At 40.1% G+C, this 144,179-nt stretch overlaps 1 protein-coding gene across 1 annotated transcript; it reads left to right on the top strand.

Moving 5' to 3' along the window:
* The first annotated feature begins 63,432 nt into the window (after nucleotides 1–63,432).
* LOC126100154 (ubiquitin-conjugating enzyme E2 G1-like) lies at nucleotides 63,433–118,265 on the top strand. The gene is made up of 6 exons (XM_049910696.1): nucleotides 63,433–63,603; nucleotides 64,215–64,317; nucleotides 87,031–87,128; nucleotides 97,935–98,113; nucleotides 116,445–116,562; nucleotides 116,716–118,265. The coding sequence occupies exons 1-5, from the start codon at nucleotides 63,558–63,560 to the stop codon at nucleotides 116,523–116,525; spliced, it is 507 nt and encodes a 168-aa protein (XP_049766653.1). The 5' UTR covers nucleotides 63,433–63,557; the 3' UTR covers nucleotides 116,526–116,562; nucleotides 116,716–118,265.
* The last annotated feature ends 25,914 nt before the right edge of the window (nucleotides 118,266–144,179 follow it).

Below are 144,179 nucleotides of genomic sequence, written 5' to 3'. Positions count from 1 at the left end.
ACCTCTTTGAGGAAAGAGATCACAGTTAGGGCTTTTTGCATTTGATACGAACGTAGCATTTATGTACTGGGCGCTAAATTCAGCCCTTTACCGAGATTCTTCGCAGTATCCTCATCCAGAAGTTTGTCAGTGAGATTAATTACTGCACTGCTCCTTGCTTTTTGTCCCGGCTTTTTGCGGAAGTGATCTAAATTTGTTTTCTGACTCGCACACATTTTCAGCTGCATTCATTTTTCATGTGAGCACATTGTATTGTCATCTCATTCCAAAAAAATGTGCAGAGAGTGTAGCCGACATGTACAGATGGAGCTGGCATGGCGTTTTGGCCACTGGTGTGCTAATAGACTCTAAGACCAAAGAAAAAGGACACACCACGAAAGCAGTATTCGAATTTGACAGTTATTGGTATATGTAATGTATGTGTACAAACAAACTAATGAATACGATTTCAGAAAAATCGGTTGACTTATTCAAAAGAAAGAGCTTCACAAATTGAGCATGTTAATAATCTTTGCCCCACCTCAAGTCCGTGTGCAAGAAGTTATTCGGCTAGCCATTGATTGATAAGATTATTGGATGTGCTCCTGACGTATAGTGTGCCAAATTCTGTCCAGTTGGCGCATTACATCGTCAAAATTCCGTGCTGGTGGAAGTGGCGACCTTTCTGGCAAAGTAGGGTTTGGCAAGCACGAAGACAAGCAGAAGAAACTCTCACCAAATGCGGTCAGACATTATCTTGTTGAAACACAAGCCCAGGGTGGTTTGCCATGATGGGTAACAGAACAGGACATAATGTCGTCGACATACCGCTGTACTATAAGGATGCCGCTTATGACAACCAAACAGGTCCTGCTTTGAAATGAAATGGCACTGTAGACCATCACACCTGCTTGTTTGGCCCTATGGCGGTTGACAGCCAGGTTAGTATCCCATCGCTGTTTAGGTTGCCTCCAGACACGTCTTCGCTAACCATCGGGGCTCAGTTCGAAGTGGGACTCACCACTAAACACAGTTCCGCTGCAGTCAATGAGATTCCAGGCCAAAGCTGTGTCTGGAGATGCCCCAGATAGCGGTGGGATACCAACCTGACTGTCGTTCACCATATAGCCCGTATGCTATAATGAATCTTCAAGAGGAGATTGACATCCAGATACATAAGAATACCTTCCCTTACCTAATTCTTAATGCCCAAGCAGAGTTATCCAGTACCAAATTTCTAAATAACAACTCCGAGGTCTTCTCATCTTTTAAACCAACATAACACATTGATCACAGTATAAACTATCTTAATACTAAACACAAGAAAACACCACAACAGGAAGAAAAGATATGTTTAAGGGGTATCTGAAGATGGCTTTTACTGCATACAAAACCGGTAACTGTAAGGGGTCTTCGACCTCTTACTCAGAGATAAACACTTTTGCTTAACATAGGTTGATGGTAAGCAGAATCGACTGTCAAGTGCTACAAGCACTCAGCGAGTTAATGTGATAATAGACTGGATCCATGAACAATGTTTAGTGTCATATCCCCACTGACACGGGATGGCCCTCAGTAAAACACTGTACCAAAGTGTGACAAATGGCATTACAAACAAATGTTCCAAAAGTTCATGGAGTACCGGAAATCTATGTTCGCATCAACCATGCTGGCCACACACTGGATTGCAGTGAGTACTGTGTATGCTAATTATTGTTACAGTGTGATATAAATAACCAAAGTACTGATCTGTGTTGAGATTAACCATATATGACGGAAGTAGTGTCTTGTGTATAGCGAAGTATCCAAATAAAAAAAGAGCTTTTCTTTGGATGGGATCAAATAATTAACTTATGCTGTCAGCTTCAAAGAGTTGATCTTGCTGCATTTGCTATAGAAAACAAGAATAAATCGACGTCCTAGAGGTACAAATGGGTGGCAATGCCCATATTAATTCGTGCCACAATTTCTTTTGAGCTTCAATTATGTTTGTTTCAGAGTACAACTGTTCAAAGTTGGCAGACTGTGTGCTATTTAGAATCGACTACATGTTAACTGATCAGAACAGGTGCTGTGTTGAAACTTCAACCAAAATTGGGCATATAACAGTGACTCCACATGAGCCTTATACAGGTTTAGTTACGCTGATGAAATTGTTAAAAGCAGAACTTTGACACATAACAGTTCATTATGTTATATTGAATAAATCATAACATAAAATTATATTACATAACATATGAAATTCATTGTACGGCAGTCTCACTAAGAATGCAAATAGTCAAATGCATAATTATGACAATACATATCATATTTTAGTGGATTACTCGTAAAATACAGAATATAAATTATTCCTAGCATGTTTCCTGGCTTTAATAAAAATGTACCTCTTTTTAGTAAAACAATATTTTCAAAATTGTGTCTGGCAGACATGAAATGTTTTGTAATTTCATAGATACACTTGTATTTTAATTGGATACTGTTCTTTGTTTTTAATTAGATTGGTTTTAAACATTATATCATCAATACTAATTATGGTTGATTTTTCTGCTTTTAATTACTTTGAAACTACTTCTGTTTTAAATATGTTATCAACAGTGATGGTAGCAGAAAGACATAAATGTTAAGGGAGTAGAATGGCTATAAACATTCATACCACTTACATTGTCTACTTGAGGCATAAGAAAAACAATGAGCACGTTTATTTTGTGATAACAGCTCCCAAAGTATAGTATTACTAATATTGCTCATGTATGACTTTGCTTAGGATTACTATTGACACGTTATTAACTTTTCAGTTAATTAATTTGAATGTGACATTGCTGGAAACAAACCTTAAAAGAAGGGGAAGGCCTTAGCTGCTACATTTCACGTCCCCTTCCCCTCCCCATACCATCTGCAGCAGTTAGGTATAGTTTTACATTTTTGTACGTTACAAGTGAAAACGATAATATGAATTTACATAATGAGAATACCACTGGCATAAACATTTCTTTGAAAGTTTGCTGTTTTAGCAAAACATGGAGTGTATCCTTCTAACTTGGCACAAAATTGTAAAATACATAAGTAGGCAAAACATCAAATGTTTCATCATTTGTACTATTCTCTACGAATTTTGGTGATCAGGAACAAATCTCAATGTTTGAAGGCAAAATGAAACCAACTTTTACATTTGCGGTAGACCAATATTACACAAAATTCAAAGAAGTAATGATAACATTTAAACCAAATTAAATACTAAGTATGATTAGTGATACTGTTTTATAAGTTAATGTTTGCATGTAATAATGCATTACAGTTATAAGAAAGAAGTAATAAGTTTTATAAAACGAATATTACAATATGCAGTTCTAAACACATGCCACTGTAGTTAAGGTCAAGACATGTCAATGTGCTAATAAGTGCAAAGAGATTATTCATAGTAATGAATATTATAACACAAATATTTATTATCTACATACTGGTGTCAGAGGCAGTTTAGTTTCTACAACTAGATAGTGTTTTATTGTTTTCTTTTAATCTTTACAGTCTGAGGAAGTAGGTGACAAAAATTCCAAGTTTGACTTTAGTCATTGATCATTTGTAACATATTCAAGAGTTTAACTCATAGTTTTTTATTATTTCATCTTTTCATTTCATAATTTTTATTTGCTCTAGAAGTACAGTAATGCTACTTGCTAGTGTTTAACACTCAGTCTGTATTTTGGCAAGAATCATAGCATACCGCATGGTAATAGTAATTTTCCGTTTGTCCCAAGTAAAACTCCACAAACAGACATTACTAGACTGACAAAGCTGTATACTGTATCACTGGTGTCACTGAAGCCAGCACTTTAGAATAGAAACATGGTGATGAGGGTAAAGGACATGTAAGCAGCTGATTATTTACTGATAAACAGTCACAAGAACTGGGAATAAACTGATACAATTACGTTATCTTTAGAGTTTGGACACAATGGGCAATACATTCATCGTATTTGGCTGTAACGTTTCGTACAGAAACTGAAAATACAAGCAAAGGAACATGTCTCAAAGCAAGCATGACCAGAAACATCTTACGTATTTTTCCTTTTGTTCATTGTGTAAGCCTAGATGATTGCATTATAGTTTTCTTATCTGAAATACTGGCAGTGTTGTAATAGTTATGTATATTTGAAAGATTTAATAAACTAATATTAACAGACATAACTTAATTACGTGTTTTTAACTAGTTCTGATCACTTTGGCTGTTTCTCTAATAGTATGCTCGTTATAAAAGTGCTCCTACAAGAAGAATATGCTATTTGTCATTGATACCAAGTATCTTTATTCATTTGAGTGTTCTTATGGAAACTACAGTCGCTTTTAAATGTATATATGTGTAATTTAATGTTGTTCTCACAACACAATTCTACATTGGATATGTTAAATTGAAACAGTATGCAAATATCTGCTCAACTGCAGATCTTCTGTGGACCACCTCATAAAGCTTATAACGTAATTTCATTTCAGAAACTGGCATTAGTACTTTATAGAAACTTCCTGACACCACTGTCTTACCTCACCAAACGTCAGGCGTCAGTAAAGGCTACATCTTTGCCAATCTAGTATTATAAATCTGTGTAAAACTTAACTTCAAAAATCATTTATCTTTTTATATTACTATAATCGATTCTCTTGCTAATGAAATGTCTGAATGTTAGCTTATACATTTATGAAGTATATTTGTCACTCAAAAAATATGGCCTATAAACAAATGAAAGAACATATATATTTATATATCTTCGTACAATGACAAATGTCGAAGTGCAATGACATTTTTAGTCAAATTTGCATTATGCAAGAAAATATCATCAAAATAAGACTTCCACAAGTAAATATAAAGTTTCTAAGGGCATGTGTGCAAATTATGTTGCAATTCCTCTAATATCTTCATTCTTCACTCACAGTTGTGTAAAGTCACTAAATACGAATCTCTTCCCAGGTATCATAACAAATTTTTCGTTGCAGCATAGCAGGTCATTTCTTATCAAATTCTATATGTCTGTATAGCAAATCATGAATGTATTTGTTTACATGTGTAGTAATTCTTCAGTCTCTCATAACAGTGCAAATATTTCAAGTTATCATAATAATAACCATTATGTTAACAAATATACAGGGTGTGATTCAGAAGTTTTAAGACTTAACTCAGAACTTGAAATTTATTGGAGATTTAAGTACAGCGGACTAAAATTCTTCAAAATATGATCCTTCAGCACCAACACAGCGCTGCCAACGCGTCTTCTACGGTTTGTAGCCCTTCTAGAAGGCCTTGGGCGTCATTCTGTCAAGGGCTCTCGTTGAAGCCTGCTGGATGGCGTCGATGGAGTCGAATTGCTTCCTTTTTAGGCCTGTTTTGAGTCAGGGGAAGAGGAAAAAATCAATTGGAGCCAAGTCGGAGCTGTAGGGTGGCTGCAGCAGTGTTGTCACGATGAACTTGACCAAAACTTCGGCGGCTGCGCTCGACGTGTGAGCGGGCGCGTTGTCATGGTGGAGAATCCAATCACCCTTGATGGCCGGGCGGACACGGCGAACTCGATCCCTCAAGCAGTGGAGCATTCCAGCATATAAATCACCTGTGACAGTCTGTCCACGAGCAACGAACTCCTTGTGAATCACTCCTTTACTATAAAAATACACAGTCATCATGCACTTCACACACGACTTGCTCATGCGAGCTTTCTTGGGCTTCGGCGAGGAAGTAGTGTACCATTCTGAGCTTTGACACTTCGACTCAGGATCGTACTTGTAGATCCATGTCTCATCACCAGTAACCACTTTCTCCAGAAGATTCAGATCCATATTCAACCATTGGAGCATTTCCTGGCAAACAGTCAGGTGCCGTTTCTTCTGATCCACCGACAAAACTTTTGGCATCAGTTTGGCACACAGTTTTTGCATCATCAAATTCTCCATCACAATCCTCCACACCATACTCTGACTCAGTCACAGTTCATCAACAATTAATCTAGCACTAAGATGACAGTCATTGTTTAAAAGTTCCAGCACCCTCTCCACAGTTTGATCCGTTCGGCTTCATGATGGCCTCCCAGAGCGGTCGTCGTCTTCAACATTCCCACATCCATCTTTGAAACGTTTGTGCCTCATGAAAACCATTGCACGGGACATGACTTCTTCCTTTAAGGTTTCTTGAATCATACTGAGAGTCTCCTTGGCGGTTTTGTTCAGTCGTATGCAAAACGTAATCGCATAATGCTGCTCCAAGTGCTGCTCCATTTTCGCCTCTCCCACTTTCCGAACGATGTCAATGACATGCACTCACGCTCCAAGTGATGCGCACTCTCCAGGGTTCCGGAGGCAACTGCTGCACCGTCAGTTCATTCCCTGAGACTCCCCACTTCTTCCTCCACCCAGTGGTACAAGTCCGAGTGCGTTCCCTACTCAGAAATGGATCAGTCTTGAAGCTTCTGAATCATGCCTTGTGTGTCTGCATGGTACCACCTACCATATCACATAATTATTAGTAAAAATTTCTTCTTTTTGTCAAGCAGTTGTGTCTACAGAGTTACAAAGCAAATAGAATTGTGCAAATAAAATCTCATCACTTGAGAATGTCGTTGCTCTTAACTTCAGTCTTTGTAGTTGATCATAGTAAGAAAATAAGTACATCATCACAGTTTATATTTCATCCATTGCCCAATGTTTAGACATTAGGTACGCACAATGTGTAAGGCATTATACTGTGCATTCGATGAGAAAGCAATAATATATTTAAATCTCACACAATTGCAATCATGTATGTATGGCAATCATATATATATATATATATATATATATATATATATATATATATATATTTACCTATATGGAATACCCATATATATATATATATATATATATATATATATATATATATATATATATGGGTATTCCATATAGGTAAAAATGTATGTAAGTAAAATGAATATCTAAGCATATTGACAAGTGCAGGTGTTGTGCACCTAAGTGTGTAATTAACAGAGTGATGTTACAAAGAGACACAAGAACAGGTCAATATAGATAGTTCCTAGTGACAAATGTAGATCTAACCAGCCTAGTATGTTTACTTGGGTAAGTTCTCGTAACAATGTGGGTAATAAGAAAATAATATAATGACATGTACAATTAATTGAGAGACTGAACAACATAACTACAAATGTTATTTTATAAAGGCAAGTGAGCAATAAGCAATGTTGTAAAGAATTCATGCACTCATATGTGTAATATGTTGATAAGCAAGGCGACAAACGTTAGTTTATAGATGCAAGCACGCAGTCAGAATTGTAGTAAAGAACCCACTCAGTAATGTGTCTAATATATTGATAGACAAGGCATAAGTGTTGGTTTATAAAGGCAAATGTAAGCATGTAGACAATAGACATTGCAAATAGACGTTCATATACTTGGGTAGAGATGATTTTATTTTTTTTATTTATACGGTCAAGTTCACTAGGACCAAATTGAGGAGCAAATCTCCAAAGTCATGGAACATGTCAGTACATGAAATTACAACATAAAAGTAATAACACATAAAAATAAATGTTTATGAACCCAAAAAAGTCAGTCCATAAGTATAAGTAAATGCAATCAACAATAGAATAAGATTCAGCTTAATTTTTCAAGGAACTCCTCGACAGAATAGGAGGAGTAACCCATTAGAAAACTCTTCAGTTTCGAGTTGAAAGCGCATGGATTACTGCTAAGATTTTTGAGTTCGAGTGGTAGCTTATTGAAAATGGATGCAGCAGTATACTGCACACCTTTCTGCACAAGAGTTAAAGAAGTCCAATCCAAATGCAGGTTTGATTTCTGCTGAGTATTAACCGAGTGAAAGCTGCTTATTCTTGGGAATAAGCTAATATTGTTAACAAGAAATGTCAGTAAGGAATATATATATATATATATATATATATATATATATATATATATATATATATAGTTATAATAGAAGGAAACATTCCACGAAGGAAAAATATATTTAAAAACAAAGATGATGTGACTTACCAAATGAAAGTGCTGGCAGGTCGACAGACACACAAAAAAACACAAACATACACACAAAATCCAAGCTTTCGCAACCAACGGTTGCCTCGTCAGGAAAGAGGGAAGGAGAAGGAAAGACAAAAGGATATGGGTTTTAAGGGAGAGGGTAAGGAGTCATTCCAATCCCGGGAGCGGAAAGACTTACCTTAGGGGGAAAAAAGGACAGGTATACACTCGCACACGCACACATATCCATCCACACATACACAGACACAAGCAGACATATATATATATATATATTGAGAGGCCAGTGTCAAAATACCCAGACTCGTGAGCAAGGGTCGAGCAGAGGTTCATGAACTTACACAACTTATTGCCCCAGCCGCCCGTTTCTGAGCCAAAAATATCCTTTTAGAATGGGAAGAGTTACCCCAGGATATAATATCATACAACATAAGCGAATGAAATTAAGCAAAGTAGACGCATTTTCGTGTCGAACGATCACTTACTACTGATACCGTACGAATAGTAAAAATGGCAGTATTAAGTCTTTGAACAAGATCCTGAATGTGGGCTTTCCATGACAGCTTACTATCTATCTGAACACCTAGAAATTTGAACTGTTCCGTTTCACTAATCATATGCCCATTGTGTGAAATTAAAAAATTTGGTTCTGTTGAATTGTGTGTTAGAAACTCTAAAACTGAGCCTTACTGTGATTTAGAGTTAGCTTATTATGTCATGTACTGCACTGGTTGAAACTGAGCGAATGTTGCACACAACATCCTTTACTACCAAGCTAGTGTCATGGGCAAACATAAATATTTTAGAGTTACCCATAATACTAGAGGGCATATCATTTATATAAATAAGAAACAGGAGTAGCGCCAACAATAGACCGTGGGGCATGCCCCACTTGACAGTACCCCACTCAGATCCCACATCACAGCAGTTATCAACATTGTGAATAATGACCTAATGCTACCTGTTGCTAATGTAAGGAGTGAAACAATTATGAGCTACTCCCCTTATTCCGTAATGGTCCAACTTCTGCAGCAATATTGTGAGATCAACACAGTCAAATACCTTTGTTAAATCAAAGAATACGCCAAGCGTTCGAAACTTTTTGTTTACACCATCCAGTACCTCACAGAGGAAAGAGGATATAGCACTTTCAGTTGTTACACGACTTCTAAAGCCGAACTGTACATTTGATAGCAAATTGTGTGATATAAAATGATCAGTATCCTTACATCACAGCCTTTTCAATAAGTATAGCATAGAAATAGGTCTAAAATTATCTGCATTATCCCTTTCTCCCTTTTTATAAAGTAGCTTTAATACCGAGTATTTTAATCGCTCAGGAAACTGACCATTCCTAAAGGAAAAATTACAAATATGGCAAAATACAGGGTTAACATGTGCAGCACAGCACTTTAATATTGTACTAGACACTCTATCATAACCATGAGTGTCCTTAGTCTTCAGTGAGTTAATTATTGACTCAATCTCCCTCTTGTCTGTATCACAGAGGAGTATTTCAGACATCAATCTTGGAAAGGCATTTGCCAAGAAAGTTATGTGATTTCCTATAGAAACTAGATTTTTACTTACTTCACCAGCAATGCTCAGAAAATGACTGTTAAATACCATACACACGTCTGATTTTTCAGTAACAGAAATATTTTTACTGTGAACTGACTTTATATCGTAGATCTTGTGCTGCTGACCAGACACTTCCTTCACAACTGACCATATGGTTTTAATTTTATCCTGTGAATTAGCTATTCTATTTGTATATCACATACTCTTTGCCTTCCTAATAACATTTTAGCACCTTACAACAGTGTTAGTAATGGGCTACTGTAGCTTGATTGTGACTACTTCTAACATTTTGATATAATTCCATATTGTTCTACAAGATATCCTTCTTCCACTACTCAGCCACCCAGGCTGTCTATTACTGCTAATACCCTGTTTAGAATGTTTCTAATCGAAAGAAACTCTCAAAGGGTATGAGAAACGTGTTAAGTAGAGCATTGTATTTATCACCTATGTTGTCGGCACCAAAAATTTCCTGCCATTCTTGTTCGTTGACAAGGTTTAAAACACTCTCTATTGCTGTTGGATTAACTTTCTTACATAGTTTGTAATTACATATGACATTTGTTTGAGTACAAAAGCCTTTTACTGTTAAAAATTGTGCATCAGAGTCTGAAAGGCCATTCACACCTTTACTAAGAGAATGCCCATCTAGTAATGAAGAATGAATAAAAATATTTTCTATGGCTGTGCTACTGTTCCCCTGCAGCCTAGTTGGAAAAAAACATAGTCTGCATCAGATCGCATGAACTTAGGAGATCTGCCATCCTTTTTCTTGCCCCATCATATACAGTATTGATATTGAAGTCAACACATATAATTAATTTCTGGTACTTCCTACAAAGTGAATCAAGAACCCTCTCTAGCTTCGTCAAAAATGCTCTGAAGTCAGAGTTAGGGGAACTATAAACAACAACAATTAGAAGTTTAGTTTTACTAAATTCATCTTCACCTGCACAACATTCAAATATCTGTTCAGTGCAGTGCTGTGATACATCTATGGACTCAAATGGAAAACTGTTTTTTACGTACATAGCCACTCCCCCACCCCACAAGGAACTTCTTGAGAAACAGCCAGCTAATCTGTATCCTGGTAAAGGAAGCCCCTGTATTGCCAAATTATTTAAGCGGTGCTCTGATATACCAATAATTTCAGAGTCAACATCTATAAGCAGTTCACTAACTTTATCTCTAATACCTCTTATATTTTGATGAAATATGCTAATTCCCTCTCTACTTCGAAACATTACATTCTCAGAAGGTGAGCCCTTAGTTACACGGACTTCCTTTAAGCAGGTATACCTATCAGCTGACTTCAATCTAAAAAAGGTGCAGCACTAATACAAACTGCCGGCCGCGGTGGTCTAGCGGTTCTGGCGCTGCAGTCCGGAACCGCGGGACTGCTACGGTCGCAGGTTCGAATCCTGCCCCGGGCATGGGTGTGTGTGATGTCCTTAGGTTAGTTAGGTTTAAGTAGTTCTAAGTTCCAGGGGACTGATGACCACAGATGTTAAGTCCCATAGTGCTCTCCACTCAAATCTGACAGTTGGTCAAATCTATTGCATATACACAAAGTAAAACTGTCTGAGTACCTTCTCTTTCTAGCTGCTTTCTTGCCAACTCCAAGTTCCCATTCCCCACCAACCTTCACCCACCTCAACCTCTCTAGTTCCTCCTTTGCATGTTGATCTATGATCAGTTTAAAGGAAAGGACATAGGTATAGTTTTCATTCATGTCACAAGCAGTATGCAGGCAGATCGTATCCAATACTAATATAAATTTTGGTATAATAAGCTGGTTGATAGCATATGGCAAAAATAAATGTTAGTAGTTCTGTATAGGTATGTGAATGATGAAATAGTACACATATCCTGACTATATACTGAAATTTATACATGAGTATATGTTTTGTTGTGTATCTATAGATAGAGTATAAAGAATAGGAAAAGATAGGAATGTGACATCAGAGACTGTTCATTTTCAAGAAAATGTCAACAGCTATGGACCAGCATTTGCCACATGCATAATGCATAAACAGCTTGCATCCCCCTGAGGGTAGTAATGATGAGACATGACAATAGAAAATTCCAAATTGGAATAAAATAAAAATTTCAAAAGAAAAACAAGGAACAGATTGATGTGTAAAATGTATCAACTCAGTCAGCATGCCTGTATGGTTTCAATTGTGTAACATTTCTAAGTCCATATAGCTTTAGGATTTTGGGCAGATGAGTGTGTAAGCTTTAAGGTGTAGATTTTCATAAATTTCAAGAGATTCTACGTAAATATCAAAAATTTCTTAATTTCACTATTTACTGCTTTGGATTTAGTATGACTTTTCAGACGAACGAAATCTACAAATTTTAAACTGTGTTGGTTTTATTTTCCTATCATGTCTCTGCTATCTCTTGTTGTATTCCTGTTTCATGGTTTCTCTTACAATATCCTCTCTCTCAGTGACAAATACACTTTTGCATAACGTAAATGCAGTTGGTTCACTAATCAGATAAGTGGGTCTCTTGTTAAATAAAATTTCGCGTGGTGAGGATCCCATTGTATTATATTGTAATCTAGTCAATACGCTTTCAAAACTACTGATATACTCTAACACATTTGAATGATACTCAGTGCAATAGGTCTCCATAAACGTTTTATTTATCTCATGTAATGGCTCTGAGCACTATGGGACTGAACATCTGAGGTCATCAGTCCCCTAGAACTTAGAACTACTTAAACCTAATTAACCTAAGGACATCACACACGTCCATGCCCGAGGCAGGATTCGAACCTGCGACTGTAGCAGTCGCGTAGTTCTGGACTAAAGTGCCTAGAACCACTCAGTCACTGCGGCTGGCTTATCTCATGTATCGTTCAGTCACGTTACAAATGGCGAGTAAGAGAAAATAAGTATATGTTTTATGTTTTAGTCTTCGATTAACTGTTTCTATACTTTTGATGGAAACTGATTTCCATTGTCAGATAAAATTGCTTTAGGTACGCCTACTGTGTGAGAATAGTCCTTTCTGATTTTAGGAATGATTTTCTTGCTTGTTGGTTTCTTCAAAGGGTAAGATTTTGTATTAAGAGAACAAATCAATCATGACAAAAATATACTTTTAAAACTGCATTTAGCTCTTAGCAGTTTGCCAGCAAGTCAGTGCCTACTAAATCCATTTGTTTATTTGGTATAACACTTTGCAAGAAGCCTCTACTCATTTTGTTGTTAACCTTTACGCTTTGACACCTACCAAATTAGCAAGAAACTTTTTGACTCTTCTGGCAGTGTTGTGAAAACATGTTTTCCTGATTTTTTTAATACTTTTCGATGGACCACAACGTCCAAAACTTTCATGAGTATGTATTATAAGTAGGTCAATATATCGGTCTGGCCAACAAACTGGCCCTCCTATTACTGTCAGGACTGTGTCTCAAAAACAAAATACCTTTCTAGATTCGATAGTGAAGTTGTACTTTTTCATATACCTTCTTTCCCAAACACATTTTTACAAGTTTCCAATTATCATCGTGGTTTTTGTTCCTTCTGAACTAATTACAAATTCACCTAATTTCTTTTTGATCCCTTGCTCCTTTCAGGTGCATAATTTTGAATTTTTTCCCAGACTTTCATTCTTATCTCCAACTTCGCCCCTCCCCACACTGGTAACCTAATAAAGCATCTCTAATTATATTTTCCATTCCTTTAATAAACTGAACTGTATATTCAAACTGTTGTATGTAAACTGCCACCCTAGCAATTGTTCCATGGTGCAGTATACACTCTTGAATGTATGCTAGTACTTCATGATCTGTGTAAACTGTAATTTTGTGACCAAGCAAATAATTCCTAATTTTCTTAGATACCTTAACTATTGCTAAAAGCTTGTTTTCAGTGATTACATCATTGTTTTCATGCTTTTTCAATGTTCTGCTAGAGAATGCAACGTCTATTACACCATTACCCTCTTTTTCTTGAAACAGATGAACATCTAATTCTGTATCACTACTGTCCATCATTAAAGAAAAAGGTAAAGATAAATCTGGTCTGTAAAGGAACTTGCCGTCACACAACTGTTTCTCAGTTCCATCAACAGTTAGTTGTCATTCTTTGTTCCACTCCCAGACAGTACTTTTCTTTAAGAGGAATTCAGACAGAGTACACTTAATGCTTAGGTTCTAATCTATTTTCTATGGAATCATACTAATCCATAAAATGACTTGAATTTTGTTTTATTCTTAGGTTTTGGAAATTTTGCAGTAGCTTCAATTTTTTCTGTACAGGCAAACCTCCCCTTTCAGTAAAGCTGTGGCCCAGAAATTTTAATTGTTTCACATCAAATCCATATATTTTCAAGTTTTAATGTCATTCCCCCTAATGTCATATTTTTCTCGGTTTCCTTCAAGGTGTCCATATGCTCTTAGTGGGTTCTACTTGACAATAAAATATCTTCTACATATATAGGCAATTTTTCCAATAGTTGCCTTCCCATAACAAAATCTAATCCCCTGACAAATTTTGCTACAGAAACATTTAAACCAAATGGTACAACGCAATACTGGAAGCTTTTCCCATTATACAAAAATGCTGTATATTTTATGGAGTCTTATTTTAGTTCCGCTTGGTGGAAACTGGATGTTAAGTGAAGACTAGTCATAAAATTTACAATTTCAAGCTTATTTAGCAACTCATCTACATCACATTTAGATAGCACTTTTAAAGGGTTTCTATGCTGACTTCTATGTGTCCCTATTATTTTCCACTTCTGCATTTTTTGCAACTCCTTTTCTACTTACTTTCTTTTACATATTGGTATGGCACAGGGCTTAATAAGAAACGGAACATGAGCTTTTAATTTAAGTCTACACTAATATCCTATTACTCTACATCACAAATATCAGTCTACTCCATTAGAAAATTTTCTAGTTCCTCTGTTTTGTGTACTTAAAGTCTCTACTTCAGATAATTTTTTAGCTACTAATTTGCTATACGAATTAATATTTATTTTATCGTCACAAAGTTCACCAACTTCCTCTGTCTTCAAATTATTATTTGGTTCAGTGAAAGTTATTGTCATATTTCTCCAATTAAAATTTATCTTTGCTTTAAAGTAAGGTACATTTAAAATCTCTGATTTTATTGTAGATTGCTTAATTTCTGACCCAAATGTGTTCATGAAACGTCTTTCAAAGTCTAAAGAACTAAAATCTGGATTAATAATTCGATTTGCCCATTGTACTGCATCTCCATCTAAATTTTTTTCTTACAAATTTGATTTTCAAGTTGTCTGACATGTTGGTGGAAAAATTATCTTTGCACTGACAAATGAAATCTACAGGATGGATTCTCTTAACAACTGGAAAATTTTTGAAATTGATCTACTCCAAATATTATTTTTATTACTGCAAAAAAACTTACTGCAAAAAAACTTACTTTTTAAAGTTCATTTCTAAGAACTTTTAAACTAACTATATTATTTTCAAGTTTTTTTGTTTTTTTCTAGTTTCATCTTACTTTGATTTTAGTTTTAGTGGGGGTAAATGTAGCAAAGAAATATGTTGTAGAAGTTTGCCTACAGTACTCTCTTGAGGCTCATCTGCTGTTGACTTTACATTTGAAATATTCGTAACACATGCTTCAATATCTCTTTTACTTCCAGAAAGGATGGCATTAAAATTTTTACTAATTTCATCTCCTTTCAAAATAATAATATGTGTTTCTTTTTGACTATTGAACGTAGCATCTTGAAATTTTTGTCATTACTTTTAGTTTCATAAACTAGGTTTGTTTCTGACATTTGTGTCTTCCCCTCCTATCCCTCAGTCCCATTACTTACTTTTTAAAGTTCATTTCTAAGAACTTTTAAACTAACTATATTATTTTCAAGTTTTTTTTTGTTTTTTTCTAGTTTCATCTTACTTTGATTTTAGTTTTAGCGGGGGTAAATGTAGCAAATAAATATGTTATAGAAGTTTTGTGAAGAAATACTGTATTTCAAGAGCGACACAGATAAGAATCACATTTCAACCCTCTTGATGTAATTCTGGTACTCTGTTGAAGAAGCTATTCACAGTATACGTGATCAATAGCCTTTAATTCTATACTGTATTTTGAAAGGTCAGTTTTCAGTCTACCATACTTCATTGACATGTTTTCAAATGTGACTTGAGCTGCCATCTGTTGACTTTGCTCAGACTCAATGCTACTGTACTAAAAAGATTGCATACAACGCCCTCAAAGAGTGCATGCACACTATTCTGTGTACAAGTGCAAATTTGTACTGTCATGTGTGTTGTGGAGCCTGAAGCTTAGGTTTTATTTCAGAAGGATTTCAAATTATGTACGAAAATCGGACTGAAGAGGTTCTCGGTGAGGCCAGACAATGAGACGAAAATTGAGAAAGCAAACAGAAGGTTGCTGTGGAAGAGAACATAGCTTTTGGAGTTTCCTTGTTAAATGTCCAATATACAGATATACAGGCTATGTTCAAAAAATTCCAATTGTAGCTTGCGTTTCATTTTAGGGCACTGTACCAGTCTCACTAGGATGTTTAAAAATGATTTCCTTAGATGAACTGGAAGAAGAATTAACACGCTATGTCTGGGATTTTGATGTTAGAGTCTACAGGATCAGCAGGAAGCAGCTCATGCACTTGGCATGTGAGTATGCAGAGGCTGACAAGTTGGATCACCATTTCATTAAAGACACAAAGACAGTTGGACAGCACTGCATTCATGATTTCTGCAAAAGACGCCATCTTACTCTTCTGACTCCAGAGAAATGCAGTGTAAGCAGTAGTCTTGGTTTGAATAAATTCCAAACAGAGTGATTTTTTTAAAAAAAATTTGAAGCATGTAGTAAGAGAGATAAAGTTTCTTGCTCATCATATCTATATCATAGATGTGAGAGTAATATTTTCTGTTCCTAACAAGATCCCAAAGGTCCATAAATCCAAAATGTAAACATTTGGTTGAGAAGGTTGTGTCAGCAGAAAGAGGCCAGACTGTAACAGTTGTCTGTGCAATGAATTCCATTGGTTTCTTCACACCACCAGCCACGATCTTTCCACAAAAAAGGATGAATCCTGAGGTCTTCTAAGATGCACCACAGGAACTCTGCCCATGGTCTCAGGCAGTGGTTTTGTAAACATTGATCTCTTTGTTGACTGAATAAAGCATTTCTGTGACAATGCCAGACTAAATAAAGATGACCCAGTCCTTTTGATACTTGACACTCATATGTCTTCTCTGTTGTTAAAATGATTACATAACTTTGTTACCCTAACAACAAATGCCAGTCATAAACTCCAGCCCCTGGGCGGTGTATTCTTTAGACCACTGAAAACTGTTTACACTGCTGAAGCGGACAAAGGAAGATGCATAACCACTCAGGCACTGTAATTACACTGAGTGACACCTGGCTGGTATTTATTTGTGACATTTGCTAATTGCATACTCTTTGCGTATGTTTTGTGTAGTCTTAAGTGCAGGTGAACAAAAGAGTACACATTTCCCATTTTTTACATTTTTGAAAATTTCAGTAAAAATATTACCTCCTGCTGTTGTTGTTTAGTGAACCTGTAGATATTGAGTTAATAAATATAAACCTAAAACGATTTCCTTTTGGCATTAATAATAATCCAGATACTTAAAGTTATTCCCCAACTGTGCTCTCTTAGGTATGTCTTTCTTCAATGTGTTCAATGCTTCTCCTTTCCTCTTAACATAAATTTATAGCTTATTTAAACTGTTATTGAACTGTTTACGCTGTTTTTCTGAGGTTTCTTTTATTAAACTAACTAATCTGACAAAACAAACTATTGTTACTACTACTGTTCATGCCCTCTCTCTCCTCAAACCTCAATGTCGACAGGATGTTAAAGTGAATCTTCCTTCCTTCCTTTTTACTCTCCTCAGAGCCAAGTAAAGATGTACAGAATTACTCACTCCATGATCTGTCACTCCATCCTCAAACTCTACACTAATGTGACTCTCATCAATATTCTGTGCTACACCCACCTCCCTTCTCTCATTAACGTTTTCTACCTTTACATCATTCATGTTTCCCAAGACATTTGACCTATCAGAAATATCACTTAAAATAAAATAAAAAAGTTTTTCACAAGACCTGCACTCACTATCACTTTGAAGAAAAGAAGAAACAACTGACATAACCCGTTGAAGGTGATGTTGCTGCTGGCTCAATTGTAGGATGTTGTAGTTAGTTATACTTGTGGCTGAATTTTGTGTTGTATTTTTGTCCAAACAGTTGTTTGTCTTTTTTATTCTTCCTTTGTTCAAATTTTATTTCAGATCTTGATTCTCCAAAATATGTCGTCGAAATATACCTCTAACTTCAAAACTGTGGAAGCACTCTGGTCAAAATTTTACACTGCACCAAGCTCTACTACCAGATCAGAAGTTTCTAAATAAAAAGTGGACTGTTTTTTAGGTGGGCTCAAATAGTTAACATATTCTGTCAGCTTTGAAGAATTGAGCTTGCTGCACTTGCTATGGAAAACAAGAATAAGTCGACATCCTAGAGGTATAAATGGGTTGCAATACCCACATTAATTCGAGCCACCCTTCTTTTGAGCTTCAATTTTGTTTATTTCACAGAACAACTCTACAAAGTTGGTAGATGGTGTGTCACTTAGAATCGATTACATGTTAACTGATCAGCATAGGTGTCATGTCGATACTTCAACGAAAACTGGGGATGCAACAGTGACTCCACATGAGTCTTATATAGGTTTTGCTACAATGATGTAATTGTTAAAAACAGAAATTTAAAGAATTATAATGGATGTTGACAGACAACAGTACATTAAATAAATTATAAAACAAAATTATATTATACAACATACGAAATTCATTATAAAGCAGCCTCATTCAGAATGAAAATAGCCAGATATGTAATAGTAAAAATACACATTACATTTTAGTGGATTATTCATAAAACACAGAATATAAATTCTTTGCAGTATGTTTCCAGCTTCAATAAAAATGCGCTTCATTTGAGTAAAACACTCTTTTCAAAATTGAGTCTGGCAGACATGAAATGATTTGTAATTCATAGTTACAATCATATTTTAGTTGGACTCTTTTCTTTGATTTTTAATTACATTAGTTATAAACTATATATCATCAGTTCTCATTATGACTGATTTTTCTGATTTTAATTACTTCCAAATTATTCCTGTTTTAAATCTGTTATTGAGAATGATGGTAGCAGAAATATATTAATGTTAAAGGCATACAATGGTTTCAAACATTCCTACCAGTTGTGGTGTCTACTGGCGGCCTAAGGAAAACATGGTGCAGGTATGATAACAGTTTCCAAAGTATTGTCCATATTTGGCTATGCTTAGGACTGTGTGTTGACTTGTTATTAGCTTTTCAGTTAATTAATGTGAATACGAAATTGCTAGTTACAAAATTTAAAAGAAGGAGAATGGTTCTAGCTGTTATGCTTCATTAAGCAGAATATTTTGCTGAAATAGTATAAAATATCTTGACATTGATTATTGCAAAAACCCCTTTTCATTCTGATTAACATTGCTGAGCAACCATATTCTGATTAGAAACGATTCCTGAAGCGATTAAACCTAATTAACACTTATCTCTTAGCTCACATCATTTCAGAATTTAATTTAGGCTGCTATTCTGTTATTAAACATGGAGAGAACTTAATCGAAAGTGTCTCGTAATGATTTGAGTTAAACAATTTTTTTGAAATCATAAAGTTTAAAACTGTACTACATTTCTACAGCCATTTGCATCTACATCTATGTGGATACTCTGCAAATCACACTTAGCACTAGAACTGTGGCTGGGTCACTTGTGACCTGCTTCTTAATTCTTTCATTTGTCACACTTTTGCATTTTTGCCTAGAGTGCTGAATTTCTGTGGCTTCCTTTGAAATAGGTAGTTAGTGATTATACTTAATTTTACATTTTATCAGCACCTTAAGAGATAAATATGAAGATTCACCTAGAACTATGGATGGGTCAGTTCTGACACCTCTGATGCAGCTGCTAAACCAATCGTTATTTTTCGTGTAGCTTCATACTTATTGTTAGATTGGAGTTGGACAAAAATCGGAAAACTCCCTTTTATCTCACTGCCAGATGACGTTGCAGTTTTCCAGCAGGGGAGAAGAAGGAGAGCAGGTTGAAACATGTCTGACTGTGTATGCAAGTATAGCACAGGCCATGCTTTGTTTAATGAAGTATGGTTTTAGTAGTGCACTATACTGTGCGGCTGGTCCCGGCGGAGGTTCAAGTCCTCCCTCGGCATGGATGTGTGTGTTTGTCCTTAGGATAATTTAGGTTAAGTAGTGTGTAAGCATAGGGACTGATGATCTTTGCAGTTAAGTCCCATAAGATTTCACACTCGTTTGAACATTTGAGTGCACTATAACTGTGTAAATAGTGTTTGCGACACATAAATTTTTTATGACCAAACGACTACGAACAGAAGAGGATGAGCTAAAGTATATTTTGGATCACGAATCTGTGGACGAGCTGCTGGAGACTTCATCTATGAAAGAATTATCACCATCTGTAGTTTCAGATTCTTCATCAGAAGATGATGTTACGTCTCAGGATGTTCTACTGAATATTGATGAGTATGCTATTCATGTTTATACGTTTGTTTTCATATCAATTATTGTTTATGAATCCGCTCCACAGACACAGATTTCAGTTACAACACTTACGTTTACATGTTGTTGCTTTCTTGAATTTTTACAGATCTTATATTATGCTTATGAATATGAGTTTTATGTTCTAATATTCCAAAATATATTGAATACCAATTAACGTCGTAATACTAATTACTACCATTACAGGAACAGCTGCCAACAAGGCTAGATCAACTCATGGCAGTGGGCATCACAGACAACAAAATTACCAAGATTGTGGACTATTTCAGTTTCCTTCAGTCACAGATGGAATGGCTTGGCAAGCGGAAGTTGTAGGTGACAGTTCAGCAGGCATCTATGGACAACAGAATGTTTTCAAAAACCATGCAGGACCATCTCCACATGCAAAATGAAACGTCAGTGAGACCTGCTACAGTGCTTGGCATCTTTTGATAATGGACAAAATTTTGAAACAAATTGCAAAATGCACTAAGACCGAAGCATGTCGAGTATTGGGCTCAGATGATTGGACTATAAATGGAGAAGAACTGGAAGCTTTTATAGCTGTGTTGTACATCCATGGTGCTATAGTTGCAAACAGCTTAGGACCAGATACATTTTGGTCAATGGAGTGGGGAAATAATTTTGTGAAGTCAACAATGGCTTGTGATAGATTCATAGAGATAATGCATTACCTCAGATTTGACATTAGATTCACAATATCAAAACAACTGATAGAGCACAAGTTTGCTTTGGTATCAGAAATCTGTATAAGTTCACTGCGAATGCACAGTTTAGCTACATACCAGGTCCATATGTAACAATCGATGAGCAGCTTTTCCCTTCAACATGCTGTTGCAGATTCACACAGTTCATGGCATCAAAACTAGGGTACACGGAAGAAGCCTCTTCAAAGATCATGACAGCAATTTGGTATACCCTGGGCAACGTTAGATTTTTTTCTTAACAGCCAATACTTTCAACATCAAGATACCACCAAACGGTTTTTCTTAAAGCCAACTTTGACGATAATGTCCATAAATACTGAAGGGCTCTCACATGAGAAAGAGGTATTACTCGCTGAAGCATCTAAAAGACACAACTGTGATCTCCTGCTTATTTAAGAGACCCATAGTGGCCCCAACAATAGAAGACCTAAGGTCAACGGAATGAAATTAGTAATCGAAAGACCACACGGACAATATGGCAGCGCAGTCTTCGCCAAAATCGACTTATACATCATATCTGTAGAACTGACATCTCAAGAAGAAATCGAAATCTTGACTATACAGATTCAATCCTGTACAGTGACACCTATCTATAAGCCACCGAACAGTGAGTTCACATTCAATGAACCATCCAACTTCGGGTTACAACTGACGAAACTAGTAATGGGCGATTTCAACTGTCATAGCTCAGCCTGGGGGTACAGGCACACAGACAAAAGTGGGGAGGACCTCAAAACCTGGGCAGACTCAACTGGACTGAAATACACGATCCTAAACATCCATCCTCCCTTAACAGCAGCAGGTGCTACCACCGACACAATCCTGATAACGTCTTTGTCAGCAAACACATTGCTCATCAAACCAGGAAGGTTGTGGGAGAACCCCTCCCACATGCACAACATCGAGACATAATATATCTCGTAGAAGCAGTTGTAAAACCAGCAACCACCCAATTCAAAAGACACTTTAATTGTAAGTGTGCTCTGTGGGATAAACTCACCAAAGGACTTGACAAAGAGGTGCACAGCCTAGATGCGAGCCCCGAAAATGCGACGCATTTATTGAATCAGTTAAAACAGCTTCATGCAAAAAAATCCCTCGAGGTTGTAGAACAACGTATATACCTGGTCTTGATAGAAACTCAAAGGTTCTCCTGGAACATTATGAACAGCTCTTTGAGGGAAACTCGTTTTCAGAAGAAACAGGTGCAATGGGAAAAGAACTCCTCCAGATCATATTAGACTCAAGGAGAGTGAAATGGTGTAACTTAATCACAAGCTTAGACATGAAACAGAATAGCTTAAAGCACTGGCAATTTATTAAAGACATCAATAATGACCCACCAACTAACGCTCAAAGTTTATATAAGGTCACACCAAATCAAATAGAAAATAAGCTCCTACTCAATAGAAAACCAACAGCAAACATGCAAGAAAGACACTTCAGAGATTCACCCAAGAAGACCATCTAGGCACTCCCTTTACCCTGGAGGAATTGGAAGACTCCATTTCCGTAATGAAGAATAGTGAAGCTGCTTGACTAGATGATCTATGCACAGAGCAAATAAAATGTTCGGACCCACGCCCAGATGATGGTTACTGGTTACAATGAACAACTGTGTCCTTGACATGAAGATCCCCAAGATCTGGCAAAAGGCTAAGATAGTAGCTATACCAAAACGTGCAAAAAGTCCAACAGATCTCAAAAACTTTTAGCCCATCTCCCTCCTCTGTCAGCACTATTAAGTCCTAGAAAGAATTATCCTCATCCGCATCTCCACACTTGTAGACCAGAATATTATTGAAGAGCAAGCAGGGTTCTGCCATGGGAGGTCATGCTGTGGACAAATTTTGTACCTCACACAGCACATAGAGGATGGCTATGAATGGAGACAAATCACAATTTCTGATTTTATCGATTTTACAGCCATGTATGACACCATTAACCATAATAAGTTAATATCACAAATACATAACACCATGAAGGATTACTAACTGGCGCAGTTCATCCAGTGCCTGCTGCAGAATAGACGCTACTCTGTTACACTGAAGACAAAGAGGAGCCAATGGCGTACCCAGAAAAATGGACTACCCCAAGGCAGCGTCCTTGCCCTACTGATGTACAACATCCACACCAATGACCAGCCGATTAGTAAAGATGCTCACTCCTTCATCTACGCATATAACACAGTCATTGCTGCTAAGGGCAAAACATTTGAAAAAGTGAGAATAAAACTGACAAGAGTGCTTGAGAATCTAGCTGATTACTGTGATGGTAACCATGTCAAACCGAAACCAACAAAAACCCAGGTCTGCGCTTTTCACCTGCACAGTACAGAGGCCAGGAGAAAACTTAACATAACCTGGAGTGGACAGCACCTCTCTCATTGCGACAGGCCAAAATATCTTGGAGTCAAACTCGACCACGCTCACACCTTCAAGGGACCCTGTCTGGATACAAAGATGACATTATCATCCTCAAGATTTCAAGTTGTAGATGGGGAGCACAACCCACAGTTCTCCGTACATCAGCTCTAGCGTTATGTTTCTCCGCTGTGGAGTACCTGGTACCTGTATGGCAAAAATCCACCCATGCAAAACAAGTAAATATAGCTCTTAATGAGACAGGATGCATCATAACAGGATGCTTCCGCCCAACTCCCACAAACCATCTGTACCAACTTATGAGCATACCTCCTCCAGACATCAGAAGGATAACAGCTGCAGAAATCGAGAAAAAAAAATAAATAAAAACAAGCAACAGATCCCAGGCATCCAATGTTTGGTCACTACCCCGAACCTAAAAGACTTAAATCAAGGAATACTTTTCTACAAACAAGTGATCTATCATCTTTACTGCCTCAAGCATAACGAGAAGAACTGTGGCGAAACTCGGAACCAGGAAGAACCTACAGCTGGCTTCGAACTTCCATAACCATGTGGAAAGCGTTGAATAGATTAAGAATGGTGTATCACGATGCAAAGTAAACGTGGAGGAATGAGGCTATAACAGTATGGAGGAACTCTGCGAATGTGGAGAACTGCAAGACCCACAACATCTACTAGTCTGCAGGAAATTGGGCTGTACAACTGCAATGTACTGAGCTTGGCGTGCTATATAAGGATTGTAATCCCAGACGGAACCGTACCAGCTCTTTTAAATGAATGGTGTTTTGTGTGTTTTGTGTTTTACTGTATTTAATCTTCACTTCTCTCACTACCATGTATAATATTGCTTTATGTTTTATCTTTATTGTTATTTATTTATTTATTTATTTATTTATTTATTTATTTATTTATGCATTTATTTTACCTGGCAAGATTAGGGCCTTCAGGCCCTCTCTTACACCTAACCAGGCATACTCAGATTCAACAAATTTCAGTTTCTACAGAACATTAAGGACATATAACATGTTATACAGTATTAATGTTACAGAAAAAATTAGAGATTATAAAAGTACTACAATGATAATTATAACAATCAAAAAATAATTATAATAATCAAGAATAATAATAATAGTAATGACTATGTATAGGAAAGTGAACATATTTTTTCTTTTATGAATGTCAGTCCTATTTCTAGTTGGGAATTTTCTCGTTATATTCTTGCAGCTTGTGAGTTATTCTCATCAAGCAGAGACATAAGACGATAGAATGGGGTGAAAGAGATATAGAAAAGGTAGATAAGTTAGAGGAGGAGAAATAGAATGGTAAAATTCGAAGCTATGATGGAGAGGAGAAAGAAAAAGATGAGAGGGGCACGACAAGGGTGGCTATACCGTCCCTAATATGTAAGTCTTGAGTTCCCTCTTGAATGTTAAGTGGTTCTGGATAAGACGCAGATCACAGGGGAGCGCGTTCCATAGTCGTATGGCTGAGATGGAGAATGACACAGAGAAAGATTTTGTGTTATGTAAAGGTACAGCCAAGATGCTAGATGTATCCGATCTGGTATTGCGGTTGTGGAATGATGATAGGTGTTTAATGTGAGAAGATAAGTATTGGGGGCACCAGTGGCTAAGAAATCGTTGAAGTAAGCACATCGTGTGGAGATCGCGTGCCTTATGTGGGCGTATCCAACCTAGCTGAGAGTATGGAGGACTGATATGATCATACAACCGTATATTGCATACGTATCTAACGCAAGCATTCATCACTAGCTCGAGGCATCTCGAATTTTCACTATTTGTGCCGTGTTGAACTACATCACAGTAGTAAAGATTAGGCAAGACTAGTGTTTGGACTAATTTTTGTTTAACTTGGGTTGGAAATATAGTTCTAAATTTTTGAATTGCATGTAGGGAGGAGAGCGATTTCCGGCAAGCTGTGACTGTTTGTTATCTTAAATATTTTGTAAAAATGATGTCTTGGATACGATAAATAACTAAATAAAATCAAAACCGGACAAATACCGGCAAAGGTATTGGATGACAGTAGATAAAGACTCTAAATATATTGTGAATACCTTCCCTTATCTAGGAAAGAACGACACTAGGCCGAGTGATGAACGTTTTGGCGATATTATTGTGAATAAAATTGATGCAACCTTACCTCAATAAAGGAATAAATCTCACATGTGATAATTTTTTCACCTGCTTGGCTCTCTCTGAAACTATGAAAGCATATGCTACAAGTCTAATTAGCACCATAAATCTTTCACGGAAATTCCGGTCTGTATCAAGAAGGCAAAAGAAGTGCTACGCAGCACGCAAATGCTGAAGAAGAATGATACTGCACAGACAGTTTACTAGGGAAAAATCAACAAGAATGTTCTGATTCTCAGCACTATGAATCCTTATGTTAAAATTGAAGATGGTTTGCAAAAGAGGCCAAATAGAGTTACATTTTATAAAGGCTCTAACTATGGAGCGGACATGGTTGATTAAATGGCTCACAAATACTCTGTCAAAGCACCATCGAGATGTTGACCTGTTCTCACATTTTGCAACTTACTGGGTTCGGCTGGGCTAAATGCCTGGGTACTGTACAATGTTCTAAACGAGAAAAAGTTGGAAAGCAGAGACTTCATTCTGCAGCTGAGGTAAGAGCTTACTGAGAAGTACACAGCAACTGGGAAGACTGGTACCTCCATCACACCTTATGACGAAGCAAGCTGGGATCTTTTTACTTCCTATCTTGTTTTGCCATCTACCTCCTTAAATCATTCTTTAATTTTTGACTAATTGCCACTAACATACATGAGTATAATCTGCATTTCCATAAAACGAAAAGGTTGGTCCTCAGTCTTGAAGAATATAGCACCGGGTCTAATTTTGTGCTTAGTTTTGTGTAGGTGATTAATTTACTAATTTATTTTGACTGTTCCTGGTTAATATCTTTTGTTATAGGGTGAAATCAGTGATTGTTTCATGACATTTATTCTATTGTTGACTTACAAACAAATATAAATTTTGTACTAATTATAAATATTTGGAAGAAGAACTACAAGGATTCTTAAACTATGTATTTGGCTCTATCCAAAAACATGTTACAAAAGCCAGCCCTTAATTCCAAAGTAATTACCAGGTTTGTCAAAAGTATTGTTTGAGTAGCTATATCTGTTAATTTCATCATTTAAACAAATAATTTGTGATAGAAGAAAATGTTCAAAAGGAGGTATTTTTCTTTATATTCAGTTAATTGAATGAGTAATGTTTTAATTGTAATTTCTGTAACTTAAACATCGAACAGTGTATAATTTCAGTGCCTATTATTGTGAGGATATACAAAGGCCCGATTTTTCGTCCCAAGACAGTCAGTCCATGGCCGATTTTCAGACGAGAAACCGGTATTGTTTAGGTCAACAACAATGCATCAACTTAACCGTGAAATAAGTGTAACACAAATAGGCCGTATTTTAAAATAATGACAGTGCCTGTTCAATAGTGCCACACATACCGTACTATTCTACATCTACATCTACGTGGATACTCTGCAAATCACATTTAAGTGCATGGCAGAGGGTTCATCGAACCACCTTCACAATTCTCTATTATTCCAATCTCGTATAGCGCGCGGGAAGAATGAACACCTATATCTTTCCGTACGAGCTCTGATTTTCCTTATTTTATCTTTGTGATCGTTCCTCCCTATGTAAGTCGGTGTCAACAAAATATTTTCGCATTCGGAGGACAAAGTCGGTGATTGGAATTTCGTGAGAAGATTCTGTCGCAACGAAAAACGCCTTTCTTTTAATGATGTCCATCCCAAATCCTGTATCATTTTTGTGACACTCTCTTCCATATTTCGCGATAATACAAAACGTGCTGCCTTTCTTTGAACTTTTTCGATGTACTCAGTCAGTCCTATCTGGTAAGGATCCGACACCACGCAACACTATTCTGAAAGAGGACGGACAAGTGTCATGTAGGCAGCCTCCTTAGTAGGTCTGTTACATTTTCTAAGTGTCCTGCCAATGAAAGGCAGTCTTTGGTTAGCATTCCCCACAACATTTTCTATGTGTTCCTTCCAATTTAAATTTAAATTCAGCAAGAACTGTGTGGTTAGGTTTTCATTGCTCATAGACGTTCAACAGTAAACTGTTCTAGCAGTATTTTGACATTTGCCTGCAAACTACTAATGAGGCTTATGAAAAGTTAGCCAATAGTGAACTGGTCATATTAACTGTGTAATATTGGGGGTTGTGAAATGGTTCAAATGGCTCTGAGCACTATGGGACTTAACTGTTGAGGTCATCAGTCCCCCTAGAACTTAGAACTTCTTAAACCTAACTAACCTAAGGACATCACACACATCTATGCCCGAGGCAGGATTCGAACCTGCGACCGTAGCGGTCGCGCGGTACCAGACTGTAGCGCCTAGAACCGCTCGGCCACTCTGACCGGCGGGGGTTGTGAACATTGAAAGTAAAGAACTGTGAAGTGTAACTGTTGGCTACATCATTTACAGTAATCAGTGTAGGACTTCCACCCTCCCTTTTTCATCCAGTATAACAACGCAGTACGTCTACACCAAGGACTATCAACGAAGAAATAAAGCAGGCAAACGTCACAACCTGAAGACATTCCCAAGGGACAAGAAAAGCGAACACGTTGCCCTGTAAAGTCTAAGTGTGAAGGAAAAAAATCATTTGACAAATGTCATATGTGCAAGGAAACTGTTGGCAATAAATGTCATCAAAATACTATTATTTGTGCTCATTATGTGATGGTATCCAGTAAAGGCATCCATCAAATGTGTGTAAGTTTTGCAAAATAATAAATGATAATTTGTGTAATCTACTTTATTTTAGTTGATTTAATAATAAATATTCCGGCACTTCAGATTCATTAGAGGCAACAAAATAACCCACTGACACGGGATAATAGGAGTGGAGAGATATGTAGGTCATTTGTGACTCATCCCTGGTTCTTGGTATATCTAAATATCGGCAGTTCCGGTGTTAAGTTCCTGGCAGAAGGTTCATCGAACCATCTTCACAATGATTCTCTATTATTCCACTCTCGAACAGCGCGCGAAAAAACGAACACCTATATCTTTCCCTGTAAGCTCTCTTTCCCCTTCTTTTGTTCTGATGATGCTTTCCTTCTATGCAGGTCAGCGTAAAAAAAAACTATTTTCGCGTTGGTGACTGGAATTTCGTGACAAAGTTCCGGCGCAGCGAAAAACGCCTTTGTTTTAATGGTGTCCATCTCAAATCCTGTATCATGTCCGCGACACTCTGTCCCCTATTTCGCGGTAATACAAAAGGTGCTGCTTTCCCTTGAACCTTGTCGATGTACTCGATTAATCCTGTTTGATAAGGACCCCAGACGGCGTAGCAGTATACCAAAAGTGTACAGACAAGGGTAGTGTAGGCAGTCTGATTAGTAGATCGGTTACATTTTCTATGTATTCTGCCAATAAAATGCAATCTTTGCCTTGCCTTCCCCACAACATTTTCTATGTGTTCTTTCCAATTTAAATTTTTCGTGATTATAATTCCTAAGCATTTAGTTGGATTTATGGCGTTTAGATAAATCTGATTTATTGTGAAACCGAAGTTTAATGGATTCCTTTTAGCACTCATATGGATGACCTCACACTCTTTATTATTCAGGGTCAATTGCCAATTTTGGCAACATTCAGTTATATTTTCTACATCGTTTTCCAATTTGTTTTGATCTTCTGATGAGCTTACTAGACGATAAACGACAGCCCCTTCTGTAAACTACCTACAACGACTGCTCAAATTGTCTCCTAAATCTTTTATATACACAAGGAACAGCAGAGCGCCTACAGCACTATCATTGGGAATGAAGAAATCACTTCTGTTTTACTTGATTACTTTCCGTCAATTGCCGGCCGATGTGGACGAGCGGTTCTAGACGCTTCAGTGTGGACCACGCGACCGCTACAGTCGCAAGTTCGAATCCTGCCTAGGGCATGGATGTGTGTGATGTCCTTAGGTTAGTTAGGTTTAAGTAGTTCTAAGTTCTAGGGGACTGATGACCTCAGATGTTACGTCCTATAGTGCTCAGAGTCATTTGAACCATTTTTTCCGTCAATTACTACCAACTGTGACGCCCCTGAGAGAAAATCACGAATTCAGTCACATGACTCAGATGATACTCCATCATGCAATTTCACATTAAACCACTTGTATGGTACAGTGTCAAAATCCTTTTGGAATTTTAGAAATACGGAATCAATTGAAATCCATCGTCAATAGCACCGAGTGTGTAAAGAGCTAGTTGTGTTTCACAAGAAAGATGTTTTCTAAATCCGTGTTGACTGTCAATAGACCATTCTCTTCGAGGTAATTCATAATGTTCGAACTCAGTATAAGTTCCAATATCCTGCTGCATATCGACATTAACGATACGGGCCTGTAATTCAGTGGATCACTCCTATTGCCTTTCTTGAATATTGGCATGACCTAAGCAACTTTGCAGTCTTTGGATACAGATCTGTCGTCGAGCGAGAGGTTATATATGACTTAAGTATGGAGCTATTGTATCAGCATACTCTGAAACGAACCTAATTGGTATACAATCGTGACCAGAAGGCATGGTTTTGTTAAGTGATTAATTTGCTTCACTGCTCCAAGGATATCTACTTCTAAGTTAACTCATGTTGGCAGCTGTTCTTGATTCGAATCCATGAATATTTATTTTGTCTCCTTTGGTGAAGGAATTTCAGAAGGCTGTGCTTCGTAACGCTACTTTAACAGCGCTGACGTCGATAGTATTTTTATTGCTAGCGTGCAGAGAAGGCATTGATTGTGGTTTGCCACTAGCATGCTTTAGTTACGACCAGAATCCTTTGGCTTTCCTGCCAGGTGTCGACAAAAAAATTTGTTGTAGAAGGTGATCAATCTTGGAGATTTTGTGTTCATTTAAATTTGGCAACCTCTTTTTCATTGTTTCTGCAACCGAGTTCTGACCTGTTTTGTGTACTGTCAGGAATCCACTCAGTAGTTTGTTAATTTATTTGGTACAAATCTCTCAATTGCTTTCGATACTATTTCTCTGAATTCATGCCACACCAGGTCTACACGAGCATTGTTAATTTGGAAGGAGAGGAGATTGTCTCTCAGGAAGGCATCAGGTGAATTTTTATCTGCTTTTTTGAAAAGATACATTGTTTGCTTATTTTTGGAGGGTTTGGGGGTTACAATATTCAGTCTCACTACGAGAACCCTGTATTCACTAATCCCTTGTGTCTGTTTTGATGCTCGTTATTAGCTCAGGATTATTTGCCGCAAAGAGGTCAAGTGTGTTTTCACAAGCGTTTACTATTTGCATGGGGTCAACTGCATGGAACAATTTTCAGCGAATGCGTTTAGCACAATTTTGTATGATATTTTATGCATGCCTCTGGGATTAAACATGTATTTTCGCCAACATATCGAGGGTAAATTAAAGTCACCATCAACAATAATTGTATGAGTCACATACATGTTTGACATTAAACTCAAGTTTTCTTTTAACCTTTCAGAGATTTTACCATCTGAGTTTGGAGGTCGTAAAAAGGATTCAGTTATTATTTTATTCCGGTTGCGAAGGATGAACTTTGTCCATATTAACTCACAGGAACTAACTGCTACAACATCGCTACCAGATAAACTACTTCTAATAGCAACAAACACTCCACCGCCAACTGTGTTTAATTTATACTTTCGGAACTCCGTTAGGTTCTTCGCAAAAATGTCAGCTGATCTTTTTTCCTCCTTTAGCCTGCTTTCAGTGTCTATGACGATATGAGCTTGAGTGCTTTCTATTAGCGCTTGGAGCTCTGGTACTTCCCCAACACAGCTGCGACAATTTGCAACTGTTATACTGAGGGTTCCTGTGTCTGCGTTCTTCCTATGTTCGACCTGCGCCCTTTGAGACTGAAGCCATGTCGGTCAACATGACAGTTTCAGAAAAGATAGCGAACCTGTGACTATCTGTGTCGCTATTCTTTTTATACACATATTCAATATCCCCTGTTAGTCCTATCAGCATGAGCAGTGTTCTTGGCTAGGTCATAAAGTATTTTCTAAGCAATCTCCTTCTTAGAGTGTATTTCATTAGTATTCCACTAATGAGCTGAAGTCTGCCACCTGCTTCACCTTTGACTGTGTCGATGTGATTGGAACTTTTGTATCTGTACTGGTTGCTATATCCAAATATTTGTAGAAGTTGACTATTTCCAACTGTGACTCGTTGAGACTAAAGTCAATTTCATTTTGTGAAGTGCTAAATTTTATATTTCTTAACATTTAATTTGATACCAGCTTAACTGCTTTTCAGATCTCAAGAAATACTACATCTACCTGGCACTCTTGTTCAAAGCTAACAGGGTGTCATGAATAATTTCAAATGATTGATGTTTTCGACATCCATGCTGGTTGACAAAGAGGAGGTCATTTTGTTCGAGATACCTCGTTACTTCTAACGTTTTACCATAAACATATATCAAGGATACTGGACATTAGTTTTGTGGATTGTTTCTGCTGGAATTCTTTTAAACTGGTGGTACATGTGCTTTCTTCCCGACACTTTTTTGTTCGAGAGATATACATTATATTGTGACTGAAAGAAGGACTATTTCAGCTGCTAATTTTATGTAAAATTTAATCCCATCAAACTCTGGTGCTTTGTTCAGTTTTAACGATTTTCTGTTGGTTTTCAAAGCCACTGACTCTAATATGTAGCCATGTGGGGTAGCCGTGCGGTCTGAGGTGCCTCACCACAGTTCATGTGGCTTTCCCCCATTGGAGGATCGAGTCCTCCCTCGGGCATGGGTGTGTGTGTTGTCGTTAGCATCAGTTAGTTTAAGTTAGATTAAGTAGTGTGTAAGCCTAGGTACCAATGACCTCAGCAGTTCGATCCCATAGGAGCTTGCCAAAAATTTCCAAATTTTACTAATATCTATTTCACCTACCTTTTCAGTGGCGCCGGCCGCGGTGGTCTAGCGGTTCTAGGCGCGCAGTCCGGAACCGCGCGACTGCTACGGTCGCAGGTTCGAATCCTGCCTCGGGCATGGATGTGTGTGATGTCCTTAGGTTAGTTAGGTTTAAGTAGTTCTAAGTTCTAGGGGACTGATGACCACAGATGTTAAGTCCCATAGTGCTCAGAGCCATTTTTCAGTGGCACAAGAATTAAATTCGATCTATAATACTAGATTTCTTTTTCAAAGGAACTGTTGCAATAAAAACACTAGCAATTCAATAATTACCATGTAAAATAACAATAATAATATTCAGTTAGACAGTGGAGTATATCAAACCAACAGCGTCCATGACTATTGGTAGTCACAAGCTGCTCATGCACCGCTACATTCACTTGTTGATGTTTTCACAGTGATGCCAAACAGGTGGGAGCACTTGTGCATGATGTAAATACTGAACATTCACAGATGTGTACACAAGGTTTCCATTTAGAAAAACATTTCTATTGCAGCTAATACACTCTAAAAGTTAATGTACACAATTGTAGCCAGATGGTCACAAAGATATACACTATTTAATTTTTTTTAAAGAAAATGTTATGCATAAATTGCTTAGCACCCAATGATGCAGACTAGAAAAAAGCGAGAGGCTACAAGAAAAATACGATTAATAACAATAATAACTTTTGCAAGATAGGAAAAGAAAGAACATCTATAAATTCTAAATACTGTGCTGTTTTGGGAGACTTGTAAAGTACTGGCCACATTAGAGTTTTTTCAAAAACGTTTTTAAATATTCATGGGAAATGGAAGTAAAACAACTGTAACGTTCGAATATTTATTATAGCAAAAAAGTAGTAATTTGCAGAATACAATACTTTAGTGCTTCAAATAAATAAATAAAAAAATTATCAAAAATGACTATGGTGAAAAACCATCACCTAGTATTCGACACTTTACAGACTCATTAATTACACCTGTAATTACAAATTTTTTGGCTAACAAATTATACTTTTTTATTTATTTATGTGTCATTCTAAATAAACGGAATGTGAAATAGATAAATGGGTAATGTTTATGCATGATAGTTGTCACACTTATAGTAAAGGAGATTTTCTTGGTCCATGCAAGTCATGTGTTCCCACCCCTTGCATGATGTGCACTGAACCCAATTTTTAATTGTTGATTCGCAGAAAATAATACACTCTGCAGTGCTATCTTCTTCATTAGTGTCAATTTTAGAACTTCTGTTCTGTGGAATATTTGACTATAAATGCGTTTTCGATTTATTTTCACTTTTTTCTTTCTTTTCCTGATCACTCTTCTTCTCATTTCTTAGGGCTACATATACAAGCTTCTCTTTGCATTCTTCTAATTTCTTCTCCAGCAAATCTTCACAGGGGCTGTCACTAAATATTTCACTTTTTTCACTACTTTCTTCCTACTGACAGTTTTCATTCTCGCTTTCTCTGACACTGGAGAAATTTTGTCTGTGACTGTTTGAAATAAGGACAATACGTAGCTTACATGTCCACTGAAGCATCCAGACGTGCTTGTAGGAGAAGCGGGAGCAGAATCTACTGTGGAAAGACTTGCTGTGCAACGAAGGGCAATGGAGAGTATGATGGCATAGCTTCAATCACTGACACAGAAGAAGTTCCAGTTACAGCGCATGGTGCTTCTCAAGAAGTTCTAGGACTACAGCACTAAAAACCATGGGTCTTGAAAGAGCTGTCAGACCTTCCTCAGATAAGTGAATTACACTAGGAATTCTAAATTAGTAAAGATGTCTTTCTTCAATGAGTGAAGCCCAGTGCAGGAAAACTCATAAGTTGCGAAGTCCATCCTGGAAATAGCCTTGAATGCAGCCCCAACGAAATCAACAATGTCGCTTTGAGCTATTGCAAGAGAGCGATATTGGTTCTTCCATCCAGCACAGACTTCATTGTAAGCCACTTTGAAGGGTCTCATTACTGCCCAGCCTAACAGAAGTATGTGTGTAGTATGAGGAGGAATGTGTATCATATGCACACTGTTATTTCTGGTACACAAAATCACTTGAATTTCCATGTGTGAGGTGTGAAAATTATAAGAGCAGGGCTTTCCTTTGTTGGGTTTATATGAGCAACACATATCTTTAGCCACAGCAAAAATTAATTTCCTGTGATCCACCTACTTTGTTCACAACCAAAGATACTCCCCTCTGGTGCATCCTTTTTTAGATCATCAAACATTTTTGTTTCTACAAATACAAATAAAAGTGGTAGGAATACATCACCTGTAGCGTTGGGCAGTCATATTGCTTCCTCTTTCTCCTGACATAATTTTATTAACTTGTTTTTCGCCTTTTTGGGACAGAACTATTGGGGACTTTTCATGAACGCTGACACACCAGTTTTGTTGCAGTTGAAAATTTTTGAGGGATCAGACTTGCATTTTGGTAACATTGCCTCATACTTCTTATAAAACAAGTCAACTTGTTCTTTGTTGGAACTGGCCCTTTGAAGAGAGTTCAATATGGCAGTCTACAACTTCATAGTAAAATTTATCACGTGCTCTTTTTCTCCTTTACTGGATTGGTACAGGATTTTAAATTCCCCAGCCATTTCAAATACAAATTTTAAAAATTCTTTTTTATTCATTGGCATCATTCTATTATCTAGATCTACCAAATCCTCAACTAAGCTTGATTCTAATTCTTCTGAAATGATCTGCTTGAAACAACTAAGCAGGGACTTCATTTAAGCATCCCTGTCATGTTTTAAATGCTCTACTGTATCTACCAAAGTGCTTTTTGGGACAGAAAATGAATCGAAGCCTGTCTTATTCTCATGTTGTTGAATAGGACTTGCTCAATAGCAATCTTCATGTCATCGTCGGACTAAAGTCCCCTTTTTTCTCTTTATCCACAGTGTGAAACGTGTGTTGAAAGGGAAAAATGATATTAGCACAGTTTACATTTTACTAACACTTTAGTTTAGATGCCTGGTACTGAGAAAGTAACAGGCAAATGAAGCACAGGAAGAATATAAATTTATCATCATAAACTAACTTTTAAAACTGAAATTCAGTTACCTCTATCTATTCACAATGAAAGGCATGTTATCACAAAAAATAATTACCTAGTATGCTGAAACGGGAAGCTGCTCCTTGCACACAAACACATCTCCCACTCACTGCTCAGACAACAGTGGCACGAAACTGAAGAGAACAGTATTGAGACCTTCAGTGACAAAGAGTTCATCTGCCTGCCATTTATTAGAGTTTTTGAGAAAAACGCTCTGTCCAATACTGAGCAGTGGCTATTTACAGGCAGTGATGCAACTTCCTAATGGGTATGTGTCAATATTTCATAATAAATTGAAATTACACACTTTTAGTTTAGGAATATATTACTTAAAATAATAATTCTTATTATCATTTTGTATGAAAGTAAGGAAACAGTCGCCATGGGTGAACGTTTTAGGTATATCTATCTTAAATATCTGTAAGAGACAATGAAGATGAAAAAGTTTGTTTACCCAGACAATTGTGTGCTGGGGAAGCAATTGTAATTGCATGCCACCAGCTTTTTAGGATGGACTCAGTTAGGCTTAAGATGCTAATTGAAGACCATGTGCATAATGTGGATGATCCTGCCTGTTCTTTAATAGAGAAGAAGATAAATTCTATCCTACAAAGTGGATGTATCTGCTAGACTTCTTCCACTCTACATTTCAGTCTGCAAGAAAACTTGAGAACACTTCCGTGTCAGTAAATTGAGCCATGAGGACTTTTGTAACTTGAAAGCACTACCTTGAGACCTCAATCTGATATAATTTGAATCATAACCAACTAAAAACTTCTAGTGTTAAGAGATCTGTCTTTTGTTTTCTATAAATAACCATATCAAAATAGTTTTAAAGAAGCTGTAGTAATAAAAGGGGAGACGAAAATTCTGAGTAATAAAATCACCAACTTGTCCTCAGCTTTTGATTCAAAATTAGCAATCTTAAAAGCCAATGTAGAAAACTCTCATTGGTGAGTAAGCATTCACTTACAAGGTATTCCATTACAAATAATCTCTTAAAACTCATGAAGTTTGAGACCTTAGAGAGATAAAACTTAGATGACAGTTATAAACAAGTTGTCTTTTTTGTTTTTAGTAATAAAAGTAATATGGGTTGTACACTGTCTCTTGCAACTGTACTTAAGCGTTATTAAATAAGATTTTTATTATAGTTGCAAATACAGGATGTGGCCCATATTACTATATAATTATAAACTTTTGTGATGTGATAAAATTTATCTGAATCTGAAAAAATTATTAAGTTTTATAAAATTAGTTGATGTTGTGGGGTGGCGAGTGAGTTGTAAAAAAAAAAAAATTTGCTGCTGTATAAATGCTTGCAATTCATAATGTTTGAATGTTGAATCAGGCTTTTAGAATGTTGTTAATGCTGTCTTTCGCCGTTCTCAACACTGGCTCTCTATTTACTTTTTAGCACCCAGAAAGTGATTTAACAAAACGTGGAGCCTGAAATGAGAGTTCCTAGTGCCCACTTCATCTGAGAATACCATTATAGCTGCAGCTTATAGCTCTGAGGAAGTAGGAGATTGTTCGGGATTTCTATCAAAAACGATTTTCCAAAATAGTTGAGTATATTCTGAAATTCACTGATAACAACACAAGTATCCCAACAACCTAACTAACAGAGCAGTTCAGAGTCTAATGCGCTGATGCAACTATAAATGTCCGAAATAAATGTCAAAAAGAATGCTCGCCAAAATTTGATGAGAATATTTCATCAAACGCCACGCTAAATAATTGGTAGAATGTCTGTCCCGCGACGGCACGTGAAAATACGACAATACGCAAACTGAAGCTAGATAATGCAAATCATCTCAGAATTAATCCTTTACTTGAAATGCTTTCACGGTTCCGCGTATCTCTAGTAACTTAATACGGCACCCGAGGCTGTTTGTAGCAGTGCTTCCGAGCGAAGCGACTCCCGACACAGCTGATGTGCTATTCAGCGTCTGGAGAGAACTGGGGCCTTGCCTTCCTCGCGCAGCGCTCTTATATATATAGCCGCGGTGCGGACGGCTAAGAGAACGCCTGTTCAAATCGGCTCTCCCGACTAGCCGCTGGGCTAGTAACGCACCACTTCAAGTTACATAATAATTTATAGCTTCTTTTGCTGATGGCCGATGAAGCTCTTAATTTAAACGTGCATTCAGCACGCAGGTAAGTATTGATAATAAAATTTTGACGTGGCTAAGTTAAATATTTTGGGCGAGAGAATTAATTAAATTACACTGCACGCAGCAGATGAGCTCTGAACTGGCCCTCTTGAGATCCGCTATCGCTATAATTTTATAGGTATTCAAAAGAAACTTTTCACATCTTCATAGTCATAGCGGACCTCCATCCTATTTAAATCTAAACATCCTAACCTTATTTATTAGCCTACTTAATCTATCTTGCTTCCTTCAGTTTTGAGACGAAAACCAGAAAATCATGAATTTCCACTAAAGTCTCAATTTGTGAAATCCAAAGTACTGTTTTTATTAAATCATTATGAAAGATGAATCTAAATATAAATTTTGAAGTCTCTAGCTCTTTTCTGTTGCGCCAATGATTTTTTCAGAAAAACGTCCAAATTTCAAAAATGGCTGAAGTTATCGAACTGATATTTAACACACATTAATTTAGTATTATTCCTCACATGCTAGAAAAGTTTTAAGTCATTTGCTTGATTTTTAAGGTATTGCGCAACATTTATGACGTCAGAGCTAGTTACAGCAGACTAGCTGGCACACAATGGAAACTGATGTGAATTTATTACAGCGTGAGTAGGCTGCTTCCCTACAATGTGGTGGAACTTAGTTGATTGTGATGAAACTACAACATTCTGTTCCTGAATGTGAATGCCAATTCATAATTTTTGTTTTGCTTCTAAATAAAGTTTGTATAAAGATATTTTCTCTGAACTACTTCATATTATGAAGTTCATTTTCAGCCCATCTGATAATTTATTATTTTTCTATACATGTATTTGATGTTTGTTTCAACATTTCATTTTCCTCATTGCTAATTTTTACGAAGTTCTGTCTTTTCCCCACATTCTGAAGCAAATTTTGATAAACTGAAATAAATAAATAAATAAATTGTCACCCAATACACAAAATACCAGTAGGGTGCAGCAGACCTCTAGCAAAGAAACTCACTGTAGGTCAGTACCAGAAGAGAGTAGAAAGAAAAGAGTCTTGTTGTTAGGTAGTAGTCATGGCAGTGGTGTAGGCCAGTAGTACAGTACAAATTAGGGACTGGGTACCAGGTCACAAGTATAGTGAAGCCAAGTGCTATTCTTATCCAGGTGACAGAGGACATAGGAAATTGTGCAAGGCTTTTGGAAAAGAGCATCGGGTTATTGTACTTGAAGAGGACTACACAGCCTGACTAAGAACAGTAATTACAGCATTAGGCGTCACATGGATGGAACAGGGATAGCAACCATACAGATGAATATAAGTTTTGTGGAGATTCTGCAGCATCATGACCAGCCATATGAACACTGAGATGAGCAGGTGATGATCGAAGCATCCAGATGCAAGCCATCCCCTTTCACTCTGTCATCGTTAATCAAAAAATGGTCAAAACAGGGGAAGGAATTCAGTGATCAGTCACAGGTCGAATGTGTATTTTATTTCAGATCTGCATTTCAGGTTAGCGAACAGCTACCCTCAGTTTGTTTAAACTGAGTCATATAGATTTGTCAAGCTAGTGACAATACATGTTACTGAATGAGTTTAACACATACATAGCCAGATTCTAGCTAAATCTGGCTATCTATGTGTTAAAGTTGTATAGTAACATCAGTTGGCATAAGCTTGACGAGTCTTTATGACTCAGTTTAAACACACTTTGTACAGCTTTCAACAGCTGAAATCTATATCTGCAGTAAAATAAAGATTGGATTTGTAACTGATCTGACTGATTATCAGTAATCCTTCCCATTTTTTTAAATATACCACAGTCGCAAAATTCATGTGCAGACTGTGTAGGGCGTAGCCTACAGACCCATGCCACAAAGGGACCAACACTACAAATATTTCAAAAAATAGTGTTCTTTTCAATATGGTGGTGTGACTACTCTTAAAACTGTAAAAAGACAGAAACATTTTGTATGTGCTTACTTGGCTGAAATTGTGAGTGGGCACCTGATATGAATTCCCAGCGGCCCTCAGTCGGAAATGAGGCATTCCAGTTGGCAAAATCGCTAAGATTTATAAAGGAATCGTTAACGTAATTTTGAGCTTTATTAGTGCGTTCAGATTTGCAGAAAGCCAATGTCTCACACACCTTATCTCATCCAAACCAGAAGTCATAAAACTCTTTTAATTCTCGCCAGTGGATGTAGATTTTTAAGTCTTTGAAGCTGGGGGGCAATCATTTAAAGATAACTATCTTCACTAGCAAATACATTGAGAAACATAAAAGATCGATAGTGTCTGACAGATAACTTCCTAACTCATGATGTCACAGCAAACTCATGTGGCCACGATGAGCCTTTTAACGAGATATACAAAAATATATTTAACAAGTTTGTTTTATTAAAAAATACTAACATTTTTATTAAAAAAGCATACTTTACTCATAGTAGTTATATTACTACAAATTACTTATGATTCAAATATGTTCTTTTGAAAACTGAAATACCGACTTCTTAAAAAATTTAGCAATGTTTATATATCATGTTGAACACCTTACTGATTCCGAATCTTCTCATTTTTGAATCTGATCGACTCATTAGGTCACACAATAGCATAGAAAATTTTAATACAATGAAATAATAAACTTTAAATTCTGCTTTAAGGACTTTTTGTTCGAATATTGCTCTGAAATAGTATTTTTGGTTGTTAGTTTTCATAACATTTCCCGTGCTAGTTCTCATACCACAAGTTCGGCCTACTGATGTGTAAAACCAGTATTGGTACTGTGTGTATCTCCTTTCATTCCCATAAAAGAAGCGATTTTCTCCCGAATTTAGAATAATATGTCAAGAATTGTAACTCTACTAAGCCACTTAAGTGCACAGTAATAAGTAATATCACTATTTCCCCTTACAGTTTTGCAAAAAGCCTCTGAACTAGTAGTAATTGACACTGTGGTGTGTCATAAAATCGTTTTCTCTACCATGAGCTTCTTAATGTTGCCATATTGCTTACTTTTTGCGCACACAGACTCCTCATGGAGCGTACTTCAGTAGGGAGGCTGTGGGTGTCCACAGTTTTTAAAGACATTATGTCGGCATCATGAGAGTCCAGCATATTATGGCCCCCTTCCCTCCCCTTACTCTCCCTTGATTTATGACCCCTCCTGAACCCTCTCTCCCCCTCTTGCAAGGCCAATTGCTTTATCTGTAAATGGTGGTTTTGCTATCCTATTGGTTGGGTTGCCAGCCTTGAATTTCTTGACACTATGAAATCCAAACATCCCTCATTCTCCCTCCCCCTCTCCCTCTCATTCTAGGCCACTTGGTTGTTATCTGCGATTTATTTAGAATGAAATTTATTACCCATTTAGGACAGGCTGTTATCCTATTCGTTGGAGAGTAAGGGAGGGTGCTTATTTATGATACAAATTATTACTCAGTTAAGGCAGGCTGTGGGTGGTTATTTATTTTCCTTATCACCATAATTTATTACCCTGTACATCATCCAAAATGGCTTCCCAAGGATTCCCCCCCCCCTCCCCAATTAGTGACAGTGGACATAATCTAGAGTAAAACGACAGAAAAACAAAAAAATCCAAGTTAGACAGCTTGTCTGACAGTTGCACATTGCATGCTCTATTTATTTAAACATTTAGGAATGTTTTCATGTAATTTAACATATCACTCCCCTTAAGGACATTTTTTCAAAAAAAGTTTACTCTTGCTGTGAAACAGCCAGATTGTGTAGGTGTTGGGTTTCATCTTTTTAAACAGAGTACACTTCTGTTATGTATCAAGTACACTGTGGTGGTGTTGGGATTCATTTCTTAACTGAAATACAACCTTCCTACGTGACAACTACACTGTGAAGTTGCAAGCTTCATTCTTTAAAACAAACTGCACTGATAGCCTCTGGTTCCATGTATAATAATTACCACAGGCATTTTTACGCAGTTGTCTTGTACCATACAGTGTAGTAGAAAGGAAGGGAACAATTACAACGTTTCTACTATGTAAACATCCTTGCAGCACGCCTGCCACTAGCACTCAGCAAGCCCAAACACCAGCCATGCTGTCCTCTGTCGTCTTTGCCATACCCTTCTCAGCCGTACTCTGTTCCATATGAGTGATGCTACAGGTCTGCAGTGTGAGAGAAGTAATCCAGACAGTACCAGCACCAGGACCTGTCTCAGTTAGCGCCCAGCACCCCACACAATGGACGCCTTTTGTCGCCCCTGTCATCTGGCAGGCCATGGACTGGCAATCATTCTACATGTTGGCAACACAATGCACAGCTAGTTTAAAGGTATGAAAAGTTTTAGTGTTGTCTGTACGAAGACTGCACTGAATATCAGATAACATCCACATGCCACCTTATGCTGTATGGTGGAGAGTACTTCTGATATCTCTGCTATTTAACCCTTTCGTGAGATGGATGTAAGAGAAACCATTATGCTGACCAACTGTTCACAGAATATAGTCTCTTCGATTTTCAACAACCTGTCCATGATACACAGAGGAAGACTGCACTGTAGTTCCTTATCTAGATTGTCGCAAGGATGACAAAATGGTAGATATCGAAATAGACGACAGAGGGATAGAGAAACAATTAAAATCGCTCAAAAAGGAAAGGCCGCTGGACCTGATGGGATACCAGTTCGATTTTACACAGAGTACGCGAAGAAACTTGCCCCCCTTCTTGCAGCGGTGTACCGTAGGTCTCTAGAAGAGTGTAGCGTTCCAAAGGATTGGAAAAGGGCACAGGTCATCCCCGTTTTCAAGAAGGGACGTCGAACAGATGTGCAGAACTATAGACCTACATCTCTAACGTCTATCAGTTGTAGAATTTTGGAACACGTATTATGTTCGATTATAATGACTTTTCTGGAGACTAGAAATCTACTCTGTAGGAATAAGCATGGGTTTCGGAAACGACGATCGTGTGAAACCCACCTCGCGCTATTCGTCCACAAGACTCAGAGGGCCATAGACACGGGTTCACAGGTAGATGCCGTATTTCTTGACTTCTGCAAGGCGTTCGATACAGTTCCCCACAGTCGTTTAATGATCAGAGTAAGAGCATATGGACTATCAGACCAATTGTATGATTGGATTGAAGAGTTCCTAGATAACAGACCGCAGCATGTCATTCTCAATGGAGAGAAGTCTTCCGAAGTAAGAGTGATTTCAGGTGTGCTGCAGGGGAGTGTCGTAGGACCGTTGCTATTCACAATATACATAAATGACCTTGTGGATGACATCGGAAGTTCGCTGAGGCTTTTTGCGGATGATGCTGTGGTATATCGAGAGGTTGTAACACTGGAAAATTGTACTGAAATGCAGGAGGATCTGCAGCGAATTGACGCATGGTGCAGGGAATGGCAATTGAATCTCAATGTAGACAAGTGTAATGTGCTGTGAATACATAGAAAGAAAAATCCTTAACATTTAGCTACAATGTAGCTGGTCAGCAACTAGCAGCATTTAATTCCATAAATTATCTGGGAGTATGCATTAGGAGAGATTTAAAATGGAATGATCATATAAAATTAATCATCGATAAAACAGAAGCCACACTGAGATTCATTGGAAGAATCCTAAGGAAATGCAGTCTCAAAACAAAGGAAGTAGGTTACAGTACACTTGTTCGCCCATTGCTTGAATACTGCTCACCAGTGTGGGATCTGTACCAGATACGGTTGATAGAAGAGTTAGAGAAGATCCAACGGAGAGCAGCGCGCTTCTTTACAGGATCGTTTAGTAATCGCGAAAGCGTTACGGAGATGGTAGATAAACTCCTGTGGAAGACTCTGCAGGAGAGACGCTCAGTAGCTCAGTACGGGCTTTCGTTGAAGTTTCGAGAACATACCTTCACCGAGGAGTCAAGCAGTGTATTGCTCCCTCCTACGTATATCTCGCGAAGAGACCATGAGGATAAAATCAGAGAGATTAGAGCCCACACAGAGGCATACCGACAATCATTCTTTCCACGAACAATACGAGACTGGAATAGAAGGGATAACCGATAGCGGTACTGAAGGTACCATCTGGCAAACACCGTCAGGTGGCTTGCGGCGTATAGATGTAGATGTAGATGTAGATGCCTCTCTCATACCATCCGCCATCTCGGTAACACTCTGATACATACTAAATGATTGCATACGTGCTGTCTGTGTCGGATCTTGTCTACCTCTTTTGCTCTTTTGTTGATGTGACCTGGTAACAGTGCGATACTGGTGAGCAATACTCAAAAATCAGTCGAACAAGTGCTTTGTCAGCCACTTCTGTCATTGATGAATAACATTTTCCTAAGATTCCTCCAATGAATCCGAGCCTGTCAATTACTTTTCCTATATTTTGTTTCATGTATTCGTTCCACTTGAAGTCCCTCTGTGTGGCTACCCTCACATGCTTTACGTTATTACTGCTTCTAGCAATTTGTTGTCAATAGTGTAATTGCACAGCACTAGAGTTCTAGGCCATATTCAGTGTCAACTCTCAGTGCCTGCACCAGTTATCGATTCTCTGCAGGTCTTCCTACTATTAGCTACAGTCTTCTGGCATTGATATCTCCTTATAGACAACTACATCATAGATGACCAGCCTCATAGAGCTTCTGATGTTATCCACTGGAACATTTATTTTCGTGTGGAATCTTCACAGGCATGCCACAACCAGTCACACAACAAGATTTTATCAGTAGTGCCAGTATATTATCCATCTGTATTTTTTACTGCGATAAAACAAATAAGTTATGTCAGCAGTAGCAGTAGGGAGATGGGGATCCTGGTGCAATTTTGATATCGAATTGTTATGCAACTTAATTAAATTTAACAAATAATTAACCCGACCCTCCCCCCGCTTCCACTCCCACCTCCAACCTACACCCAGATGATGTCATGTGATTTCCTAAGCTTGCACATGGGTCCCTGCTTCCTCCCCCTCATCCACCTATTCTATTGGCGGGAATCTCGAATTTTGGCGGGGATTTCTACACCAAGGGCTGTGACGACATCCCACCAGGGCATTGGCGCTACATTAAATGAGAGGAAGGTTAGGTTAGTGTACTTTATTTATTTTGATTGGGAAACTGAAGTAAAGATCGCTCCTAACTGTGTAATTAATGATAAAGATCGGTCCTAATTACACAGTTACATGCACTGTACTACACAAGGGGTGCCTAAAATCACAATACAGCTAAAAAATTAACGATGTCATACAGTGTTATCCCACTGGGAGAAAAAATCACAGTACCGTTCGAAACTAGTGGCAGACATACTCAAACTCTGCCCTTCACCTACAACCTGGCTGGAAAGGGCTGATGGTACTATTTTTGCTGTTTTGTGGGAAATATATTCAACTGAGAAGATGCTGGACAGAGGGCAGTTTAATAACTAATTACACACAGAAATTGTCCTTAAAAGAAAAACAGCACTCTTAATCAACAGGTCATATGTACTGGGGATTGGGAAAAAATCATCATAATAACACAACTACCGCAGAAATCGGCCCCAGAAGAATGCAGAGGTGCGACAGTTGCAGCTATGTCCTCCTCGATGGATGGTCACAAACTAACCATCTTAGAGGCAATCTTACCTTCCCAGCCCCCACCACCCATCATCCCTCTCTCTCCACACCAAAGGCTGAGATAGAGGGCTGTTCTACCTTGCCACTGATTGTCCACAAACAGATCATTCTGGTGGCATTCATATACTGTCTCCAGTCTGTAGAAATCAGTCATACATAGACGAAACACAACAACACAAAGCTTCATGCAATCTGTTGAATGTGTTTCTCAGAAAGACTGGGCCACCCTGAAACAACAACGAAATTCCAGAGAACTCTCCAGATCGCTTTTTCAAACAGCCAACTCCTACTGCTACCGACATCTGCCGGTGGACGGATTCGCTGTCTCTGGCCACCTCCAGGCATCGGCTCTTCGCCAGCACAAAACGATGTAAAGTCAACTAAACAGTATGAGATAAATAGGGCCTCCACAAGCACAACTTATTTGTTTGTCTGAAATGTAGCGACCAGGCACGGCCTACATCTCAACAGGAAAGGGAAGGGGAAACTGGCTGGAGTAATAGCAGGAAATTTAAGGGGGGGAGGCACTGCCATGAATGGTAAAATACCAGTGGTTACAGGTGTTGGAGCAGCACCTTTTTTTAGGATAGGTAAGACAGAAAGATGTCAAGTTCTACGAGAGGTCAGGATTGAAACAAATCTTCAGTTTAGGAAAGAAATTAAACAGCACAATTCTAGCACATTGGATCACCAATCACAGCTGTCAATTATAAATTTTCACCAATCACCAGAAATTTTATCTCCAAGTTGTATCTCAGTCCTAGGTAATTGCATTGATGAATTAAAGTCACCCAACCCAGTTGACATAATCTGCCTCTCTGAACACCATGTGACCACTGGTATAGCAACTAGGCCTAAGCACAATGAGAAACTCAGACAGGAGAGTACTGCAAATGTTAGAATTAGGAAAGGTTCTCATAAAAGTACAATTAAAAATAATGTAAGTATATTTCATCAAAATATTGGGAGTTTAAAGAATAAAATAGATGAGCTTCTGGTTTGTTTAGAAGATTTAGAAGCTGAGGATGAAATAGATATACTATGCCTGTCTGAGCATCACATTGTTACTGATATGGATAAGGTAAATGTAAGTGGATATAAGCTCTCTGCACATGTAATGAGAGAAAATATGGAGAAAGGAGGAGTTGCCATATATGTCAAAAGTCATCATTGTGCAAAAAGTATAGAAACAAAAAAGTTTTGTGTAGAGAAACATATAGAAGCATGTGCCTGTGAGCTTAAATTAAATAAAGGCACATTTATAATTGTAACTGTATATAGGTCCCCATCAGGAAATTTTCATCTATTTCTGAAAAATTTGGACTCCTTGTTGTGCTATCTGTCAGACAGGGGGAAGCAAATTATTATTTGTGGGGACTTCAATGTAGATTCTCTGAAAGAGGGTAATAGAAAAAATGACCTTGAAGTATTACTCGGTTCTTTCAATTTGACACCCGTTATTGATTTTCCTACTCGGGTGGTAAAGGATAGCAGCTCACTGATAGATAACTTCTTTATAGACCAAGATAAGTTTAACCAGATAAATGCTCAGCCTGTTGAGAATGGTCTTTCTGATCATGGTGCACAGCTAGTTACAATATATGACATTGCTCCATTCAGCAATACTAAACAGTCCTCCAAAGTAGTACGTTCAGTCAACAATTTAACAATTGCAAATTTCAGGGAAAGCCTACAGCAGTTAGACTGGGATGAGGTGTACCGTGAACCTGATGCCAATTTAAAATATAATATATTTCATGACATTTTTGTAAATGCATTTGAAAACTGCTTCCCCAAGAAAATAGTTAAATATACTCGTAAGAAACCTTGTAACAAACCATGGCTTACTAAGGGTATAAAAATATCTTGTAACCGGAAAAGAGAAATGTATTTGACAGCAAGAAAGAGTAGTGACCCAGAAACTATCAAACATTATAAAAACTACTGTGTTATATTAAGAAAAGTTATTAAAAAATCCAGAATTATGTGTATCATGTCTGAAATCAGCAACTCTGATAATAAAATTAAAACAATTTGGAATATTATTAAAAGAGAAACAGGTCAACCAAGAGCACAGGAAGACAGTATTACCATCAAATTGAATGAAAACTTTACGAACAAAAAGTCAGAAGTTGAAAATATTTTTAATAATCATTTTCTAAATGTTGTGGATATAATAGGATCCAGGTGTTCATTAGAAGATGCTAGGCTGTTAATGGAAGAGGCCATACCTATGCAATTTGATACAATTGAAATCTCACCCACTTCTCCCTCTGAAATTAGGAAAATAATAAACTTGCTTAAAAGCAAAAACTCACATGGAATTGACGGCATTTCCAGCAAAATACTAAAAGCTTGTTCTCAACAGATAAGTAAGATTCTCAGCCACCTGTGTAATAGCTCTCTGGAACAGGGCATTTTCCCTGATAGACTGAATTATGCTATTGTTATACCTTTGCATAAAAAGGGGGATAGATCTGATGTCAACAATTACCGTCCAATCTCCCTTCTAACAGCTTTATCCAAAATTTTTGAGAAAGTAATGTATTCAAGAGTAGCTTCACATATCTGTAACAAACAAGTACTAACAAAATGTCAGTTTGGTTTCCAGAAAGGTTTTTCAACAGAAAATGCCATATATGCTTTCACCAATCAAATTTTGAATGATCTGAATAACCGAACACTACCCATTGGGATTTTTTGTGATCTCTCAAAGGCTTTTGATTGTCTAAATCATGAAATTCTGCTAGACAAGCTCAAGTACTGTGGCATGAGTGGGACAGTGCACAAATGGTTTAATTCGTACCTAACTGGAAGAGTGCAGAAAGTTGAAATAAGTCGTTCTCATAATATGCAAAGATCAGCACATTCCTGAAACTAGGGAACTATCAAGAATGGGGTTCCACAAGGGTCAGTCTTGGGTCCTTTGCTGTTCTTAATATATATTAATGACTTGCCATTCTATATTCATGAAAGGCAAAGTTAGTTCTCTTTGCTGATGATACAAGTATAGTAATCACACCTGACAAACAAGACTTAACTGATGAAATTGTCAATACTGTCTTTCAGAAAATTACTAAGTGGTTCCTTGTAAACGGACTCTCACTGAATTTTGATAAGGCACAGTACATACAGTTCCGTACAGTGAATGGTATGATGCCATTAATAAATATAGACCTTAATCAGAAGCATATAGGTAAAGTAGAATATTCCAAATTTTTAGGTGTGTCCATTGATGAGAGATTAAATTGGAAGAAACACATTGATGATCTGCTGAAACGTTTGAGTTCAGCTACTTATGCAATAAGGGTCATTGCAAATTTTGGTGATAAACATCTTAGTAAATTAGCTTACTACGCCTATTTTCACTCGTTGCTTTCATATGGCATCACATTTTGGGGTAATTCATCACTCAGGAATAAAGTATTTATTGCACAAAAGTGTGTAATCAGAATAATAGCTGGAGTCCACCCAAGATCATCCTGCAGACATTTATTTAAGGATCTAGGGATATTCACAGTAGCTTCTCAGTATATATACTCTCTTATGAAATTTGTTATTAACAACCAATTCAAAAGTAATAGCAGTGTGCATAACTACAATACTAGGAGAAAGGATGATCTTCACTATTCAAGATTAAATCTAACTTTGGCACAGAAAGGGGTGAATTATACTGGCACAAAAGTCTTTGGTCAGTTTCCAAATAGTATCAAAAGTCTGACAGATAACCAACAAGTATTTAAGAAGAAATTAAAAGAATTTCTGAATGACAACTCCTTCTACTCCATAGAGAAATTTTTAAATATAAATTTTAAAAGAAAACAAAAAATATTAATAAAAAAATAAAAAATAAAAAAATAAAAATAAAAAAAACAAAAATGAAAAAGTTGTTATATTAACTTAAGTATGTTGTTAAATTAACTTAATTATGTCTTGTATTGGAAAATTTGACTCGTTCCACATCATTACGAAATATCGTATTCATGATCCATGGAACTGGTATTAATCTAATCTAATCTAATCTAACCATACCGCCCCACACGCCGCTCCCTCACCTACGCACAGCGCCTCCAGGGACCACCCACCCACCCACACACACACACACACACACACACACACACACACACACACACACACACACACACACACACTGGAGCGTCCCCCACACCGCCCCTGCAAGAGCAAGCCGTTCTGAATGTGAAAACACTTCACTGTAACAACTGTATTTAACATCAACGCGAGTACTATAAGCGAGCATTTATTAAAAATGAAAACACAATTGCGACGATAATAAATGTCCTCTTTCTATGAAAATAGGCGCATTCCATTTTCTTTTACTTTTATGAGCAAAGTCGGTATAGTTTTTACGTTAAACTGAAGGATACAATGCACGTATCATTATCTGCGACATCTAACAGAGTGTAAAAAAACTACAGCACCACCATTGATTATAGATGATCAAATTGCAAAGGCCTATACATGTCCACCCTACATCAAACTGGGAAAAAAAACTTCCACTATTTTGCTGCGAAAGCTACTGATCATCGCAGAATGTCCTCGTTATTTTCGAAACCGTCATCAGAGTAAAGAAAAACGAGAATTTAAACTCTATGTTAAGCAATTTATTTCAGCTTGACGGGCAAATTACACGACCTGAGAGCGTCTCTCGCATTCAAATCAGTGTCTTTAAATTAACTGTTATGCACTTGTTTATTACAAACATTTCAGACACGTGAAATAACATTTAAAAAACAGCTTTTCACGCCATTTGCTCACATGTTGGAAAAAACACAAGCATTTTACATTCCATAACAACAAGCTATAATTTCAAAGGGCGTTGCTGTTTTGTACACTATGTCAGCTCCCATTTTACCAGTGCCATCTTATATCACACTGGCGTTTGCGAAACAAATCGGAGAGCCTGTCTTGTAGAACTTCCTATAAGAAATTACCGCGTCGCTCTCTCCCTATCGATACATCAAGAACAAATACCATATGTGTGCTTACATTTGACATTTTTTATCCATAACTCCCCTCTGCAGACATGCGTGTAATATTTCTTTCATACACCAGACGAACATTCGCAATAACAGCAGATTCTTGCGTTCTAGTTTTGTAAGCAGTTTGATCCCCACAGCCTGTTTCACGCATTCTTCTCATAAGTTTGGAAAAATACGATCAAAATGGCCCTGAGCACTATGGGACTTAACTTCTGAGGTCATCAGTCTCCTAGAACATTGAATTACTTAAACCTAACTAACCTAAGGGCATCACACACATCCACGCCCGAGGCAGTATTCGAACCTGCGACCGTAGCGGTCGTGCGGTTCTAGACGTAGCGCCTAGAACCGCTCGGCCACCCCGGTCGGCAAGGCAAAAATACGATCATTTCTAGGTTCCACAATGAGCTATAATTCAAGTGGTGTCTACTTTATAAATAGCTGTTATGAAATAGGAAATAACGCAGGACGTGCGGTAACATCTATTTTTAAATATGCAATCTTGACGATAACAATAAAAAGTCATGATTTCACGAGAATAGATACAACCGATTTCTGTTAATTTTATGAACAAAATCGGTAAAATGTAAATGCCATGTGGCTAGGGCCTCCTGTCGGGTAGACCGTTCGCCTGGTGCAAGTCTTTCGAGTTGACCCCACTTCGGCGACTTGAGTGTCGATGGGGATGAAAGAAACACAACACTCAGTCCCCACGCGGAGAAAATCTCCGACCCAGCCGGGAATCGAACCCAGACCGTTAGGTATGACTGTCCATCGCGCTGACCACTAAGCTACCAAACAAAATCGGTGTAGTTTTGAGATGTCTATATGCATCCAAACTTTAACCAATTATACCACTCCTTGTAATAGACCCACCTACAAGACTATACCGTGTCTCTCTCTCTTCTGATAAATCGAAAAACAAATATCATCTGCATGCTGACATCGAGCATGTTATGGATACAATTACCGCTCCATTGGAGCCAGTGCCCAATGGTCGAAGTTGCTTGCACAGACCAGCATAAAGGCGGCCGGAGTGGCCGAGCGGTTCTAGGCACTACAGGTTCGAATCCTGCCTTGGGCATGGATGTGTATGATGTCCTTAGGTTAGTTAGGTTCAAGTAGTTCTAAGTTCTAGGGGACTGATGACCTCAGCAGTTAAGTCCCATAGTGCTCAGAGCCATTTTTTATTTTTATTTTTATTTAATAAAATTGCAGCCAAATAGCCATATACAGTTACTTTGCTTAACATTTTACATTTACATTTTACATTTTTGCATATTCATTTATCGATTTCACTCTTTTACTGCACAGTTCTATGTGATATCATTCACAGGCTTCGTTACACAGTTCACATACACATGTTGCGGTTGGGTCGTGATAAGTTTTGTTTTTGCAGATTAGATGGTGAAAGCCGTGAATAGAAAGTCTAGTTACGACATATCGCTGTTCGAAGTTTGGTGCTGTCCATGAGCGGTTCGTCATTGCTTCGGTGCCATAAAACTCCGGCCATATTTTTTCTCGTTTGTCCTCCATGATCTTCAGTTGCTTTCTGGAAGCCCTGGTGTGTGGCATCATATATCGAAGTCTGATGTCTTCAATTAGGAATGTCTCTCTCGCTAGCAGGTACACTAGTCTAGATCTTGTTGTCTTTGAGAGACCTAGTGCTCTTTTTAGATAGGTCGATTTTACCTTTTCTGGTGTTTCTAGATTTTTTTCTGTCAGATGGTCCCATATAACCTCCATCCCATAGGCCAGGATTGGCAAGATTTTTGTGTTGAATAATTTCATGGCTGTTTCTAGACTGAGTAGGCGGATGTTTTTGATGTCCTGTATTGCTATTATTGCTTGGGCTGCACGTTCTGTTGTATGTTTTGTGAAGCATTTGGCTGTTGGTTGCAATGTCACTCCTAGGTATTTAAAGTCTGATGAGATTTTTATTTTTTGTCCTCTGATACTGATTTCCGCATTCTTGGGTGTTTTGCCTCCTTTTCTGAAAATTACCATTTCCGTCTTTGTTATGTTTATGTGTAGTTTGTGTTCACTGCACCCCTGTCTATTTTCTCAATAATTCTCTGCAGCTTCTGTATATCTGTTGAACCTACGGCTATGTCGTCAGCGTATGCATATACATACACATCTTCTTCATTTTCTCCAATTCGGAGTACTTCTTCAGTGGCAAGAATGTACAGCAAAGGGCTCATTGGGTCACCCTGTAAGACTCCGTTCGATTGCAGAATGGGGTTCGAAAAAGAGAGGTTGTCTGATATTGTAATTAAGTTGTATTCGAGGATTGATTTGATTATTCTTGCCCATACGCTATCTTCTCCCATTGTGTTTTCCAGTTTTCGGACTATGAGCTCTCTTTCCAATAGGTCAAAGGCGTTGGTAAAGTCTATGAACACTGTGTAGAACATTTGTTTCTTTTGTAGCGCATCATCGATGTTGTTTAGAAGAAGCCTGACTGCCGTAAGTGTTGATCTTCCAGATATAAAACCCATTTGTCGTTCTGGTAGATGACTGTCCACAGAGGCTTGGATTTTTTGAGTTATTATCTTTGAAAACATCTTGATTTGAGTATTTTCCAGGGCTATGACTCTGTACTTGTTTGGGTCCATTGGGTCTCCTCTACCTTTGTAGAGAACTTTTATTGTCGAGTGTCTCCATTCTGTCGGAATTCTTCCAAGTTCCAGGCATTTGTTAAACAGTTTGGTCCATATGTGTTGGAGGGCCTCTTTTGCATCTTTTATATGTTCATTATATATATTATCAGGTCCTGCTGCTTTCTTGTTCTTCAGTGCTTTTATTACTTCTTTCACATCTTCTTCATTTAGGGGTTCCCATGTATTGTCTTTTTCCTGAGTTTGATGTTGTTTCTCTTTCTTTGGGGGTGTTTTGAGTCCTCGTTTGTTCAGTATCTTACTGAAGTGGTCTTCCCATTCCTTCAGGTCTATATTTGGTGTATGAGCCATTATTCTTGGTCTTGCCGCTATGTATGGGACGTTCTCTGCTTCATCCACTTCTCTTTTTGCCTTACTTTCTATGTATTCTTTTTTCTTCTCTTCTATTAGTTTTTTGTAGATTCTCCTCTCTTCTGCGTACAGTTTGTATGTTTCCTCGTCATGCTGGTTTCTTAGTCTGTGGAGGATTCTTAGAACAGTGTTCCTTTTGCTGTAGCATTCAGCATCGAACCATCTTTTGGCCATCCTTGTTTTGGGGATTGTTTGTATCACTGAATTTTTTAGGATGTCTTCTATTTGGTCTGTTGCTTTTTCAAGATCCCCTTCCTCTATGAAAGTTTCTATTTCTGTTAATTGCTCTTGCTCGTTTGTTAATTTTTCTATATCAATTTTTCTTTGTGTGATTTGGTGGGTCTTTCTTGCTGGCGGTGACGTGACGATATTTATTTTTATCTTCATTGGAATGTGCTTTCGTATAGGATAAATGGAGTCATGCCATATTGGTTGAATACTTCCTTCTATGTCTCCTCTTGTTAATGCGATATCAATGGTGCTCTTCCCATTGTGGCATATGTATGTAGGTATCTGTCTATCATTAAGTAGGGTGAAACCATCTTCTTCTCGGGTTTCAACGACTAGTTTTGTTTTATAGTTTTCTGTGTCTATTCTGCAGTTGAGATCGCCTGCAATAATGGTGGGTTTGCTGTCGCATTGTTTGATGAGTGTGACTACTTTGTCAATTATTTCTACAGCATTTGTGTGCGGTTTAAAATAGACTTCAATTGTATTTATGTTTGCCGCTTCTATTAGCATACTATTTTCTTGTTTTATGATTTTTTTGGTGGGCGTCATCCAGGGTTTCAGTAGGATAGATATTCCTCCCATGGGTCGTCCTCTTTCTCCCTTCTTTGCCATTAGGTGATAATTATAGAAATCTTTATGTTGCCAGCTGTCTATCAGGAAGGTTTCTGTTAGAATTGCAAGATCCGAGTTTTGCAGAATGTCTGTTGGTGTTAGGTTAAGAGCACTTTTTACTCCCTCTGTATTCCACAAGACTGCTTTTATTTCTTGCTCTTCTGGTTTTCTTCTTAGTTTAGTTGAGCTCTGCTCCCTCTTCCATTGATCGTCTTGGGAAACGAAATCGACGTACTTTTATGTTTTCTGGCCAGAATTCTGGTTCTTGTGTGATTTGTAGCTTTCCAAACGGAATGCCTACTTTGAAAGCTTTTTTGTCGCCCAGTGTGCGCAGTTCTTCACATTCTAGATGTCCCAATATTCCGTTCTCGTTAAGGTATTTCACTACTGTAGCAGTTGTGGTGGTTCTCTTTAAGTTACCGATGTATAGCCATGCTGTTGTTTCTGCTGCTTGCTTTTCTTCGTCTTTTATGATACCCGTAATGGTTTTTGAACCAGCATAAAGCGTTGTAAACTGTACTGGAGGAAGACCATATCTAACAGACTATCAATCGCATGAGTGGTTCCCTGTTTTGTTTGTTCATAATCAGTTACGTACATTATTTTTCAGCTGTAATACATCTAAATAGTGTATGACTACTGCTTTTTACACTGTCATACACTTTGTTTTTCTACCACAATTTCAAGGTCTGTGTCACTCCAGATCTCTCCTGCTTCCTGATCTGACTTCCAAAGGACACAAATAATTTATAACTTTCACTAATCAAGAGTGCAATCCTTCCATAAAATTCTGTATCCATGTTCTGTGACATTCAAAATATATGGTCTTAAGAGAATAAAGATATTGTGTAACTGTTTTTATTCTTTTATTGATCTTAGATTTTCTACTTTTTAATTCCTCACTAGCTTTCCCCATTTTACAATTTAATTGTGCTATAAATTTTAACTGTTCTGCTCTATAGCTTTCAATATCAACAACTTTCCGGCCTGATGCTTCCATTTCCAACAGAAAACCTACAAACTGACACATATCTACACTTTCAACACCAGTACTTAAATTGTTTATCTGTTTGGCTGCCTCTGCTCTGATGCTGTTCCTGAAAGTAAAATCACTGACACTGTCGAAGCCACTGCGGATGCCAACTTTGAAGACCTTGGAGTCGCTGCCATAGCCTCTCCATGTTCCAGCAGCTGCCATATAGGTCTCTGCTGCTGGCTGCTGAAATCTCATACTCATAAAACCATTGTGTTGCCATCTTATTTCTTGCAATTCCGCTCCACAGGTAATTCCCCATGCCTGATTTCTTCAACACATTTTTATCCATGCATTCTTTAGCTCCGAGTTCCTATACAAAACTGCATATTGTATTTCAGATTCAGTAAGTGGATCACGAAATATTAGTAATCCATTAGAATCACACTTGCAATTCTAAAGGATAGAATTTACATCCTGGATGAGAAAAAGCCCAACTGAGACTTACACCAGTACTACTGCTTTTTACTAAATACAGTTCCTGAGACAAGATTAAACATTAAAGGCATTTGGGTGATGCATGACTTCATTTAGCATTTTGGCTTGATGCAGTCAAAGGGTCAAGCCTTTCATGTCTGTTTTCATGCCCAACAGCTAAATGTGCTGCAAAAATGTGATCTTTCAGCCTAATTGTCCAAGTGTATGCATGTAAAGTGGATTTTTAAGTAAAAATATATTTCAATAAAAATAGAATGATAATAACAATGAATGATAATAATAGTGAAAAAACCGTTACATTCTACTACATAAATTATGTAAACAACACCAAAAGATTTGGTTGAATGAACTGGTTTATTAAGTCACTCAAACAAAGAAATTGTTTATGATGGTGCTCCTACAGTAGCTCTTTTACACATAAAGTAAAATAATAATAATTTTCAAATGCAGTAAAGCTTGTGTATTTGCACAATTGGAATGGTAAAAGATCCCCAAATACCAGTTAAACGCTACTTGTATCCAAAAAAACACAAAATATTTGCCTGTTCTCAAATACATAAAGTCCACTGTGTTGCTCATCATATTACAACTCATGAAATCATTAGCAGATCCCTGCTCAATATCCAGTATTAATTCCCAAATGCAACCGAAATAAGTTAAAGTTCAAAGTTGCACATCACCCAGCGAAATGTTAAAAATGCCAGCCAACACTCAGATGCTTAATCCCACTTGGTTCAGAAATTTTTTCAGTATAAATGAATGTTTACCTTTTCGTATGGCGACTTGCCGCCCAAATTCTATTTCTTTTAGACCACCAGTCAAAATATACAAAAGTTACACGTTTGTATATACAGGGTGGTCCATTGATCGTGACTGGGCCAAATATCTCACGAAATAAGCGTCAAACGAAAAAAACTACAAAGAACGAAACTTGTCTAGCTTGAAGGGGGAAGCCAGATGGCGCTACAGTTGGCCTGCTAGATAGGCGCTGCCATAAGTCAAACGGATATCAACTGCGTTTTTTTTAATAGGAACCCCCATTTTTATTATATATTTGTGTAGTATGTAAAGACATATGAATGTTTTAGTTGGACCACATTTTTTCTTTTTGATAGATGGCGCTGTAATAGTCACAAACATATGGCTCCCAATTTTAGACGAACAGTTGGTAACAGGTAGGTTTTTTAAATTAAAATACAGAACGTAGGTATGTTTGAACATTTTATTTCGGTTGTTCCAATGTGATACATGTACCTTTGTGAACTTACAATTTCTGAGAATGCGTGCTGTTACAGCGTGATTACCTAAATACCACACTAATGCAATAAATGCTCAAAATGATGTCCTTCAATCTCAATACATTTGGCAATACGTGTAACGGCATTCCTCTCAACAGCGAGTAGTTCGCCTTCCGTAATGTTCGCACATGCATTGACAATGCGCTGACGCATGTTGTCAGGCATTGTCGGTGGATCACGATAGCAAATATCCTTCAACTTTCCCCACAAAAAGAAATGCGGGGACGTCATATCCGGTGAACGTGCGGGCCATGGTATGGTGCTTCGACAACCAATCCACCTATCATGAAATATGCTATTCAATACTGCTTCAACTGCACACGAGCTATGTGCCGGACATCCATCATGTTGGAAGTACATCGCCATTCTGTCATGCAGTGAAACATCTAGTAAGTGAAATTGCAACCATATTTAATAGGATTACAAGACACTCAGTCTCATGCTCCACAGTGGCACAACAACTGCATGGGGTGATCTCGTAGCAAAAAACCAGTACATTGTGTTCCGTTGACATCTGCACATTGGTGGGGCCATTTTCGATGCTGGCAAGAGCATGGGGACTGGACAGATGAGGAGCTGGGTTGTGTATTCTCCCCGGGTGAGAACAGTTTCAGTCTGAGTCGTGATTTTGGATGTTCTCTCGTATGGCGAGAGACAGGAACACATAAGGCACACAGGAACATTGCTGAACATTACCATGTTGGTTATGACGTGGAAAAGCATAATGCTTCCAAATAGTTGAAAAAAGTATGCTCACTAGTCAATGTTATTGTGACACTGTACTCTTTCCCCATGTGCATCTTTTCAGTTGTGCGTTGAGCCTTGACTTTAGTTTTATGGATGACAATGCGCAACTGCATCAAAATGCACAGGTGGACTAACTCTAGAATGAGATGATATTTAGCAAATGGATTGGCTTGCCCATTCCTCTGACTTAAATCCTATCAAGTACATATGGAAAGCGATGGGGAGATGTGTTGCAGGATGTACAAATGCACCAATGATTATCCAGCTGATGTAAACTGCGCTGGTGGAGGAATGGAACACCCTATCACAAGATCCCCTTACCAACCTTGTGGCTAGCATGGGAGCACATTGAAGAGTATGCATTGCCATCTGTGGTGATCATACACCCTATTAAGGCTCATGTCATGCCTTTTGTGATGTCCAGGTGATTATCATAAATCGCCGTGATGTTAGTGTAATTATTGTCTTTAAATAAAAGTGTCATTTCTGTTTGTCTCATTCTGTATTTCTTTCAGTTGCCTTTCGCACTATACTGCAGAGACCTTTTCTAAGTATAGTGCAAGTTTCATCAAGCTATGTTACTTGACAATGACATGTCATGTAGAAGTTTCTTTCGTTCTTAAGTTTTGCACACCAGTTTATTAAACTTTGTAGACAAATGTGAAATGTATTAAACCTTTGTACATAAATATGACACATAATATGATTTTTGCAGAACTAGTAATTTGATGACTATACAAAGTATATACAGTATAAAAAATTAAATATCAAATAAAAAACTAGAATGCCCTCTATGTGGAATTGGGTGACTTATTATTTCATTTTTTTCACTGTCCATATTCACAGACTGTTTTTATTTCTATTTCTTATCATAATATTAAATTCCTGTCTCTCGGAACAATTAAATCATCATTGGCTTTAACTATTTGAGTTATTTATTTTCCTTTATCGTAAGTTATTTCACTCTCTTCATCATCAACAGAGGGAAGACATATAATCTTGTACTACTGTGGTGGGTGTTGTTCTGTGTAGTGTTTGTTATATTGACGTGATAGATTTGTACCCCATCAACAGCTATTACAAAGAAAAATTGCATTAATAATATACACTCGAATAGATTGGTTGTGTTTTTCCTACATTCTGCATGCATTTTCCAAAACTATAAAGGTATGGATTGTCAATGATTTTCCACTCTGCTCCTTGATGCAGTATCACAGATCATGAATAACGACTGCATTTCCTGCAGAAATGAGTCTTTTAGCAGAAGGTTCTAGTATTGCCTGGAGGGGGGAGGACAATGGGTAATTTTGAGGGAAGATATCTTATTTCTTGCACATTGAGATGAGCCAGTGAGACCATCAAGACACAGCACCAATATGAACTATTAATAAATTTGCTATCCTATTCTGTCAGATACTAATAAACTGATAAATGACTAGGTCTTAATTAAAATTTTAGAAAACCGAGTAAGTACTTGTGCTGATTCATTTAGAACAGAACTTAAATAGAGACAACTGATAATAGTCAGAGAAGCTTCATCTTCCTTAATTAATGACATCTTATACATGATGAAAACTTTGAATGTTATGCTTCCCTGCAGTGTATCTCGTTTTCTTTTCTAAAAGTGATCAAACTAGTTACTCTAGATCATTTTATTTATATTATGTAGAGGTCGTTTGCAATCTTATGTCATCAGTGCAGAAGATGACAGAAGAGAAGACTTTTCTTGAATTTTAACAAGAATGTGAAATTTTATTGTGGACAACAATCTGTATATTTCTATGGATGTGCCTTATTTCATCGTGTTCCATATACATCTCTGATTATTTAATGACTGTTACTTTTACTTTACAATGTTTTATTATTGTATATAGTTCTAGATGCCATTCTCTACGTTTATGTTGTGCAGCCCTTTTTCACAATTGACATTCTTATGGAATACAGTTCATTTTTACTCTTGTTTTTTCTTGCTGTTACCATTGGCATTCATTGATACAACATAACAGATTTTACTTAAAAAAAGAGTAATTAATATAAAATATAAATTGACCTTTCCAAAACTAATGTCGTTTTTCATTATAACAATACAGGAATGTGTAATGATAGGTGTATAGGAAGGGTAAACAAGGCTGTAGGACAGAAAATCAGGGTACTTGATTGTTAACAAATACACAGAACATATAAATGAAAAAAATTTCAACATTTCAGGAAGCAGTATGCAAACTTTTATTGATCAACTTGTATTATAATAAAAACAAATACCCACAACAGATTTGTTATATAAACTAATCAGATGTATTTATTACATATCAATAGCATTTGTAAAGTGTATCCTTTAACGTGAAAAAATATGTTAACAGATGTGTTACAACTCAGATTTTGTCTATAAATGGCCACTTAAGTGTTCTATGTACAATACTTCTGTCATACAGTTTTATAATTTATCAGATTCGCATATGCAACATTGAATGTAATGTTGTGTATGGTAATAGAAATCTTTGTATGGTGTAGAAAACTATATGCTCTTCTATTTTTATACTATATATGTTCTGGCAAAATCCATGCAGTATATATAGTATCTTAATAAAGAAACTGCTACTACCTCTACCAGTAGTAGTAGTAGTAGTGATAGTAGTAGTAGTAAATAAACTGTTACTAATGCTGCTACTACTACTACTACTACAACTACTAGTACTATTAGCAGTAGTAGTAGTAGAAGAAGAAGTTACACCACTGCCACTAATGCTTATTTAGTTTATCTTTTAGTGTTACAATAATTAAACTGTGGAAGTTCCCCTGGGTTTTCCTTTGTAAAGGAATGTTTCAGAATGGAGTTTAGCATTTTAGCTTTTGCTTTGCTACCCTTTCAGTTCCTGTCTCACTCACTAACTTTGGAGTCACTAACAGACTTTATATATGACCACAATTTCTTTGGGTTATGTGAAGATCACTTGACAATATTCTGCTATGGTAGTCATAGAAGGCATCTCGCATTACTCTCTTGACAGCCAAATGCGTTTCATTCAGCCTCTCTCTATCTATAGCCCTACGCTTTGTTTTATACCTATTATGCAGTAATCACTGTTTCTGTAGAAGTTTATTTATAGTGACTGTATACCACGGAGAACTGTTCTGCTGGGTACTTGTATACCATGGAGGTTCCCTCTCATTATGAACTGTTCTACTGAGTACAAATCTATCCAGTGCATGGTCAGCTGTTCTTTTAAACTTGAGCCAGAGTTCCTTTTCATGGTGAAAGTTTCAAGTTCCTCATTAAGATATGACACTACTAATTTTTCACCTAGTTTATTGTATATATCTTTCTGCTTCTTTCAGTTGTCCTTCATATTTTGGTAATCATTGTTGCCACAATTACATCATGATCAGTGATACCAGTTTCAAAGTGAATATTGAAACTGGACACAGGTCTAGTTGTTGCTATTAGATCCAGTATATTCCGGTCATGAGTGGGATTTCTAACTATCTGTTCTAGGTAGTTTTCAGAGAAGGTATTTAGTAAAGCTTCACGGGATGTCTTATCATGCCCACCTCTAACAAAACTGTAATTTTTTCAATTAATTGTTGAATGATTAAAATCTGCACTGATGATTACTGTATGATTTGGGTACTTATGCATAAGTGAATTGAGGTTTTCTCTAAAGTTTTTGGTTATATCAGGAGACGAGTCTGGTTGGCAATAGAAGGATCCAATTATCATTTTATTCCCACCCCTGATACGGAGTCTTGTCCAAACAATCTCCCATAGAGGTTCAGTTTCTATCTCAGTGTAACTGAGTTTCTTGACTTCTGCAACAAATACAACACCTCAATTTCTGATTTGTCCACCCTTTTGATATACACCTCAGTTTTCCCTAAAAATCTCACTGCTGCTAATTTCAAGTTTCAACCAGCTTTCTGTACCTAGGTATTATGTGAACTTCACTGCTTTTCATGAATGCTTCAAACTCTGGCACTTTATTGCGATTGCTTGGGCAGTTTACCATTAGGATTTTAATAGTCTCACCTGTCAAAAACCTTGTTTTTGTGTAAAAATAAAAAATATGGTGGCCCCTTATTGCACTTCTGTCGGACAAGAGGTAGCTTTAATGATCATTAATACAGAGATATCTTCTAGTCTTGTTCTTGTGGACATCTGTTGCAACATATCCATAAATTTGTAACATTTCAATTGACATCACTGCATCCTGTTAATGTGCTACATTTGTCATTGTTGTTATTCCACTGACTGTATATAAATAAATGTGCTATGGGGTTTTTCATCAAAGTTATGAGATTGGCAGAGAATGTTTTGGCTACTTTTCAAAAAACATTAGTAACACTTTATTTTATTTCTGTCCCTTTTGCAGAATTATTTGTGACAAATATGAAATCTGTCGAAAATGATTCTAATTCTGATTGAAGTATTAATATGAAAGGTCATTCACACAAATAAAGAACAATGATAATTTTCTCCAAATATATCTTTCTTTCGTATTTACTTTTGACTCTGGTCCAATGTAGTTATTTGTTTGTGTATTTACTAATTCCAACAATCCAAACTTTCAAAAATATCAAAATCCACACAGTCAGATGCTTTGGACAGATCATAACGAATACATACCTCTCATTTCTGGCTTCTAATAAGTGGAGTGGAGTGCACAAATTACGTTTTGACTGGGACAACCTTTCTTGAATCCAAACGCTATCGCTTAAAGTAAATTAGTTCAGTTTATTTTTATGCATCATTGTGGTTTTTTAATTTTAATCTACAATAAAATTTCATTAACATAACCTAATCACTTCAGATGCCATCTATTCAGAAATTCGTCTATGGAGTGGAAGGAATTGTCAAGCAGAAATGATTTCAGTCAGTTTTTAAATCTTTCGTTATTTGCATGAGCATATTTTAGTTCACAAGGAGGGTGGTTAAATTTTTTTTTGGCTGTTGCTCTATAATCGTGTCACTACATTACTATGTCGAAAGTTTTGGGAATAATCTCAGTAACGAACTTAGACCAGTATTATTTACGTCTTGCTTTTACTTTTCATAAGAAGAAGCTTAACTATAGCATATCGGACTGTGTAGCTGCCCGAGGTTTCCGACTTTGACACTGATTGGCTGGAAAAATTTCGTGTGCTAATGACACATTGCATATGTCACTATTCAAGTATCAGCAACTTATATACTAGGAATAACATTTCAGAATCATGTTCGGCATTCATTTGATAGTTTGCGAAGTTTTTTTTCTCGCTAATTTTTCTTTGCATTAATTCAATCAGGGACCCTCGTATTTAAATCAAACTCGGTTTGAATACCATACTGCTTTACTTTCGGAAACTAAATACGAAAAACATTTGTCACATTGCAACATGATGGAAGGCGGAAGTCGTAAAGGAAAAGCGACTTAACTGTGATTGGAGGTAATATATAATCATTTATTCCATTAATCGGATGCGAAAGTATAAATGAGACTACAAACACACTTTAATTTACGATGGCTTTATTATATGAGTCTACCTTCACAAGGTCAGATGAATCACTGAAAAAAATTATTTATCTAATACTTTGCAGTAGTTCTGCCGATGTCAATCCAACGGATTTTGCTGTTTTTTTCTGGTTTTGTTATAAGGAAAAAAATACGTGACGTGGAAAATTGTTGGGGTGAATGCAACGGATGTGCTCATAAACGATGATACGGACTAGAATTCTGTAGATGGACAATTACCTAAATGTTTTGTAAGCTGGATGTTGGAATTTCTGTAGATTTGCTTGACATAGAAACAAAATAGAAGGAAATGGAATTAGAGTCTACGAAGTGACATTATTCGTATGTCAATTCGTATAGAAGGCCACGGAATACTAGAAGTGCCTGAAGTTCCCGGTAGAGAGCTCAGTATGTCGGAAGTTTTGTAGAAACAAAATTCTCATACATGTAGTAGCAACTGCCGGAAGTAAAACTCTGTGGTAGCGCATGCGGCCTTGAGATTACTAAACCTGAGCCATTTTCCAAGGAGTGATTGTTTGCCTCTTTAAATTAAAAGTATTCTCTCATTCATGTCAGAGCCACAGTCAGCTCTTTTATTACGGAAACAACTAGCAGGTAAAGGAAGATAAATTTCTGTATTCCTTATAGTCAGGAAATCTTTATTATTGTCATAGCAAAACCTCTACTTATTTGTGTTGTAGATCGGAGATGTTGCCAGACGAACCAAATCTATATTTTGACACTCTAACAGCTGACACATTATTAGATTTTCTATAACTCTAAGATATCTAAATGTATTAATGACGAAGTGTGGTGTATCAAAAGTATGGGATTTGAAATTCGTTTTGTTGATAACCTAAAGGTAGACTTATTTGCAAGTCGGTATTATTGTTAGAACACAAAGACATACATTTAGGAACTTATTTTGGTCTCGGGCCGTACATAAAACCTATATTAAGCGTGTGTGAGCCGAATTAAAGTATGTTAGTAGGAAATGTTAAATCGATCGACTAGTGTTTGACGTACCTAACCTCAAATAGTAGTACTATTTTGGGCTTTCTTTGACAGTAAAAAGTTTTACGTAGCATCAAAATAGTTTTATTAGCCATTTTAATAAAGACATGTTATAAAAACTTGTTAGCTAACTGATATTTTAATTAGTTTAGTTAGGGACTGCCACCTCGACGACAGTTTATACTATACTATATTTCCTTTTCTTCCCGTAGAACTTAATAAGAACCCTGTTGAAGGGTTTTCCGCTGGCCTGATTGACGACAATGACATATACAGATGGGAAGTCCTCATCATTGGACCTCCAGACACCTTATAGTAAGTGTTATTAGACAGTTCAAGTACATGCTTACAATACATGTTAAATGTTATTTCTCCATATAGTCTGTAACCAATTAAAATAAGTGCATGTGTATTGTATAGGTGTGTAAATGTATGAAATGTTTAGTATGCAAGGACATTAATACATTGTTGAGTTTGATAGCACTAGTGCTTAGAAAATAGATTGTATTTTGCATTATTTTGGAAAATGCAAATTTGTAGTGTATTTCAGTAAAATGTGAGAAAATTGTTGATTGAAGGATGGGATGCATTTAAATTATGTACTGTATTGTGTCAAGAAATAGTTGTCAAAATTATCGGATTAAATTAGTTTTAATCTCAAAGCAGATTTCTAAAAACAGTAATGATTATAAGAAGTCTTGCTGCTGCCAATAAGTTGTTTTAGGAAATGGATAGGATTTAACAAAATAATGGAGTTAGTTGTTTTTATTATTCCACTTTCTTCAAAATGAAATAAACTAAATATAATAAATCCATAAATATCTTTGTATGCAGCATGACAGTTTAGAAGTCAACATTAGTGTTGCAACATTCCACATATGAAAGAAAAATGATATTCAACTTTTATTTTCTGTACAGGGTCTTATTTCACACATTCACATTAAATTTCACTGGTTTTCTTACTAATAATATTTCAGTCTGGGCTTTTTGAGTATGTAATACTTGGTAATCAATGCAGAATGTGCATGTACAACTGCAAGACAAAAACAAAAGTATATAGCAACTAATGACAGACTTTAAATTGACAAAACATGTTATAGAGCAAATCTTGGTTTGCAGATTTTTAAACTGCAAGGCAGCAATGCGCACACACGCATGCCCTTTTGTGACCATTGTTAAAGAACCAAAAGTATGCCCAATCTGTTTTTGTGCTTAGGCATGTAGCAGTTGTTTCGAAATTTATTTTGATATAGTGTAAGTAATTAACATTTCATGTCCAAAACTGAGATGCTGTGTGTCTTAATTACCTAGTTTTCTGCATGTTACAATTGGAAGAACATAAGTTAATCTGCAACATTTCAGACTTCACAATTTTTTAACCCTTTGGACATGTTTTGAACTTTGAATTTTATCTTTTGTGTTTCTCTTTCTGTTGTCAGTCTACTTACATACCTTAAGTAAATAGTATGTTTCCTAGATGTACATAATGTATTAGAGTGTGTGTGTGTGTGTGTGTGTGTGTGTGTGTGTGTGTGTGTGTGTGTGTGCTCAAAGCTGTAAACATTCATAGGAAGTTTGAGTGATGGCACTATAAGAAAGAGGTGTGGTGTGGTTTGGTGTGGAAAATTTGATATATGTCCATGATTAAGAAAGTGGAAGATGATCTGTCGTGAAAAAATAAACTTCCTGTAAACTAATGACTGAATCAGTAAAATGACAGGTTCAGGATTATGTTGCCCTACATACCAAAGACAGTTGTATGAACCTGAGTAACAAGGTCGGTAATTGCAAATTTTGTGCAGTGCTTCTCAAAGACTGATGTTAGCAAAAGAAAGGTCATTCACTGGTAAATGTCATTTGATTTTACTTATTTGCTGTACACTATCCAACAGTAAATACTTTTGTTACTGGATAGTGCACTTTTGCAGTAGACGAGTCATTGGGCTAGAATATTTTCTTTATTCTCGGTTGGTATAGTGGAAGGACCAAACTTGACAGAGTTTGAAACTTATGTCACTTACTTTGTAATTCAGTCACTCTTGCCACAAATCCCTGGGTGCAGTAGCCTTTACTTGTTTAGAAGCTTCTGTAAAAGCCATTTGTTCGGACTTGTAACTTGTCTTGGGCACAAACCTGGAACAAAATATGCTTGTGCCATTGAGTAGTTTGTTCTAGTGATACACCCAGTCAGAGATTGGATGTAGATTCACAGAAATGCAATTCCAAGAGTAATTCATAACCTTCTCTTGAAGTAAAGGTAACAACTCGCTGAATGGTAGTGGTGTTGGATAGTGGAAAGGTTTTTAAATAAATGAAAACTGTCTTTAGGACAAATTCATTTTTTAGCAAGAAACCACAAGGGCTTAGTATTACCAAACTTATAAATTAGTCAGTTTGCACTGGTATGTTTTGAACTTGATTGGTACCCTCATTTTATTTTTATGTTAAGAGGTGTCAGACCAGATTATCAAAGAAAATGGCCTTACGCACCCCTCCTTGAAATTTAACAGTTGGGATTGATATTATTTTTAACATTTCACTTAACTTCCTACAATACCATGGATCAGTGCAATATAATACTAACTTTCTAATGTACACAAAACTTTGTCAACAAAGTGCCTTACCTTAACACTTGCCTTTATGAAAATAGTGAAAATTGCTCTCGACATATGTAAGTTTCTTTTCCCAGCAAACAGCGTTGTTTTCAGGACCTTCGAATGTACAGTTTTGCCATGCAGTATTAATGAAATTTCCTGTACTAGAGAGAATGGTTTTACTTTCCTTGTTCTTTAACAAAACAAATGTCAGGCTGGAGTACTTCCAAAGAATGGTGCTGCTATCTTAGTTTGAATTATTGTTCTACCTCCCTCCTCTGTCTCTCCAGGATACTCTTCATTCCTAGTTTGTTAAGAAAAGTTTGAGGTAAATTAAATGCAAGTATTTATTCTGCTTTCAAATGTGAAACAGTACTGATAACTATTCAGCACAGGCTTCATCATCCAGTTGTCTTGTAGCTTCATCAGATGAAAAAATGATTTAATCAATATGATAAGCTTGATCATGTGCTGTGTAGAACTTGTTCAGTCTATAGGTAGATTGGTATCGTCTTAATAAAAGCTAAAACAGTGTGTGAGCAGCCCTGTAGTAACATTTAAATGCTAAAATGTTAGTATAATGCTCCTCGTGACAACATATTTGTACTTAAATGGCATAAAACAGAACAAAGATAAAACTTTTATTCAACAGGGCACACTTAACAGGTTCTCTCATTGTGGTCATTGATCTGCTGATCTTCTAAAAGCTACTAGCGAACCCAGCTATGGTTTGCCATTGCTAAATTTGTACGGGAGTCAGGTATATGTCCTAATCTTGTTGGCCCCATTCTCTCTGCTGTATCCTTCCTTTCCCCTGTCACTATATCCTCCTTCCCACTTCCTCTCTGCCTGCCTTGTCCTTCCCTCCCCCCCCCCCTCTCTCTCTCTCTCTCTCTCTCTCTCTCTCTCTCTCTCTCTCTCTCTCTCTCTCTGCCTCGTCCTTCCCCCTTAAAAAAAAGTAGCCTATACCCATCCCAATGCTCAATAGAGTATTGTGTAAATATTTGAAGTAAATTGGTCTGAAACTACTTTTCAGGGTTTTTGGTACCAGCAGTGTCTTTATATGATAGATCACATAATAATTCATATATGTAAGTGTTTAAATTTCATTTAGGTACCCTGTAATGCAGTGTCAGTACCATTGTAGTTGTTTACACTGAATAATTTCTAATAGCATCAATCAAAATAAACATATCTTGTCAGTGAATCTATGTATCGTGTTGATTTTATGGTGTAATATCAGTGAATGATGCCTTTGACAAAAATGTGGAGTAGCGTGATATCCATATGTGCAACATGGCATTAACCTCAACTTTGGCAGACTTGAAGCACCTGTGTGGTGTAAGACCACTTAAATATTCAGATAAAAGATATTGACAGGAAGTGTGACATAAAATTAACTAGCAGTAATTAATCACATTAATTTAAATTACTATTAGGGTAACAATGATCGCTTTGTGGAATTGTGAAATTTTATTCAATGATTATTAATGGAAATGTAATTTATCATTTACTGGTTCAATCTGAAACACACTCAAATGTAACACACAGTATCAACATTGGAGAGAAGTGGCTTCTCTTTATGAAAGATGAGAGGGTAGGACACTACTGAGAGACAAGCCACCAGCATATCACAAAGATTTCTCAAGGCGCTGTTTATTTTTAATGTGTGTCACAAGGAACAAACATTGTATATCTGCTACAATCAATAAAGCTGTACTTGACCCAAACTTCAGTGTTGTTGCAGGGATTACATTGTTGCAGGGATTACATATTAAAAAAATCATTGATGGCACCCATTATGATAGCCTGAGCAAAGATGTGTGCAGGAACAAATCTGCATCCAGCCTCTTTTCTGAGGTCAATAAGTCACCTCCTGCCGTCTGCAGCATACAGTGATTAATCATGTGTAGAGTTCCTTGTCTATTTCAGGTGTGTCGGCATTTCATGCTCTTACTTGCTATTGCAAAGGGAACCAATGGGCCTGTGTTGGTGGTTCAGTCTGTAACATTAGCATTGACAGTCATGTCTACAAACTGCTGTGAATTCTATACACAGCTAGTGTAGTACAAGCAGCGATACATTTTCCACATCGTGTGACAGTGCCACAATGGTGTCAGATAAATTGGAGTTGTTCATGAGGGGTGGATGTGTTTACCTGGATTGTTCAAGTGGCCCATAATTGATTTACTGAAGTGTTTAAGAATATGACCCTGTTCTGCAGGTGTTCAGTCCAACTTTTTATGTCACTACACTGAGGTTGGTTAACCATTAAAGCTAGTGATCGTTTACCTAAGGATTTCGAAAGTATCTCTGTTCCAATACTGCCAGATCGAAGTGGGGAAACTTGTATTACTTCATGCATACTGTGTGCGTGGAGGGTACTTCACCACACCATGATGCAGAACACCTCTTGTAGCCTCTGCCACTGGAGTTGGCTGACCATCTCTGTGAAGCTTGTGCTCACCTCTAACAAAACATGCTGCTCTTCTTTGAATCATATATTTCCTCTTATCAGTCCTGTCTGGTAAGGATCTGATTTATGAACAGTATTCAGACATTGCTCAAAAAAGTGCTAATTCCTTTTTTGGACTAAATTTCCAAGTGAACCTGTCTGAAGTCTGCCTTACTCGCAATTAATTGTGTGGTTGCTTAACTTCAAATCTGTAAACATACTCCACGATGTTTACTGGACGTAAATGCTTCCAGTGATTGTTCTGTTGTCATGTAATTATTCAGTAAAAGATCTTTGTGTGAATGCATGCTTTCCCGACATATACAGCTGGTGAAAAGTTCTCAGGCTTCCAGCCAGGTGGTGGTGTCTTCAAACTTGAATGACTTGATGAGTGACATACTCATCATCTTTTGGTGAAGTGCCGAGACTTTGCGGATGCCGGTCCCTTTATATCTGCAGCGTGCCCCCCACAACCTCGCAGCTGGAGGCTGGATCCAGAGGAGCCGGCGGCGCTGGGTGGAGGGGGAAGCGCCATTCGTGTCTCAGTCAGAACATTCCGGTCGCGTCTCGCGAGCTGGGCGGTTCTTGTTGTGTACACGGCGTATTGGGGCTAATGCTGGATTCTAGGCCACGCTAAGTTGATAACCTTCATCCCTGTCCACAATTGGGAGGCTACTGAGAAAATTGATCATAAATAGTGTCTGACCACTGCAGAAGACGAAAGAGATGCTGGGCTTAGCTAAAGACACACTCAAACTCAACACACCTAGCATATATAGCATTGCCTGTGAGTGTGGTGTAACTACCTTGGACAAAAACAGCGCTGCATCTCGAAAAGGTGTGGGGAACGCATCACATGTCCGACTTGGACGGACAGAGAAATCTGCTATAGCTGAACATAGTATCAAAGATAACCTCACCTTTGATTTCGATAACACCAGGGTGCTGTGCCGTGTTCAGAGCTATTGGGACAGCATCATTAAAGAATCTATAGAAATACCGATCCACAAGAATGTTATGAACAGAGACAAAGGTTATCAACTTCCTGGAATCCTGTAGTACGCCATGAACGCACAAAGAACTGCCCAGCTCACAAGGTGCGACCAGAATGCTCCGACACAAGGACGCACCTGCTTCCTCCCTCCACACTGCCTGCCGGCTCCTGGATCCAGCCTCCCGCAGGTGGGTGGTGGGGACATGCCACAGGTATAAAGGGACTGGCATCCACAGTCTCGGCACTTCGCCAGAAGACGAGTATGTTACTCGTCGAAACGTCACAGTTTGAAGACACTGCCACCTGGCTGGAATCCCCAGAACTCTTCACCAGATCTTTCGATGTATTCGCAATATGATACATTTATGTTGAAAGTTGGTTGCTGCCACTCCATACACAAGTGTCGATACTCAGTGAGTCTTTCTGAATTTTGCTACAATTTTCCAGTGTTGACTTCTCTGTACGCAGCAGCATTGTCTGTGAAAAGCCTCATGGAACTTTTGATGTTATCTAGATGTTAATTTAGGTATATTGGGATAAGCAGTGGTCTGTAAAACTCTTGGGCAACTCGAATTTAACTTCCTCTGAAGAATTTTCTCTGTTGAGAATAACATGCTTTCACAGAAATGAATTTGGAGAATTTTCAGATAAGATACCTAGTCCACTTGGACTACAAAACCAAGATTATAGTTGCGGTGCACACAATTTGCAGTTGTACTGACAACTCGATTAGCTACATAATTCTGCTGCTTATCGGCTGATGCAAATATTTCCAGTGGTTGTTGGATTCAGCCTGCTTGACTCACTTTGCTCAGTAATTTTGTCAGAACATTCTTGATATGATAAAATGTATTGTGATTACTGTGACATTGAAATGACCTTGAACATGGCAATACATATAGTTGTCACAGCATACTAAAATTTATCTGCACATATTTATTTTTAAATGAATTAAGCAGAACAAAAAATAACTTTCAAACCGCTGAAACTTGCTATGAAAGATACTGTTGAAACAACACTGAAATACTGTAGACCAAGTGACAAACTCCTCACAATAATATGGAATCGAAAGCAAATTATTTCAGTGTTCAGACTGTTTACTGTCAGCATTAAAATGAGATACCTTCAAAGAAAAGAATACTAGGCTTGTGGCCTGTTGCTATGCAATTGGCTGTTGAGATGGAGTAAATCTTCCAAAGGAACAAAATTTTATTTAGTTCTTCTAGCCCTCTCTGTGGCTTCACTCAAGTACATTTTATAAATATTACACACCTCTCCTCCCCCTGTGTCCACTTCTACCTCCAATTTCTATCTGTCCATCTCCTCCTCCCAGCTCATTTGCACATGTGTAGGATGCCCAGCAAGCAAGTTTATAAAGTAGGCTGATACTATTCCTATGCAACATACATACATACTGCTTTACACACACACACACATACACACACACACACACACACACACACAGTTCATGTTTGATATTCAGTTATGCCTGAAGGAATATTTGAATAGGCATCCTATCCCCAGTTATTGTGTTTTATGTCTACATCTATACTCAGCAAACCACCATGAGGTGCAAGGGTATACCCCATTGTACCATTTATTAGTGTTCCTTCCTGTTTCATTCACGTGTGGAGCATGGGAAGAATAATTGTTTAAATGCCCCTGTGCATGCAGCAGTTATTCTAATCTTATCCTCACAATCCCTGAGTGAGTGATATGGAGGGGGTAGTAGTATATTTCTAGAGTCATAATTAAAAGCTAGTTCTTGAAACTTTAAAGAGTTTTCATCAGGGTAGTTTACGTCTATCTTAAAGTATCTTTCAGTTCAGTTCCTTCAGGATCTCTGTGACACACTCCCATGGGTTAAACAAACCTGCGACTGTTTGTGCTGCTGCCACCCTTTATCTGTGTGAAATATTCCCTGTTAGTCCTATCAGGTATGGGTCCCACAAGCTTGAGCAATATCCTAGAACTGGTCACATGAGTGATGTGTAAACAATTTCCTTTGTAGACTGATTACATTCCCCAGAATCCTACCAATAAACTGAAGTCTTGCCACCTGCTTTACCCATAACCGAACCTATGTGATGATTCCATCTCATATTGCTACAAAGTTTTCCACCCAGGTATTTGTATGAGTTGGCTGATTCCAATGTTGACTCATTGATACTACAGTCATAGGATACTAAGTTTCTTACATTTTGGGAAGTGCAAAATTTTACATTTTTAAATAATTAGAGCAAGTTGCCAATTTGTGCACCACATTCTCTCAGTAATGAGTTTACCACATGCAGTCTACTCAATACACAGCACGGTTACAGGGAAATTGCTGTTATCACTATTCACTGGGGTTTAAAATTGAAAATTACTAGTCACTCTCAAGTGCCAATCTTAGTCTCATGATCTTGGCATTGTCAAGTCAGTCTCGTGATGTTGATTGTCAGGAACAATGATCCAAAACTGCTGTCTGGTTTTCAACAACTTGCTAATAGTGTGCAGTGACACAAACTGTTATTAGTTTCCTTCTCTGCCTATTGCAACCCACGAGTGTCAAAGGCACTTGAGTACTGCTTGGTGTTTAGACCCACTCTGGCTCGAACCTCCTGCTAATGACACTTCCAGTGGCGAAATTCTTTCTCTGTGACCAGTGTATGGACATGTACAAGCAGTCATTGTGAGGAAGACGTGTGTAAGCTTAAAATTCTCTTTATCGCACCATACCCAAGTGATTACACACAACACATTTTGGTCACTGCGTGTAGAAGTTATGGCCATTTTCTGATTGTTATTTCACAATGCATTATTTCTGAGCAGTGAAAAGATAATTGTTTGATCTTTTAGTACTTCGAAGAGCTGTTGTAGGATGATCCTGCTTCCACAAAGTTCCACATGACTTGAAAGACACATTACAGGTATGATCGTTTCCTGAACAACCATTGTTCTAGTGATCTTCCACAATTCTCCTGATCGCAAAAGTTTGTTGTAAAGTAGGGGACAGAGCGACTCAACTTCGGTAGCTGCTTGAAGAATTTGGTTCTGAAATTGATGGAGATGGTTTTAAAATTGACAAAAGTATTTCTGAAATGCCTTTGTCATGCAGTAGGATTTCCGGGACTATTCTAAGATATTAGGTTGCCTTAATTCTGCAGTTGTGTGTCTGCTGATGCCTGCGCCGTTAACTCCCCACGTATGCCAAGGGGTAGATGCCCATCCCCCTGGGGCATCGGGACTCCCGGCAATGGCCATCCTGCCAAGTGGCCTTTGCTGTGCCTGGGTGGCACCCCTGGGGAGGGCCCCTGGTTGGAGTGTGTGGCATCAGAGCGGATGACACGCAATGAAGCTTAGTCCATCATCTCTTGCTGGTTGTGAAACACCAGCAGTCTCTAAGTGATCAAGAGCTCAATTCAACGCACAGAAGTAAGACCCCAAATCATTCCCCTCCCTGGCCACACCATGGGAGGAATGTCAAGCTAAGGACGGCAGTGGATCTTATTCACCCTGGTACCTTGTATGTTGAGAGCTGATGGGGAATCTTTCATGACGATGAAGCCTCAGTTTTTTGTTTAGCATTTAGAGGACAAGTTTGGGGACGTGGAGGGCTTGTCCAAAATGAGATCTGGGTCAGTCTTGATCAAAACAGCATCCTTTGCCCAGTCATGGGAGTTAATCACTTGTGACAAACTGGGGATGTGTCTGTTACTATCACTCCCAATAAGAGCTTAAATATGGTTCAGGGTATTATATTCCACAAGGACCTTCTATTGCAATCTGACGATGAGCTGCGCACCAATTTAGAGCGCAGAGGTGTAAATTTCGTCCGGCATGTCCACCAGGGTCTGAGGGATAATCAGGTTGCCACCGACCTTTGAGAGTGATACATTGCCCGAGAAGGTCAAGGTGATGGTCTATCGCTGTGATGTAAAGCCCTATATCCCTCCCCCAATGTGGTGCTTTAAGTGCTGGTAGTTCGGCCATATGTCTTCCCACTGTACTTCCAGTGTAACATGCCAATCACATCCCAATATTCCATGTGCCCTGCCTCCCATCTGTGTCAACTGCAGAGAGCATCATTTGCCTTGCTCGCCAGACTGCAGGATTCTCCAGAAAGAAAGGAAAATCGTGGAATAAAAGACCCTGGAGTGACTGGCCTACACTGAGGCTAAGAGAAAATTTGAATGCTTGCATCCTGTACGTATGACATTGTCTTACACTGCCGCTGCAACAGTTCTGGCACCATTAGCTCCACCAACCCAAGTCACCTCTGAGTCAGAAGACTACACCTGCCCCATTGATGATAGGGGGCATTTCCCTCCCTATTACTCCTGCACTACCTACTTCGGGAGCAACACCCCTTCCCCAACCATCGAGGACGTCCGTCCCCACTTCTAAGCCGGAGAAGCGTAAGTCTTCTTCGGCTTCTCTCGCTAGGAAGGGGTCATTTGGATCAATCCTTTCCCAGGCTTCTGCTAGTGGGAAAGACAATGCCCACCAGTGGCTGAAGAGTCCAAAAGCAGCTGGTCATAGGGCTTCACGCTCACCCTCGCTCCTGGAGACTGAGCCAGTGAAGTCCTCCCAGCCAGTGAGTCCCAGGGAGCAGTGAGAGAAATCCAAAAAGAAAATGCCTAAGACCAAGGAAATTGTGGTGGCACCCACACCACCGTTGCCTACATGCTCTGTGCCTGAGGATGGGGTGGAGATCTTGGTATCCACTGAGGACCTAGATCTCGCCGGACCCTCAGACACAATGGATATGGACTGCTCAGGCAAAAAGTCTGTGGCAACAGGTGACCCTGAGATGTAAACTGCCTCATTGTATGTTCCATGCCTTCCCAATCTTACAATGATATCATCCTCCAGTGGAATTGCTGCAGTTTTTTCCACAACCTGGCAGAGCTACAGCAGCTGTTCAGCTTTACACCTGCTTTCTGCATCGCCCTCCAGGAAACGGGGCTCCAGGCAATGTGGACCCCTGCCCTCCATGGCTATAAGGGATATTACAGGAACCGTAGCAACTATAATTGATTGGCAGGGGGAGTTTGCGTTAATGTCCTAAATTTCGTCTGTAGTGAAACTGTGCCTCTTCAAACCCCTCTTGAAGCTGTGGCTGTCAGGATAAGGGCGACTTGGGAAATACCCGTATGCAATGTATATCTTCCTCCAGATGTTACAGTATCCTTGAATGTATTAAATGCACTGATTGATAAACTTCCTAAACCTTTCCTACTTTTGGGAGATTTTAACACCCATAACCATTTCTTGGGTGGCACCGTGCATACTGGCCGAGGGAGAGATGTCGAAACGTTATAGTCTCAGTTCGACCTCTGCCTCTTAAATACTGGGGCTGCCATTCATTTCAGTGTTGGTCATGGTAGTTACTCGGCCATTGATTTTTCAATTTGCAGCCCAGGACTTCTCCCATCTATCCACTGTAGAGCACATGATGACCTGTGTGGTAGTGACCACTTCCCCAACTTCCTGTCACTGCCACAGTGTCAGGCCCATGGACGCCTGCCCAGATGGGCTTTAAACAAGGTGGACTGGGAAACTTTAACCTCTGGTGTCACTGTTGAATCTCTCCCACATGGTAACATCGATGTGGTGGTTGAGCAGGTGACTACAACAATTGTTTCTGTGGCAGAAAACGCAATACCTCACTCTTTAGGGTGCCCGAGGCTTAAGGCAGTCCCTTGGTGGTCGCTGGAAGTCACTAAAGGAATTAAGGAGCGTCGGATAGCTCTACAGCAGCACAAGTGGCACCCTTCCCTGGAGCACCTCATAGCCTTTAAACGGCTCACTGCCTGTGTTCGCTACCTTATCAAACGAGTGTTGGGACAGATATGTGTCGACCATTGGTTGCCATGCATCACCTTCCCAAGTCTGGGCAAAGATCAAATGTTTCCACGTACCAGACCCAACAGGTGTCCCTGGTGTTACCATAAATGGCGTGTTATCTACCGATGCAAACACAGTTGCCGAGCACTTTGCTCAAGCCTCTGCTTCAGAGAATTACCCCCCAGCCTTTCGCATACTCAAACAGCGGCTGGAAGGGGACATCCTCTCATTAACTACACGCCACAGTGAATCCTAAAACGCCCAATTTACAGAGTGGGAGCTCCTCAGTGCCCTAGCACATTGCCTTGACACAGCTCCTGGGCCTGATCAGATCGACAGCCAGATGATTAAACATCTCTCATCTGACTACAAGCGACATCTCCTCGTCATCTTCGACCGGATCTGGTGCGATGGTGTCTTTCCATCGCAGTGGGGGAAGAGCACCATCATTCTGGTGCTCAAACCCGATAAAAACCCATTTGATGTGGATAGCCATCGGCCCATCAGCCTCCTCAACATTCTTTGTAAACTGCTGGAACATATGGGATGTCGGCAGTTGGATTGGGTCCTGGAGTCACGTGGTCTACTGGGTCCACATCAGGGCAGCTTTCGTCAGGGTCGCTCTACTACTGATAATCTTGTATCCATAAAGTCTGCCATTCAAGCAGCCTTTCCCAGACGGCAACACCTGGTTGCCGTCTTTCTTGACTTACGTAAAGCATACGACACGACCTGGCAGCACCATATCCTTGCCATATTGTATGAGTGGGGTTTCTGGGGCCCACTGCCAATTTTTATCCGGAACGTCGTGTCGCTCTGTACTTTCCGTGTCCAAGTTGGTGCCTCCCATAGTTCCATCCATACCCAGGAGAATGGAGTCCTGTAGGGCTCTGTATTAAGTGTCTCTCTATTTTTAGTGGCCATTAACGGTCTAGCAGCAGCCGTCGGGCCCTCCATCTCACCTTCTCTGTATGCAGACGACCTTCTCTGTATGCATTTCATACTGCTGCTGGTGTTACTGAGTGATGCCTACAGGGAGCCATCACAAGATGGTCATGGGCTGTAGCACATGGCTTCCAGTTTTCAGCCGCAAAGTCGTGTGTCGTGCACTTCTGTCGGCGTTGTACCATTCATCCGGAACCAGCACTTTACCTTAATGACAATCCACTCACTGTAGTGGAGACATATCGAGTCCTAGGATTGGTTTCGACCCTCAATTGACTTGGCTTCCTCACCTTCCTCAGCTTAAGCAGAAGTGCTGGCAGCACCTCAATGCCCTCCGTTGCCTGAGCAACACCAATTGGGGTGCAGATTGCTCTAAGCTGCTGCAGCTCTACGGAGCCCTTGTCCAATCCCAAATTGACTATGGGAGTGTGGTTTGTGGTTCGGCAGTGCCTTCAGTGTTGCATTTACTCAACCATGTGCACCACTGTGCGGCTAGTCCTTCCATTGCAGATCAGACGTATGCAACTGCTTGCCAGTTACGCAGCACACATTCGTAGTTACCCTGAGCATCCGAATTACTGTCTCTTCCCGCCCGCAGCAGTCCGTCTCCCTTATCGCCAGTGCAGGTCGGGGCTAACAATTAGTTTGCGTGCGGTCCCTTCTCTCCGAACTGGATTCCTTCCCTTCACCACCTCTACTTGCGGTCCGTTCACGTATGCCTCCATGGTGTACTCCTCGGCCGCAGCTTCATCTGGACCTTTCACATAGCCTTAAGGACTCAATCCTGCAGCTCTTTGCTGTAATCCCAGGAAATGAACTTGCTGACAGGCTGGCTGAACAGGCTACATGGAAAACACTTCTGGAGACGTGCATCCCCACAACTGACGTGTGTTCGCTATTACATCACAAGGTTTTTCAGCTTTGGGAGATGGAATGGCAAAATCTCAGTATGCACAACAAACTGCGAGCCATTAAGGGGACCACGAACATATGGAAGTCCTCGATGAGGGTGTCTCAAAGAAACTCTGTGGTTCTGTGCAGGCTCCGCATTGGCCATGCATGGGCGACCCACGGCTATCTCCTGCACCCTGAAGACACACCTCAGTGTCGGTGTGGTGCCCGATTGACAGTGGCCCACATTCTTCTGCTATGTCCTTTTTTGGCTGCCCTGTGACTTCCTCTACGGTTGCTGGACTCATTATCATTGATTTTAGCAGACAACGCCTTGTCGGCTGATTTAGTTTTACGTTTCGTCCGTGAGGGTGGGTTTTATCATTCAATCTGAGTTTTAGTGCCTATCCCTTGTCCCTCGGTGTCCTCCACTCTAGTGCTTTTGGGGTGAAGGTTTTAATGTGTTGGAGGTGACTGGCTTTTCCTTTTTGTTTTCATGCTCAGCCAGCCACTGTAATCGGCTTCCTTGTTTTACTCTTGTAACTGTTTCTTGCATCTCTCTGTTGTTCTCTTGTCCTCTTTTGTTCCTTTCAGTGTTTGTTGCCTTTCCTTTGTTCTAGTGGTCTTTCCTTTCTTTCCGTTTTGTGTTATATGTCTGGTCTATTTTATTCTCACACTTGTGGCATTGTTTTATTAGGGACAAGGGACTGATGACCTCGTAGTTTGGTCTTTTTCCCCCTCTTTTAAACCAACCAACCAACCAACCCTACCAAGTTTTTTTTTCCCCCTCCTCTTGTAGCATTTCATTACACCAAATTGTTATCACCCCACTTATGCCCTGTCTGTTACTTGCTCTGTTGATTCACTCATCCCTCCCCCCTGCAGTGGACCCATGGCCCTTCCTTGCCTGTCGGAAAAAAACAACTACAAAGTCTAAGTAGGTAAAGTTTTTTACCTTTGTCTTGTGACTATTCTTCAGAATTTTGAAGGTTTTTGCTTTTCACTTCTTTAATGCTTTTCCCCGCACATATTTTGCGTTTTAAATTCTGGTCCCCTTTTTGGGTTTGACCTTCACTTTTCCAAATTTTACCGAAGTGCGGGCCATTTGGGGAAGGACTCCTTAGTGTGGTGCGTCACCTCTCCATTGTCTGCTGTTACCTTTTGTACCTACCAATCAAGTGGTCTACCTCTGCATCTGAAATCAACTGCAGTAGACAGTCTGTCATGATGAGGTTGTCATGTATCCTCTCAGTAGCAGCCCCCTGACAACGCAGGGATCGCACTGCAGTGCCTGAGCTGTGACCTTCCTGTGTCAGCCAAGGAGTAGATGCCTGTCCACTTCGGGGTACGGGGACTCAGTGCAAAAGCTACTGTGCCAGGTGGCCTTTCATTGGGGGGGGGGGGGGGGGCACACATGGGGAGAGCCTCAGATTAGGGTGAATGGCGTGGGGGTGGATGATCCTCAGTGAAATAAATCAAACCTCATAGTAGCTGTGCCAACATGGCTGTCTCATCAGTCACGAACAGTGATTTTAATGCTGAAGTTTACAATCCTGCAGCATTTCCATCATTGACCATACCTCAAGACTAGAGGCAGGCAAGGAGAAATCACAGAGGACAGTTCTTGGTTTGTTCTCACACTGACAGTGGCTCTTTCACTTCAACAAAGCCAATGTTTTTCATTAAAAATATTGGAGATTGGTTTGGGGAAGCTGTGGCAGCAGAGAAGATAAGAAATGGATCTTTGCTAATCAAAACCTCTTTTGCCAACCAATCAGTCACTTCAGGCGTGCATAAAGTTAAGAGATATAGCAATCACCATTTCTCCTCACATCAAGCTCAGTGGAATTGAAAGTGTTACTTTCCATCAGGACGTAATGCTACAAACTGATCAGTTTGGCACGGTGTGTGGAGTCTGTTTTGTTTACCACATCCAGAAGGAACCCAAGGATAATAGTGGACAGTGGAGCTTTTGTTCTAGCCTTCACATCAACATTTTACCTGAGAAAGTTAAGATCATGGTTTATAGGTGTGATGTTGGGCCTTACTTTCACCCTCCGGTGAGGTGTTTCAAATGCCAAAGTTTCGAACACATGCCCTTCACTTGTTCTCGTGAGGCTATATGTAGGGCACTTGGACGGGTGTCCCTTGAGGGCAGCCCTTGTGACCAAGCCCCTCAATGCGTCAACTGTCCAGACCCGCACTCTCCTCGTTCACTAAAATTCTGTGTTAAAGAGGGAGAAGAAAATTATAGTATAAAACACTTGATCACCTGTCTTACCAAGAAGCAAGGGAGAAGTTTGAAAGACTTCATGCAACTATTATGGCCTCCAATTTTGCGACTGTTGTCACATTCCACACCTCACACGATGACAAGGTCTCGCACGACATCTCCTGGCCTTGGTTGTATGCCAGGGTGTGCCCCACCATTGGGGGAGGAAACATCAGCTCCCTCATCCCCTGCACTTACAGCACCAGTGTTTCTCACACCATCAGTGCAGCCAGAGATGCCTAGTCATCCTCTGGCATCATCAGTGAGTACACATGTCAAGGTGTGCTCCTCTCAAGACAAGGACCAGCAGCCACAGGCTGCAGGCCAAAGAAAAGTACGGTCATGTTCTCTCCCAGAAGATAAAATGGGGAAATCTTCACAAAAATTGAACTCTGTACGATAAGCTACTTTCTGAGGCTTTGGATGTTCTGCTCCCCAGCCCTGCAGCAGTAGAATCTATGCACACGGACAATGGATCACACAATCAGATGGACCACTATCTGGTAGTGGAGTAATTACATCCAGATTTTCCATTTGCCACTTTCTCAGACCTGACTCAAACAGCTCCTTCAATGGAACTGTAACAACTACTATTCCAATTTGATCAAACTCCACCAATTAATGGCTACTTACTCGGTAATTGGCAGTGATTTAGGAAACAAGATTTACAGCAACACACCTTCCTGCTCCGAAAAACTGTAAACACTGCTGTACCAATCGTGTTAATGTTTGTTTTCAGTGAGCAGGTGCCCCTTACCACTGCACTAGAGGCTGTGGCCATTAGTGTCATACCTGTTTGTATGACAATATGTCCTGTTTATCTACCCCCAGGTGGGCCCTTTCATTGTCACAATATGTTAGTGATCAACAAATTGGTACAAGATACTATTATTCGTGCTTCAGCAGCAAAGCTACACAATTCCTCCAGCTCATCCTGACAACCACCCGTGCCGTGGTGGCCTGAAGATACAGCCACAGCTATCAAGGAATGCCCCCAGGGTACTTAAACACCATAAGCGCCATCCCTGTACAGATAGTTTAATAGCATTCTGCACCTACATCTACATAGAAACTCCGCAAGCCACAATACGGGTGTGTGGGAGGGTACCCCCCAGGCACTTAAATGTGATTTGCAGGAGTATCCATGTAAATGTAGATGTACCCTGTATCACTACTTGCCATTTCCCCTCCTGTTCCAATCGCAAATAGAGCGAGGGAAAATATGTATGAGCCCTAATGTCTTATATTTTATCTTTGAGGTACTTGCGTGCAATGTATGTTGGCGGCAGTAGAATTGTTTGGCAGTCAGCTTCAAATGCCAGTTCTCTAAATTTTTTCAATAGTGTTTCTTGAAAAGAATGTCGCCGTCCCTCCAGGGATTACCATTTGAGTAACACTTGCGTATTGTACGGCCCTACCAGTAACAAATCTAGCAGCCTTCCTCTGAATTGCTTCCATGTCTTCCTTCAATCTGACCTGGTATGTATCCCAAATGCTAGAGAGTACTCAAGAGTAATCGCATCAATGTCCTATATGTGGTGTCCTTTACAAATTAACCACTCTTTCCTAAAATTATCTCAATAAACCAGACTGACCATTTGCCTCTACTGCCATAGTTTTCACATGGTTGTTCCACCTCATTATCACTTTGCAATCTTAAGCTCAGCTGGACATTAGTAATACTGTGTTCGAACATTACAGGTTTGTTCTTCCTACTCATCCTCATTAACTTACATTTTTCAACATTTAGGGCAAGCTGCCATTCATCACACCAACTGGAAATTTTTTAAAGTCATTTTGTCTCTTCCTACAGTCCTCAACACCTTACCATACATGTGGCTTCATCAGCAAACAGCTGCAGATTGCTGCTCACTCTGTTTGCCAAATCCCCCCACCAGGGGCTCACGGTTCTTTCATGAGTTCGTGTGTGGTGCACACAGGGTGCTGAGCTGTTGCAGTCCATTCTTCTTTCTGTGGCTGCATTTCCTTCAACCTGCTCTCCCTCCCTATCCTCGCACCTTCCCTGTTGCCCCTTCCTTTCTCTCTCTCGGTGTTCTGATTTATCTTGACCTGCCTATCCACCTGGTTCCCTATATTGCTTGAAATTTTGTTTCTTCTGCCTGTTCCTTCATTCTTTTTGGCATTTAGGTCCGTGCTTAAGGTTTGACCTCCACGTGTAAATTTTCTGTTTTTAGTTTAGCCGTTCAGGGAAGAACTCCTCCCCTAGCATCTGTGGTGTGGATTCCTCTCCCCTATTCCTTCCCATCTTCCTTTTCCACTGTAGCCCCCTTCCACCCTGCTAGGTCATCAGCATGTGTAGTCATTCTGTGTGTTTGGGCTGTTATGTACCTATCTGGCTGAGCCCCCTGAAAACACAGGGATCACACTACTGATATCTGAGCTGTTCCCTCCCCATGTGTGCCAACAAGTGGTTGCTTGTCTTCTTGGAGCATCAGAACTCCCGCCAACATTTGCTGTGCCAGGCAGCCCTTGCTTTGGCTTGGTGGTACCCATGGGGGAGTCTCAGATTGGAGTGGGTGTATCAGGGCAGATGCTTGGTGCATGAAGCTTATCTAACTGCAAAAATTAGCAATTCTTAAACAGCCACTTTGAATGGTGAAGGATCATTCAGTGCTGCATCATATGACCCAGCAGCCTTACCTTTCCTAGCTACACTGTGGCAGGAGGGCCATGCTCGCCCTCTTGGGATGAAACACTCCCTGCTACCTTGCCTATACTAGGATGGATGGGGACATGTTCACCACCACAAAGCCATGGATAATATTGAGGACAATTTTGGTGAAGTGGAGTCTCTTAGTAAGAGGCAGTCAGGTTCCGTGCTTCTTCTGTCACCCAACCTGCAGCTCTTCGTGCTTGTGATTGTCTTGACTCTTCAAAAGTATCTAAATATGGTTCAGGGAGTGATTTTTCATAGGTACCTCGCCCTGCAAACTGATGAGGAACTCCAGGCTAATCAGGAGTGACGAAGCATTCATTTTGTTAGACGTGTGCAGAAGGGTCGCAAAGACAACCGCACCGATACCAGTGCCTTCATTCTGGCTTGAGTGGTACATCCCACCACCCAGGAGGTGCTTTTGGTGCTTGCATTTTGGGCATGTCTTCCTGCTGTATGGTGGACACTCATTGTGGTGACTGGACACCCACTTCATGACGGAAGCCCCTGTGTTCCACCATCTGTGTGTATCAGTTGTCGTGACCGCCATACTGCTCACTCGCCAGATTGCCCAGCTTGCAAGAGAGAAAAGAAGGTCCAAGAGTAAAAGTCTGGATCACTGTCTTATGCTGAGGGTCACCAAAAATGTCACACTCCATCTAGTGCCAGTATCTTCAACTTTTGTCTGTTACATCCTTTCCTACCTCTTCCTTACCACAGCTCAGTCCCCCTCTCCCCTCCCTCTCCAATTCAGTTCCCACGACCTCCCACCGGGAGCCACTCCCCAGCGAAAGAAGTGCTCTTCTTCAGCATGTACCTGTGATGAGGCTCCTCAGGTGGACCCTCTCCCAGGTGTCTTTCAGGGCGGAGGCCTCCTACAAGTCGGCCATGAGATGCACTGTGTGTGTGTCCCTAGGTCGTCTGCTCTCTTTCACTTCCGGATCTATCAGATGCCTGTACTCCCTCTGTGCCCTGACTTTCTCCACCTCTGAAAATAAGAAGAAACGTAAGTCCCAAGACAAGGCACCCGGGCATCCTCAGAAGTCAATCTCCCCCCCCCCCCCCCCCCTCTCAACCTGAGTATTGACATCTTATTTATGGATGTCACTCCATTGTCGGTGACACCACTGAGTGACATGGCCACCTCCAGGCTTCTTTATGTCCAAACTGGACTCTTTCCACACGATCATCCAGTGGAATTGCAAGAGATACTATAGTCACCCATCGAAAATACGTCTTGTCTCCTCCTACTCTTGTCTTGCTCTTAAAGAAACACTTCTGTGATGACCACTCTCCAACATTTTGTGGTTATCAGGCATTCTGTCGGAACCATGTTAGTGCCAGGGTAGCATCTTCTGTTCGCTCCAATATCATTAGTGACTTGATCCTCCTACGTACCAACCTGGAAGGAATGGTGGTCAGAGTGCAAACGACTCTGGCAATAACTGTTCGCAATGTCTACCTCCCTCCAGGTGGGCTACTTCCTTATGCTGAACTGTCTACCTTAAGACACCTACTCCTGCCCCTGTTTCTTCTCCATGGGGACTTCAGTGCCCAGCATCCCCATGCGGGAAGGCCACTTAATCGCATAGGGGTCTCCTAATTGACTAACTTATTACTGATCTCGATTAGTCTTCAGTGATGGTTCCCCTACTCACTTCAGTGCCGCTCATGGCAACTTTACTGCTATCGATCTCACGATCTCCTCCCCTGCTCACGTGGCTTCCCTGCATTGGTCATCCCATGATGACCTTTGTGGCAGTGACCACTTTCTGGTAATTCTATCATTCCTCTGCTGCCTCCAGGCAGACAGGTCCCCATGTTGGGCATTCCGCAAATCCAATTGGCCTTTATATACACGTGCTGTGTTACACCTCCCTCTCGAATTGCGTTGATGCGGTCATACAAAGCATCTCTGCCTCTATTCTTCATACTGCTGGCACTGCTGTCCCCCTATTCACAGGTCCTCCTCATCGTCGACTGGTACTGTGGTGGACAGAGGATGTAGCAGTTGCTGTTCAGGACTGCCAACAGGCGCTGCAGCGATTTAAGACATTCTTCCCAGACCAACCTCCTCACTTTAAAGCTTCTCTGCGTTAAGGATTATTACCTTATTAAGCAAAGTAAAAAGCAGTGCTGGGAGTGCTGTTTCCTCCCTGAGGATGTATGCCTTTCCATAGCAGGTTTGGTCAAAGCTCCATAGCCTTCTGGGCCACCAGCAACAGTCTGCTGTCCAGACACAGACAACATTTGTGTCCTTTTCCTACCCTGCTACCTCTCTCCGGGAGAAACACATAGTTGAACAGATGCCCCTCTGTTTCACCCTGCACAGTGTGGTGCCCTATAATGAACCATTCACTGAATGGGAATTCTTACAAGCTCTTACCTCTTCACGAGACATGGCCCCAGACCCAGATTCCATCCATAACCAAATGACCAACACTTGGACATTTCCGAGAGTGGTGGGCTCGAACGTAGTTTTCTGATTTATTGACCTTCTTCTATAGATTGTGAAAATCTTCTTTGGTATAACATTAATGCAAGGGTGCTGATGATATAGCTGTTTAGTGCCCTCCACCATAAATAATATGAAGCAGTGGGTGTCAGGTGTGGATAATTTTACTTAGAATCCCCCCCCCCATTCACAAAGTATCGCAATTTGATTTGTGTGTCCATTCATAGAAAACCCATTAGTTATTTTATTTTATTACTATGTGTACTGTCTTGGGAATTATTTAAGACCAATTATAAGTTCCCACCAGGTTGGAAAAATTATAAGCCTTTTTCAATGTGTCTGTACTCTTCTGGTAATTGGAAAGTGACAAATACTAATTGGAAAGTGACAAATACTAACTTTATTGTTCTTTGTAACTTTACTGCTTAACTAATTCATGTCTGTTAAGTATGTGCTTCTCTTAACTTGTGAAAAACTCCAAATCAAAAGCAAACCTGAGTTACAGGCATTTATGTAGATAAGTACTATTTTGCACTTACACACTTGTAAAGCCAGTTATCGGAATATCACTACATTTAAAATTAGATATACAAAAGTTTGTCAGAGAACAAAAATATTTTGTACAAGTTCTTATGTTAAAAGTACCGGCAAACGTGCAAAGTTTCATAAAAATCTGAGATGAGTGACAAGAAGTGTGTAATTGGACATGGAATGACCCTCTTATAACCCCTGTGTTCATAATTTGCTTGTTGCACAACTACTGACTTGATTTTACAAAAGTGCTTACAACTGAAAATTAGTTTAATTTGATGGTTCGAGTTCATACACAATTGCAGAGTTGAGGAATAGAACTCTTTCCTGGAGAGCTTAATTTGTAAAACTTTTTACAAAAGATCATTGCTGAGAAACAAGAGACCATTGCCAACAAAAATATTAGGTCACTATAATATAATACCAGTAATTGCTGCTGATGACATGGTGGTCGGTCAGTACTGTTGGGCCTTCAGGGCCTCTTCAGGAGTAGTTTTTTTTTAAATTGCTGCTTCTGCTTCAGTCCAGAGACTAGTTTGCTCTGTGTAACCACACTAGTCTACCTGTTGCATATTTATTTTTTAATTTTAATTTCTTGTTTCTGAATTTAAATTCCTTTTCCAAATTTCTCCTTGATTTCATCTGCAGCTTGCTCTGTGTGTAGATTGAATTACAGGGGTCAGGGGAGGTTGGAGCTAGAACTCGTCCTCACTTCCTTCTTTGCTACTGCCTTCCTTTCATGTCCTTACTCATAGCTGTTGTCTAATTTCTGTGCAAGTTGTAGATAACCTTTTGCTCCCTGAATTTAAGCCCTGCTATCTTCAGAATGTCAGTCTATTCCAGTGTACAAAAGCTATAAATTTAAGTTTGACTTTCTTCAGGTTATCTTCTAAGATAAATTGTAGGGTCAGTATGGCCTCACATTTTATGTATGTAATACTTAAGAGTCCACACCTGCTTCTAGAAAAACTTTGCCGTTGAAAACCTGTTTTTTAAAATCCTGTCTTATCATTACGCAATCTGACTGAAAAGTTGAATTTCCTCCAGATCATCTTGTATACAACCTCCTTTTAAGATGAGTATATGGCTCTGTCAGCAGACCAACCAGGGAAGCCTGAAGACTCAATTGTTTCACAATTCTTAGAAGCATTTTCAAACACTAAATTGTGTCAAGTGAAATTTTTGCGGGTTCCCATTCTGTTTCCTGCATTCCGTGTTCTATTTTCTTTTCCCAGCGGCAAATTCCAGTACCACATGATAGTTAATTTTCGTCTCATTAAAAGTACTTAAATAGTTCATCTCGTTTATTTTAAAATTAATTTTGACAGTGGTTTGATCTTTTATTCGATTTTTTTCATTAAAAAAATGTATGTTTTGATTTTCAGCGAAGGTGGTTTTTTCAAAGCACACCTTCATTTCCCAAAGGAATATCCACTGCGGCCACCCCGTATGAAATTTATCACAGAAATATGGCATCCAAACAGTGAGTAGCAATTAACATAAATTATATACTATCTTGCATGCCTAGTCATTATTGCTAACAAAATTAAAATACTGGTTTTCAGTTTCTAAAAATTAGTGTTAAATATGCACTCTGAAATCGTGAAAATATTTGCCCTCGGTATTGAAGGTACTTCTTCTGTGTTAGAGCAGTATCAGTGTGCATATTTGGACAATATTGTCTGTATCGTTTTCATATGATATACTGTAATTCTCCCTTGTTATACTTTTCAGTTGATTGACATAAAAAAGTGTTAAATGCAGGAAAGTGTAAAATATAGGAAAACAAATGAAAATAAATTACTTGTACTGTCATTCTCTTTGTGTTGTTCAAAATATGAAATTAAAACAATTTAAATTTTGCCTAATTTTAAAAAATCTGAACTTGTTTTTATTTCTACCTAATAGCAGTTACCTTTACTTACTCTACACAATATACAAAGCATCAAAACAAATCAGTACCACCAGATGCCCTACTAATGTACTGCCTCAAAATGTTGATAGCTTCCATGGCATCTCTGTTGCTTGGCCCAACTGATTCTTGATCATCCTCTTCACCAAGCATCTTTATCTTCCCTTCTTCAAAATGTTTGGTAATAAAGCTGTTTGCACCTCTGAAGTGATGACCGAAGCATCAATGCGGCATACTCTTGAAATGTAGATAATGTGCCTATCACAGAAAAATCTGTAGGCTCTGGCAGATCTTCCAGTGGTTCCAGTTTGTTTTCTGTGAACTTAAATCCTGCTGTCATGAAACAGGAGTAATTAGTCATGTCCATCCCTGCTTTGGCTGCACAATACATAGCATCCAAAAGTGATAGTCATTGATTTTATGTCCATGACATCATGCATAAATACGGCCTTCTGGACAAGCATTTTTTTATATTTCCATTTAAATGAGCGGATAATTCCCAGATCTAATGGTCGAAGCTATCATACAATTGGAACGCAGCAACACTAACTTAATATTTCTGAGATGGAGACTGTCAGGGTGTGCTGGACATCTGTCAAGTAGCAGCATTATTTTCCTATTTTTGCTCTCATTTTAGCATCCAGTGCTTGCATGGTGGATGTGAAGATGGAATTGGTCATCCATGCAGTGCTGTTGGAGTCATAATTAGTCATTCACATTTTTTAAACGTGTTGGCTTTTTGAGTTTACCAATTACCGAAGGTGGTGATTTTTCACATCTGTCAGCATTAAGCTCAATTGAAACAGTTACCCTCAGTTTCCCACTGTGGCATTTATCACCTTTAAGATGTATGATATTACTTGGTAGTGTGTTATAAAAAGACCATTTTCGTCTACATTAAAAATATTTTTAGGACATAATCTTTAAAGATATATTGCAGTTTGTTTTTCCATTGGTTCACAATTCCATTATTAACACTTAAACTTTCACCACACAGCTGGCTGTAGACAATGTTCTGATTAGTTTTAAATAGACTGATCCAACAATTCAGTGCTGTGAAGTTTGTGATAACCCATTTCTGCAACAAACTGAAGCCCCTTTTCTTTCAGTATGTTGCCATCAAGTGGCGTTCTTGACACTCGTGCTAACAAACCACCCCGCAATGAGTTTGGACAAACCATCATATGCTGATGGCCAAATGTATTCACACTTTTTTTGCCATGGAACCAGGCTGCCTCGCTTTTTTGATATAGGTCCTTCAGTAATTGAACTCGCAATCCAAAATGTGAATCTATCCAGTGGAGAATCACCATTCTTTCTTCCACAGAAATACATTTATTTTTCTAATCATGTCACTTGTAGGCACTGATTAAAGTTACCACAGAATGTGATTCGTACCCTAGTGTTTGCTTATTATTTCAGGCATGGTAAAATTTTTTAGAGGTACTGTTATAATTGCAGCTCCCTTTTTACACTCAAAGAAACAGATACTATATGTATAATGTAGAATATAAAATTTACTTACTACCATTAGTGAAAATTTAATGGTGCATTTTGTTTCAGAATTCATAATTAAATATGCAGTAATCATTTCTATTTTTTTAGTGATACGAAGACTTCTTGCCTAGTTAGTTTCATTACACATTGGCACGATTCAGAACTCCTGTCGACTGTCTTCTGTTTCAAATTGTGGCCACGTATACAGTCAGATGGTAATGACTAGAGGCTGGATTATATGCATTTGCATATTTGGCTCCTTTTCACTGGTTATTTTATATTTTACCTAAAAACTAGTGACGATCGGTTTAACATAGATGTATGTGAAGCATTCATTGCAAGCAATATTCCTCTTCACAAACCCTGTCCTCAAAGGCTTCCTGCACAAATATTGCATAATTCAAAATATACTAGATAAACAAACATTGTGTAAAAGTTACATACTGCAATTTATGTAAATGTTCTGGAAGAAATAAGCAATGAACTAGATGGACAGCACTATCTGGATTTCAGTTGACAAAAGTACATACACTTGTGGCCTTTAAATTGCCAATTTAATTATTGGTGCTTTAAAAGAGGAGCCTCCTTCTTATTTAGCAGCCTGCAAAGAACTTGATAAAGTAAGTCATTCTATGATTGCCACACTAGTGAATGGGGGTATTACAAAAATATTTCCGGAATCTTCTGCAGATGAAAGGGTGTTTGTGTTTTAGATGCTGCTCCCTATGTGATCAAAGCAGGAAAAGCCTCAATTTGGTTAATGTGATGTGCTTCGCTCATGGAGTACATAGTCTTGCTCAAGAAATACATTGTGTGTGTGTGTGTGTGAATGTCAATAAACTGAGTTCATCCACAAAGAAAGGGTTTCTAAAATTTCGTGCTGGCATAGAGACCTACAAAGAAAAACTACCAAACGTGCTTTTACCCCCCAAACCAATGGTAACTCTTTGAGGTATGTTGGTCGAAGCTGTGTTTTTCCAATGAAAAATGTAAAATAAATTGCAAATGATACTTTGGCCCAATAGTATTAATTAAAAGTTAATACTGTTCAGAGAAATTCATGATTTTTGTTTTTTTAAATAAAATATTAAGGAGTTTTTGAGTGGGCTCCTTTGTGTGCGATATATCTCAAACTTGGTCCTGCACATATAGATTGTTTCACTGCGACTCACTCGCATCACATCTGCTTGTTACTGACAAATATAGCAAAGAAGGAATAATTTGTGAAGCACGGTATGTGTCCCCATTTTGCAAATTTTTAGAAAATACTCCCAGAAAGGCCCCCTTCTTAACCTCTATCAGAAGTATTCAGAAAATATCAGCATTCTAAGTGTACAGATTTTTCACATGGCCGGCGTTCTTCCTCATGATTCATATGCAGAGGTCAATGTTAAGTATTATGCAAGTGTCAAAGAAAACTTAAAATGTAACACGGAATCACTGGCAGGAAAGTTTTGTGTTAGAGAATAGTACTTCTGTGGGGGCCAATAAAAATGAACGTAAGTGGGTAAACATGAAATGGGGAGTGGGGGATTAAAACAGATGAGTGAATAACACTAGTAATCAACAGGGGAGGAAGGTTTGAGATTGCTTATGGAGTTTGTCCATGTGATTTGATGGACTCGGAAAGGATGTCAGAAAGTTTAAATCTGCGTAGTTCAGGGAAACCATACTGTTCAGATGGTTTTGGCCCTTCCACTCAGAACTTTCATATTCTGATGTGGAGGTTGATGGTGTCACTCGTCATCTGCACAAGCATGCTCAGTATATTTTAATCCTACAGACACAATAAGATTGTACATTCAGTGTGGTCCATATCCTTCAATAAATATGTGAATGGTTGATTATTGGAACATACATTTTTAACAACTAAGAGAATTCCATGATGCAAGCATTGTCGTTTCGACTAATGCTGAAGAAAGGTTTATTTTTAAGTAGTTTGTAGTGGAAAAGGGTTTTGAGTATGGTGGCTATTCCAATGTACATGGTCAGTGGCAACCAGTCAGCCAATAGCCATTCCTTCCTTCTGGCCTTGATCATCAGATATGTTTACATTTCATCATAGCTGTCAGAGTACTCAGTGGTAGCTTTTGGGTGACTCCTGTATCCACAAATGTTTCTACATTAATAACACTATAGAGCACCTGGATACTTGTATTTAATCACTGAAGTGTTAAATTTTCCAACATTTGACTCACTTTGTTTCCGGTTCTGGAATAAAATTTTAAATGCACATAGATTACATTCTACATTCAGTGTTGTTGTTAATGTCTTAGTTAAATGGCAGGTATTGCATTTTGCTGTGTCATACATAGGTACCTGGTGATGGCTAGTAGTGTCCTTAAAAGCTAGATACACGTAAAGTGATCGTAATATGTGCTTTAGGAAAATGAGACTAAACATTACTTCATGTCCTGTTACTTCATTGCGGTATGTTGTCCTTGGAGCTGTTGTTAGTTATGAAATTAGCAGGGTTGCCACAAGTTCTGGAAATCAGGGAATTTCAAACATGACAGGTAAATCAGAGAAATATTAGGGACATTTGGAAAAAAAAGAAAAAAAAACTGAGAATCTCATTTTTGTCCCAGTAATTGAAATAGTTTGTTTACTGAGGTGTCGGGCATTTGTCATTGACTAGGTGCAGCTTAGTACATGCACCCCTTCACCACTCCCTCATTACTACTGCTTCACCCCTTCCTACCACCCCATTTAGCTTGAAGTCAGTGCAGGCACAACTTCTTGCTTCTAGCCTAGCAGCTGCTGACAAGAGGCAGGGAAGCATGAGGGATGGTTTGTTTGGATCTGATTCTCAGACTGTAGATGCAGTGGCCAATGACGATGGTCATGTGTGCTGCGTGGGTTGTGTCCGAGTGATTGTGTCAATGTGTGGCATTTTGGTTTTCTGAAGCTATGGCTGAATATTTGGGTGTGAGAGGATCTCCTCAACACGGATTTATGGAACCAAAAACTAATCTAATCTATCTAATCTAATTCTTTCCTATGTACCTATCTGCAGCTCAGCAATCGTCTTTACGGTAAGTTGTTATCTATCCTCATTATTATTCATTCTCAGAGTACTTGAACAAGTTATCTTTTGCATCAACTGGATCACCTTGGTCTCATTTAAACTTGTTGTCTGTGTCTCATGAATAGCTGGCCACACAAGGTGATTTGTGACAGGTCAAAACCACAGGCCGTTTCTGCTGATATCTGTAATGGATCAGGCCCGCCAATCTGGCACCATTTAGTTCCCACTAGTGTGCAGGCCCTGCCCGTCGGATCAAGTCTCACCAATCTCCCAGCAGGCCAGGTCTGTGTCGTAATGCAGCGGATTTTCATGGTTTATCCATGGACCCACAACTGGTGTTCTTCAGCAGGCCAGAGACCATGGACGTTGGATCTCAAGAATTGCGACTGTCTCACCATAAGAATCTTGTACAACATGGTGTGGTGTTTTATAAACATTTTACTTGTTCTAGTACATTTTGGCTCTTAAAAAGTAGTTTATATGTTAGAAAGTACGGACAATAAGAAGAAAATTGTCAGTCGCTGGGTTTTGTATGCTATGTACTCGTATATTTCTTGAAAGAAAAATCACAAAATACCTGTAAAATAATAAATATAACACAGTGGGTAATAATATATCTAAAAACAAAGATGATGTGACTTAAACCAAATGAGAGTGCTGGCAGGTCGACAGACACACAAACAAACACAAACATACACACAAAATTCAAGTTTTTGCAACAAACTGTTGCCTCATCAGGAAAGAGGGAAGGAGAGGGAAAGACGAAAGGATGTGGGTTTTAAGGAAGAGGGTAAGGAGTCATTCCAGTCCCGGGAGCGGAAAGACTTACCTTAGGGGGACAAAAGGACGGGTACACACTCACGCGCACACACAAACATATCCATCCAAACATATACAGACACAAGCAGACATATTTAAAGACAGAGTTTGGGCAGAGATGTCAGTCGAGGCAGAAGTGCAGAGGCAAAGATGTTGTTGAATGACAGGTGAGGTATGAGTGGCGGCAACTTGAAATTAGCGGAGATTGAGGCCTGGTGGATAACGGGAAGAGAGGATATATTGAAGGGCAAGTTCCCATCTCCGGAGTTCGGATAGGTTGGTGTTAGTAGGAAGTATCCAGATAACCCGGACGGTATAACACTGTGCCAAGATGTGCTGGTCGTGCACCAAGGCATGTTTAGCCACAGGGTGATCCTCATTACCAACAAACACTGTCTGCCTGTGTCCATTCATGCGAATGGACAGTTTGTTGCTGGTCATTCCTACATAGAATGCATCACAGTGTAGGCAGGTCAGTTGGTAGATCATGTGGGTGCTTTCACACGTGGCTCTGCCTTTGATTGTGTACACCTTCCGGGTTACAGGACTGGAGTAGGTGGTGGTGGGAGGGTGCATGGGACAGGTTTTACACCGGGGGCGGTTACAAGGGTAGGAGCCAGAGGGTAGGGAAGGTGGTTTGGGGATTTCATAGAGATGAACTAAGAGGTTACCTTCGTAACCTCTTAGTTCATCCCTATGAAATCCTCAAACCTTCCCTACCCTCTGGCTCCTACCCTTGTAACCGCCCCCGGTGTAAAACCTGTCCCATGCACCCTCCCACCACCACCTACTCCAGTCCTGTAACCCGGAAGGTGTACACAATCAAAGGCAGAGCCACGTGTGAAAGCACCCACGTGATCTACCAACTGACCTGCCTAAACTGTGATGCATTCTATGTGGGAATGACCAGCAACAAACTGTCCATTCGCATGAATGGACACAGGCAGACAGTGTTTGTTGGTAATGAGGATCACCCTGTGGCTAAACATGCCTTGGTGCACGACCAGCACATCTTGGCGCAGTGTTACACCGTCCCGGTTATCTGGATACTTCCTACTAACACCAACCTATCCGAACTCCGGAGATGGGAACTTGCTCTTCAATATATCCTCTCTTCCCGTTATCCACCAGGCCTCAATCTCCGCTAATTTCAAGTAGCCGCCACTCATACCTCACCTGTCATTCAACAACATCTTTGCCTCTGCACTTCTGCCTCGACTGACATCTCTGCCCAAACTCTTTGTCTTTAAATATGTCTGCTTGTGTCTGTATATGTGTGGATAGATATGTGTGTGTGTGCGCGAGTGTGTACCCGTCCTTTTTTCCCCCTAAGGTAAGTCTTTCCGCTCCCGGGACTGGAATGACTCCTTACCCTCTCCCTTAAAACCCACATCCTTTCGTCTTTCCCTCTCCTTCCCTCTTTCCTGATGAGGCAACAGTTTGTTGCGAAAGCTTGAATTTTGTGTGTGTTTGTGTTCGTTTGTGTGTCTGTCGACCTGCCAGCACTTTCATTTGGTAAGTCACATCATCTTTGTTTTTAGATATATTTTTCCTTCGTGGAATGTTTCCTTCTATTATAACCATATCATTAATTTGAACCCAACAGTGGGTAATAACTCGCATAATAGAACCAACATTTTATTGGTGGTCACCTACAGTGTTGGCTTACATAATTCTTCCCTGTCTTACACTTTTCTAGAGGCCTAATTTTTTTCTGAGGTTATTTCTGAAATCAGTGAAGGTTTTAAATCTGTCAACTCCAATGAAATGTGCATTTTTCTCACAAAATGTTTAGTTTTATTGAAATAAAATATCAGTGATCTTAATGAAATGCACATACTGTTTTGGGTTGCTTTCTCCACCTAAAAACAGTTCATTACAAAAGACGTTGATGTTTGTACTTAAGTTTTTCTGACATAAGGAAACACCATCTGTTTTCAAGTTTAAAGATATTTCCTCATTCGCACTATTGTCTTTTGTACTGTTGCTGCAAAGACATATTGTCAACTTAGATCTTAATTTACCCTTGATCACTAAATATGTCAGGGAAAGATGCTAAAACTTGCCTGAAAATCAGGGAAATAGCAGGGAATTTCACTTGGGAAAACTTGTGGTAAGCCTGCTTAGATACCATCAGTTTAGATCAGTGGAAGGTAGAGATCACATGAAATATATTTCAATCTCCAAGTTTTCTTGCGATACCGAATGGAATGAGTGATGTACTTTTGCCTGTGTAAGCAATTTATATTCTCGGTTATTTTGTGTGCACATTAAAAATATTCCTCTTTAAAGCTTAGTATTGATAAAATGAACTCATTGTCGATTTTCCTGTACCACCCCTTACTCGCAATTGCTGCCATGATTGCCACCTTGTAAATGGGACACATTTACATCAAAATGAGAAGTTATATTTAGTATCTCAACGAAAGAAGTGACACTAAGTAGATAGTCATATAATCAGTTTATCAGCTACTGTTTCTGGGCTGGTCAAAATAGTTACGGTAATATGCAGTTTCATCAAAATTCTGCCTAATATAAATTAGGTACCTATTCTTACAATCAAATTAACACCCTTCATATATTTGGAAATTGTTTTATAGACTGGTAACAGTGTGTTATTAGAGATGCCATAGTGTCATTTTAAATATTGAATATGTAGAAATTATTTCCTCTGGTATCTCCTTGTATGCTGTGATGTCAGTGTTAATATGCTTCTGTGATAGGATGTTGTTGTAAAATATGTTTGATGTGTGATTGCCCTTGCCAGTGGCCTTGCTGCAGTGGTAAAATTGGTTCCTGTCAGATCACCAAAGTTAAGCACTGTTGGCTTGGTTAGCACTTGGATGAGTGACTGTCCGGGCTAGTGAGTGCTATTGGTAAGTAGGGTGCACTTGGCCCTTGTGAGGCTAAGGAGCTAACTTGATAAGTAGCAGCTCCAGTCACAAGAACTGGCAACAGCCAGAGAGCTGTGTGCATCCACTGACGGCAATAGGCTGAGGACGATACAGTGGTTGGTTAGTACTGTTGGGCCTTCAGAGGCCTGTTCAGACAGTATAGGTGGTTTAGTATGATTTCCCACAGATACAGTAGCAGTTCATATTCTTGTTCTGTTGTAATTTGCCTATTTACAAGAAGTAGGCTCTAATGAAAAGATACGAATAAGCTGGGAACATTCAGAAAACAAAGTCCAGTAAAGTGTCCAGTAAAGTGTAATTTAAGACACTCTGTATTTGAGGCCACAAATTATTCTTAGAGCTCTTTTTTCCATTCTAAAACCATTAATGCTAAGAGTTGACTGTCCCTAGAAGGTGGTCCCATATTGTAGCAGTAAGTGGAACTGGATATAGTATACCTGCAGTTTTGTTTTGCTTTTATATTCTTAGGCCATAGCACATGGATGAATTGGAAGTGTAACTAATTGCTGTAATGGGAAAAGAAATTATCATGCTTGGAGTTACACCAAGGTAGAGTGGACTCACTGTATCCTTGTGATGAATGATTATAAATTATTTTTATTGTTGCAAATATCAAACTTAACTGCCAAATTATCCTCAACTTTACAGTGTTCATATCTGAAATATGTACTGATACTAAGAAAAAATCTGCTGATTCAAAGGTTTTGTGCTATTAAGGAGATCAGAAAATAATAAAATTTCCTAAAAAGTAATTTTTCTCCTGCTTAAATGGTTATAATGTGCCCTTAATGCATAAATATCAGTAAACCTAAAATCCTTGACTTCATGCAGCTATAAACAAATTTTCTCAAATTATTTACACCAAAAATTATTAATAAAGTTAAGTACACCATCGCATAAATAGTAAAATAAAATTATAGTAGTCACTTGATTTGTATAAGCATAAATATACTATTTCCTTCAGTCATTTGGAATGTCATTTTCAATTACTGTGCACTTTGTCAGTGAAAGATAGTGACTTGTTGACCATTTACAGGATTCTCTTAAGATACCGCCTTTTTTTTTCTTAGGCCAGTGGCATTTGTGTAATAGGTCCTGCAAAATTGAATGTGGAGATCATGTGTGTTGGATTTAATTAATATAAAAAATTTTCTGTGTGTGTGGTATGCAGCTGTTTTAATGACAGCATCATTGTTTGAGCAGGCAGTTATACCAGAATAATGCATAGTTCTGTATGAATATAAAAACCACTGGCCATCATTACTCGTTTTTTTTCTGAGACAGGGCTAGGGAAGCACCACGGCTAATAGTTCTGAGATTTCATTAGGTGACACCACACTTGTTTCACTTGTGCTTAAGTTGGGTTATTGAAGTTTGGTAATGTATTGCATTTGTTTGGTTTTTATTTCATGCAGGTGCATTTTTACACTGTGTAAAAGTGCTTGGGTATATGCTACTTAATGTTTCAGCTGTTTGTTACTATGTTCATGCATTTTAGTTAGACATGTCCCTTACATATCGACTTTGAGAAGATTTCTGTTTGTATAAATATAACCTAATAATTGTCATACCTTTCCATGTACATAATGTCTGATGTAGATAGTGTCAGCAATTTCGTTGAAGAATTAGTATTAATGAGGCTACACGCTTCGAAGAGTCAATGTGCAGATTTTCTTAAATCTGTACTTCCTCCTTATTTCTCTGACTAGAAGGTGGTAAGTCATTTGTTTTGTGTGTTATACAAACTTCAAAAATTAATTGAATTTAAACTAACCAACACAGTGAAGAATATAGCTGAAGGGGAAATATTTCACACAAAAAATCACTAGTAGATGACACTCTGCATTGTCTGTGGAAGGCAAGTTTGTGAACAAAAGGTACTGGACCAAATGTAGAATACGTAGAAGATAAGAGCACACGTCCAGATTGAAACTGAACAGAAAATTGGATATAAACTTGGCCAACTGAGTTTGTTTCTACATCCACAAATGTAGAAGTTGACACAATGTTCAGTGCAAAGATTTTATGTACTGTTTCTGATTAACATAACCATCATATTTTGATGATATTGCTGTGTAGTCTGTTGTAAAGTGTTAATTGGTGACTCTTTTGTTCTAGTCGAGAAGAACGGTGATGTTTGTATATCAATCTTACACGAGCCTGGTGACGATAAGTGGGGTTACGAGAAAGCCTCGGAACGGTGGCTGCCCGTTCATACAGTAGAAACAATTCTAATATCAGTTATATCGATGTTAGCCGATCCCAACGATGAAAGTCCAGCCAACGTGGATGCTGCGGTAAGAAAGTTACTCTCTGTGCTTGCTAAAGAAGTGGAAAAGAGGGCTGATACCTGAATTTAATTGCAAACTTCTAATCTTTTCTTTAGAGTTTGAAGTTTATTGTAGTTCATGTACCCGTTAACTTTCAGTTAAATGAAATAAAAACATTAACGCTGTATTTGTGAAATGTCCAAAGACAGTGAAAAAAGTAGAGCAAACTTGGTGCTTCATTAAGTGTATAGTTACCATGTTTAAAGTGCCAAATGTCTCAGCTGTCAAACTCATCAAAACAGTAAGATTTTAACCAAAAGAATAATTTCTGTTTGTGAGAGGTTTTCAGGAATTATTTTCATAGTAAATGAGGTGTGATCAAAAATAAGTGGGAATTTTTTAATTTCATAGGCATTATAATCAGATTTTCAACTTTATGTTGTTGTTAAACATGTTTGTGATACATGTTGACGTTTTCAGCTGTTTTGAATGTTTAGTTTATTGTTGACAGTTGAAAAGGTTACACATGTTTTTGGGTGCTTGGTGTATTTTTACTTTAGAAAAAGATGGACCAAAGAATTTGCATTAAATTTTGCCTGAAAATTGAATAAAGTGCAATGCCATTTATGCAATGTTAACTTTGGCTTTGGTGAAACTACCGTAAGACGAGAGTTTGGGTGGTATAAACGGTTCAAAGAGATCTGAGAAGACAATGTGGAAAAGTAAAAATTGTTATGGAAAATCACCAACTGTCCCAATGGAAACTGCCTGAAGGACAAAGGCCAAAAAAGTTGTCATGTTTGATCGCACATTGAAGTACTTCAGTTTCACAGTTTTTTTGGATTACAATGACATACTGCATCATGTGTTCCTGTCTTGTGATTATATGATCAGTAAGGAATACTACCTGGAAGTTAAAAGCAGTTTGCATGAAGCAGTCGGAAGAAAATGACCAGAACTGTCAAAACCACTCTTGGAAATTGCATCATGATAATGCTCCCACCAACACCTCAGTGCTTCTTCATGATTTTTGCAAAAAATACTGTTATTTGACATACACGCCCCTCTTGCGACTTCTGTTTATTCTCCAGGCTGAATCACTCCCGTTTTCCACCATGTTCTTGGGTGCCATCTAGGTCTTTTTCCATCCATCTTTAGTTCTTCCATAATTTTGGGGAGTATCTGCCCACACATCCTCTTAACATGCTCGTATCATCCTAATCTCCTTTTTCAATTTCTTCTCCTGTACTTACTTGTTTAAGGTCCTTTCTATATCTACATTACTTACGCTGTCCAATCTTGTTTTTCCCTTAACTGCTCTGAGAAATACTTAATTTCATTTCCCCTGCCTGCAGGCTGCTCCAGTCCTTTCATCACTGTCCATGTTTCTCCTCCATAGGTTGACAATAGGGAAGTAATAACCCTTATGTATAAGGAGTTTTGCTTTTTCTGATACTTCCTTATTCCAAATCGGGTGTTTTATTGTTTGATAGAAATTGCCTTCCTTCTGTAATTTCGTTGGTTATTTTCCATCACTAGATATTTCACTCCCTAAATAAATGAAACTATCTACCACTTTGAGGGGGTTCTCCATTCAAAGTAATATTCCTGTTGATCCCTTTGTCTCTTCCAAATACAATTACTTCACTCTTACCTTTATTTTTAATCCATACCTCTTCATTATTTCCTTCCACACATAAAGTTGTAACTGTACATCTACCTCTTTATCACCCCATATTACCACATCTTCTACAAAAATCAACTTCGTCTTTTTCTTTTACTATATCTTCAACTGCCCTATTCATTCCCTCCATTACAACATTAAAAAGTCCAGGAGATAGAATACTTCCTTGTTTAAGTCCTTGTCTTATTTCGAAGTATTCAGAGTTCCCCAATGGTGTTCTAATTCTACTGTTGTGTCCTCTGTACATTGTCTTTATTACATTAATGTATCCATCTTCTATATCTATCTTCATTTCTTCCCAGAGTCTTTCCCTTTTAACTGAGTCATATGCCTTTTTTATGTCTGTAAAAATCATTATCACCCTTTTGTTATACTCCCAACTTTTTTCAATCTGTTGACAGATAGAAAATATCAGGTAAATTGTGCATCTTCCTTTCCTAAACCCATGCTATCCTTCACTCAGCTCCTTTTTTATTGTTTCACTTATTCGATTTAGTAAAATTCTTTCAAAAATCTTAGCTGTGTGACTCATAAGGGCTATTCCTCTGTAGTTTTTACAAAGGCTTTTATTGCCTTTTTTAAAGTTGGGAACAATGTCTCCTCTTCTCCAGTCACCCAGTATTGTACTATTTCTCCACACTCTTGATAGTACTCTATACAGCCACTACATTCCCACTGGATCTGCTGCTGTTATGTCCACTGATAACTTCAGGTCCTGGGGCTTTCCCCCATTCATCTTCTTCACAGCTATTTCCATTTCTTCCTGGATAATTTGTCCTAGTTCTGCTTCCCAACTGCTCTCAATTTCTCCATTATTTGTTGTTTCCTCAAGTACCTGCTTCTCAGCGTATAACAGTTTCTTAATACATTCTTTCCAGAGATCTTTCACATTCCCTGGATCTTCAGTCTCAGTACCATCCTCTGTTCCATCTTTACTGATACTTCAGAGGCCTTCCTTTTATTTTTCATAATTTTATACAACATTACCTTTCACCTGACTCCATCAACCTCCTGACCCCACCAACACCCCGCACCCCTACCTTCTACCTTCTTCCCAAAATTCACAAACCCAATCATCCCGGCCGTCCCATTGTAGCTGGTTACCAAGCCCCCACAGAACGTATCTCTGCCTACGTAGATCAACACCTTCAACCCATTACATGCAGTCTCCCATCCTTCATCAAAGACACCAACCACTTTCTCGAACGCCTGGAATCCCTACCCAGTCTGTTACCCCCGGAAACCATCCTTGTAACCATTGATGACACTTCCTTATACACAAATATTCCGCATGTCCAGGGCCTCGCTGCGATGGAGCACTTCCTTTCACGCCGATCACCTGCCGCCCTACCTAAAACCTCCTTCCTCATTACCTTAGCCAGCTTCATCCTGACCCACAACTTCTTCACTTTTGAAGGCCAGACTACCAACAATTAAAGGGAACAGCCATGGGTACCAGGATGGCCCCCTCGTACGCCAACCTATTCATGGGTCGCTTAGAGGAAGCCTTCTTGGTTACCCAGGCCTGCCAACCCAAAGTTTGGTACAGATTTATTGATGACATTTTCATGATCTGGACTCACAGTGAAGAACAACTCCAGAATTTCCTCTCCAACCTCAACTCCTTTGGTTCCATCAGATTCACCTGGTCCTACTCTAAATCCCATACCACTTTCCTTGACGTTGACCTCCATCTGTCCAATGGCCAGCTTCACACGTCCGTCCACATCAAACCCACCAACAAGCAACAGTACCTCCATTATGACAGCTGCCACCCATTCCACATCAAACGGTCCCTTCCCTACAGCCTAGGTCTTCGTGGCAAACGAATCTGCTCCAGTCCGGAATCCTTGAACCATTACACCAACAACCTGAAAACAGCTTTTGCTTCCCGTAACTACCCTCCCGACCTGGTACAGAATCAAATAACCAGAGCCACTTCCTCATCTCCTCAAACCCGGAACCCTCCACAGAAGAACCCCAAAAGTGCCCCACTTGTGACAGGATACTTTCCGGGACTGGATCAGATTCTGAATGTGGCTCTCCAGCAGGGATACGACTTCCTCAAATCCTGCCCTGAAATGAGATCCATCCTTCATGAAATCCTCCCCACTCCACCAAGTGTCTTTCCGCCATCCACCTAACCTTTGTAACCTCTTAGTTCATCCCTATGAAATCCCCAAACCACCTTCCCTACCCTCTGGCTCCTACCCCTGTAACCGTCCCCGGTGTAAAACCTGTCCCATGCACCCTCCCACCACCACCTACTCCAGTCCTGTAACCCGGAAGGTGTACACGATCAAAGGCAGAGCCACGTGTGAAAGCACCCACGTGATTTACCAACTGACCTGCCTACACTGTGAAGCGTTCTATGTGGGAATGACCAGCAACAAACTGTCCATTCGCATGAATGGACACAGGCAGACAGTGTTTGTTGGTAACGAGGATCACCCTGTGGCTAAACATGCCTTGGTGCACGGCCAGCACATCTTGGCACAGTGTTACACCGTCCGGGTTCTTCAGCATATCCTCTCTTCTCGCTATCCGCCAGGCCTCAATCTCCGCTAATTTCTAATTTCAATCTGCCGCCGCTCATACCACACCTGTCTTTCAACATCATCTTTGCCTCTGTACTTCCGTCCCGACTGACATCTCTGCCCAAACTCTTTGCCTTTACAAATGTCTGCTTGTGTCTTGTATGTGTGGATGGATATGTGTGAAATTCAAGCTTTCGCAACAAACTGTTGCCTCATCAGGAAAGAGGGAAGGAGAGGGAAAGACGAAAGGATGTGGGTTTTAAGGGAGAGGGTAAGGAGTCATTCCAGTCCCGGGAGCGGAAAGACTTACCTTAGGGGGAAAAAAGGACGGGTATACACTCGTGCGCGCGCGCGCGCACACACACACACATATCCATCCACACATATACAGACACAAGCAGACGTATTTAAAGACAAAGAGTTTGGGCAGAGATGTCAGTCGAGGCAGAAGTGCAGAGGCAAAGATGTTGTTGAATGACAGGTGAGGTATGAGTGGCGGCAACTTGAAATTAGCGGAGATTGAGGCCTGGTGGATAACGGGAAGAGAGGATATATTGAAGAGCAAGTTCCCATCTCCGGAGTTCGGATAGGTTGGTGTTAGTAGGAAGTATCCAGATAACCGGGACGGTGTAACACTGCGCCAAGATGTGCTGGTTGTGCACCAAGGCATGTTTAGCCACAGGGTGATCCTCATTACCAACAAACACTGTCTGCCTGTGTCCATTCATGCGAATGGACAGTTTGTTGCTGGTCATTCCCACATAGAATGCATCACAGTTTAGGCAGGTCAGTTGGTAGATCACGTGGGTGCTTTCACACGTGGCTCTGCCTTTGATTGTGTACACCTTCTGGGTTACAGGACTGGAGTAGGTGGTGGTGGGAGGGTGCATGGGACAGGTTTTACACCGGGGGCGGTTACAAGGGTAGGAGCCAGAGGGTAGGGAAGGTGGTTTGGGGATTTCATAGGGATGAACTAAGAGGTTACAAAGGTTAGGTGGATGGCGGAAAGACACTCTTGGTGGAGTGGGGAGGATTTAATGAAGGATGGATCTCATTTCAGGGCAGGATTTGAGGAAGTCGTATCCCTGCTGGAGAGCCACATTCAGAATCTGATCCAGTCCTGGAAAGTATCCTGTCACAAGTGGGGCACTTTTGTGGTTCTTCTGTGGGAGGTTCTGGGTTTGAGAGGATGAGGAAGTGGCTCTGGTTATTTGCTTCTGTACCAGGTCGGGAAGGTAGTTGCAGGATGCGAAAGCTGTTGTCAGGTTGTTGGTGTAATGCTTCAGGGATTCTGGACTGGAGCAGATTTGTTTGCCACGAAGACCTAGGCTGTAGGGAAGGGACCGTTTGATGTGGAATGGGTGGCAGCTGTCGTAATGGAGGTACTGTTGCTTGTTGGTGGGTTTGATGTGGACGGACGTGTGAAGCTGGCCATTGGACAGGTGAAGGTCAACATCAAGGAAAGTGGCATGGGATTTGGAGTAGGACCAGGTGAATCTGATGGAACCAAAGTAGTTGAGGTTGGAGAGGAAATTCTGGAGTTCTTCTTCACTGTGAGTCCAGATCATGAAGATGTCATCAATAAATCTGTACCAAACTTTGGGTTGGCAGGCCTGGGTAACCAAGAAGGCTTCCTCTAAGCGACCCATGAATAGGTTGGCGTACGAGGGGGCCATCCTGGTACCCATGGCTGTTCCCTTTAATTGTTGGTATGTCTGGTTTTCAAAAGTGAAGAAGTTGTGGGTCAGGATATGAAGCTGGCTAAGGTAATGAGGAAAGAGGTTTTAGGTAGGGTGGCAGGTGATCGGCGTGAAAGGAAGTGCTCCATCGCAGCGAGGCCCTGGACGTGCGGGATATTTGTGTATAAGGAAGTGGCATCAATGGTTACAAGGATGGTTTCTGGGGGTAACGGATTGGGTAAGGATTCCAGGCGTTCGAGAAAGTGGTTGGTGTCTTTGATGAAGGATGGGAGACTGCATGTAATGGGTTGAAGGTGTTGATCTACGTAGGCAGAGATACGTTCTGTGGGGGCTTGGTAACCAGCTACAATAGGGCGGCCGGGATGATTGGGTTTGTGAATTTTAGGAAGAAGGTAGAAGGTAGGGGTGCGGGGTGTCGGTGGGGTCAGGAGGTTGATGGAGTCAGGTGAAAGATTTTGTAGGGGGCTTAAGGTTCTGAGGATTCCTTGAAGCTCTGCCTGGACATCAGGAATGGGATTACCTTGGCAAACTTTGTATGTGGTGTTGTCTGAAAGCTGACGCAGTCCCTCAGCCACATACTCCCGACGATCAAGTACCACGGTCGTGGAAACCTTGTCCGCCGGAAGAATGACGATGGACCGGTCAGCCTTCAGATCACGGATGGCCTGGGCTTCAGCAGTGGTGATGTTGCGAGTAGGATTAAGGTTTTTTAAGAAGGATTGAGAGGCAAGGCTGGAAGTCAGAAATTCCTGGAAGGTTTGGAGAGGCTGATTTTGAGGAAGAGGAGGTGGGTCCCGCTGTGACGGAGGACGGAACTGTTCCAGGCAGGGTTCAATTTGGATAGTGTCTTGGGGAGTTGGATCATTAGGGGTAGGATTAGGATCATTTTTCTTCGTGGCAAACCTGCCTACACTGTGATATATGGTCTCCATCTGCACTCACACTTTGAATTACCTTCACATTTGTTACTTTCTCACCCCATTTCGTCTCTACTAGAATATAATCAGTTACTCTTGGTTCCTCCATCGCAACTGTATTTGGTGTTAACATGACTTTCTCTCTTCATAAACCAGCTGTTTGCTATCTTCATTCCATTCCTCTGGCACAAATCCAGGAGTCTTTCTCCTTCATTTCTGCCTCCATATCTAAAACATCCCAACATTTGCTCAAATCCCTACCTGTGCATTAGAATCTCTCATCACTATATTAGTACTCTCTATATAGTGCTGAAAGCAAGGGGAAACTACGACCGTAATTTTTCCCGAGGGCATGCAGCTTTACTGTATGGTTAAATGATGATGGTGTCCTCTTGGGTAAAATATTCCGGAGGTAAAATAGTCCCCCATTCGGATCTCCGGGCGGGGACTACTCAAGAGGATGTCATTATCAGGAGAAAGAAAACTGGCGTTCTACGGATCGGAGTGTGGAATATAGATCCCTTAATCGGGCAGGTAGGTTAGAAAATTTAAAAAGGGAAATGGATAGGTTAAAGTTAGATATAGTGGGAATTAGTGAAGTTCGGTGGCAGGAGGAACAAGACTTCTGGTCAGGTGACTACAGGGTTATAAACACAAAGTCAAATAGGGGTAATGCAGGAGTAGGTTTAATAATGAATAGGAAAATAGTAATGCGGGTTAGCTACTACAAACAGCATAGTGAACGCATTATTGTGGCCAAGATAGATACGAAGCCCACACCTACTACAGTAGCACAAGTTTATATGCCAACTAGCTCTGCAGATGGCGAAGAAATTGAAGAAATGTATGATGAAATCAAAGAAATTATTCAGATAGTGAAGGGAGACGAAAATGTAATAGTGATGGGTGACTGGAATTAGAGTGTAGGAAAAGGGAAAGAAGGAAACGTAGTAGGTGAAGTTGGATTGGGGCTAAGAAATGAAAGAGGAAGCCGCCTGGTAGAATTCTGCACAGAGCACAACTTAATCATAGCTAACACTTGGTTTAAGAATCATGAAAGAAGGTTGTATACATGGAAGAACCCTGGAGATAATAAAAGGTATCAGATAGATTATATAATGGTAATACAGAGATTTAGGAACCAGGTTTTAAATTGTAAGACATTTCCAGGGGCAGATGTGGACTCTGACCACAATCTATTGGTTATGACCTGTAGATTAAAACTGAAGAAACTGCAAAAAGGTGGGAATTTAAGGAAAGAAGCAGAGGTTGTACAGAGTTTCAGGGAGAGCATAAGTGAACAATTGACAGGAACGGGGGAAAGAAATACAGAAGAAGAAGAATGGGTAGCTTTGAGGGATGAAGTAGTGAAGGCAGCAGAGGATCAAGTAGGTAAAAAGACGAGGGCTAGTAGAAACCCTTGGGTAACAGAAGAAATATTGAACTTAATTGATGAAAGGAGAAAATATAAAAATGCAGTAAATGAAGCAGGCAAAAAGGAATACAAACGTCTCAAAAATATCGACAGGAAGTGCAAAATGGCTAAGCAGGGATGGCTGGAGGACAAATGTAAGGAAGACAACATTCCATCAGAACTACTGACAGCCTTGGGAGAGCCAGTCCTGACAAAACTCTACCATCTGGTGAGCAAGATGTATGAAACAGGCGAAATACCCTCAGACTTCAAGAAAAATAGAATAATTCCAATCCCAAAGGAAGCAGGTGTTGACAGATGTGAAAATTACCGAACAATCAGTTTAATAAGTCACAGCTGCATAATACTAACGCGAATTCTTTACAGACGAATGGAAAAACTAATAGAAGCTGACCTCAGGGAAGATCAGTTTGGATTCCGTAGAAATATGGGAACACGTGAGGCAATACTGACCTTACGACTTATCTTAGAAGAGAGATTAAGGAAAGGCAAACCTACGTTTCTAGGATTTGTAGACTTAGAGAAAGCTTTTGACAATGTTGACTGGAATACTCTCTTTCAAATTCTAAAGGTGGCAGGGGTAAAATACAGGGAGTGAAAGGCTATTTACAATTTGTACAGAAACCAGATGGCAGTTATAAGAATCGAGGGACATGAAAGGGAAGCAGTTGTTGGGAAGGGAGTAAGACAGGGTTGTAGCTTCTCCCCGATGTTATTCAATCTGTTTATTGAGCAAGCAGTAAAGGAAACAAAAGAAAATTTCGGAGTAGGTATTAAAATCCATGGAGAAGAAATAAAAACTTTGAGGTTTGCCGATGACATTGTAATTCTGTCAGAGACAGAAAGGACTTGGAAGAGCAGTTGAACGGAATGGATGGTATCTTGAAGGGAGTATATAAGATGAACATCAACAAAATCAAAACGAGGATAATGGAATGTAGTTGGATTAAGTCGGGTGATGCTGAGGGAATTAGATTGGGAAATGACACTTAAGGTAGTAAAGGAGTTTTGCTATTAGGGGAGCAAAATAACTGATGATGATCTAAGTAGAGAGGATATAAAATGTAGACTGGCAATGGCAAGGAAAGCGTTTCTGAAGAAGAGAAATTTAACATAGAGTATAGATTTAAGTGTCTGGAAGTTGTTTCTGAAAGTATTTGTATGGAGCGTAGCCATGTATGGAAGTGAAACATGGACGATAACTAGTTTGGACAAAAAGAGAATAGAAGCTTTCGAAATGTGATGCTACAGAAGAATGCTGAAGATTAGATGGGTAGATCACATAACTAATGAGGAAGTATTGAATAGGATTGGGGAGAAGAGAAGTTTGTGGCACAACTTAACCAGAAGAAGGGATCGGTTGGTAGGACATGTTCTGAGGCATCAAGGGATCACCAATTTAGTATTGGAGGGCAGCGTGGAGGGTAAAAATCGTAGGGGGAGACCAAGAGATGAATACACTAAGCAAATTCAGAAGGATGTAGGTTGCAGTAGGTACTGGGAGATGAAGCAGCTTGCACAGGATAGAGTAGCATGGAGAGCTGCATCAAACCAGTCTCAGGACTGAAGACAACAACATGTAGTGCTCTAACTCATTTTCAAAGTCCATCTTCTCTTCTTCGCTACATCCCACTTGAGTTGCATAAATCTGGATAACTTTTGGTGTTTCTTTTTGAAATATCAGGTTTAAGATTATGATCCTGTCTGATATATATCTCACACTTTCAATAAGCTTTGTACCTTCTTATTCACCATCACTGCCACACCATTTCTTCCTAACCTGTTATTCCCACTCCAGTACAGTTTTCCTTCTCTCAAATTATTCTCACCTTTTCCCTTCCACTTTGTTTCGCTTTATCCCTAAGTATCTAACTTTCTCTCTTAGTACATCTGTCATTTCTTCCATTTTTCCATTGAGGGTTAATATTTAGGTTATTTTTAGTCTATTTGGTTTCATCTCCTTGTACTGATGAATATCATCAGGTCTCCCATCATTCGCACCAGTACTTAAGGAAGCAGTGGAGTCAAATCCTGAGTGGTTTGTTCCAAGGCTCATCTGTGTTTTGAAAGTAATATATGAAGACTTTCCTGCTGGCTTGCCAGGCCTAATGCAAGAAAGGATTTTCTGTTGGGGTTGTCTCCCTTAGCCTTAAGAGTTTCTCCTCCACCACAAGGCGGTGGTTCCCTTCTCATTTAATCCCCAGAAAGAAGGGTTGCCTCCTCTGCCAGCTATGCTGTTCTGAAGTCTTTCTTCTGTCATCGCTGCCATTAAGGTCTTCACCCATAACCCTGGGCATGGGTTCCATGTTATACCCCACGGGATTCCCATCGCTGATGAGTTAACAGAAGAACATAAGCACTGAAGGAATTGAACACAATAACGAGTGAGTTCCAGAACTGCTTCCAAGATGTGTTGTATCTGAGGGGCATTACTTTAAAGGAGACAAATGTGATGATGAACAAATAGATTCTATAGGAAAAACAAATTGTCATTACTTTCTGATCAAACCGTGTGTATTGAAAATTAAACTGAAAATTGTGGAAGTTTAATTAAACGTGTTGAGTAGAATCACTTGCCTTCTTAAGACAAAAAATAATGCATTGGTCTCCTCTGCCCTTTCTTTTGCTTTCTTGTCTGTCGTATTTCTTTTTAACATTTTAATCCCCTGTTATCCATCTCATTTGATTGTTTTTTGCCCTATCAAGGATGTTTGAAATCATACTCTAATCTTCATAGTAGCTGAACAACAGGTCTTGCTTTGCTTGAGCTGTTACTCTCACCAGTCAATTTTAAGCTTTACACAATTTTAAAGATTTTCGAAATTGTTCTGACACCCCCACTAAATCATGTGAGAACCTGCAAAAAGACTTTCTACTCTTTTAGGAAATCATTGCCAGGCGCAACATTTTAAATTACTGCTTCTGTACTACTTACTCTATTTGTAACATATTTTCAGACAGTATCCACTTAAACCACTGAATGTACCTGCAAAAATTGTCTTTGACAACACATTGTTCAGGAGATATGTCATCATAAACATTTCAGATGTGTGAAAATCTAGGTTTCGCTTAAAATGGAGTGCAAATTACCCAGACTATACTCATCCAGCATCCAGTGGTTGGTAATGAGAGCACGTAGTGACTGCCAACAAACCTGAAACATAATGTCAGACCTTTCCTAAACGTCCTCACTTGCATTAACACATTTGTAATCAGACATCTGACACTGCTTTATATATGGGAGTCAAATACTTTAAAGAATTTGAAGTTGCAGGGTTTACTGGTATTAAGTGACACAAGCACATTTTGTTTGTCTGCTTAGGTTTCATTTCAGGCAAATAACATAATTTTTATTGCAAAGAGTGTGCTATGCACTTGTATATATTATTTGTGATGTGTGAATAGATCATCACCTTGTTACCATACATTCTCATGCAAACCCCCCTGTAGGTTGGGGGTTAGAATAGACCCGAGGTATTCCTGCCTGTCGTAAGAGGCGACTAAAAGGAGTCCCTCCCCCTCAAGGGGGTGGTTTGCGCCTGCGTCCAGAGCCGGATGGTTCCACAACTTACATTTGTGGTCGTTTTGGTTTTTCGCTTATTCTGGTTTCTTCCTTCCTTTGTTTCCTTTCTTTGTCCTTCTCCCTCTCTCACTGTCTTCCTTACTTTTTACCTTGCCTTCTTCCCCTTGCCTTCTTCCCCTTGCCTTCTTCCCCTTGCCTTCTTCCCCACCCTATGGTCTGTCCTTTCTCTCCCTCTCTCCCCCCTTTTTTTTCCTCTTCTTCTTTCCTCCATGTGCGTGCCTGAAGGCCGACCCATGTGTTCGCACGCATAGCCGGTAACAGGGTAATGCGTAATTCCCCACCCTGGGTAGAAAAGTAAGGCACGCACGTATCCCCTGGTAAAGGCTAGGCCCAGGGAGGGGCGATTGCCTGAGCGGACACCTTCCGACCATGCCGATTGGTCCCTCCGTCCGTTTCTCGGGCTGTGTGACCTGAGGTGTAAACATTCACCTAAGGCGGGAGTACCCTCTGAGAGGGTCCCCACAAGGAAGGAGCGCATCATCGGAGACGCTGGCAATCATGGGGATTCCTCCGCAATGGATTTCTCTTCTTCTTCTTCTTCTTCTTCTTCTCCTCCTCCTCCTCCTCCTCCTCCTCCTCTCTAGACTTCTGCCCAAAAACGGAAACTTGACCAGCCACCAGTGACAAAAGTACTACTGCTGGCCCCAAAGTTACTCGTAGTTTCTAGATCTGAGGACGGAAAGGATTTTTCATCTGTCAACCCTTTCATTATTCAGAAGGGCATAGATGCCATAGCTGGACCTGTCAAGGATGCGTAATGGTACCTTGTTAGAAACTGGGAGTGCCTTTCAGGCACACAAACTGTACACGTTCCCTGTCTGGGTGGAGGCTCACGACACTTTGAATTTGTCGCATGGTCTGGTATATACTAGATCACTTGACGGTTTGACTGACAAGGAGATTTGGTCTTTCTTCACTGCGCAGGGCGTGACAGCTGTCCATAGGGTCATGAAAAGGGTCGACAATGACCTTGTACCGACCCGGACACTTTTCTTGACTTTTGATAGTGTTCAGTTGCCGTCGTGCATCAAAGTGAGCTAAGAGGTTATTTCTGTTCGCCCCTATGTCTCGACACCTACGCGCTGCTACCAGTGTCAGCGTTTTAATCACACCTGCCAGTCTTGTTCTAATGTGGCTAAATGTGTCACTTGTGGCAGGGATGCCCATGAGGGTGACTGTCCACTTCAGTCTCCTCATTTCGTGAACTGTCAGGGTGACCATGCAGTGTCCTCCCGCGACTGTCCCATCTAAGAAGATGAACGCTGTATACAGGAAATTTGGGTCAAAGAGAAAGTGTCCACCTCGACTGCTGGCAAGCTATTGGCTAATAGGAAGCCCACACTACTCCCAGCAGGCAAATACAGTACTGTCCTCGCCTCTCCTCAACCTACCAGGGATGTGTCGACGCAGACATGCGATCTGACCTATAGCGCTATGGTCGTCCGTTCGGCCAGTGCCAAGATCACCCGGTCAATGTCTCCTCCTCCTCCCATCACCCCTAAGATACAAGCACCTTCATCAGATTCTGCCAAGACTAAGACCCAGAAGTCAGATGCACGGGCCTTCAAGAAGGAACTGTCCTGTGAAGACTTCCTATGTACCCCGAACTCCCAGCCATCGGCCAGTACTTCGACTAAACAACCTTCCAAGAAGGCTCATAGGAAGCAAAGTTCTTCTCTGCCTCAGCGCGTTTCTTCTCCTGCACCACCCAGCAGTTGCCACCCAAAGGCCGTCATCAATTTCGCCTGGCTGCACCGCTGGTAGCCAAACATCTGTCTGTTCACCAGCGGAGGAAGCTTCCCCTCCCAGCCATCTTAACATGGTGGCCAACGAACCTCTTGAAAAAATGGACGGTGACACTCCGCCTATTGATAGCGGCAGCAGTGCTCACTCAAAACCAGGCCCTCGGCAGCCTTCGAGGTGATCCCTTCTTGCTTCTCCTTATTCTTTTTCTTCTCACGATGGCACTTCTTCATTGGAATATTCACGGCATTCGCTTCAACCAAGAGGACTTAAAGTTGCTGCTATGCTTGCACTGTCAGCTCGTAGTAGCTCTGCAGGAAACGAAGCTACGCCCATGCGGTCGAATTGACTTGGCACACTAGGCCTCTGTGCGTTTTGACCTACACCCTGTGGCAGGTATTCCGGCTCGTGGAGGGGTTATGTTGCTGGTCGGGGATAATATCTACTACGATCCCATCACATTGCACACCGATCTGCAGGCAGTTGCCGTCTGAATTACTCTCCCCACTTTTCCATTTTCCATTTGTACAGTTTACACTCCATCGTCGTTTGCCGTTACTTGGGCAGACATGGTGCAAATTATTGCTCAGCTACCTGCACCATTTTTGTTGACTGGAGACTTCAATGTCCACCATCCCTTTGGGGCTCTCCAGCATCCTGCCCGAAGAGGCTCCCTGTTAGCAGACCTTTTCAACCAGCTCACTCTTGTCTGCCTCAATACTGGTGCCCCTACTTTTCTTTCGGACACATCTCACACCTATTCTCATTTAGACTTCTCTATATGTACTACCCAACTTGCACGCCGGCTTGAGTGGTACGCTCTTTCTGATACGTATTCGAGTGACCACTTCCCTTGTGTTATCCATTTCCTGCATCATACCCCATCTCCATGCTCAACTAGTTGGAACATCTCCAAAGCAGACTGGGGCTCTTCTCTTCCAGGGTGACATTTCAGGATCAAAACTTCACAAGCTGCGATAGTCAGGTCGCACACCTCACGGAAGTCATTTTCACTGCTGCTGAATATTCCATCCCTCGTACTACTTCTTCTCCACGGCGCATACCAGTCCCCTGGTGGATTGCAGCATGTAGAGACGCTTTACGTGCTCGTCGACATGCTTTACGCACCTTTAAATGCCACCCTACGATGGCGAATTGTATTAATTATAAACGATTACGTGCGCAGTGTCGTCGTGTTATTAAAGAAAGCAAGAAAGCCAGCTGGGCTGCTTTCACAAGCTCCTTCAACAGTTTTACTCCCTCTTCTGTTGTCTGGGGTAGCCTGCACCGGCTATCTGGCACTAAGGTCCACTCACCAGTTCCTGGCTTGACGGTCGCGAATGACGTCCTTGTGGCCCCCGAGGATGTCTCCAATACCTTCAGCCGATTTTTCGCAGAGGTTTCGAGCTCCGCTCATTACCACTCTGCCTTCCTCCCCCGAAAACAGGCAGAGGAGGCAAGGTATCCTTACTTCCGCTCCTCGAATCATGAAAGTTATAATGCCCCATTCACCATGCAGGAACTTGAAAATGCACTTGCCCGGTCACAGTCCTCCGCTCTGGGGCCTGATTCTATTCATATTCAGATGCTGAAGAACCTTTCTCCTCCGGGTAAAGGTGCCACAGGGCTCAGTTTTGAGTGTCGCTCTCTTCGCCATACTGATCAATTCAATAATGGATTGCCTCCCAGCTGATGTATCAGGCTCCCTTTTCGTGGACGATTTTACCATCTACTGCAGTGCACAGCGTACATGTTTCCTGGAGCGCTATCTTCAGCGTTGTCTTGACCGTCTTTACTCCTGGAGTGTCACCAATGGCTTCAGTTTTTTGCTGAGAAGACGGTCTGTATTAACTTCTGGCGCTACAAATAGTTTCTCCCACTGTCCTTACATCTCGGTCCCATTGCTCTCCCATTCATGGAGACAACAAAATTTTCAGGTCTTACATTTGACAGAAAACTCAGCTGGTCTTCACATGTCATATTTGGCTGCCCGTTGTACCAGTTCCCTAAATGTTCTCAGTGTTCTCAGCGGTACGTCATGGGGAGCGGATCGAATCATCCTACTTCGCCTATATCAGTCGATCGTCCACTCAAAGCTGGATTATGGGAGCTTTGTATACTCCTCTGCACAGCAGTCAATCTTACGCCGCCTCAACTCTAAACATCGGGGGTTATGTCTTGCGATCGGAGCGTTCTATACTAGTCCCGTCGAGTCTCTTCATGCTGAAGCCGATGAATTGCCACTAACCTACCTGCGCGATATACTGCTTTGTCGGTATGCCTGTCGGCTATTATCAATGCCCGACCACCCGTCTTATCGTTCCTTTTTTGATGACTCACTCTACTGTCAATATGGGTTGTATGTATCTGCCCAGCTACCCCCTGGAGTTCGCTTTCGTCGCCTCCTTCAGCGCCTTGATTTTTCACTCCCTGCAACCTTTAGAGTGGGCAAGAGCCAAACGCCACCTTGGGTCCAGGCTCAGGTTTGCACTCACCTTGACCTCAGCTCGCTCCCAAAGGAGGTTATCCCAGCTTCGGTATACTGCTCTGTTTGTCAAACTTCATTCGAAGTTCATTCATACAATCTTAATTTATACAAATGGCTCGAAGACCAATGTCAGTGTCGGGTGTTCTTTTATTGTCGGGGCACACTGTTTCAAATACCGGCGCCATGGCCATTGTTTGGTCTTCACAGCTGACCTATTTGCCCTCTATCAGGCTGTTCTTTACATCTGTTGCCACTGACATTCTGCTTATTTCATCTGCTCTGATTCCCTGAGTGTCATCCAGAGCCTCAGTGATCTGTATCCAGTTCACCCATTCGTGCACCAGATCCAATGCTCTCTACAGCAGCTGGTGGACGACGGTTCTCATGTTACTTTTATGTGGGTTCTTGGCCATGTTGGTATCCCTGGGAACGAAGCTGCAGATGGTGCGGCCAAGGTTGCAGTCCTCCAGCCTCGGACAGCTTCTTGTTGTGTGCCTGTGCCTTCATCTGATTTTAGCAGGGTCATCTGTCAGCGCATTTTATCGCTGTGGCATGCCGATTGGTCTACATTTACTGAAAACAAGCTTCGGGCCTCGAAACCTCTCCCTACGACTTAGACGACTTCTACACGCCCTTCTCGGCATGAGGAGGTCGTTTTGGCCCGGTTACGGATTGGACACCGCCAGTTCAGCCATCCCCATCTGTTGACGGCTGCACCGGCGCCGTTATGCCCATGTGGGCAATTGCTGACGGTACGCCACCTTTTAACGTCCTGTCCGAATTTTAATACACTGTGCATTGATCTTGGCCTGCCATGTACTCTGGATGACATTTTAGCGTACGACCCAGGAGCAGCTGCTAGAGTTCTTCGTTTTATCCACTTGACAAACCTGTCTAAGGACATTTGATTATGCTGTCTTCTTTTAATCCCTTGCCTGTTAATGTGCCTTTTATAGTGTTGTCCTTTTTAGTTGCTGTTTTAACCTTGTGCCTCGCAGTGCATTCATAACTTAGTCTGGGTGCTAATGACCATTGTAGTTGTGCGCCACAAAAAAAACACCTCATGCAAAACACATCGTGGCAGTCTCAGCTTTGGTGTCTCCCTCTGGTGGGAAAGGGGAAAGGTTGCCTGTTCACGTGCATTTAAAGGGTGCTATGAGCTCACCAGTCGATCAGTCTGGGTCAGTCTCTCGTCCCCAGCTTGCTAGTCTGTCTCTCGTGTGCATTTGTTAGGCAGTTAGTGTCTGTCGTTTGGAGTGCTAGTATGTTTGTCGTTCGGATCAGCCTTTAAAGCCGGCAAAATGAGTCTTTCCACTCCGCCAGTAAGAGAACTCAGCAAGTGGTCGCCCGGTCGGGGCTTAGTTCCTGCATCTGAGTCTGCGCGTTAGGCCGCCAGTCTGCTAGAGTTTGCTCAGGCAATGGTCATTGGCGGTTGGATCGATTGGTTGGTCTGTCGCGCACTGACACACAAGATGACTTGTCCGTCTTGAGCGTCGCCACGTGAGTCCAGTGGGCCGCGGCGCATAGCGAGGGGTAGTGACTTCGCGGTCGACAAGAGAGCAACAGGAGTCAGCCCACATCAGTCTGGCCAGTGCGAAGCCGTCTACTCTAAAAATTAAAAATCAATCCAAAACATTAATTTCATTAAAATTACCAAATACCCTTTTCTATTCTGTTGTTCTGTTTACACTCTTGACTAATTTGTGTAGCAATGGAATGGAGCAGTTTTCTTTCATATTTTATTCCCACAACTAATTATCTTGATCTTTCCTGTCTGAGTCCTAATCATTCTGTACTTACAGATGTATTCAGCCAGTGCTTCAATAAAACTAATTAGTACTAACTAGTTCCTTCCAGTCCTTGAAAAATCACTAGGATTATAGAATTTCTGATACTTATTTAGAAGTAGACAAATATAGCAACCATCATTATATGGTTGCTAATCCATATTTTTTTTGTTTGTTGTCAGAAGTAGGGAAAGTTGATTATAATGTTATTACCCAGAATTAACATTTAAACATTTCATAGCACTGACAGTTTTTCCACACTTCCCTAAAAGGAACTGTACTTAGAGTCAAAGTAATGTATATTGCAAATTTAATCCACTGATCACAAATTAACGTTGCTGTGAAACATTTTCAGACTTGTGTTCTACTTCAGTAATTCATCCACAGCTTTAATTTTGGATATTGCATTGAAATTCTCTGTAACTAATAGTTTGAGTAACTGTCCATTAGTGCATATAATTGGCACAACTCTTTCCTGTTACAGAAAGAATGGAGAGAAAACTACGCAGACTTTAAGAGAAAGGTTGCCAGGTGTGTACGAAGAAGTCAAGAAGAATGTTTGTAGGGCATTTTTATTTCATTTGGGGAGACTTGAGAAAGAGGTGTGTACTTGCAAGACATATCTGATTAATCAGATACATGCACACAATTGCAATGTACTGCTCTTGGACTGAGAAATTAAATTAACTTTGTTACCTTAATTTGTGTGAGTGATCTTTGTGGGCTTTCCATGAAATTGTTTTTTATTTTTTTAGGGGACACCATGATGAGGGCTGGATCTCTGTGGGCAATGAGTGTGATAATTTAAACTTTTCAATTGTGGAATTGTGAAAAATAGTGTGGCCATCACCTGTTTTTGGGAACCGAATATGCACATTAATCAGCTCAGTGAGAAACTGAATTACCATTACTTCCATGCTAGTGCTTGTGGGGGTGGGGAGTAGGTAGGAGAGGTGACGGAAAGAGTCACCTGTGCAGTCGCAGTCCTCCGTCGGCTGCAAGCTGTTTCCACCGCACCGACAGCACTGTGCAGGAGCCCTCACTCTCGTCACCTGGTGTGCTCCGCAGGAAGACATCGCCTGGGTCTCCCCGGTATTGAGAGGAGAGAGAGGAAAACCTTTTGTGCCAGTGGCACCGTTTTGGTGTGGACATCAGCCAGACAGTTGCCTTCTTATTGTGTTTTTTTTAATCAAAGGGAAACGAAACTATTTCTGGAATGATAGCCTGTGCAGGAAGTGCTTCATTTGTGATCTGGGTGACAGCAGGAAAAAGAGTATTTAGCTGCCTTCTCACCTCAGCCCCATTTGCTCATTAGGCTCATATGAAATGCAGGCCATTACTGCTGACCATGGAAACTCCACATGCCCACTTTAAGTATGAGGACAATGTGATGGGGGGGAAAAGGAGTTAGCCTGTGCGCATGTTGAGAGTTTGTTTTACTATAATTTTTACATTGATTTTTCCTGCCTCAGAATCAGATTTTCCGTGACACGCTGTATACTAGCTTTGTCTGACTTGTTTGGCACTGTGACCTCTTGAGCACAACCTTGCTAGAGGTCTGTACAGATATTGTATATAATATACACATGGTCCAAATGTGTTTGACTGGCATCTGTACTGTTAAACACTTCATAATGTTTCTCTTACCCTGTGCCCACGCACAGTGTGCAGCGAAGACTTTTCAGTGAGTGTGCTTTTTTTTTTTTCTTTAAGTTGAATACTAAAAGATAAATAAATGCATCTAAAGTTTGAGTGTAATTGAGATTTCATCTGAAGCATACTAATTTCATTCTGTGACAAATGGAGACACAGCTATAAAATTTGCAATACACTTGTCCTCGAAAGTAATGACTACTGTATTCAGGGATAAAATTAGTGTACTGCATGTACTCTTTACCCTCACATTTTTCCTTTTTTATGCTCAACAAATTAGATAACATTAGCTTAAGTAAGCATAAAAGACGATGGTAAAAATGGAGGTTGTACATTTAGATTTTGCATTTGTCACTTTCATACTTCTGAATCTGCAGTGTGGTCATTTTTAAATCTGTTTGAAAACAATTTTGTATGCTGTTGTTGCTGTGATTCATTAAGGCAAGACCAGTTTTGTTTGAACTGGTACAGCAACTTATCTGCATGTTTCCCCCAGTTGAAAATTGTTAATTTCAGCTTGTAAATTTGTTTCAAGTAATTGGTGTCTGATGATATGTTTTAACTGCCCCTGAAGTGTAACTTAGGGACCTTTTTTTGTTTTAAGCCTATTGCTCCATTTTTCCAATAAAACATGCAAAACTGAAAGGCCAAATGCTGAATGTTATTTTGTTACCTCTGTTCCTCTTGAATTTGGTTTATGTGAAACACGGATTAGTGGGTGCAATGTTGGAAAAGTGCTAAAATAATCTGATGCTTGACACTGAAGAGTGAAATAACAAAATTTTACTGTACTGTGTAAACATATACAATACACCTTCTACCATTTGGCTATTACATTATACCTGTTATTATGTAATGGGTTTCAGTAAACAGATGGATAAAAACCATACATACACATCTAACAGCATGTACTGTGTGCTCTGGAATCAAACACAGCTAAAATTATTCTGTGATCAAAGTATATAAAACCTGAATGGTGTTAAGATTTTATACCAGTCTTCATTACTGAACCTTCCAAGTTACAACAAATGTTAGAATAAGTAATGGGGCCCAAAATTTTTGTCATGTGTGGACCAGAGCGACTTGGTAATATTCAGTTGACCTGGCTATGGACGTCAGGGAAGAAATGTTATTTCGCCTCAGTTTTACCATAAATTGTATATTTTTTCATAAAATACAGATATGGCTTATTGTATTTGTCACAATGCTAGTACTGCATGGGTGCTCACCATTTGCCAGTTGAAAATGTTAAGATCCAGTATCTTGGTAGATCACACCTGAGCACAAGGAGAAGCATTGGCAACTCAACACACTTAATTTTATAGCACAAGGAGAAAACGTCAGTGCCTGATGAGCTCTGAAAATGTTTATTCCATTATGTTCATATTGCCTTGCCCACTGCCATGTTTTGGCAACAGCCGAACCTCAGTCTGCATGTGCAAAGTGTACTACTGTAGTGGTCTGAGGCAGTATTTATAAGCTAATTACATTGACCATATGCACATTCTGATGCACACATTTACAGTTGTGGTTCAGGCTTAGAGATAATCTTGCAGGACATTGTTAATAAGATATTTTAAACCTTCACATAATTATGATTCTGTTAAATAATCAGTGTTCTATTTCTGCATTCTAAGAGGCACAATTCAACTACATTAGTAACCAGGACTCTTCACATTGTGCATAATCTATTCTCAAGATGATAAAAACATATATGCAGTGGTATGTGAATAACCCTGAAAAATGTAAAAGTTACATCCTTCAAACACTGACAGAAACAATAACTTTCTAATACAGAAAATATTTTTTCTGCTTTCCTAGGAAAATGAGCATTGTTTGAGATGTGTAGAGCATAGTAAAGGTGATTGTGTTTTGAGAGCAGTACAGTAAGGTGCGAAGTGACAAGAATGAAATGTTAAACGTTATTACCTATGTGTTTTCAATTTATTAGACTTTGGAATGCTAAAGTAGTTAGTGTTCTTTATACGTTTCCCCTCCTTGGGAAGGAAAATATTTCTAGCTGTGGAAGGTTACTGCTGTTGTTCCATCCTCCATTTACTTTTAGGGTCAATAACTTCTCCTTTCATTGGAGCAGAAAATGACAGTGCTCTTTTTATTGGCAGGTGTTAAGTACACTTATAATGTAAGTATTGCTTATATTTCATAGTGTTCGTGAAGAGCAGTTTCAGTACACCACCTCACCTGTCACTGGCTTCTCATTCATGTTTGGAGATCTTGAAGAGAGGAACATTGGAGATGTCTAAGAGAATTACAGTTGAAACTAGCTTTTGGAATTGTGAATATACTTTCAATGATGCCAGTGTTCTAACTGGAGCCATACTTCAAAGAATCGGAGGAAATGTGATCAGAAAGGAAATGAGTAGGCCTACACCACAGGAAAGATCATGGGATGGGTTATGTTGGAACAAAATGAACAAGAGATCAGAAAAAAATGATGAAAGGAATACAAAAGGACAGGGAAATATCAGTACAAATGAAATAAATGCAGATGTATATACAACCTTAGAAATGACATACTGTGGCATTTACATGCCGAGATAAAGCAAATTATGTGTGGTTTCTGCACAGAGCTGGGCAGTTGCCACATGCCATTACAATAAATCATTATACAGGGTGAAAAGTATTTAAACTGACAAACTCTGGGAGGTTGTAGGGGACATCAGAACAAATATTTTTTCCAAATGTCATTTTTTCCTATGAGGATTATTTAAATCGGTGGAGGCCGTATTACGCTCTTCAGTTGTAGGCAACTGCTGTCCACCAGTGTAGTAGTGTATTGTCTCTGTTTACTAATAGTGAGTACACTGATATGGTTGGTGCGTACTCGTAGCGCACCACAACAGACGAGATGCACAGCGGGTTTAACAATAATAATATCCTGATCACCGTATCCCGCATCATACGACCTTTGCTGCTGTGTACCAACGTCTGTATGAGACTGGGTCATTTAGCAGATTACCTGGACAGGGACACCGTCGCATGGTAAGAACGCTGCAATTTGAGGGAGCTGTCTTGCAGCATGGAGCATGTGGAACGGGATCCTTCAATCGGCACTTGTGCAATTGCACATAACATGGGGGCGAATTAGACGAACATAAGAACAGTTCTTCTAGAGCAATTGTTACGTCCATTTCACTTACAGCGTGTCCACAACCTGGAACCAGTTGATTATCCACCCAAGCACAGTTTTCACAGTGGTACCTGGAACAGTGTGAAATGCATCCTACATTTCAATCCTAAGTTTTGTTTACCAATGAAGCAACATTCAGGTTTGATGGAGTCTTCAACATGAACAATTCGCGTGTTTGGGGTGAGGATAACCCAAATGCCACAGTTACTAGCGCTCATAAAGTGCGGGTCTTGGCTAATGTGTGGGTCGGTGTTGTTGGGGACTGTTTAATTGGGCCATATCTGCTACCTAGGCCATTAAATGGCAGGCACTATTACAATTTTCTTGCCAGAGCATTGCCAGAATTGCTGGCAGACATCCCGCTCCCTACAAGACAATGCATGTGGTTCCAACATGACAGGGTGCTGGCACATTTCAGTCGTCATGTGTGTCGATTCCTGGACAGACGGTTCCCAGAAACGTGGATTGGCAGACGTGGTCCTGTACCAAGGCCTGCTCGATCCACAGATATGTCCCCTCTGGACTTTTTTGTGTGGGGAGATGCGCAACCTTGTTTACGCAACTCCTGTTGCATCAGCAGAGGATCTGGTTGCCTCGATAGTAGCAGCAGCAGGAACAATTCAGGATAGTTCTGGGGTTTTTGCCCATGTCAGACAGAGCATCATCAGACTGTGTAACCTTTGTGTGTCAATGGAGAAATTTGTGAAAATCTACTGTAATTGAAATTGGGATGTGGCAATGTGTTGTCTCTTGGTCATAAAAAAATGGAAGTGTTTGTTGGTTTAGTTAATTTGCCGCCAGAGAAATCTTCCTCTACTGGTTTAAATGCTCCTCATAGGAAAAAATGACAATAGGCAAAATACTTGTTTTGATGTCCCCTACAACCTCCCAGAGTTTGTCGGTTTACTTTTCACCCTGTATATGTGGATTTTGTAGTGTGGTTTGGAAAGGGACACAATTCTGAGTTTGAAGGCATCTGGGGTCCTGCTCCCCCTCACCTCCTCCAATCTACCAGGAGTTTCAAAAAATTATGAATCCGATTTAACTTCTACATAAATGAAGATAGACTTTGGTATGCATTGGAATTAAATTTACCTTTGCTCCAGTTCTAAGACGATTGTTTTTGTGGTTCCCAGTACAGGGGTCTCCCTGATAAGCTGCACTTGCTCACGTACCTACTGTTGGTCAGTTGGAGGTGGCAATGGAACAGCAACAAAAAGCATTTTGCATTACTGTGTCAACATGGCCGAAGGTGATTTTATCAACACAGTCCTTTAACAATAGATAAACTATAAGAATATGTTGATCTCATATTGCGCCATTGTCCTTTAGAGTTTTGGGATCTTGCATGCTGAAACAATGCAGTAACTTCAGATGTGCTCGCAAAAGTATGGGATGAGTTTGACTATAATCGAGCTGTTTGTTGTTCATCCAGTGGAGGGCACATTGGGCATAGTGGGATGTAAATGAAAACTTTGGTCCTAGTTTATACTGTAATAGACCACAGGGTGGGATGGTCTAAATTCTCTTCATACTCAGCACATGCTTCACGTTTGTTTGCAATAGCATCTATTCTGCATTGCAATGTAGTGGAACACTGGAAAGCCTTTGCAGCATTAGCTTTGTGTCCAAAGGCTGAACTGAATTATATGTAGTAGGTTTTGTGTAAAGTTCTTCTCCTTTTCAGAAAAGGGGGAGACCATTTTAACATAAAAATGTTTTGCAGTAGCCTGATAAAGCCTATGATGCTGAGTATCAGTTGCTTCCAGGTTCCTCGGCCATCGTGCAGTGTAGTTTTCTCAAGTTGTAGAATCCTTTGTGTTCTTCAGTTGTTGCTGTGGTTTAGTGCTTTTGTGTTATGGTAGAAGTATGTGTCTCAAGACAAGGTTCGCCCTAAAAGAGGTTATCCAAGAACACAATCATCAGCTTCATACGTATCAAGGGTTGGAGGGGAAATTATAATCAGGGAACAAAACTGCAGATTTGTGTGAAAGTGTTAAATCTGACATTCACCTGAGAAAAGTAGACGTAGGTTTGGAGAGCTGAGACCACACTGCGAACAGCAGCACCAGTGCATCATGGGAGTGGTGACTGGGTGGGGGGTAAGGAGGAGGCTGGGGCGGCGAGGGGGAGGGATAGTATAGTGGGAGTGGTGGACAGTCAAGTGTTGCAGTTTAGACGGAGGGCAGGAGAGGTGTGGAGGGGGTAAGTTGTGGAATGGAGAGAAATAAAAGAAATTAAGACTGGGTGTGGTGGTGAAATGACAGCTGTGTAGTGCTGGAATGGGAACAGGAAGGGGGCCTATTGCGACTCAGCATCTCCACTATATGGTGAGTAGCAACTTTGCTTCTCTGGATTGTCCAATATATATAAAACAAAGATGATGTGACTTACCAAACGAAAGTGCTGGCACGTCGATAGACACACAAACAAACACAAACATACACACAAAATTCTAGCTTTTGCAACCAACGGTTGCTTCGTCAGGAAAGAGGGAAGGAGGGGAAAGACGAAAGGATTTGGGTTTTAAGGGAGAGGGTAAGGAGTCATTCCAATCCCGGGAGCGGAAAGACTTACCTTAGGGGGAAAAAAGGACGGGTATACACTTGTCTGTATGTGTGTGGATGGATTGTGTGTGTGTGTGTGTGTGTGTGTGTGTGTGTGTGTGTGTGTGTGTGTGTGTGTGTGTGTGTGTGTGTGTGTGTGTGCGCGCGTGCGCGCACACACAATCCATCCACACACATACAGACACAAGCAGACATATACAGAGGCAAAGAGTTTGGGCAGAGATGTCAGTCGAGGCGGAAGTGCAGAGGCAAAGATGTTGTTGAATGACAGGTGAGGTATGAGTGGCGGCAACTTGAAATTAGCGAAGATTGAGGCCTGGTGGATAACGGGAAGAGAGGATATATTGAAGAGCAAGTTCCCATCTCCGGAGTTCGGATAGGTTGGTGTTAGTGGGAAGTATCCAGATACCCTGGACGGTGTAACACTGTGCCAAGATGTGCTGGCCTTGCACCAAGGCATGTTTAGCCACAGGGTGATCCTCATTACCAACAAACACTGTCTGCCTGTGTCCATTCATGCGAATGGACAGTTTGTTGCTAGTCATTCCCACATAGAATGCGTCACAGTGTAGGCAGGTCAGTTGGTAGATCACGTGGGTGCTTTCACACGTGGCTCTGCCTTTGATCTTGTACACCTTCCGGGTTACAGGACTGGAGTAGATGGTGGTGGGAGGGTGCATGGGACAGGTTTTACACCGGGGGCGGTTACAAGGGTAAGAGCCAGAGGGTAGGGAAGGTGGTTTGGAGATTTCATAGGGATGAACTAAGAGGTTATGAAGGTTAGGTGGACGGCGGAAAGACACTCTTGGTGGAGTGGGGAGGATTTAATGAAGGATGGATCTCATTTCAGGGCAGGATTTGAGGAAGTCGTATCCCTGCTGGAGAGCCACATTCAGAGTCTGATCCAGTCCCGGAAAGTATCCTGTCACAAGTGGGGCACTTTTGTGGTTCTTCTGTGGGAGGTTCTGGTTATGAGGAGATGAGGAAGTGGCTCTGGTTATTTGCTACTGTACCAGGTCGGGAGGGTAGTTGCGGGATGCGAAAGCTGTTGTCAGGTTGTTGGTGTAATGGTTCAGGGATTCCGGACTGGAGCAGTCGACATGTTATCGGATAGAAGCAACTTCTGTAAAATACACTTACTTTGATCTTAGCAAAATGATAAATATGATAGCTGGATTAATTCACGTATGGATGTCGGAGGAAAAACGGGCATTTTGAGAAAGAGCCACTGTTCTTCTGCCTGTACTACTTAGCTGCTGTTCTCATCTAATATTTTAAACAAAGCATTTATGTAACTGAACGCCTGTCTATGTACTGGAGAAGTTAGGATCTATCTGATATTTGTTATGCAGAATTAGCATTCCTGAGCCCAAGTTTTCTGATAAACTGTAAGAGGAGTGGTAATGAGGTGTTTTTACTTTCTCCAATCATGGGATTTTCAGTTTGCAGCCTGATGTCAAACGGCAACTTAGTATATACTTTCGCATCAGAAAATAAAACCTCATTGGAATCCTAGAGATGACTCCATTATGGAAACTCTTTCTATTTCTCGTATTGTGATTGTGAATTACTGAGTTATAGAGTACTCCTATCTGATTGGAAGTATCCAGGCACCTATTAGTGGATGTAATATGGGATATGTTCACCATTGTCCATTATTCTGACTTGAACCCTGCTGGGAATGCTTTTAATGAGGTGTCCGAATGTTTGTGGAGGAATGAAAGGTGAATATGAGGGCTCAAGGTCAGGTGAATAAGATGTGTGCAGAATGGCTTCCTGTGAGCTGAAACCAGAGTACGTAATGACATTGGATATTGTAGTCTGGAGTGAAATTGACATTCCGACTCATCCCAAAGATGTTCTGTTTGGTTCAGGTCGGAACTCTGTGGAGGCTAATCTATTTCATGAACATCATTGTCCCAAAACCTTTGCTTACAGATGCTTCTTTATAACAGAGTGCATTAATATGCAGCCATTGTCCCCGTATTGTTCCTCTACAGCAGTGTACTTTCAACCAGCGGGTCGCGGTCGCAGGAGAGAGAAAAAAAAAACTTGTCCATTTTATGCTCCCTCAGAGCGAAGACAGTAATCACATCTGTATTTGCTGGCGTACTCTGACAACTGATTGTAGTGACTGAAAACGCGCGACTATGCTCCCTCTTACCTCTTCTCACGCTCACGCCTCTACTGTGGCAAACAATATAATTATATCTCTACCCACAGAACACTGCGACCTGTTTCCAGATTGTACTTGCTTTCTCAGTCAGTATAGTATCAATAGAAATAAAATTAAATACGTTGGCTTTGAAATCACTGACATACTTTTATTATGGTTCTGGCATTCGCCAGAATATTTTTACTTGGAAAGTGGTCGCATATTCGAAAAGGTTGAAAAAACACTGCTGTACAGTATAGGACCCTGTATCCTTTTGTATTTAGTTTTTTCTTAAGGGGACCATAATCTAACACGGAAAAACACCCTTATACTACATAATCACCCCCCTCTGGACTGCACTGTTGGCACTACACATGATGGCAGGTACTGCGCTGACATTTGCTATACCCAAACCATTGCACTGGATTTTCACAGTGTATGGTGTGATTTATCCAATTTCCAGCCATCCACTATCGATTGTCGTCGCTCTTTACACCACCTCAAGTGTCGCTTAGCATCGATTACAGAAATGTGTGGCTGCTCGACCATCATAATCTATTCTTTAACTCCCTAGGAACAGTCATTGTGCACTTTGGAACTCGTGAGTGGTTCCTTCCACTGGTTTCATGCAATTTTTTACAACTATCCTTCGCAGTGCTCTATGGTCCTGACTGTCAGTGCATGAGGTCTGCCCTATGGTTGTTCTGTCATGTTTCCACTTCACAAACAGTCAACTTGGGCAGCTTTAGAAGATTCGAGATGTCCCCGATGGATGCGTTACTCAGGTGACAGCCAGTGACTCGTCCACATTCAAAGTTACTTAGCTCTCCTGATGGACCCATTCTGTTTTTACTGCCTCTCTGCTGACCTCTTTTTATACTGGCTGGTCTGCTGCTCATGAGATCTAGTGATCAGTTCTGCATTATATAGGGGTGTCCACCTACTTTTTATCAGATAGTGTATTGACATAAAAGTATAAGAATCCCTAGGTTCCTGAAGAGGTTTGTACAGAATTCTAATTGCATGGTCCAGAAGAATAAGTATTAGCTGTAGTGCGCCAGAAGATTATGCCACACAGCAGAACTAAGTGAAAGTAACTAGGAATCCTTTCTGCAGGCTGAAACGGTGGGACAGATTTCTGCATTAAAGCAGGCAGAACTAGCTTTTGATTAATGTAGTCACGTACATCAACTTTTATTTATGAAGATGCCCAGGAACTTTACAATGTAGCCTCTTATGTGTAGGGCCATTGATTATGTGGTTTATGTGAACCATTTTTAGCACCAACTCAAAAAAATTTCCACACATGAATTGGGTTGGCACACAAGTTTGTAGCTTTTTTTCCACAAGTTAAATAAATACATCAGATACACATAACAGAAAATTTAGTCATCACTAATACATTCTCCTTAGCGATTTACAACATTCTACCAGTGCTGCGGTAACTTTTCAATTCTATGACTGTAGAAATGTAGTTTTGAGGCGAAGTACTTGTGCCCTGATTGGAGCACATTTTCATCCAGAAAAGAAATTCCTTGAAGGTCGTTCAATAAAGAGTAGAAAAGATGAAAATCTTGAGGGCACAAGATAAGGTTAATAAGGTGTGTGCGGAATGGCTTGCCAACCCAGCTCCTGAATAGTGGTTTTTGCCAGTCTAGCAATATGCGTGTGGGTGTTATTGCGGAGTAGCATCACTCCTTGTAGACTTCCTGGTTGTTATTCTTGGATTGCATCTGAAAAATGTTGTGGTTGTTAACAGTTATTGTCAGCAGTGATGGTTACACCTTGGGAAAGCAATTCATAGCACATCACACTGTCACTGTTCTACCAGATGCATATCATTATTTTTCGTTGATGTGCATCAGTCTTTGTACAGGACGTTGCTGCTTTGTTCGGGCTCAACCATTCCTTTCTTTCCCTTATTTTTGCATAAAGACACCCTTTCTCCTCACCAGTGACAATATAGGATAGGAATGGTTAGTGTTGTTCATGAGCACACAGAGATGATGCATGTAGGGTCATCTGCAGATATTTGCAAGTTTGGCTGAGAATATGGGGTACCCATACAACAGATTTTTGAACCTGCATGCAAATGTCGCACAATGGTGGAATGATCACAGTTCACTACAAATTTGCCAGTTCTTGAGTACACTGTCTCATTGTGAATTTATGCATTTAAATGATCATCAAACCCTGAGGGTCTTCCTGAACATGGAGTGTCATTAATGTCAAAACATTCCTCCTTAAAATGAGAAAACAGTGTTCTTGCTGTGCTCTGTCCAGTAGCATTATCCCCATACATGAGGCAATGTTTCTGGCTGCCTCCCCCGCCACCACCGCTCTACTGAACTCAAACAGAAGAATATGTTGGTAATGTTCTGCTCTCTCTATTTGGCACTCCGTTTTCTAGTGTCCACAGCTCCACTCACTATCTCCAAATGACAATAGATAAACTCAAATAGAAAGAGTGAACTGCAAATTAAAAATGACAGTTGATAAATAAACCCATAGCACCCAGAATGCCAACAAGCAAAACAAAAATACTATTGAACTTATGCATCAACCTCATAAAAGCAATCGCCTCAACATCACATAGCAAAATTCAAAGTCCTGAGCCCTTGCATATGAGTAGCATTTCAGTATTTCCTAGATATTTTCCAGGCTCTAAAACACTAGGTAAATTATTTAAACTTCTCCACATTTTGGAACAAAATTAAAATTATATAGGTGCAACTGTCACCTTAATTAATGAACAGACCTACTGCCAATCGAGTTGCTCTACCCCTTATGCTATCTAGTCTCTTTCAACATCCAAAGGATTCTTACAAGGTAAATTCACAATGGTCTCTCACACAGTAACAGTTAACACTGTTTCCATACCAAATGTTAAACACTATTGGACTGGATACACAACTTTTGGCTTTAAAATATTAGATATTGTAAATTTAACATAATTGGGTAGATAAAAAATCTTCTCACTAAGCAGTGACAGGAGCAAATTTACAAAATTTAAGGAAATGTGTAAGCTTTCGAGCCAGTGGCTCCTCCTCTTGCCAGAAAGGTTGAAGAGCAAGGAATAGGGATGAAGGAAAAGGCTGTTGACATTTAAGTGGAGAGTCACTGAAAAGTTGCCCAGTGTCACCGGAGACTTACTGGACAGCAGGAGCAGGAAATACTGACGGTTGAGTGCCAATGGTAAGTCACTAGTGTGGAAAAATGATCTTGAACTGACCCTGGGTGAGGGGAGATTGTATGATGCTGCCTGAGAGACTATGTATGGATGGTATGGTGGACTGCTAAGTGCTGCATCAGGAGGCTGTGCTGTTGGAAGGCGAAAAGCAGTGAAGGTAAGAAGACTGTGTAAGTGTGCTTTGGGAGGGGGAGGGGGGTGAGGGAGGGACTGACAGCATGTTTAAGGCTAAAGGGGAAGGAGAGGAGAGAAGAATCAGCACAGATTGAAAAAGGGTTATGTGGGTGCATTTGGCCAATAGAAGGTATTGGGAGGCTGGAATGGGAGCAAGGAGGGACCAACAAAGGTTGTGGTCCTTGAGGATTATGGGACCGAAGGATATGTTGCAGGCAGAGTTCAGAAAAGCTGGTGTTACACAGTAGCAAGACTCTAGATGGTACGGGTTGTGAAGCAAGGATTTAAAGTCAAGCAAATGGTGGTAGCATGATTGGTAACTGGATGGGTCAACTCTCTTGGCCACAGTTTAGTGGTGGCATTTTACGCCGATTGACTATTGGCAGCCAAATGCACAGCAGATGTTGCACATTGGTTGCAGGTAAGTTGGTAGACAACATGACTCTGCCTTTGACAGGTTAGGAGATGACTGTGATGAGACTGGAGTAGGTGGTAGTGAGAGGATGTGTGGAACAGGTCATGCATCTAAGTCTATTACAGAGGTGGGGTAATGGGTTGGGACCAAGTGCAGAGTAGAAATGGGTGAGGGTACTGTGTAGGTTGAATGGACTGCGGACTACCATTGTGGGATGGGTGCAAAGAATATTTGTCACCTCAGGACAAGGCGAATTGTAGTTGAAACCCTGGCAGGGAACAAGATTCAGTTGTTCCAACCCTAGCTGATGTGGAGTACCGAGGGGAACACACCATTGTGGTCGGTCAGGGGGTATATGACCCTCGGCATATTTACAGGACGACTACTTCTTGTCAACAAACACAGGTGGTTAACCTGTATGAAAGAGACTTCTTGACGGGGAATGGGTGGCAGCTGTTGAAATGGAAGTATTGTTGATGTGGATGGAGATTCTGATGAAAGACATCCAGTCAATTGGAGGTAGTCATAAAGGAAGGTGGCTTGCTGGACTGAGGACTGGGTGAAGGGAGCAGAAGGTATTTGAGGTTTTCGAGAATTGTGAATAGGGTATCTAACCCTCTGCAAAACGGGAAGATATCACTGAATCACAAACAAGGAGGAGTTTAGGATTCTGAGTTGTTAGGAAGGGCACCTGTAGATCAGTAATTCCAAACTTTTCTGTAATGCGACCCACTAATTTTCTGGAAATATTTTTGCTATCCGGTATATACATATCTATACTCTACCAATACAGTCACTACACAGTAGTTAATGGTAATATAAAAATCATTTAAAGTTTTGAAACTGAACTTCGTATTGCATCAAAAAATGTTTTGCTGAGTACTTTTGAAAATGGTGAAGGGAACATAATTAAAGAAAAGAAACAATATTTTGGCACATAAGAATTGTATTTCATGCAAATTCAATGGTGAACTTAATGAGATTTGTGGTATTACTACATCTACATCTACATTTATACTCCGCAAGCCACCCAACGGTGTGTGGCGGAGGGCACTTTACGTGCCACTGTCATTATCTCCCTTTCCTGTTCCAGTCGCGTATATCTCCTCCGTCAACCCGATCTGGTACGGATCCCACACTGATGAACAATACTCAAGTATAGGTCGAACGAGTGTTTTGTAAGCCACCTCCTTTGTTGATGGACTACATTTTCTAAGGACTCTCCCAATGAATCTCAACCTGGTACCCGCCTTACCAACAATTAATTTTATATGATCATTCCACTTCAAATCGTTCCACACGCATACTCCCAGATATTTTACAGAAGTAACTGCTACCAGTGTTTGTTCCGCTATCATATAATCATACAATAAAGGATCCTTCTTTCTATGTATTCGCAATACATTACATTTGTCTATGTTAAGGGTCAGTTGCCACTCCCTGCACCAAGTGCCTATCCGCTGCAGATCTTCCTGCATTTCGCTGCAATTTTCTAATGCTGCAACTTCTCTGTATACTACAGCATCATCCGCGAAAAGCCGCATGGAACTTCCGACACTATCTACTAGGTCATTTATATATATTGTGAAAATCAATGGTCCCATAACACTCCCCTGTGGCACGCCAGAGGTTACTTTAACGTCTGTAGATGTCTCTCCATTGAGAACAACATGCTGTGTTCTGTTTGCTAAAAACTCTTCAATCCAGCCACACAGCTGGTCTGATATTCCGTAGGCTCTTACTTTGTTTATCAGGCGACAGTGCGGAACTGTATCAAACGCCTTCCGGAAGTCAAGGAAAATGGCATCTACCTGGGAGCCTGTATCTAATATTTTCTGGGTCTCATGAACAAATAAAGCGAGTTGGGTTTCACACGATCGCTGTTTCCGGAATCCATGTTGATTCCTACATAGTAGATTCTGAGTTTCCAAAAACGACATGATACTCGAGCAAAAGACATGTTCTAAAATTCTACAACAGATCGACGTCAGAGAGATAGGTCTATAGTTTTGCGCATCTGCTCGACGACCCTTCTTGAAGACTGGGACTACCTGTGCTCTTTTCCAATCATTTGGAACCTTCTGTTCCTCTAGAGACTTGCGGTACACGGCTGTTAGAAGGGGGGCAAGTTCTTTCGCGTACTCTGTGTAGAATCGAATTGGTATCCCGTCAGGTCCAGTGGACTTTCCTCTGTTGAGTGATTCCAGTTGCTTTTCTATTCCTTGGACACTTATTTCAATGTCAGCCATTTTTTCGTTGGTGCGAGGATTTAGAGAAGGAACTGCAGTGCGGTCTTCCTCTGTGAAACAGCTTTGGAAAAAGGTGTTTAGTATTTCAGTTTTACGCTTGTCATCCTCTGTTTCAATGCCATCATCATCCCGGAGTGTCTGGACATGATGTTTCGAGCCACTTACTGATTTAACGTAAGACCAGAACTTCCTAGGATTTTCTGACAAGTCGGTACCTATTATTTTACTTTCGAATTCACTGAACGCTTCACGCATAGCCCTCCTTACGCTAACTTTGACATCGTTTAGCTTCTGTTTGTCTGAGAGGTTTTGGCTGCGTTTAAACTTGGAGTGAAGCTCTCTTTGCTTTCGCAGTAGTTTCCTAACTTTGTTGTTGTACCACGGTGGGTTTTTCCCGTCCCTCACAGTTTTGCTCGGCACGTACCTGTCTAAAACGCATTTTACGATTGCCTTGAACTTTTTCCATAAACACTCAACATTGTCAGTGTCGGAACAGAAATTTTCGTTTTGATCTGTTAGGTAGTCTGAAATCTGCCTTCTATTACTCTTGCTAAACAGATAAACCTTCCTCCCTTTTTTTATATTCCTATTAACTTCCATATTCAGGGATGCTGCAACGGCCTTATGATCACTGATTCCCTGTTCTGCACTTACAGAGTCGAAAAGTTCGGGTCTGTTTGTTATCAGTAGGTCCAAGATGTTATCTCCACGAGTCGGTTCTCTGTTTAATTGCTCGAGGTAATTTTCGGATAGTGCACTCAGTATAATGTCACTCGATGCTCTGTCCCTACCACCCGTCCTAAACATCTGAGTGTCCCAGTCTATATCTGGTAAATTGAAATCTCCACCTAAGACTATAACATGCTGAGAAAATTTATGTGAAATGTATTCCAAATTTTCTCTCAGTTGTTCTGCCACTAATGCTGCTGAGTCGGGGGGTCGGTAAAAGGAGCCAATTATTAACCTAGCTCGGTTGTTGAGTGTAACCTCCACCCATAATAATTCACAGGAACTATCCACTTCTACTTCACTACAGGATAAACTACTACTAACAGCGACGAACACTCCACCACCGGTTGCATGCAATCTATCCTTTCTAAACACCATCTGTGTAAAAATTTCGGCAGAATTTATCTCTGGCTTCAGCCAGCTTTCTGTACCTATAACGATTTCAGCTTCGGTGCTTTCTATCAGCGCTTGAAGTTCCGGTACTTTACCAACGCAGCTTCGACAGTTTACAATTACTATACCGATTGCTGCTTGGTCCCCGCATGTCCTGACTTTGCCCCGCACCCGTTGAGGCTGTTGCCCTTTCTGCACTTGCCCGAGGCCATCTAACCTAAAAAACCGCCCAGCCCACGCCACACAACCCCTGCTACCCGTGTAGCCGCTTGTTGCGTGTAGTAGGCTCCTGACCTATCCAGCGGAACCCGAAACCCCACCACCCTATGGCGCAAGTCGAGGAATCTGCAGCCCACATGGTCGCAGAACCGTCTCAACCTCTGATTCAGACCCTCCACTCGGCTCTGTACCAAAGGTCCGCAGTCAGTCCTGTCGACGATGCTGCAGATGGTGAGCTCTGCTTTCATCCCGCTAGCGAGACTGGCAGTCTTCACCAAATCAGATAGCCGCCGGAAGCCAGAGAGGATTTCCTCCGATCCATAGCGACACACATCATTGGTGCCGACATGAGCGACCACCTGCAGATGGGTGCACCCTGTACCCTTCATGGCATCCGGAAGGACCCTTTCCACATCTGGAATGACTCCCCCCGGTATGCACACGGAGTGCACTTTGGTTTTCTTCCCCTCCCTTGCTGCCATATCCCTAAGGGGCCCCATTACGCGCCTGACGTTGGAGCTCCCAACTACCAGTAAGCCCACCCTCTGCGACTGCCCGGATCTTGCAGACTGAGGGGCAACCTCTGGAACAGGACAAGCAGCCATGTCAGGCTGAAGATCAGTATCAGCCTGAGACAGAGCCCGAAACCGGTTCGTCAGACAAACTGGAGAGGCCTTCCGTTCAGCCCTCCGGAATGTCTTTCGCCCCCTGCCACACCTTGAGACGACCTCCCACTCTACCACAGGTGAGGGAGCAGCCTCAATGCGGGCAGTATCCCGGGCAACCACAGTCGTAGTCCGATCGGGGGATGCGTGGGACGAGCTGGCCGTCCCCGACAAACCCCCATCCGGACCCCACAGTGATGCCCATTGGCAACAGCCTCAAGCTGTGTGACCGAAGCCAACACTGCCTGAAGCTGGGAGCGAAGGGATGCCAACTCAGCCTGCATCCGAACACAGCAGTTGCAGTCCCTATCCATGCTAAAAACTTGTGCAAAGAACGTCTGAACTAATCTACAGAGAGCGCAAACAAAACGACACAAAATTGAAGCGGTTATTAAAATACAAGATTGCCTAGTAAATGCAGTAATGCTGCCACTTGTGCACTGCTGACACACTGCTCGGCGGCGGAAGGAGACTATGCGATTTAACACTATTCGAGTACTAAAACGTGATGCTACAACTCTCAAATACTATAATACGCCCGAAATTTATGAATTAAACAATGCAAGTACCAAAAACACGCAAAGAAATTAAGAATTAAACTATGTAACAAATGAGTGAGCTAGGAGTATACGACTTGCTGCTGCAGCTGCTTATCCAACGGCGGCAGGGAGCTAAGTCTTGGTGTTAATGAGACTTCCTATATCTGGATTGAAGCTTGCTTGTTTTAGTTGTAAATTGTTTCTCATGCAAAGCTTGTTTCCATATTCTGGTAGAATTTTGCACAGAGCACAACTTAATCATAGCTAACACTTGGTTCAAGAATCATAAAAGAAGGTTGTATACATGGAAGAAGCCTGGAGATACTGACAGGTTTCAGATAGATTATATAATGGTAAGACAGAGATTTAGGAACCAGGTTTTAAATTGTAAGACATTTCCAGGGGCAGATGTGGACTCTGACCAAAATCTATTGGTTATGAACTGTAGATTAAAACTGAAGAAACTGCAAAAAGGAGATGGGACCTGGATAAACTGACTAAACCAGAGGTTGTACAGTGTTTCAGGAAGAGCATAAGGGAACAATTGACAGGAATGTGGGAAAGAAATACAGTAGAAGAATGGGTAGCTCTGAGGGATAAAGTAGTGAAGGCAACAGAGGGTCATGTAGGTAAAAAGACGAGGATTAGTAGAAATCCTTCGGTAACAGAAGAAATATTGAACTTAATTGATGAAAGGAGAAAATATAAAAATGCAGTAAATGAAGCAGGCAAAAAGGAATACAAACGTCTCAAAAATCAGATCGACAGGAAGTGCAAAGTGGCTAAGCAGGGATGGCTAGAGGACAAATGTAAGGATGTAGAGGCTTATCTCACTAGGGGTAAGATAGATACTGCCTACAGGAAAATTAGAGAGACCTTTGGAGAAAAGAGAACCACTTGTACGAATATCAAGAGCTCAGATGGAAACCCAGTTCTAAGCAAAGAAGGGAAAGCAGAAAGGTGGAAGGAGTATATAGAGGGTCCATACAAGGGCGATGTACTTCAGGACAATATTATGGAAATGGAAGAGGATGTGGATGAAGATGAAATGGGAGATACGATACTGCATGAAGAGTTTGACAGAGCACTGAAAGACCTGAGTTGAAACAAGGCCGCAGAAGTAGACAACATTCCATTAGAACTACTGACAGCCTTGGGAGAGCCAGACCTGACAAAACTCTACCATCTGGTCAGCAAGATGTATGAGACAGGTGAAATACCCTCAGACTTCAAGAAGAATATAATAATTCCAATCCCAAAGAAAGAAGGTGCTGACAGACGTGAAAATTACCGAACTATTGGTTTAATAAGTCACGGATGCAAAATGCTACCGCGAATTCTTGACAGATGAATGGAAATACTGGTAGAAGCCGACCTCGGGGAAGATCAGTTTGGATTCCGTAGAAATATGGGAACACGTGAGGCAATACTGATCCTACGACTTATCTTAGAAGCTAGATTAAGGAAAGGCAAACCTACATTTCTAGCATTTGTAGACTTAGAGAAAGCTTTTGACAATGTTGACTGGAATACTCTCTTTCAAATTCTGAAGGTGGCAGGGGTAAAATACAGGGAACGAAAGGCTATTTACAGTTTGTACAGAAACCAGATGGCAGTTATAAGAGTCGAGGGGTATGAAAGGGAAGCAGTGGTTGGGAAGGGAGTGAGACAGGGTTGTAGCTTATCCCCTATATTATTCAATCTGTATATTGAGCAAGCAATGAAGGAAACAAAAGAAAAGTTCGGAGTAGGTATTAAAATCCATGGAGAAGAAATAAAAACTTTGAGGTTCGCCGATAACACTGTAATTCTGTCAGAGACAGCAAAGGACTTGGAAGAGCAGTTGAATGGAATGGACAGTGTCTTGAAAGGAGGATATAAGATGAACATCAACAATATCAAAACGAGGATAATGGAATGTAGTCGGATTAAGTCAGGTGATGCTGAGGGAATTAGATTGGGAAATGAGACACTTAAAGTAGTAAAGGAGTTTTGCTATTTGGGGAGCAAAATAACTGATGATGGTCGAAGTAGGGAGGATATAAAATGTAGACTGGCCATGGCAAGGAAAGCGTTTCTGAAGAAGAGAAATTTGTTAACATCGAGTATAGATTTAAGTGTCAGGAAGTTGTTTCTGAAAGTATTTGTATGGAGCGTAGCCATGTATGGAAGTGAAACATGGACGATAACTAGTTTGGACAAGAAGAGAATTGAAGTTTTCGAAATGTGGTGCTACAGAAGAATGCTGAAGATTAGGTGGGTAGATCACATAACTAATGAGGAGGTATTGAATAGGATTGGGGAGAAGAGAAGTTTGTGACACAATGTGACTAGAAGAAGGGATCGGTTGGTAGGACATGTTCTGAGGCATCAAGGGATCATGAGTTTAGTATTGGAGGGCACCATGGAGGGTAAAAATTGTAGAGGGAGACCAAGAGATGAATACACTAAACAGATACAGAAGGATGTAGGTTGCAGTAGGTACTGGGAGATGAAGAAGCTTGCACAGGATAGAGTAGCATGGAGAGCTGCATCAAACCAGTCTCAGGATTGAAGACAACAACAACAACAACAACAACAACAACATATTTTTTTTATTTTTTAAAGTAAGCTAGAAATACACATTCACATAAGTAAGTAGTTGTGAATCCCATTAGTTCCTTCATAGCTATGTTTGCAAGCACTCGATACTCTCCTGTTAATCCTGTGGCACATTGCGTCCACTATAGTGGACAGCTGTTGATGGTCGCTTCTTTTGCATTTTTGATCAGTCCTGAGGCTGCAAATGCACAAAATTCACTGCAGTGGGCACTCCATACTAGTGTTGTGTCCTGCATGCATTTGCAGCCTCATGACTGAATGAAAACACTATAGAATTGGCCATTAAAAGTTGTCCATTGCAGTGAAATTCATGCACCACAGGGTTAATTTGATCCAAAATGGGATTTGGCTTAATTCTTGAAATAAAGTTTTCAAAGAAGAGTCACATGATTGTTCTATCAGGGAGTCTTCTACAGATGCCAACAGTTTTAACTTTTTAAGGTTGTCGTCTTGAAATTGATTTATTGTCCATAGCAGTTCATCAGGAATTCTTGGAAAGTAATACCTATATCAAGAAACAAATATTAAGTAACACTCTTGAATAAGCAAACAATTATCAGTGGGATTAACGTGAAACTATCAGATTCTTTTGAGTTCACTACATGGGGATGGTCTATCATTTTGAAAATGGAGGTGGTTGAACTTAATTGTTACTTTTCTGTACTGGGTGAAAAACAATAACATAAAATTATAAACATGTTTAATAAAGAATACTTCAAATCTAAGTGATTACTAGTAAAATTATTTCAGAATAAGTACCTGAAACTAGAGGCCAGTGCTTCACGATGTTTCTTCGTAGCAGCTGCTGCTTTCTCATTAACTTTGATTCCATGTTTCTAAGAAATGAATGAGGATAGAGAATGCATCAAAACAATTCTCTTTCACTTTACTGGACCATCTTTCAAGTTTTTTAATGGTTGCTTTTATTTTATCTTGAACATAGAACTTGTGTACATCCTACACTTGCTGTGATAAATTGAGTCTATTAAGAGCACTGAACATGCCCCCCAAATATGAAAGACCTACTAGCCAGTTTTTGTCATGTAACATGTCCAAGAAGCTGCTCACAGATTTTGCATTACTTTTGTGTTCTAACAGGAAGATTCTCAGCTCATCTCAAAGCTCGAATAACCATAGCTCTTTCCCTCTTGACAACCAGTGTACTTCACAGTGCAGGAGAAGTGTGTCGTGTTCTCATCGCACAGTATGGCAAACAATCTTGAATTTTTAGGTCTAGATTTAATGAAATTCACAATTTTCATTGCATCATTAATGATTTTCTGTAGGCTTTCAGGCAGACCTGTACATACAAGGGCCTCTCAGTGCAGGCTATAGTGAGTCCACTGAACAGAAGTGGCAACTGCCCCAACTTTGGCAATCGAACCTGAGTTAAACGCCAGACATAGCACAGGCACCATCAGTCATCAGTGCAAAACATTTTTTGCACACTCATTCATTTTCTACCATAAAGCCATCAAGACATTTAAAAATTTCTTCCCCTGTTGTTGTCATTAGCAAACATTTACAAAAGCGCAGTTCCCCACCTGTACTCTCATCAAACTCAAACCTAACAAAAGCTAAAATAATAGCTTCGCCGGCTGTATCTGTGCTTTCATCAAGCTCAAGTGAAAAGTAGTCACTTTGCTCGGAAACTGTGATCGTGGACTGTTTTACAAACTCTGACACTTCATCAATCCTTTTCTTTACCATTGTGTTTGATAGGGGTATCTTGTCAATTAGTCTTGTGTGCTTTTTGCTAAATAAAGCATCGGATATTATTTTGGCTTCTGGTAAAATTATATCCTCTCCTGCATTGTGAGCTGCCCTTTTTTGGCTATCAATAATGACAGTCGATATGAAGTGATTGTAGCTTGCTTATTTTGTTCCCCAGAAGCAGATTTTGTCATTACTGATTTTCACATTAAAAATTTTCGTTTTTTGTTTTGGAAAAAATCGATTGACTTACTTACATATTCTGGATGTTTCTTTGACAAATGTATTTTCAGTTTTGAGGGTTTCATACTCTCATTAGCAAGTACTGCAAAGCACACAATACACTGAGGAAGTGGCTCTTGATCTTTGCCACAAAACACAAATCCATATTTCAAATAATCGTCATTGTATTTACAAAATCAAAATTTTGCCTTCTTCTGGAAGGAGTTCAGTTTACTAACACAGCCACCTTTAGGTGTATTACATGATGCACTGGTACCGATTGTGGAAGGTTCGTCATAATTACATGAAGTCACTCTTTTATGGCACAATCCTGTTTTAATCCACAGGTGCATAGTGAAATAAAATGAAACAATCCGCCACGATAAACATGCATGCACACACTTTCGCAACAAACAAACAAACAAACAAAGCACTCTCTCACAGTCATGAGTCACACTGTCACAAGCAGTGTTACATTATCACAATTACCGATGTGTTGTGCACCTGCACTGTTCTCATTTCGCCCAGAGCATGTTATAAAGCCACAATTATTTTGTATATAACTGTTCAAATTATACAACTTTCCTCTTGAAATAAGATTTCATATTTTCAGTCGGTAAGATATTTTACTTAGTTATTGTAAAAATTGTCCAGCGACCTACCTGAATAGATCTCGCGGCCCACTAGTGCGTCACACCCCTCAGTTTGGGAAGCACTGCTCTAGATGACCCACGGATAGGTTCGCAGAAAATAGTGCTAAGTGGGTGCCCATTGCAGTATTGCAAATTGATTTGATGGTGATCCTACAAAAGAGAAATAATTGTGAGTGAGGATGAAGTTGGTCACAGTGACTGTGAAGGATGTTGTAAGTTTGGGTCAGTCAGGCATTAGGAAAGTAGTCTTCAATGGAGGCAAGGCCATGGGCATTGGAGATGTTAGTGTAGAGGAAAGTGGCATTGATAGTGACGATATGACCACCAGGGGGTTGGAAGGCGTAAAAAGATAAGATCAAGACACAGTTTGCTATGCTATACGCTCTACATTAGCTATCAGGTGCTTAAAAAGAAATTAAGTGTAATCACCTAAAAGTGTGGTGATAGTATACTGACTCATTGTTATGTAGTTCTTGTAATCATCAGGTTTAGTACCTCTGAGACTCTGAATCAACCCATATGGCTGGAATGTTGCCTTTTGCAATCCATTTTTTTCGCCCATTTTGTGTGCTTTTTCCTTCAAGAAGTATATCAATACACACAGTGCGGTCTAATGCACTGCTTTCTGGGCGGGAAGGCATGCTGGTCCCCAGCACGAATCCGCCTGGCAGATTAGTGTTGAGGTCCGGTGTGCCAGCCAGTCTGTAGATGGTTTTTAAGGTGGTTTTCCATCTGCCTCAGAGAATGTGGGCTGGTTCCCCTTATTCCCCCTCAGTTACACTATGTTGTTGATTGCTGCACAAACACTTTCTCCACGTATGCGTACACCATAATTGCTCTACCATGCAAACATTGGGGTTACACTCGTCTGGTGTGAGACGTTCCCGGGAGGTCCACTGGGAGCCGAACTGCACAATAACCCTGGGTTCGGTGTGGGGCGGCGTTGTGGTGAGTGAACTGTTGTAGGGTTGTGTTCCACTGCAGGCTACAGTGGGGACGAAGCCTCTCGGTTGTTCCTAGGTCCCCAGTTCCATACAATACAATACGCAACATTCAAACTGCCGGTGACCGCATCTAGTTGGGTTCCTGGCAGCGAGTACATAAACAGCAAAACTTGCAGCACCTAAAGAACACAGCTGCCTAAAGTGGAAGTGACGACGTGGAAGCTCCGCTTTAGTATAACATTGTCTTTGCAATCCTTACGGGAATGAGGTGGTTGTGCTATCAGGTTCATGGTGCCCATCTTAGAGTGTCCGACAGTTCAGGTTTATCAGCATTTTTGTGATATTCTTCCATAGTCCCAGCTAGAACTATTTGGTATGGGGCCCACACATTTGAGCAATATTCTAGAACAGGTCACAAGAGTGTTTTATAAGCAATCTCCTTTGTATACTGGTTGCATTTTCCCAGTCTCCTACCAATGAATTGAAGTCGGCCACCTGTTTCACTTGAGCCTAATAGCCCAGTCGTGTGTGTGTGTGTGTGTGTGTGTGTGTGTGTGTGTGTGTGTGTGTGTGTGTGTGTGTGTGTTTTATTCTATCTATCAACATACCAGTGCTTTCTCATTCTTACTGTCATTTCTTGTTAACAATATTAGCTTATTCCCAAGAATAAGCAACTTTCACTCAGTTAATTATCGGCAGAAATCAAACCTGCAGTTGCATCGGACTTCCTCAACTCTTGTGCAAAAAGGTGTGCAGTATAATGCTGCATCCATTTTCAATAAGCTACCACTCGAATTTAAAAATCTTGGCCGTAATCCACGTGCTTTCAAATCAAAACTGGAGGGTTTCCTTGTGGATCACTCCTTCTATTTTGCCAAGGAGTTCCATCAAAAATTAAGCTGATTCTCGCTGAATTGTTGATTGCGTTTACTTAAACTTATGGACTGATTTTTTTTTCGGGTTCATAAACATTTATTTTTCTGTTATTACTTTTATGTTGGTAATTACGTGTACTGACACATTGCATGACCTTGGAGATTTGCTCCTCAATTTGGTTCTATGGAACTTGACATGTAAATAAATAAAAAAATAAATAAATGTAAGAAGAAAAACCTTAATAACTGGGTAGCAGTCGGAACTGATATAGAACTCTGAGAAGAGATTATCGGGTAACAAACACACACACACACACACACACACACACACACACACACACACACACACACAGAGAGAGAGAGAGAGAGAGAGAGAGAGAGAGAGAGAGAGAGAGAGAGAGAGGTATGTCACAATTTGACTTTTGAGTCACTAACTCCACAGTTTGCAGACATGCCCGGGGTTGTTTATCATCCACAAAGTTTGTTGACTTGAGCACAGTATCAATTATTAATAACACTAATGCAAGAAACACATCTGGACAGAATCTATGTAAATCTCTGCACACACTGCTAGAGGGGAAGTGAATCTTAGACATCCTATATGGCAGCAATAATGTTCTTCTGGTACAAGCAACGTCCCCCATCACAAGTGCTGCATGCTTTTCAGCTTACAGACATACTGTACCTCCCCAACAGTTCCTATCCAGTTCTCTCATGTGATTAAATAAAATAACTTCACTGAGCGTGTGTTTATTAGTGGACTTATTTTCAATTTATTAAGTCAACACCTATTTGCAGTTGTTAATCGAGATTTTATGTAAAATATGTTCCCATAAACAATGGCTGAGAAGCACTTAATTTGTGTAATGTTGTCAGTGACGTATGTAATGTTTGAGGGAAAGGGACTAAGTTGGTAAATGTGGCATCCTTATGCTGTCTGTTGTAGACAGCATATTGTAAAGCCATGTAACCATGCTGTAGTCACTTGGTGGTGAATTAATGAATGATCAGAAAGTTACTGCAGTTTTCTCATCATTAATTGTGTTACTGGTAGACTGCATAAATCTCTTCCATTCAGGAATTGCTGACACTTGTAGAGTAGGCTACACGAGTGTAATCACTTACCACACATCCACAGCATATCTTCCAAGGTGGGTGTCGAATACATTTCATGGAATGAGACTGATTATGTTTAAATGTAGAATAGTAATGTGCTGTATGTACTGCCTTACGTGTGTTGAAATATCTGAGGTCTAGTAACATCAAGGTGACCTACTCTTGCTACAAGGGCAGCTCCTATTTAAGTCTGTGGGCCTCTTAAGATGTTGGCTGATACAATTGATACATTCCAACTACAAAAAGTATTCTAGCCACTGATAGTGGAGACAGTGAAATGGACATTTTCAAAGAAATATTGACAGCATGTAACAGTATTGTGAAAAGGAAGTTGCTATTCACCGTATAGTGGAGATAGTCACATACAGGCACAACAAAACTACTATCACAAATGCAGCTTTCAGCCAGTAAGGCCTTCGTCAAAATTAGACAACAGACACACACATACACACTCATTCAAACGCAACTCTCTTACACGACTGCAGTCTCAGGCAACTGAGGCCACTGTTAGAGGGGAATCACGGATTTTCCATTGTTTGAAATATTGGCAGCATGTCACACTTGGGACCGGTTGTTCAGTGTGTTAGACAGTTGACAGCTCCAGCTGTTAAGCATTTTTTTTTACATAATACATAATTTAACTACTGAAAAGAAATATTTAATAAACTGAAAATAACTCCATTATATTTGCACAAGCTCACTGAAGTTATTTTGTCTACTCACATGGGTGAGACAGACAGGAAATCTTTGGGAGGTGTAGTATGTTTGCAAATTGAAAAGCAGCACCAATCATGATAAGGGAAGTTGCCTTTAACAGAAGAACGCAGTAGCTGCCATACAGGATTACTAAGAATTAGTTTCCCACTAGTGGTGCAGAACAGTGTGCAGAGGTTTACATAGATTCAGTCTACATGCTTTTCTTACATTAGTGTTATTAGTAACTTTGTGGAAAATAAACACCCCCAGGCACATTGTCACCAGTGAATCAGAAGGCAAGCTGCGGAAGGGTCAGTACAACTTTGTGAAACATCCTATAGTTGCTTTTTGTGACATAGTACAGTACAGAGAACAGGGGAATTGATTGCTCATTCTTCATTTTGTTGACACATAAAGGAAGGAAGCGGTTGACGACAATCCAGCGACCTGTCTTTTTACACTTCTAACCTTTACACCCTGCTACACCCTCAGAACACAATTTATCCCTTAATACTGTTCTGCTGCAATTATATGTGGTACAAAGATTTAATAATTGTCCTTAACCCATTTTACTTAATAATACAAACTAATTCCACACCATTAAAACACTATTTTTAATAATCTGGAATTTTTTTCCATACCCTGCAACATGTAAACTGTTAGTGCTGGATAAAAAATGGATAGAACCTATTTTTGTAGTAAGTTTAATATAGTTTAATTTTGTACTGGGAAACATTTTTGCTACAAGCTATAGTTTTTAAGATGATGACAAGCAACCCTTAAACATCCCTGATTACCCCAACCCAATCCCCATGCTCACACCCACACCCCAATGACCGGGATTTTTAGTTTCCTTCCCTCACCCCACCATTGTACAAAAATTTGTGACTACGCAAAATACTTTTGTCCTTAGTTATCCTTTGTTGAGTGGACTATTAGTGATTCAACTGCAGATCCTTAAAAACCCATGTATGAGTGGGTCCATTGATATAGTTCTGTGGACTCCACAGTTTTCTGCACACAATAGTGTGTTGTATGTTGCTCAACTGTCTGATGTTCAAAGCATAAATAAATACTATGTGCTTCAAGAACTAAAACCAAAAGTCAAGCCAAAACTGATTTTTTAAGTGGATTTTCAAGCACGGATGGTTGTGGATTATTTTTACACGACTTGTGTTCAATGGTGAAGACACATCTAATTAAAGCAGGCATAGTTTTATATTTTCCTTCAGTGTATATTTGCTTGCTGTAGGAGCTTGAAAAAAATTCTGCAATGGAATTAATTTTCTGTGATAACTGG

This window comes from Schistocerca cancellata, chromosome 9 (assembly GCF_023864275.1).
Source record: "Schistocerca cancellata isolate TAMUIC-IGC-003103 chromosome 9, iqSchCanc2.1, whole genome shotgun sequence".
In the NCBI taxonomy this organism is placed as follows: domain Eukaryota; kingdom Metazoa; phylum Arthropoda; class Insecta; order Orthoptera; family Acrididae; genus Schistocerca; species Schistocerca cancellata.
Note: the sequence above shows the minus strand (reverse complement) of the source record. Positions and strands in the feature narration are given on the sequence as shown.

What these genes read in the sequence shown, in the direction of transcription:
- LOC126100154 (XM_049910696.1), top strand. Translation starts at nt 63,558, where the DNA reads ATGTCAGAGCCACAGTCAGCTCTTTTATTACGGAAACAACTAGCAG. An exon ending in GGACCTCCAGACACCTTATA is followed by an intron (nt 64,318 to 87,030) that starts GTAAGTGTTATT and finishes TTTGATTTTCAG; the next exon opens with CGAAGGTGGTTTTTTCAAAG. An exon ending in AGAAATATGGCATCCAAACA is followed by an intron (nt 87,129 to 97,934) that starts GTGAGTAGCAAT and finishes CTTTTGTTCTAG; the next exon opens with TCGAGAAGAACGGTGATGTT.